Source organism: Leopardus geoffroyi, chromosome B1, assembly GCF_018350155.1.
Source record: "Leopardus geoffroyi isolate Oge1 chromosome B1, O.geoffroyi_Oge1_pat1.0, whole genome shotgun sequence".
NCBI classification, from domain to species: domain Eukaryota; kingdom Metazoa; phylum Chordata; class Mammalia; order Carnivora; family Felidae; genus Leopardus; species Leopardus geoffroyi.
The window spans coordinates 105184435-105306330 of NC_059327.1; the positions used below are offsets into that span (position 1 = coordinate 105184435).

The 121896-nt window shown below is 37.4% G+C and overlaps 1 protein-coding gene, 3 long non-coding RNA genes and 1 other non-coding gene across 6 annotated transcripts; 2 read left to right on the forward strand and 3 right to left on the reverse strand.

Annotated features, from left to right (window-relative positions):
- Positions 1–31905: 31905 nt before the first annotated feature.
- PRSS12 (serine protease 12) lies at positions 31906–109096 on the forward strand. Of its 2 annotated transcripts, XM_045469036.1 has the most exons (14): positions 31908–32139; positions 32247–32796; positions 45017–45155; positions 47384–47562; positions 51998–52148; positions 63488–63666; positions 65398–65539; positions 68752–68948; positions 75898–76039; positions 87976–88181; positions 91426–91504; positions 92218–92340; positions 105330–105610; positions 106912–109096. In XM_045469036.1, the coding sequence occupies exons 2-14, from the start codon at positions 32295–32297 to the stop codon at positions 107217–107219; spliced, it is 2628 nt and encodes an 875-aa protein (XP_045324992.1). In that variant the 5' UTR covers positions 31908–32139; positions 32247–32294; the 3' UTR covers positions 107220–109096. The 2 variants fall into 2 exon arrangements, with proteins under 2 accessions (XP_045325000.1, XP_045324992.1); XM_045469044.1 differs by lacking the exons at positions 45017–45155; positions 47384–47562 and having other exon boundaries at positions 31906–32139.
- LOC123593377 lies at positions 101121–102935 on the reverse strand. Its single transcript, XR_006710293.1, has 2 exons — positions 101485–102935; positions 101121–101248 (listed from the first exon to the last, which is right to left on the reverse strand). It is a non-coding gene; the product is annotated as an uncharacterized LOC123593377 (long non-coding RNA).
- A 115-nt stretch (positions 109097–109211) lies between the features above and the next one.
- Positions 109212–110354, reverse strand: LOC123593360. Its single transcript, XR_006710283.1, has 3 exons — positions 109962–110354; positions 109668–109712; positions 109212–109460 (listed from the first exon to the last, which is right to left on the reverse strand). It is a non-coding gene; the product is annotated as an uncharacterized LOC123593360 (long non-coding RNA).
- Positions 109781–109911, reverse strand: LOC123596633. Its single transcript, XR_006711789.1, has one exon. It is a non-coding gene; the product is annotated as a small nucleolar RNA SNORA24 (small nucleolar RNA).
- Positions 110355–110494: 140 nt separating the features above from the next.
- On the forward strand, positions 110495–116108 carry LOC123593375. Its single transcript, XR_006710292.1, has 2 exons — positions 110495–110752; positions 115857–116108. It is a non-coding gene; the product is annotated as an uncharacterized LOC123593375 (long non-coding RNA).
- Positions 116109–121896: the final 5788 nt, after the last annotated feature.

Sequence of the window (121896 nt, forward strand, 5' to 3'; positions counted from 1 at the left end):
AATGTGGTCCCTTGTGCCACACTAAAACTTGGAAATACTCTCTTACTTAAAGAAGGAAGAAGAGAATGGATGCTGGGGACCAGAATACAGAGTAGGAAGAGGCAAGTAAGTTGCCCTAGGTGCAAAATGTAAAGAGACACTCAGTGTTGTGCAGATGCATGTGTTCCTTAAATTTTGTACCTAGTTCTGGCCATGCTGGGGATAATTAGTAGTCTCTGTCACACCTAGTTAAATTATATAGGAGCATAGGACAACTTAATTTACAGTCCTACCAAGAGTACACACGTTGGGCAGGAAATACTTACCTAAAAGAAAGTAGAATATTACTGGTGAAAGTAGAACAAATATGCAGTAGCTGACCAGAAAAAGATAAATGTTCCTTACAAACATGAAGATGGCTACAATACATTGCAAAATTCTCACAGCTTTTTGTACCCCTATATCCTCATTCTTTTTCATGTAAATTTGCAACTCCCTCCAGTAAGAGGTGGCATCTATTTTAACCTCTCCTTGAATTAAGATTGTATTTATGATGAGTTTTAAACAGAATGCCAGGAAAGTGAGGGTGTGCTAGCCAGTTCTGAGCCTAGGCCTCAAGAGCATTTACACATGTCTGTGCTGGCTGTGGGAATCCTCTCTAGGTGCCATGTAAACAAATGGGCTAGCCTGCTACAAAGTGAACGACCCCATGGACCAGAGGCTAGTTTGCTCATGTGATATGAGAGATATCAGCAAAGCTGTTTGCCCAACAGCTTTCATGAGGGTAGACTCATGAATATGTCCAGCTAAAATCAGTTCAATCTGGCCTGAGCCAAAAGAATGACTCAGCTAGGGGTGTCTGACTGGCTCAGTTGGTAGAGGATGCAAATCTTGATCTTGGGCTTGTGGGTTTGTGTTCCACGTTGGGAGAGGAGAGATTACTTAAAAATAAAATCTTAAAAAAAAAAAAAAAAAGAATGACCTAGCTGATCAATAGATTTGTGTTAAATGGTTGTTTCACCAATAAATTTTGGGGTGATGTATTAGGCAGCAATAGTTAATTAACACAGTTATTCATTGCTATATTACTTATCCTAACAAGAAAGTAGAAGCAACCTAAATAGTGGTAATAAATTGTTTAAATAAATTACCCCACATTTCCTTGCAGGAATATTTTATAACCCTAACACTGAAGCTATTCTCATGAAGTTACCCTGTAATCATGCTGACCATTATCAGGACAAAAAGGGGTAGTTGTTTTCCTTCTCCACTTTTTTCACACAATCTCAGATTCCCTTTTCATGAGCTTTTATGAATTCCCAGGGTAGATTTTGTTCTTCCTGAGCTGGCAGGGTAGCTTTTCCTAATTTATCCTTTTATTGAGATGAAGCCTCAGCTTTGGACAGGAATTGCAGCACCTATCTAAAATTTTGTCTTATGATCCTACTTAAGTGTTAAAACTCAAGCCCCTTCATTACTGAATCCAGCAAAACTTTCAGAACAGCAGTTTCAAAAATTCATGTGTTTATTCCTCTGGTTTGCAATTTCTTCTGTAATTTTTGATCCTTGGAGATTTTTTTTCTTCTGAGCTCATCTGTGTATTAAAAGGGCATTTATTATATTTATCCAGGTTGTCTTAATTTTTGTAATGTGAAGGTTCTGTGGTTATAGTGTGACATGTTAGTGGATATGGAAATTTCGCTCCATAATCTTTACTCATTGACTTAATAGTTCTGTTAAGTACCTGACACATGGTAGTCTCTGCAGTAGGTGGGAGATTAAGTTCTCTCTGCTCTCTGAGAGCTTACAGTATAAATGTCTGGCCTTCCTTTTCTAGCCTGATCTACTAAATATCTCCATACTAAGGGGGTCCTAGACTATTTACTGCTCCAAAAATGCCATGCGTAGGAGATTGTTCTACTTTTCATGCTGAACCCTCTGCCTACGATGTCTTTTTTCTTTTCCAACTCTTGATATCTTACATATCTTTTATTTATGGAGTTTTTTATGTACAATGTACCAGTCACTCAGTAGGGTTCCAGAGATGTAAAGATGAAATAAAACTGCTTTCAATAAATTTACAGCTACTCAAGCCCCGGTAATGCCACATTTCTACCTAACGTTTCTTAATTCCCCAGCCAGGATTCAAACATTTTTTATCTACATTTTTATAGCATGTTTTTTATGTCTTTATTTTGCACTTAACTCATTCTGCACTCCATTGTTACTTCTTTTATGTAGAACAATATTGGAAAAATCTTACTTGCTTTAACAGGTCGTATGAGTCCCCCTATAATAAGATACCCACTGATGGCTGAATGCTTTGTAAATCTCATCTGAGATGGCATCTCCCTGACCTGTGGGTCCCCTGAGATTTACTATCGAGCTTGCCTTGAGGATTCTAAATTGCTGTGCATAAGAAAAGCATGTTAATTAGGATTTAGAAATTGCGTGGGGAACAGGACAAAAGAGTTTGATTTTGGACTGGCCTAGTGGAGATTAGGAAACAAATGTTTAATACAAAAACCAAGTGTGTCTTTTATTGTCCTACCTCCTCCAACCATACTAGATTGAAAGCTCCTTGAAGGTAGGAACCCACTCATATTCATCTTTGTATCTCTTGAGTATCTTGTATTATGTCTTCTCTATATATTTCTTGAACTCAAAAAAGAAGACGAACAAGAGAATCATATCATACAACTAGGGCCAGAATTAGACAAGTTTCAGGGTCTTACCAATAATTGAATCTAACTCCCTCATTTTACACATGAAGAAATGGAGAGCAAAGTGAGTAAATAATATGCACAAAGTCATCAGACTTGGTAATAACAAAAAATAACTTAGAATATTTATCTGATGTCTCTTTTCTTAAAAGTATGTATAGTCTCTTAAAAGAAAATTTGGTGGGATACCTGCTGGCTCAGTAAGTGGAGCATGCAACTCTTGATCTCAGGGTCGTGAGTTCGAGCTCCATGTTGGGCATAGAGGTTACTTAAAAAATTTAAAAATACAGATTTAAAAAAATTTGGTAAAAGCATATAACATAAAATTTACTATCTTAACCATTTTTAAGTGTACGGTTACATAACATTATGTACATTCACATTGTTCTGCACCCTGTCTCTAAAACTCTCTTTATCTTGCAGAACTGAAATTCTATACCCTATTCACCTCTCCCCTTGTAGCCTCTGGCAGTCATCATTTTAGTTCTGTCTCTATGTATTTGACTACTCTGGGTACCTCAGATAAATGGAATCATATAGTATTTGTCTTTTTGTGACTGGCTTATTTCACTTAATATAATGTCCTTAGGATTCATCGATGTTGTAGCGGGATTTCTTTGTTTATTTTGTGTATTCATTCATCCACTGATGGACACTTGGGTTGGTTCCACTTTTTGCCTATTATGAATAATACTTTGACCATGGGTGTACAAATATCTATCTATTCAAGATCTTGCTTTCCATTATTTGGGCATATATAAAGAAGTGGAATTGTTGGATCATATGGTAATTCTATCTTTAATTTTGGGAGAATCCACTATGTTGTTTTCCATAGGAGTTGTACCATTTAACCACCAGCTATGCACATGGGTTCCAGTTTTCCACATACTCATTGGCACGTGTATTTCTTTTTGTTGCTGTTTTTCTAATGGTGACCATCCTAATGGGCATGAGGTAATATCTCATTGTGGTTTTGATTTGCATTTCTTTAATGATTAGTGATGTTGAGTATATTTTCATGTGGTAATTGACCATTTAAATATCTTCTTTGGGAAATGTCTATTCTAGTCCTTTATCCATGTAAAAAAATTTTTTTTTCTGTTGAGTTTTAGGAATTCTCTATGTATTGTGACTATTGATCTTTCACCAGGTAATGTGACTTCCAAATATTTTGGGGGATTGCTTTTTTTACTCTGTTGATAGTATCCTTTGATGCACAAGAGTTTTTGGTTTTGATGAGGTCTAATTTGTCTATTTTTTCTACTGTTGCCTGTGTTTTTGGTGTCATATCCAGGAAATCATTACCAAATCTAATGTCATCAAGCTTTCCCCCTAAATTTTCTTCTAAGAATTTATAGTTTTAGCCCTTATTTTTAGGTCTTTGATACATTTTTAACTAATTTTTGTATACAGTGTTAAGTAAGTAAGGGTCCAATTTCATTCTTTTGCATGTGGATATCCAGTTTTTCCAGTACTACATGTTGAAGAGACTATGCTGCCACCATTGCATGATCTTGGCATACTTGTTGTTGAAAATCATTTGAACATATATATGAGTATATCAGTATTTTCATTCAGTCCCATAGGTCTATATATCTGTCTTTATTCCAGCACCACACTGTTTTGATCACTGTAGCTTTGCAGTAAGTTTTGAAATCAGGAAGTGTGAGTCTTCCAACTTGTTCTTATTTATCAAAATTGTTTTGTTGACTATCTGGGGTCCCTTGAGATTCCATCTGAGTTTTAGGATGGCTTTTTCTATTTCTGCAAAGAATGTCCTTGGGATTTTGATAGAGATCGCATTGAAGCTATAGATCAGTTTGGGTGATATCAACGTCTTAACAATATTAAGTCCTCCAATCCATGAAAATGGGATATCTTTCCATTTCTGTCTTTAATTTCTTTCAGCAGTTTTGTAATTTTCACTATACAAGTCTTTTACCTCCATGGTTAACTTTTAAGTATTTTTTTTTTTTAAGATTTTTTTTTTAATTTTAAGATTTTATTTTTAAATAATCTCTATACCCAATATGGGGCTCAAACTCAGCAACCCCGAGATCAAGAATTGCATGCTCCACCAACTGAGCCAGCCAGGTGCCTCTTAAATATTCCTTTTTATATTATTGTAAATGAAATTGTTTTCTCAATTTCTTTTTCAATTCTTCATTTTTAATAGAAATGCAACTGATTTTTACATGTTGATTTTGTATCCTACCATTTTGTTAAATTTGTTTATTAGTTCTAACAGGTTTTGTGTGGAATCTGTAGGGTTATGTACATATAAGATCATGTCATCTACAAACATAATTTTATTTCTTTACAGTTTGAATGAATTTATTTCTTTTTCTTGCCTAATTGCTCTACCTAGAACTTCCAGTACTATGTTGAATAGAAGTGGTAAAAGTGGGCATCCTTGTTTTATTCCTGCTCTTAGAGGAAAAGCTTTCAGTCTTTTATCACTGAGTATGATAATAACTATGGGTTTTTAATATATGGCTTTTATGCTGATTTAGTCTCCTTCTATTTCTAGTTTGTTGGGTGTTTTTGTCATGAAAGAGTATTGAATTTTGTCAATGCTTTTTCCGCATCAATTGAGATGATCATGTGGTGTTTTTCCTTCATTTTGTTAATGTGGTATATTACATTGATCAATTTCCATGTTGAATCAGCCTTGCATTCTAGGAATAAGTCCCACTTGGTCATGGTGTGTAATCCTTTTCATATGCTGCTGAATTATGTTTGCTTATATTTTGTTGAGGATTTTTGCATCAGTTTTCCTAAGGGATATTGGTACGTAGTTTTTTCTTATAACATCTTTGACTTTAGTATCAGGGCCATTTTGGCCTCATGGAAGGAGTTAGGAAGTATTTCCTCTACTTCAATTGTCTTGAAGTTTGAAAAAGATTGGATGTTATTTCTTCATTAAAAAAATTTTTTTTAAGGTTTTTATTTTATTTTTGAGAGAGAGACAGAGTGCAAGCAGGGGAGGGGCAGAGAGAGAGGGAGACACAGAATCTGAAGCAGGCTCAACGCTCTGAGCTGTCAGCACAGAGCCTGATGTGGGGCTTGAACTCACTGACTGTGCGATCATGACCTCAGCCGAAGTCGGATGCTTAACCGACCGAGCCACCCAGGTGCCCCTCTTCTTTAAATACTTTGTAGAATTCTCCAGTGAAGCCATTAGGTCCAGGGCTTTTCTTTGTCAGGATGTTTTTGATTACTAATTCAATCTCCTTAATTATTGTGGGTCTATTCAAATTTTCTATTTCTTTGTGTTTCAGTCTTTGTAGGTTTTATGTTATGTTGTTTTTTGTGTTTTTTTTTTTTTTGTATAGGTTATCCAATTTGTTGGCATACAATTGTTTATAGTACTCTCAGAATTCTTATTTCTGCAGACTTGGTTGTAATGTTCCCATTTTTATTTCTGATTTTAGTATGTGAGTCTTAATCTTTAACTAGATTGGCAATGAGAAAGAAGAGAGAAGACTCACATTGTCAATTTTGTTCTTTCCAAAGAGCCAACTTTTGGTTTTGCTGATTTTCTCTATTTTTTCCTATTCTCTATTTAATCTTTAGAATTTACTTCTTTCACTGTTTCTTGAGTGGATCAACCTTATCCCGAGTTTAAATCCTTTGCTCTAGCTTTTCCTCTTGGTTAGGATACTCTTTACCCAGTATTTCCTGACTAGCCCTTTCTTGTTTTTAGGTCTTAATTTCTCTGGAAACCTTATTGACCACTCAATCTAAGTAGCCTATCGCTATTCTCTGTTATGCATTCTTTATTCTTCACAGCCCTCTGTGAAATGCACTCTGTGATACTTATTTTTTGTTTGTTTGACTCTCCCCCCAATACACGCATGCTTGCTTACACACACACACACACACACACACATGCATACACACTTATTAGAATACAAGCTCCATAAGAACAAGAACCCTCTTTGCCTTGTCTAACCACTGCCTAGAATAGTCAATAGTCTCTGGCCCAATAATAGATGCTCAATACATATTATTGATTCCTCTAAGATATTGCAAAGTCTAGTCTTTTGAAAAGGAATGATTGACTGAAAAGTTTATCTTGCTCCTGAAAGATTATTGAGAGTTGAGAAATGCATAAAGTAGTTAATTTTAAGATAGCCATTACTAAAGTTATTATATACTTTCTTAATATATTTTGTTTGACTACATAAATAATTATGTTTTTATAAGTGCTATCTTTATAATATAACATATCAGCATCTATTTACTTACTATTACATTTACTTTTGAGCCTAATGGATTTTTGATATATAAATATACACTACTGATACCAGGGAGTCAGTAAGTGGCACTAAAATGAGCATCAAACTGGGAGTCTGGTGTCTTGGTTTCTAGTCCCATCTTCACTACAATGTAATTGTATAGCTTTGCAAAAAATCACTTATTTGCACTTCAGTTTCTTCATTTATAAAATGAGGGGATTAAATTAGATAGGTTAACAAAGTTCCTCTAGCATCAAATCTATAATTTCATAAATTTAGAGCCCAATTTTGCTGGTTTTAGATTTTTTTTTTTTTTTTTTTGAGTAGGCTTTATGCCTGATGGGGAGCCCAACACAGGGTCGAACCCATGACCCTGAGATCAAGACCTGAGCTGAGATTGAGTCAGATGCCCAACTGACTAAGCCATCCAGGCCCCCCTGGTTTGGGATGTTTTTATTCTTTTTAATGTTTATTTATTTTTGAGAGACAGACAGAGTGTGAGTGGGGTAGGGAAAGAGAGAGATGGAGACATAGAATCTAAAGCAGATTCCAGGCTCTGAGCTGTCAGCACAGAGCCTGACGTGGGACCCCGACCTCATGAACTGTGAGATCATGACCTGAGCTGAAGTTGGAAGCTTAACCGACTGAGCCACCCCAGTACCCCAGGATGTTTTTAATTGCTAGATATTCATAATACATTTTTCTATACTTTTTAAAATGACAAACTCTTTAATTCACTTGTAATATTATACCTCCAAATTTGAACATGCAGATTCCTTTACAAGATTTCCACTTTATAATGAAGTTTCCAGAACTCAATCATATGGACTTTTTCCTACCCTAAGCAAGTTGTGTAGTTGACTCTTATTAAATGTTTGCTTAATTTTTAATGCATCACCTTAAGGGAAAGGAAAGATAATATAGCAATGACCAATACTAAAAAAATGAATAGAACTAGATCTAGTAGAGTAAAAGGAAAATATTTTCAAAGGTAAATAATTTGGTAAATTTAAAACTGCTATATTCAATTAGAAGTAAACCAAATGTCTAAATCTGTAAATCAGCCTCATTGTGCTGAATGTTGTCAATAATCCTGCTGCTGCTCATAGTTTGGATGTAATTGGTTACATTCCAAAAGTATATAACACTTTAAATCAAGAGGTCTCACATTAAAATTACAGCTAAAATCATAAATTACATAATAGCTTAAGGAGAAAAGAAAATGCTTTCAGACCCTATGATATTTACAAAATAAATTTTATCTAGATTGGTAATTGCATTTAAACAAAAGACATGGATCCAGATATATAGAGAGAGTAACATCAAAAGGTCAATGTTGATTTCTTCTCATAAACTTTTGGGATCTTGAATGTAAACAACTTTTATTCATTAGAGGAAATAGATCTTAGAAGATAACTTTATTTTCTCAACTTCCTGACCTATCTCTGGACTGTCACACCTCTTTTGAGATATACACGCAATACACACACACACACACACACACACACACACACACACACACAGACAAGTGAACATATTTTAGATATATTTTAAGTAAAAAAATTAGGAAATGTATTAGGAAATTGTTACTGGCCTAACAATACACATTCATGTCTTTAGAGATTCAAAGTGGGAAGACTAGCTGTAAAGACCCAATAGCAGTTCTGCTCATTAAGAAAACCGTGGGTTGTGACTCTCTGAGGTAAAAAGCCTTGATTTATTTCATTTAAGTTGCCATTTAAGGACACTTGTGTGATTGTAAAATGCCTTCTGTGGATGTAATTAATCTATTTGATTTGTTATCATTTCCTTATAAGAATGATATTAACATAAAGGCAATCTCTGAAGAGGTATTAGAGATTTCAGTACTGGCCAATCATTTCACACATTTCAAATTATCTTTTTTCTCTTCTCTGTAGTTAGGTCATTTAATTCATATAGAGTCCCCATTGAAACCCCAGCACATCCTCTACTGTGAGCCGTTTGTGGGAAGACTTGCCCTACACAATCCATTTTGCATGTTATAATGAAAGGGCTGAGCAGAAGGGATTTGTTAGACATAATTTACATCTATTACATAGTCAAACCTTAATTATTTAGTGGCTGATTATCCTGTTTGGGAATTATACAAGCATTTTGTTTCTACTCTGCCTTACTTTTGCTGACTGTTCAGCCATTTCACTAATCATTAGCACATCTGCCAAGAGTGGTTTGGGGATAGTAAAGCAGAGGATCACATTGTCCACCATTTTGATATTTCTTAAAAGATTTAATAAAATCTTAAATGAGTGAGGGGATTCAAGCTTTTGTGTAAATCAGTGGACCTTAATATTATCTATATCGTTATCTGTCTCCCAAGGACAATTAAAAGTTCCCTATGTATGTTTTGAAAACTGTAAGAATAAGAACATGTGTTTTAGTTCATTCGGGCTGCTATAATGAAATACCGTAGACTGAACAGCAGAAATTTATTACTCACAGTTCTGAAAGCTAGAAAGTCCAAGATGAGGGTACAAGGATGAGGGTGACAGCATAGTGTCATCATTTGAAAAAAGTAGTTAACAGAAATACAGTAATGAGGGGCACCTGGGTGGCTCAGTCGGCTAAGTGACCAACTCTTGATTTTGTCTCAGGTCATGATCTCACAGTTCGTGGGTTCTAGCCTGGTGTAGGGCTCTGTGCTAACAATGCAGAACCTGCTTGGGATTCTCTCTCTCTCCCTTGCTCTCTTCTCCTCCCCTGCTTTCTCCCTTTCTCAAAATGAATAAACTTAAAAAAAAAAAAAAGTAATAAACAAAGAAGAGAAGGATAATGATACATAGTTTTTGTAAGGTGGTACTTACGGGCGCCTGGCTGGCTCAGTTGATAGAGCATGCAACTCTAGATCTCAGGCTCATGCATGAGTTTGAGCCCCACATTGGATGTGGAATCTACTTAAAAAACAAACAAATAAAAAAAAAACTGAGTACTTATGTAAATACATATATAATCTTCACAACAATATTGTTATTATACCCAGTTTACATACAAGATACATGAGGGTGATAATAAAATATTTATATTCAAGGTTATAGGAATCAAAATGAAGTATGTGAAAGTCCTATGTAAAAAAAAAAACGCTATACATGTGTATGAATAGGTATGCACATATTTATGTATGTATACATGTAGTCATTCAATTGTTTACTGACTTGATCAACAAACATCTATTAAGTATCTACTAAGTACCATATGCTATGTTTATGCTAAGTATAAAATAAAACAAAAAATAAAACATACATATAAATGTATATAAAAATATTAAGTTTAACAACATTAAATGCACATATTTGTATGTTTATAACCCCAAAGAAAATTTCTCGAAAAGGGTGCTTTATAATAGTAATATAATGTAAGTCACGTATGTAATTTTAAATTTTTTAGTAGCCAGAGTAAAATGATTTTTTAAAGGTGAAATTAATTTTAATTGTATATTTTATTTTATCCAAATATCCAAAATATTATCAAAAACTATCATTCTTGGGGCGCCTGGGTGGCGCAGTCGGTTAAGCGTCCGACTTCAGCCAGGTCACGATCTCGCGGTCCGTGAGTTCGAGCCCCGCGTCGGGCTCTGGGCTGATGGCTCAGAGCCTGGAGCCTGTTTCCGATTCTGTGTCTCCCTCTCTCTCTGCCCCTCCCCCGTTCATGCTCTGTCTCTCTCTGTCCCAAAAATGAATAAACGTTGAAAAAAAAAAAAATTAAAAAAAAAAAAAACTATCATTCTTACATGTAAATGTAAAGCAATTATTAATGATATATTTTATTTCATTTAAGTCTCTATTTCATTAAGTCTCTTTATTTCATTTAAGTCTTCAAAATTCATTGTGTATTTTATACTTAGCACATCTCAGAACAGACTACATCTCAAGTGCACAATAGCCACATGTATAGCTAGTGGCAACTGTGTTGAATATCTCAGGTCTAGAATAATATACATGAAGCTGCTTAGGAGACAAGGGAGGGAGAGTTTTACTTTTACCAAATATTTTTTGTACTTTGGATTTTTTTGTTTTTGTTTTTGTGTTTTTTAAGTTGTTTTTTTTTTTTTTTTTTTTTGAGAGAGCAGGGGAGGGGCAGAGAGAGAGGGGGAGAGAGGATCCCAAGCAGGCTCTGTACTGTCAGCATAGAGCCCAACGTGGGGCTTGAATTCAGGAACCATGAGATCAGTACCTGAGCTGAAACCAAGAGTCAGATGCTTAACCAAATGGGCCACCCAGGTGCCCCTGTTTTGTTTAAAAAAAATTTTTAATGTTTATTTATTTAGTTTTGAGTGAGAGAGAGAGCACGAGCAGGGAGAGGTAAAGAGAGGGGAGGAGAGAATCCCAAGCAGGCTCCCTGCAGGCTTTGTGCTTTTAGCTCAGAGCCAGATGTGAGGCTCGATCCTCACATCTCACGAACTGTGAGATCATGACCTGAGCCGAAACCAAGAGTCAGACCCTTAACCCACTGAGCCACCCAGGTGCCCCCTGTTTTGTTTTTTAAAGAGGGGACATCACTATTGATCCTATAGACTTTATTATTTTTCTTTTTAAAGAGGGAACATCACTATTGATCCTATAGACTTTATTTGTGTTTTGATCTCTCTGTGTTTGCATCCTTTTATGTCAATGGCTCTCAAGTGGGGGTAGTTTTTCCCCACTTGTTTAGTTTTTTTTTTTTTTTTTTTTTTTTTTGGCAGTGTCTGGAGATATTTTGGGTTGAGTGGATAGGAACTATTGGCATTAAGTGAGTAAATGTCAGGGATGCTGCTATGTACCTACAATGTACAAAATGCCAACAAAGCTGAGGTTGAGAAACTATTCTATGTACATATTCCAAAAAATAAGAATTTAAGTGCCTACTAGTTAGTAAGCATTGCCAAGACCATGGCTGCACAAAGAGGGATCACACACACAGCTCTTGCACCACTATGGCTTACAGGTTAGTGAGGGAATGATAGAGAAGCAAATAATTGCAGGACTGTAATAAATTCTAGAATAGAGTACAAACACCGCATTAAGCAAGAACTAAAGTATGTATAAATATATTCATTAACTAGAAAACCACTTGCGTGAGACATTCATTTGAATTGAATAACTGAAACTGAAACATCAGTTATTTCTCACCAAATCCTCTAGGTTGAGAATGCACCACTTTATGTAAAGGCTTTTTAACATTCCTGTGTACCAACATAATGTCAATAAAAGATATCTGAAGGGAGTCCTTAATTTGGTTATAACAACTGTTACTCTATTTCTGTGCTGAGTAATACATCTTGGAACTTTAAATGGACTTAGTGATATATTTTAAAAAGAATGTATAAGTTACAACTAATGTTGCTGTCTGAAAGAGATGGCTATATTTTATAAGCACAACCATCTAAGGATTATCATGTTTTGCATACCTTCTCCCATGAATGTCTCCATTTTTCCATGAGGCTCACAAGTGCAACTATATTTCATCACCAGAGAAACCAGACGAAGCTCAGACTCTGAAATCCATTGGCTTTGTTTAGTTTGTTTTTTTTTTTTTTTAAACTTTAATGCTTTATACTTTGCTTTGGTTAGTTTTTTACTGGTGAGCTCACAAAGTGCTGTACATATCTGTTTTGTTTTGTTTTTTCACATTTTTATTTTTATTTTTTTTTTGAGAGAGAGATAGAGCAAGAGCAGGGGAGGGGCAGAGAAAGAAGGACACACAGTATCCAAAGCAGACCCCAGGCTCTGAGCTGTCAGCACAGAGCTCCACACAAGCCTTGAACTCACGAGCCATGAGATCTTGACCTGAGCCAAAGTCGGCCACTTAACCTACTGAGCCACTCAGCCGCCCCTGAACATATCTGTTCAAAAGAAGAAATCCTGTATCCTTCTTACTGCCTGTAAGCTGCCTGCAAGCTACCCACATATGGGGCAGGGCAACACAGGGCAGCGGTGAAGTGCAAGTGCTTCAGCATCTAATAAGGCCTGGCTTTGTGTCCCAGTTTCACCTCTTAAGGTCTAAGTACATTATTTAATCTCACTAAACCTCAGTATCCTCATACAAAATGTCTGTCTTGAAAGGGTTGCAGAGTTGATTAAATAAGATAATATATATTTATCATTACCAGGAATTAATCAAGTGATCAGGACTTATTATTTAAATAGCACAACACGTAAAGCAGACTTTTAAGATTGTTAGGCAAAATAGTGCTTATTGGGGCACCTGGCTGGTGCAGTCAGTAGAGCATGCGACTCTTGCTTGATCTTGGGGTTGTAAGTTCGAGCCCCACCTTGGGTGTAAAGATTACTTAAAAGTAAAATCTTTAGGGGGTTCCTGGGTGCCTCAGTTGGCTGAGCTTCCCACTCTTGGTTTCAGCTCAGGTCATGATCCCAGGGGTCGTGGGATCCAGCCCTGCATCAGGCTCCATGCTGAGCATGGAGCCTGCTTAAGATTCTCTCTCTCCCTCCCTCCACCCCTCTCCCTGCTTTCCTGTTCTCTCTGTAAAATTAAAAAAAAAAAATTTTTTTTTTAATAAAAAATAAAATAAAATAAATAAAAAAATAGTGCTGTTGGCCAGAATAGTGCTTATATGATTTCTCCACTAAAATTTACTGATTAATGTATTTATAGTCAGTATTTTTCTAAAAAACAAGTGAGTTCTTATCTTTGTATTTGACACCTTAATTAAATGGAGAAATTTGAGTACTGTTTTGGCACTCTGCATTGAATTCGTTCACATGGGTGTTCATTATTCACTTACTACTACCTTTGGCCACTGTGCTATTAAAACACACCTCTTGTCTTTTGATGTTTGCAGTCTATGCCTCTTCCCAGCTAAATTCCCACTGTCTATTTAAAACCAACTGGTTTTTGAAAATTCCCTTGTGCCCTCATTATCACACTAACTAAGCCTCACTAGATAGCAACCTAAATCTCTTTAGTAACAAGCCCATCCTCAATAGCTTGAAGAAATACACTGCTGTCCTACAGAGCTGTTTATAGACAGAGACAAAAGGCTCCTCTTGATTGTAATTTCAGCAGACCAAGTAATTGTAATGTCACTGTGGTAAAAATGCAGCTGCATTTTTCATGCTTTCTAGAAAAGTTGAGATAACATCTCACAATCACACCACACATATTTTATAATTTAAATCTCAAAGTGGTTTTGTCTCAGTCAAAAAAAGCTGAACTTAGAAATTTCATTTTAAGTTTATGTGAAAAGTTATGTTGTAGGAAATAGTTTTATTAATATGTTAATATGTGAAAATATTCATTGCATGCCTAACTAAAAGAGGCAATAGTTTTCTTATTTTAATGTTGTTGATTTTTATACTACGCTGTTTTTATGATAGCAAAAATGATGACCAGATTAAAGAAAGTAAATGGCGAAGAATATAGGCGATTTCATTATTTTTCTTTATTACGATCAATATCAGTAATGTTAATATTAATAGAGTAGAGCATAAATAAAAGGCAAATTATTTCTTTAATAGTCTAATGACCTGAGGCAGATAATTAAGGTTCCAGTCCATCAAGAGGGATGAGGAAAGGTTAGTAGGTTTTTCATAGAGTGGGAGGGCCTGGTTTCTGTTTCTGCCTTTCCCTTAGTTCCATAGAGGAAGATGAGAAACAGATCCAATGCTTCTTTCATCTTTATTCTTCCTGTATTTCTCTTTATTTCATTCCTGAGGGGAAAATTTCAGAGCTGGTGTGTCCAATATACAAGTAACAGATTTCAAAAGAGGGATTTTTATAAATGAAGGGCATTTATGTGAAAGGAGAAAATACAGACGGTGCAGAGGGAGAACAATTTCAGGCTGAGTAATCTGCGTAGAAAAAATATCACTGAAATGGGCGTGGGAAGAGACAACAAAAGCATTCAGGGGGAAAAATGCTGAAGAAATTAGGAGAGAACAATTGGGAGTAAAGATGTTTAGAAATCACCATAAAAATCAAAAGCATTAAGTGGATAACTTTATTTTTTCCCCCAAAGAACATGTTCGAGTCGATTCTTCTTGAAGTTCTGGAAACCTGTGAAAGTTGTTGGCTATATACCCAGAAGAATTTGAGCTACTCAACAAGCTACTCATCAGAAGTAGCTGTCTCAACCTGTTTTTCGCCTTCACCTCTTACCTGGTCTAGAATTTTAACCTCTTTTCTCATTCCTTTGGGTGACATACCAAAGTGGATGGTTATCTTAAAAAGCTACAATTAAGACTGTTGGAAATGGAGAAGAGGCCCTGAGGGTTCTTTTAGTCTAGCACGAAGGAATTTATCAAATTAACCACTTGCAAACACTAAGCGTTTGATATTGTTCATCAAAAAGTGCTTAGGGAATTGCCCGAGAGGAAAGCTTATAGCCTAATGGTTGTACTGAAGCTACCTTCTAAATAGCAGGAAAGCACCAGACCTAAGAAAGCAAGCCTGGGATCCAGAGGGTACCCAAAGTGAAGAATGTGGAAAAGCAAGAAGTATAGAGGTTTGTTTGTTTTTTTCTAATTTACCTATTTTACATACTTGGTTTGATGCCTGTTGATAGCCAAGACTAGAATGGGCCTGGATGGGGTTCCTCACTGTCTTGAGCAGGCTGGTTGAAAAGTTAGAGATTAGGGGAGTCTGGCTGCCTCAGTTGGTAAAGCATGTGACTCTTGATCTCAGGGTTGTGAGTTCAAGCCTCCCGTTGGGTGTAGAGATTACTTAAAAAACAAACAAAGTTAGAGATTAATTATACTGCTCTTGTTCTTCAGAGTCACTTGTCTAGAATAGGCTGGTGGCACTCTTGAGAGTTCTGAGCTACATTGTGGGGCAAAATGCCTTGAAGGATTACATACTTGCTGAATAGTCTCTGAGAACTGATGGGGATCATAACTGATTGGTTCCAACCTAAACCAAGGGGGTCATTTGGGTCAGAGTTGACCAGCAACTAAAACTTGGGGCAGAGTGGTAAGGATTTCTAACAGGTAATCTAGTACTCTTAAAAATGAGAGGGGCGCCTGGGTGGCTCAGTCGGTTGAGCATCTGACTTCAGCTCAGGTCATGATCTTGCTGTCCATGAGTTCAAGCCCCACATCAGGCTCTGTACTGACAGCTTGGAGCCTGTTTCAGATACTCTCTCTCTCTCTCTCTCTCTCTCTACCCCTCCCCCACTCATGCTCTGTCTGTCTCTCTCTCTCTCTCTGTCAAAAATAAACATTAACAAAATTTTTTTTTAAATGATAGCCACTGTTTCAATCAACATTGTGTGCTAGAATCCTCTGGAAGGATATTTATAGGGGGAAAAATGGACTTTGACTAATTGGTAAGACCAAGATAGAAAGAGAAGAGGTAGAAGACAGTTATTGATTCATTCATTCATTTATTCCTTTGAGAAACATTTGTGAAATATCTATGGCCCTTGTACCAAACAACAGAGATTCTGTAAAGAGCAAAAGTGACAAGATCCCTGCCCTAATGGAGCTTACCATCCAGAGTGTGGAGTCAGATATTAAACATAGTAAAAGGCAAACATTATTTCAGATAGTGGTAAGTACTATGAAGAAAATAGAAAAGTCTAAAGGGACAGAGAGTGACTTGGGGGAGGTTTGATGATGGGTGTTTTAGGTAAGGAATGGAGAGACCTATCTGTGGAGGTGATATTTGATTGAGGTCTAAGATATGAAGAGTTGACCCTGTGAAGACCCATGCAAGGGCATTCTTAGAAGAGGGAGCATCAAGGGTAAGAGGCCTGAAATAGCAATGAACTTGATGAATTTGAAGGACAAAATCAACAAAAACAGCAACAGTAAAAACATAGCATAGCCAAAGAAAGTAAACAAAGGACAAAATGTCTAAGACAAAGTCATCATGGTAGGCCACACAGAAACAGTTTCTTTTAATCACAAAGAATTTAAAGGGAAAATTAAAGTAGAGGACAGCTATGGCTCGGGGAAGAATCAGAAAAGGCCAAAGTCCCTTAAACTAGCATTATTCTATGCTGATGTGGAGAAAAGAGGGTAGCTGGGGTATAGAGCCCATGTAACAATGAAAATAAGAGCTAAAACCTGGGTAACACCCAATGTCAGTAAAGTTCGATTTAGAGATTTGTGCCCCAGAAAAAAAAAACAAAACCCTCACTGCTGTTCTTGCCAGTAGGTTAGGAATCCCAGTGATCCACCCCAACTATGATGTTGTACTTGCCACAGTTAGTACTTGAAATCCAGAGGGAAATGGAGATGATGAACCACTGATTTCTTCATTGTGTGTATGTGTGTATATACACACACACACACACACACACACACACACACATGTATACATATACATACATATGTATATATTCATTGTATTCATGTATACAATATTCATTCTGTGTATATACACACACACACACACACATATATATATACACAAACATACACACGCACACTACCTAATATAAAATTCAATGGCCTGTTTTATATTTTTAACAAATTTTTTAAAAATGTAAAATTCTTGTGTGGGAAGCAAAAAAAGTACCAATGCATAATTTAGTCCTTAGAGGACTAAATTCATCAAGTTCATTGCTATTTCAGGCCTCTTACACTTGCTGCTCCCTCTTCTAAGAATGCCCTTGCATGGGTCTTCACAAGGCCAGCTCTTCCTGTCTTAGACTTCAATCAAATATCACCTCCACAGATAGGTCTTTCCATTCCTTACCTAAAACACTCATCATCAAACCTCCCCGCCCCCGCACCAAGTCACTATCTGTCCCTTTAAACTTTTCTTTTTTCTTCATAGAACTTACCACTTACAAATACTTTATTTGTTTTATGTTTCAAAGGCTTTGTAACATTTTAATTTGGTCTAAATTCTTTTGTCCAGGGGTATCTGGGTGGCTCTGTCGGTTAAATGTCAGACCTGATCTGGTCTCAGCTCAGTTCTCAGGTTCGTGAGCTTGAACCCTGTGTCAGGCTCTGCACTGACAGTGTGGTGCCTGCTTGGGATTCTCTCTCTCCCTCTCTCTCTGCCCCTCTCCTGCTCATGCTCTCTCTCAAAATAAATAAATAAGCATTAAAAAATTTTTAATTCCTTTGTCTAGCAATCTAAAAGACAAAGTTCATTTCTTTCCCAAAGAATCTAAGATTTTAGTTAAGTACATAGTATTTACTAAACTTCAGAACTCCAAAAACACACTGGGTGAGGGGTTTTTGTTTTTGTTTTTGTTTTTTGGTTTTGTTTGTTTGTTTTTAACTTAGTGTGTTCTCAAGGGGCTTCAAACGACTTTTCCAGAACTGTTTATGAAAATGTTTCTTAACACGTGATTTGGTAGGGAAAAAACCATGAGACTTCTAATAATATTGAGCAAACATTGAGCTTATACAAAGGGGAAAAAATGGGGGTGCCTGGGTGGCTTAGTTGGTTAAGCATCAGACTTCGTCTCAGGTCATGATCTCACGGTCCTTGGGTTTGAGCCCTGCGTCAGGGAGCTGGAGCTCAGAGCCTGGAGCCTGCTTCAGATTCTGTGTCTCCTTCTCTCTTTGCCTCTCCCCTACTCATGCTCTGTCTCTCTCTCAAAAATAATTAAACATTAAAAAAGAAACCCCAAAATTTACAAAGGTGAAAAAAAGTGGAGCATAAGACATACCATCTGTAGAGTGCCAATGAAATAGTCCACGCAGCACTTTTCATGTCTCTGCACAATATCACTCTGAGGTGATGTTGTTACCACAGTTGTAACTCAGAGAGGAGCTAGCAAAGATCTGAGCTGTCACATGGCTGCATAGAATTGGACATAATGACCATTGGTCATCAATCTATGTGCTGTCCACCAGACAGCATAGTATCCCCTTATTTAGATGGAATGGTGACAATACAAAGAACAATTTTAATTACTAATGTTAGGAAAAAATTAGTAATTCAGCTTATCAATGGTCACATTAATTGTAACACTCCCTTCTTCCATTGATAAAGTTAACTAGTAGAAACTAGGATAGAGATGCTTTTCAAAGAGTGTTTGTGATGAAGGAGGCCCAGGAAGGGGGGGGGGGGTGGAATAAAATAGTTTGCAGCTAACTATACCCTGCAAGGAAGCATTGAAAGCGTTATCCATCCAGGGTTGAGCAAAGGGAGTTTAATTCCTTTGGTGTTAATACCCAGGAATTCATGCAGAAGCCTAGAGTGAGTATCTTAAAATGTTCAGAAACAAGCAATCTTTGTTTTTCCTTTCTTAACAAGAAAGTAAGCACAGATAGATTGGAGCTCTTTCAGGTAACATTTATGTTAATGGATCAATATTTTCCTTTGGCGGAAAATTGTTATGCTTGCTCTTAATGAGCATATCAATGAGTTGAGACCAGAGAACCTAGTGTTTACCCAGCTCCTAAGCAGGCCAAGTTTGTTAGTGAACTTGTGGTTTCATAAACCACATCCAGAACATCTCCTGCCCCTTTCTTAAAAGACAGCCTAGTGACCTAGTGAGTGGCCATATTCAGTTAAAAGTGGTAAAGAAAAGCCAATATTCTTTTCATCTCCCCTCACCAGAACTTGAGATTTCTTATTCTGTACTTGTTTTTCTAATAATAATAATAATAATAATAATAATAATAATAATAGTAAATAATGCCAGTAGCCATCATTTATCCAGAACTTACTATATGCCAGGTACCATGTTGTTATTGTGTTAGTTTATTTAATCATCAAACAATGATCATCTCTGAGATAGGTATTAGAATTATCCTCATTTTATACATGAGTAAACCAAGCTAAAAGTTACAAGTAAGCAACTTGCCTGATGCCACTTGAGTAGTAAGAAGCAGAGTCCGGGTGAACAGCTTAACCCTTAATAACTGCATTGCATAATATGGCATAATAAATGCAGAATTTCTTTGAAAGTGTTTCTGTTAGTGGCCAGCAGTTTTCAAATTAGCCATTTATTATTTTCAATAATAATAATTTATGAACTAAACCCTCCTCAATTTCTCTTTAATTAATACTGTTTGATCCCCCCTGAAACAAACAAACAAACAAACAAACAAACAAACAAAAAAGCCAGGTCCCAAGTAAGTGCTGTACAAAAATTATCCCACTTAATTCTCATAATAATTTTAGGACACTTAGAGAGGTTATGTAACTTGCCCAAATGATCAAATTGATATCAGGCTGCTGAGATGAATTTGAACCCAAGCTATCCTGAGGCCAGAGGCTGCGTTGATAAGTGCCAACTTCTGCCATTAGAACTAGCCATTGGAACTATGTGATAAAAATCATAACCAGGTCAGGTGTTCAGCTCAGTGGCAGGTAGTGGTCCCTCTTTTCAACAGGCCATATACCGTATATATATTCAGCTGGTGCTCAAGTGTGGAAACCTGCCTGATAAACTCAGTCACTAGGCCCGAAGAATTCAAGTCCCTCAGATCTGCTTTTCTGAGTTGTATGGCTGCATAGCTGCAGTCACTAGAGCCTCATTGTCTCTGTCAGCTTTACACAGCTTCGCAGGTTAGTGAGGTCTACCAGGATCTTTGCCTTTGCGAAATGGTGAATTGAATGTATGTACTGAAACTTATAGTTGAAGATAACAATTAGGAGAAGTCACTTAAAAATAAAACTTATTTTCTGTTCTATAATGTAGTGGTTACAGGCCTGCCAAGGCATCTCATGCTAGTCACTTAGTGCCTGTGTAGATTTGGGCAAGGTGATGAAACCCTCTATGCCTCCATTTTCTTTTCTTTTCTTTTTTCAGTAGGATAATAACAGCTATATTACAGAATATGGAAAGCGTTAATATATATAAAATAAATGATTGATAATGTGGTTAGTGCAGGAACTTGAACAGAATGTGTTCAATAAATATCAACCCTTATTATTGCCTAAATTGTCAAGATAGTACTTTGACTCTTACCCTGTTATAAATTTTATGCTGCTGGGGTGCCTGAGTGGCTCAGTTGGTTAAGTGACCGACTTAGGCTCAGACCATGATATCATGGTTCATGGGTTCTAGCCCCGCATCGGGCTCTGTGCTGAATGCTTGCTTGGAGCCTGAAGCCTGCTTCAGATTCTGTGTCTCCTTCTTTCTCTGTCCCTCCCCCGCTTGTGCTTTGTCTCACTCTGTCTCTCGACAGTAAATAAATGTAAAAAATAATTTTTTTTAATTAAAAAAAAATGTTTTACGCTGCTAAAGTAAGCTTTGAAAATGAGCTAGAGTTCAACTAGCTGACAAATCAGAAAAAATAAAGATGTATTTTAAAATCTGATATTTACATATCAGGTTTATTATTTATAACTCTTTCTTATAGTTTGCTCCTGTGTTAGGTTGTCTGAAGTTTGATTTGGCATTTGCAACATTGTTCAGTTTAGAGCACATCATGGTAGATAAGGAGGTAAACAAAAAGAGAAAAGTCATGGCTCCATTACTGGCAAATAAAAAGCAAGCAACCATAAAAATTCTCAACCCCTTTAAAGTTACCTAGGTTTATGAATAATCAAGTGTAGAGAATGAGGGTTTTCCTTTGAGAGGTAGAATGAGAGGTTTTCCATTATTAATGCCATTTCTTTCTTTTTTAAGTATAGCAATGTTGTTAATAACATCTTTTTTCAACTTTATAACTTCCAAAAATCTTGGATTGATTTATTTGTTTTTCCTGAACATAGCATTTGTTCATTTTTGCTGATTTAAACATAATAATTTACTTTTCATTCAAAATTATTTGTAAGACTGTTTACAATCTCGCAGCTTCATGAGCTACAGTGGGCTATAGTGAAGCTGTATAAAGACAGTGAAATCTTGAGGTGCCTGGGTGGCTCAGTTGGTTAGGCATCTGACTTTGGTTCAGGTCATGATCTCATGGCTCATGAGTTCAAGCCCCATGTTGGGCTCTGTGCTGACAGCTTGGAGCCTGGAGCTTGTTTCAGATTCTGTGTCTCCCTCTCTCTGCCTCTCCCTTGCTTGCACTCTGTCTCTCTCCCTCAAGAATAAGTAAATATTAAAAAGAATAATAAAAACAAAAATAAAAATAGTGAAATCTCAGAATTCTCTACATTCATAAAAGAGAAACGCATTGTGATTATATAAGTTCCCTGATGATTTTCCATTTGTATGACTTATTCTCCTCACAAAAAGCACTTTTTAAAAAAGTGTTGAAGTTGCCCCAAATGCATCTCCAGACAATTTTATTTTATTTTTTTAATGGTTATTTATTTGTTTTGAGCGAGAGAAAGAGTGGGGGAGGGGCACAGAGTGGGGAGAGAGAATCCCAAGCAGGCCCTGCACTGCCAGCGCAGAGCCTGATGTGGGACCTTATCTCATAAATGTGAGATGATGACCTGAGCAAAAATGAAGAGTGCAATGCTGAACTGACTGAGCCACCCAGGTGCCCCTCCAGACAATTTTAAATTGTATAGATTATAATCCCTCTAGAATTATTGTTCCATTTCATCTTGTGAGGGAGTTAAAATGTAACAGGAAAATGCATATTTGTAGCAAAATAAAATATTCTAAACAAAGTAAATTTTCTTTGTTTTTATTAACATTTCTCATAAAAATCATCAAATTTGTGGGGGGAAAAAACCACAAAACCCTCTGCATTCCACTGTTTTTCATATATTTAACTCCAACCAGCCATATCACAAAGGTAAGCCATTGACCACTAAGAGAACTAGGTAGGAGCCTGGAGGTAGTCAGTGGACAATATTTATTGAGAAGCTTGTACTAGATAGTGAAGATCCAGAAATGAATAATATCTAATACCTCACTCAAGGTCCTACTTACAACCAACACAAAGTCATCGAACCACTGGAGAAGAATTATCCTTCATTATGAAGCAGTCAATATATCTTTAAGTGATTGATCGGATGTTACTAAATGAGTGTACATTAAAGGTATTTTTTACTCTTTGTGCTCTCTTTCTGAATCTTTATCAAACACCTTTTGAGAATAAAAAGACTATAGAAAACTATAAGGTACAAAATCATAGCTTTCAAAAACTATTACATATTATGATAAAAACTGAAAATCATGGCATTGTTTATCTTAAAACTGATGTTATTGTGCAGGTTTTTTTGTTGGTTTTCAATGTTTAAACATTTTAAACTCTTCACTTCAAAAGGTCTGTTTCTGGAAGGTTTCCTCCTTCTGCTTTAATCATTATATGCCCTGTTGAGCTAGTTATGTTCCAAAGGTTAACATCATTCAAAGTTATTTTTGATTTTTTGAAATAATTTACTTAAAATATTTCTGAAGACAGGCATTCCACAAGACATACGCATTGCATTAACAGCCATTCTATCACAGAACAAAACCTTCCTAGTTAATATTTCTTATTTTAGGATCTTAGATCTTCATAAAGTTGTCTCTGCTTAGACTCAGCTGTGAGCTCCAACATAAGTGATGCTACGTGCCAAGTATTGTTTTGCGTGTTGACTGACGGGCCACATTTCATCTTTCTAATGACCATTTGATAGCAAAGAACATTGAGTCATATGTAGAGCCTTTCTACACTGGGTAGAAGTTTCTAAGCCTTCTAAAAATAAAGACGAGTCTGGAGTAACGTCATATTTTTAATGCCCTGAGTTGGTTTTATTACATAACTTAGCTATAAATACTGCCAATGAGTCTCTGTTTCAAAACTGTATCTATCTTTCAGTACAAAAATGAAGGCATGTGTCCTTCACAATATAACTGTTTTATGAAAGGAGAGAGAAAAAAATTCTTTCTGATTTCAGTTTCAGCTCTACCAGCAAATTTTGTTTCTAGTTGTTACAGCAGCATTATGCATAAATATAGGCCTATTGATGCCTTGAGTTTTTTGTTCAGATGAGGGTGTATAGAAAACAACAGAAATGCGTGTAGCTTAATTTCTTAAAAAAAAAATTTTTTTTTAACATTTATTCATTTTTGAGAGTGAGAGAGACAGAGCATAAGCGGGGGAGGGGCAGAGAAAGAGGGAGACACAGAATCAGAAGCAGGCTCCAGGCTCCAAGCTGTCAGCACAGGGCCTGATGCGGGGCTCGAACTCACAGACTGTGAGATCATGACCTGAGCCGAAATCGGACGCTTAACCAACTGAGCCACCCAGGTACCCCCATGTAGCTTAATTTCTTGAACAAGAAACTTTATTGCATTACAAAAGCTGGGATTTGTTTGTTTTATAGATAGTGAATACAATTTAACTGAAAAGGATTATAGCCTTCTCATCAAATTAAACCATGGCTATTTGTGTTTTGCTTTATGTTTCTTTGTATGTATTCTAATATGGACAGTCTTACAAATGACACAGTTTCAAAAGGCATCTTCCTTATCCAAATTACTGCTCTCCTGGACTTAGTTCAGGGATATCTGAAATCCCATAATTCCTTTGTCCATTCCATGCATTCTTTTGTCCCATTAAAATGTTAATAACTCCAGACTGGTTGACACAGGTAGTCTTATCAGGTAGCTAGTACACTTGGGAGTCTTTTTACTAGGAGGCTGGATACTTGAACTCATTGATAAAATCTTTCATTTTCTTGCAACCAGACGAGGAACGAGAATGAATCTGCTCATAAAGTAGCATGGGAGATGCAATTGTGGGGAAATTCAGACACTTTTGTTTGCAGCTGACCCTGTATTTTATGTAAAACATTTGTTTAATCGACAATGCACTCCCTAAGATATTTAGTACTTGTAAAATACATAGAGCCACCCTACAAATACAGTATCGGTTTAAATTTTCTGTTAGAGCAATTGGCAGAATATAACTATGGTAACCAGCCTTAGAGATGATACCCAATGACCCCACCTCCCAGAATTCACACTCTTGTGTAGTTGCCTCCTGCACTGTACTGGGGTTAGTTTACTACGTGAACGATAGAATATGTGTCATTTCTGAGATTAGATCATAAAAGTCTTTGCAGCCTCTGTCTTGGTCATTTTCTTGCTCTCTTGGGTCACTGGCACTAGGGTAAGCCAGTGCCATGTTGTGAGTGGCCCTATGGAGAAGTTCATATGTAAGGAACTGAGGCCTTCAGCCAACAGTTTCATGAGTGAGCTTGGAAGCCAATCCTCTAGGCTAGTAAGCCTTCAGATGATTATAGTCCCATCCACATCTTGCCTGTAACTTCATGAGAGACCTTGAACCAGAACCAACCTGCTTACCCAATCTCAGATTCCTGATTTTCAGAAACTCTGCGAGATAATAATAAATGCTTATTGTTTTTAAGCTGCTAAGTTATGGGACAAAAAATGTGTTACCTTGCTATAGATACTGAACAATTGCCCATTCATTAGTCACCAGAATCTGTCAGCTGAAATGCCTGTGAAACATCATAGTTTATAGCATGAAATTTCTGCCAAATAACAAAGTATAAACTAAATGTAATAAACATAAATGCTTAGAAAATCCGGGCAGGTCGTGGCCATGACAAACTGAAGACTGTTCCCAAGGCCTAAGGATGGAGACAGCTATAGATATTTGTTGGGAATTGTGGGAATTTAGGTTGCCATGTTGCTAGATCTTTTCATTTTTCAAGGTATAGTATATATAGCTCAGTCTCTTCCCAAGCACCCATTACACTCCAGATAATTCGACCAGGCTAATCACAGTAAGTCTATCTTATCTGCCAGCTCAAGAATGGGCATGTGATCTAGTAATAAAAAGAGTGTGAGGAGAAATCTCTTAGGAAGCTTCTGGGAAAGATTTCTTTGCTTCAAGAAAAGAGGCACAGAAAGAACAAGCCTTTTCTCTCTCTATCTAGTTGTAACATCTTGTTATTTGTTGAGAGTTTAAGATGCAGCCAACACAAAGATGAACAAGCAGAGAGATAAAGAGCCTAGGGCTTCAAGGACACAGTAAGGCACTGAAGCCATCAACCCTGGAGAAATTGGTATTTCCTATTGTAAGATGTCATAAAATCTGTTAAAATGCCTTCTTTTATGGCAGTTGGATTTGAGGTTTCTTTTACTTGAAGTCCAAAGCATTCTAACAGATACACTAGGGAAGCTGGTGATCCATAATTTTATGGATAAACGACTGATTTTTAAACATTTTAACGTTTGTTTATTTATTTATTTATTTATTTATTTATTAAAAAAAAATTTTTTTAACGTTTATTTATTTTTGAGACAGAGAGAGACAGAGCATGAACAGGGGAGGGTCAGAGAGAGGGAGACACAGAATCTGAAACAGGCTCCAGGCTCTGAGCTGTCAGCACAGAGCCGGAAGCGGGGCTCGAACGCACGGACCGCAAGATCATGACCTGAGCCTTAGTCGGCCGCTTAACCGACTGAGCCACCCAGGCGCCCCACGTTTATTTATTTTTGAGACAGAGAGAGACAGAGCTTGAACGGGGGAGGGCCAGAGAGAGAGGGAGACACAGAATCTGAAACAGGCTCCAGGCTCTGAGCTGTCAGCACAGAGCCCGACGCGGGGCTCGAACTCACGGACCGCAAGATCATGACCTGAGCCGCAGTCGGACACTTAACCGACTGAGCCACCCAGGCACCCCAAACAACTGATTTTTAAAATGCATGGAAATTAATTTAAAAATGATTCTGTACCAAATAAAATATATCTGGATGGCACATCCATCTTGCTGGCTGCTGGTTTGTGATCTCTCTTGTAGTCACCATGCTACCATATTATAAAAAAATTTATAAGCTCATTTGCATTTTATCTGAAGGTCTCATTTGTTCAGTGACTGTTTATTGCCTACCATTTTGGCTGCTAGAAGAAAGAGGAGGGTCCTGATAATTGTCTTCACACACTCAAATGTTAGTCATTTGCTCATTGTCCAGCACTTAACAAACTGTTTCTAATTCTCACAACTTTGTTAAATGGAATTGTTCTTTCTATATCACAGAGAAGCAAACTGTATTTAGAAAGGTTAGTAGTGAATGATGGATGACTAGAAGCCAGGATCCCTTTATCCTATCTCCACCCCTACCCACATGCATTGCCTCAGGCAGTTCATTCCCCAGAGGACATTTTTGCATTGAGGACAAACCAGGCAAATGCAGGCTCTTTACAATTAGCTGGGGTTTGACCCCAAACCCCAAAATATTTTCCTAGTAGCTAGGCCAAACAGGTAACCAGTTTCGGTCTCTCCCTTTCAACCTCAACCCTTAATCAAATCTCAACATTATGGTTAAGAATCCAAAGATGAAGTGAGGAAAATCACTAAGCATAAGGAAGGAAAATAGGGCATTGATTATTTATGTGAATACAGACGTATTTACATCTTAAATGATGATAGGACTCTAGTAGTGTATACTAATTACTATTCTTGGATCTGCCCCTTCAGCAAATCTCTACCTTGAAGGTCCTTTAAGAGAAGTGGGGGAGAGTCTTTAGTGCCCCCTGGAGGCCAAGAAACAAAAAACTTAATAGGGACTTGAACCCAGGTCTAATACTAAATCAGTAGGAGAACAAACAGAATCACAGCTAGGTAAAGTAGGTTTCTGGCTCAATAGCAGAGATTTTTCCAACAATTTGGACTTTCTACAGATGGAGTATGCTGGCTCCCAAGTAAGAATTTGCCCCATCAGTAGTTTTCAAGAAATAGCTGGAAGTCCACTCATCAGGAGGTTTTGGGCAAAGATTTCTGCAGTTGACAGAAAATTGGAGCTCTAAGTCTTTTTCAGCACTGGGTTTTGTGATTCCCAGATCACTCACGAGCAGTTCTAGTGTTGCTTTTCTTCCAATCTGTTTATTCCCACTTGCAACTGAGGAATTGAAAATCACTCGTACTTTGGCAAACTCCTCAGGAAAAGTGTTTTAACCCAAAATACTTAGTGTTTCATTGACTTTTGGGGAACAAACTTGTTGAGAGGTAGAGAGACCTCTGAGAGGACAAACTCTCAAGTGAGTGGAGCTTAGAGCAGCCTCGTGATTGTCCCTGATCCAAGAGAGGAATTACTGAGGTATACTAAGAGACATAAGCTTGGTGGGACGGGAACTCTGAACAAATTTTCCTGCTTTGTTCACAGGTTTTCATGGGGTGGCTAAATTTGAGGGGTTAAGAATTCAAAGGCAGTTACTGATAATATACTACCATACTATAGTTGGCATTTATTGAGTACTGTGTTCAACAGTTTATGTGCATTATCTCAATTATTCCACACAGGGATTTATCATGCAAGTACCATTACTGTCCCTTTTGTCAAGCCTTTGGCTTAGGGAAGTAAGGGAACTCATCTAAGATCCTACAGTTAGAGCTAGAGCCAGACTGAGCATCAGTTTGATTCCAAGGCTGAAGGAACTATTTTTTTGAGATATATATGAAATTCATGCTATATATATGTGTGTGTGTGTGTGTGTGTGTGTGTGTGTATATATATATATAGATATATTCCTTATCTACTAGTGTGTATTATTTGAGTAGTCCTGAAAATGAATCCATAGAATTAGTTTCCATATAGGGTTTTTATACCAAGGTTAGATAAATTTTATACCAAGGTTAGATAAATTTTAAAAAATAAATCAGAGGTGCCTGAATGGCTCAGTTGGTTAAGCTTACAACTCTTGATTTCAGTTGAGCTCATGATCTCATGGTTCGTGAGATCAAGCCCCGAGTTGGGCTTTGCACTGATAGCATGAAGGGATTCTTCTCTCTCCCTGCCCCTGCTTCACTCGGGCTCTCTCTCTCTCTCTCTCAAAATAAATAAACATTAAAAAATAAATAAAAATTTTGGGGTGCCTGGCTGGCTCAGTCAGTGGAGCATGTGGCTCTTAATCTTGGGGTTGTGAGTTCAAGCCCCACGCTGGGTGTAGAGATTACTAAACATAAAATATTTTTAAAAGATAAGCCTGATAATGTCTTATAATTTCAAATCTCCCACAGTTCCTACACAGGCTTTCATATTTGATCCCCATGCCCCTTTTATATGAAAGAGCAATGCTCAGTGTTCTTTTAACACATTTCTTGCACTTGGTATTGTACAAGTAAATGCTGATTTTATGCTGTAAGTTCAAAAACTCCTAGCTTTTCCAATACAGGCAGTACCCAAATTGCAAGTGGAACTTTTCCAAAAGTTATTTTGTATACTGGTTTTTGGAAGTCTGTAAAAATAATATGCATAGTGGTTGTATTTCCAAATAGAACAACACAAGAGCTCTTCAACCCATCACATATGTGCAGTAAAATCATCTCCTAAACAACCATAAAACCAAATGTTTACATACATAAAACATAGTTGGCATAGGAAATACAGATATGCAGATATACATGTATCCCACCCCTACCCCCCAAGACTGCCCACCCTTCCTGCTGTGATATGAGCAGGCAGACTCCCCTGTTCACTCTTCTAGGTTTTAGGCCTTGAGGCTGTGGGTAGTGGAGCTCTGGGGATTGAAATCAGTGAGGTGGCAGAACTGACAAGGGGTATTATGGGGACCTCCTGGGGCCTCCTAAGTGTTGTGGTGGGGAATGCCTGCAAGGTGTCAAATACTTGTTTCTGTCAGTTCCTTTTCGTTGCTCCTTTGTTTCTGCTGAAGGGATTGCAAGACAGGAAAAAAAAATATCAGCAGTGGGGTTTTTGTAGTTGTTACCAGATGGAGTTGCCTCCCCCTTTCCTTCGGCTTTGATAGAGGTAATGAGAATCTGAGGAGGGTGCTGTGGCTAGGTAGTGCCTAATCCAGGCAGAAGGAGAGAATTTCTCCTTGCAAACACCCCTCCTCCCCACAAACACACACTGTGCTCTGGTGGAGGTGGGAGAAAGAAATGCATTTCAGGGATTGGATTGGGAATTGGAAATCCTAAACATCTGCATGTTGGTAGCAGCAAAGAGGAATGACAGAAGAGAGAAAAGGAAGATATTAGCAGAAGAGGGAAGTAATATGTAGAGCACAGGTCTGTTTAGGTCATATTTTGCCTGTAAAATAGAGGACAAAGCCCAAATGGAGGCCCCTAAATTCACAGTCCAACTGCCTGAATGCCAGTTTATTGTGTAGGAAAGATATTTTAAAATGTAGATGATTAAATCCAGATGTGGCATTTTCTGTGGGTAAGTCCACTTTGTACATGTCAGCTTTATAATCTGTTAAATGTAAGTAGGCCTTGGGAAATCTCAAGCTCCTCTTAAGTCATACAGGGGGCTGGAGGAGAGGCCAGCCTGCCCAAGCATCTCTCCTCTCTGTAATTGAGTTCCAACAATCTTCCCTTTTACTCTCTTCTCTTTCATTATTTCCCTCTCTTCAAGGTACACAAATGTGTGAGAACTAGGTTTGCCAGTAGACCCCCCACAAAGTGTGAAAACAATTGGTGGAGGAGCCATATAGGTGAGGGAGTGCGGCAGGATCTAAGCAGGCCAGCCAGAATCCCACAATGAGCTTTCCCTGCCCAATCGGGTGGCAGAAGGTGGAGAAACAGGTGGACAACTCCTATTAGAATTGTCCCCTATTATATCAAGAATCTGTGATTGGTGAACCCTAAATAAGTAAATCAAACTCTTCCAGAGAGCTATTTCATCTTTCACTCTCTTTCACAAGTACCATTTTAACTATGCTTTTGGAGTCAGGAAAGTATCAGTAAAAAAGCCCAAAATAATGCATAAAAGCATCTTGGATAACAACATCTTTTTAAAAATTGTTTATTTATTTATTTTGAGAGATAGAGAGCAAGCAGTGGGAGGGGGAGAGAGAGAGAGAGAGGGAGAGGGAGAGGGAGAGTCCCAAGCAGGCTCCATTCTGTCAGCACAGAGCCTGACACAGGGCTCAGTTTCATGAACCATGAGATCATGACCTGAGCAGCAATCAAGAGTCTTAACAGACTGACCTGCCCAGGCGCCCCTGAAAACATTTTGAATAAAGATTTGACAAATACAGTCTGGGATTCCTAAGATTCTTTTTACCCAATTCATTGTGAAATGAAATCAAATATTTTGTTAAATAGTAGTGGAGAAAAAAATCAATAAAATGATTCATGAAAGTTAAAATGGATTATTTGAGCGAAGTTGGGGAATTAAATCAGTTTCTAATTGAAACCTAGGTTTTAACAATAAATGTTTAAGTTATGCTCACATTTTCTTCGAGGTACATTATATTATGGGGCAATATGGTCCTGCAAATGGTTACCAGAAAGTAAAATATTACCATCTCTTTGGCCTTCCTGTTCCTTGTTTAACTTCAGTGGCATGGTCAGGAACAACTGAAAGGAGAAATCCTAAAATATCCAGCTCCAGTAATTAAAAAAAAAAAAAAAAAATTCCAAGCCAACTTCTTTGGGGAGGGGGAGAGGGGCTGTTGAAAGGCTCTACTAAGGTCAGGCCAAGCCAATACTGCAGCTTCAAAATTGCCAGCAGTGGGGCCACTTTGGAGAGGCAAATGTGTAGGCTTAAGTCCCTTGGCCTGTAAAAAGGAGGCAGGTGTTAGAGGGATGGACTTTTGGATAGGATGGAGACCCGGACGGATGAAGTCTTCTCTGGTTAGAAAGGAAATTTGGTATTAAGAGGGCCTCACTGAATCCCAGTAATAACCAAACAACTGGTGTTGTCCAGGGCACCCGGTGGAAAGTGGGAGGCAGGAAGTAGAAAGGCTCAAGCTCCTTTCCCTGGGTCAGTTCAGGAATTTAATTTCAACAAATGTTTATTGGAGTCTAATAAGTGTTGGGCATAGTGTTAAGCACCGGGATATAAGGCTAAATCAAACGTGGTCTTGTCCTTGAGGAGCTCACACTTCAGTAAAATGTCTTCAACATTCCTCGTGCTTTTAACGTTTATACTGGGACTTGTCAGGGGAGAGTTGTAGATAAATCCATCCACACTTCTCTTCTGAAGATTTCAAAACCAGGAAAACTAGACAAGGGCATGGGGGCATGGGGGTGGAGGAGAGACGGCTACAGGGACTGGTGCCAAGCTTGGGAGCCGCCAGACGCGGGGCTCTGGTAGTGTTGCTTGCCGGCCAGGGGCAGCCAAGACCTTCCCCCGCATTGGCACCCTCGGGCTTGGCTCCGGCATAGCGAGGCTGCGGCGGTGCCAGCAGCTGGTCTGGCCCGGACGGCGACAGCCGGGAGCCCGGTAGGGGCCAAGCGGAGAGGTCCGGCTCCGGGGCGAGACTGCGCGTCCCGCGCCCGCAGCCAGGGGGCAGAGTTCCCGGGCTCTAGCCCCCGCTGGCTACCTGGGGCTCAGGCCCCACCACTCCCGGCGGAGTCCGCGCCTTCTCTTTGCGAGTCTTCTGCACTAGCCTGGTCTCAGCGAGCTCAAAATTTCACCGTCCACTGTCGCTTCCGAGGGGCAGGAGCGGAGGCGCGTCGCGGGACCCGTGGCGGGAGGCGAGGTGGGGAGGGAAAGGCGGTCGGCACGCGGGGGGCGGGAGGGGACTCGAGTGGGGGATTCGAGGGACGCTGCAGCCCCGCCTCCGCCCCCTCCTCTCCTCCCCTTCAGAACCGGAGGAGCGGGGGAGCATGGACCAAACCCTGCTGCTCTGGCACCATGACGCTCGCCCGCTTCGTGGTGGCTCTGGTTTTAGGGGCGCTCCCCGAAGTGGTCGGCTTTGATCTAGTCCTCAGGTATCCCCTCCACCACCGTTATCGCCATTCGCTCCCTCCGGGTCCCCCGCACCCTTACTACCTTCCCACCCAGCAGAGGCAACAGAGAACGCCTCCGTCGCCCTCTCTCCCGCGCGTCCCGCGCCCCCCGCCCGCGCTCCATGCCCAGCGCCTGCACGCCCTCCATGCCGGGCGCACGCCCGGGCCGCACCCCGGGGACTGCCCGGCGGGCGAGCCCTGGGTCAACGTGACGGACTTCGGCGCCCCGTGTCTGCTCTGGGCAGAGGTGCCACCCTTCCTCGAACGGTCGCCCCCGGCGAACTGGGCTCAGCTGCGAGGGCAGCGCCACAACTTCTGCCGGAGCCCGGACGGCGCGGGCAGACCCTGGTGCTTCTACGGGAACGCCCACGGCAAGGTGGACTGGGGCTACTGCGACTGCAGACACGGTGAGTGGCCCCGGGGCAGCGGCGGCGGCAGCTCGGGACTGGCGGGGAGCCAGCCTGGCGTGCCGAGGGCTTTAGGTGTTCCTTGAAGAGAGCGAGTGAGAGAGTTCGCGTTTGTATTGCCCGGCGGGATGGCTGGCTGCCGCGGAGGCACCGGCAAAGCGCACTGGGACCGTGACTTTAAATTAGTGAGGCGAGCTTTGTGTGTGAAGGTTGTGAGGGTAGTTTTCGTGAGAGGTGCTGCACTCTGGGTTCCTGGATCCCGTCTCTGGCCACTGTGTGTGTTTGTGTGTGCGTGTTCGTCAGGTGGATGTGTGTTCTCTAGGGTAGTTTGCCGTGAGGGCGTTACCATATTTACACGAAAGAGGCAAAGTAAGGGCGGAGATAAAGTTTCTAATTATTCGTTTTGGAAAGGGAAATATTAAATCTAATATACAACCAATAACTTTCCCCCCACCCCGTAGACTCCGATTTGGAAGTATGTGATACATCTTTTTGCCTTTATTCTCACCACTGGCCTCTGTTTGAAAAAGTATGGCAAAGTCTCCTGGCCAGAATACAACTTGCCAAAGTGATGTTCAGTTCTGGGGCACAATATGGTAAATATGATTAGTGAGAGAAGAGAAAAGAATGAAAAAAGAGATAGGAATAGTAACTATCTTAGGAAAGAAGCAACGTGATATAGTCAAATTAAGTTTTCAAGAATGCCATTTTTTTAGCTCCATATGTTATTTGTGGGCATTTGGGATTAGTTGGTGACATCAAGAGATAAAGTTGGTAAGATGTTTTGGTTTTATGGCATAATGATAACATATTAATAGGTTTAATGTAAGTGAATGATCTGCCTTTGAACAGTGCTTCATTTTGAATTGTTGAGGCTTTGTTTAATATTAGCTCGCCCCCCCCCCCCCTTCATTAATAGCTGGAAAGAAAAACTTCATGTCCTTCAAAGTTTGAATTTCCCTTCAAACATCTTTTTGGCAGCTCTCCATCTCAGCTATGGGGCAGGGATTTCATGAATTAGGATTCTGAAATATGTTGTACTTTGTACCTTTTGGAGGTGATTTGGAGGTTAGCTTTCATAGTGCCATTCTTTTCCTGCAGACATTTTTATTTATCTGAATTGCATTAGCTTTGAGTTAAAGGAAAGTGATAGGAAGGTTAAGATCAATTATCCTTCATCCTAGAGAATGAAGTCATTGCTATACTCGTGTTTCATGGACAGAATGCCAATGTGGCTATAAAAAAAATTGAGGTGATATCAGGCAAAGAGCCCCAGCATTGTCTCATTATTTACTGTAAGATTATTTGTAGTAAAATATCGTGTTTAGCAAACATTGGAAATTTTTTTGCTTTCCTGCTATTGTACTATATTTCATATCTTTAAATGTATATTTAGGAAATATGTATGTATACGTATATACTGAAATCTCTCTCTCTCTCTCTCTTTCTCTCTCTCTCTCTCTACATATATATATATATATATATATATATATATATATATATACACTGAAAGAAAAGTGGAATTTAAAGTGAAAACACTATAAGTGGTAAATTGCTCTCTGACACGTAATTCCTTTAACTTTATATTCCAAATGAGGACAGTGCGTTGTTCTTTGTTTCCCCTCTTGTGTTGAATAGAAATTTAAATCTGACAGCAGCACAGACTCTGCAATGTTTTTATGTTCATAGCTAATTCTCACCAGACAGAATCCCAAACACTGCATAGTTGTATGTGTAGTACTTCCTGGGGCAAAGCAATTGAACACAAGAGAAACAAAAGAAACCACCCAAGATGGGAGATAAATGCCCCATGCAAAAAAGTACAGGAAAACAGTTGGCTGTCTATGTAATAATTAATTACTTTCACAGACCCAGTCTTGATAACTGAAGCTTCCCATCCTGTCCTTTACCCCTTACGTTCTGATTAGGCATGATCCATACCTTCAAAATGACTGGCATTTTCTGAACCTTATGGCTTTCTGGTCTTGGTCCTACATTTCCCTTCAGAGGATGAACAAAGCTGTCATGAAGTAGTGAAAAGAATATGGATTTGTGCTTTAAAAAACACTTGTGTCTGTTTTGGCTCTGGCAGTAGTTGTGTAGTGTTAGGTAAGACTCTTAATTCCCAGAGTTTTGGTTTCCTTATCTGCAGAAAAGCAGTTTTTGAATAGATTAATTCAAAGAACTTTTCCAGTTCTGAGCCTGTACCAAAATGACCTGGCCTGGTAACAGCTAGAATTTATTGAGCATTCACTCCGTGTTGGATGCTGGGCTAAGCATTTTATATATTAGTTTTCTCATTTAATTCTCATAACATTAGAAGGTAGTGTCCATTTTCATGTCACAGCTCATTTTGCTCTGGTTCTTTAATTATATAAACATGTAGAAATATATGTGCTGTCTGATGACCCCATTTTTGTAGCTTAAGGACTAGTCTAAAAGGAAAGAAAAAGTGAATTATTTTTGGTTCAATGCACATGATTTCCTGTATCTTATGATTTTAAGATGTCCAGAGTTTTTTTCTTTTTCTTAAAAAAAAAAAAAAAAAACTAGAACAAAAGGAAAGAAAATTTATAGTAGTGAGATCCCTCCTTTAAAAAATAAACTGGAGGCCAGAGTCACGTATCCAGTTGCATTGAGAGAAATGAGGAAGTTGGTGCCTTCAAGGTAGAAAGTTGGTCTAAGCCTAGTTGAAGGGGCGCTGGGGGGATCGCAGGTGAGCTAGGGCAGGGTGTGGAAATACCAGTGGCTCAAATGTCTGGAGTGAGAAAGATGATGCCTGGGCCCTAATTGTATGAATTAGTAGTAAAGAATCGTTTGGTGAATTGGAATACCCTGAATCAGCCCAGGGAGTTTGTTCTCGTAATGAGTACCTAAGGGACTTGTTAAAATGCAGATACCTAGGCTCTAGCCTTCAGAAACCCCGATTGAGCAATCCTTACATCTGTCTCAGGAATGTGCTTTTTCTACTGAATGGTCAGGTCAAGGTGATTTGGATGCTGAAGACCCTTTGTCACACTTGGGAAAACCAGAGGAGGACATCAGAACCCATCTAAAATGGAGTGGTGGGTGATTATGTAGACTGAGTCCATCATTCTGTGACTTAATTCTGCCGGACATGGGATCAAGCAGAAGCCATGCCTATCTATGGTAATTTTGTGTCATTCTAGGAAATAGCACCACGCTTTTTCATTTGACTAGTGTGGGGGTAATAACAACCTAGTTCACCAGAATATGAGTATTAACTGCATGTGAACTAGGTTGCTTTTATGTTTCTTTTTCAGTTTATTTTATTTATTTATTTAAAAGTTTTAAAAAATGTTTATCTTTGAGAGAGAGGAAGAGATAAAGTGCGAGTGGGGAAGGGGCAGAGAGAGAGGGAGACACAGAATCTGAAGCAAGCTCCAGGCTCTGAGCTGTTCAAACCCATGAACCCCGAGATTATGACCTGAGTGGAAGTCGGACACTTAACCGACTGAGCCACCCAGGCGCCCCTATTTTTATGTTTCAAGAGAAAGAATTAACAGGCAACTGATTCCCCCCAGTACCCTGCAGTAATTTAGAGCTTCCTGACTAGGAAGGCAAAATCACTTTCTAGTCATTGGTTGGCATGGCAGATGGGGAAACTTGATGCTGTGCTAATACTCTCTGTTACAAGCAGCTGAGTGGAACTCACCCATAGGTGACCGATGGCCGTTGGGTAAAACAGGTACTGTATATAATGATAATGCTCTAATAATTGAGATTTCACCAGAAAGAATGATGCGTAGATCTGACTTTTTGTCATGTCATCATGCTAAGCTGTTCATATGCACGTACCCACTCCAGTCTCCTGATTGAAACGGAGGCAGCAGACTTGCGGGACAATTGTTTACAGGCAGTACTCTTTGAAGTCCATCTGGTGTTTGAAATGATTGTTAATTAAAAAGTTGGCTGAAAGCTGTCCCTTGCATTTAAAAAAAAAAATGCTGCATCTTGATTCTATGTAACAGGTTCTGAAAAACATTAGCAATACCAAATTTGATACATTTCCTGGCTGGATTTTAAATTTTGAGCTCAGTCTGTTCTTCAGGATAAGGCAGATATAAAATGCTTTGATTTGGGGCATTATCTGACTATTTATTAGAGTGAAGATTTTTTTTTTTTTAAGAAGAAAATAAGACATCCATTGCTATTGCCTTTTATGAATGATTATCTCGAAGTGTATATACACATGTGGTCACTGTCTTTGTGCATGTGTGTGTGTTAAGGTAATATTTGTAAAAGTGATTTGGTTCAAAATTGTGGAGGCAGACCTAAATATCCAGCAATAAGATACTACACAGAGGTCCCTTCATTTAATAGATACTAGGTAGTTTCTAAAGTGCTAATTGTAAAGATTACATATAAAAACTGGAAAAATGCTGATGATAATGTTAATGGGAAAAGATGGATACCAAATTTATATACATTATGACTATGAAAATAAATATGCCTTTAGAAGAGAAAACAAATTATAATTACAAACTTGGGTATGAATGTGGCTTGGATCAGTAAGGGTGGTTTTGATGGCAAAGAATAGAAAGCCCAATTCAAAATGACTGAAGCAATAAGGAGATTAATTGTTCATATTACAAAAAGTTGGGCTCCAACATGGTACAACTCTGTTTCTGTTGTTCTCTTGCCTCCTCTGTTCTCTAAATGTGGCTTTTATTGTTAGGTTAGTGGTTATTCCAGGCTTCATGTTGAGATAGGATAGCCTGCAGCAGAAAGAGAGGGCCCCTCCTCATGTAGGTCCCATTGAAAGAGCAAGGAAACCTTCCTAGAATTCCCCCACAGACTTCCTCCTGTGTTTCATTGGCTAAGACTGGATCACATGTTCCTCTGGCACTCTCTAGAAGGGGAAATTCAGTTAACACAATTGCATAGTTTAATCAGGATTTACCTCTGAATACCTGGGGACTCTCCTACCAAGACAAAGTGAGATGTTTGTTGAGGAGAACCAATAGGGTCTGCTAAGAAGTATGGTTGGAGTTTGTCCCTCCATTTGGGAACCTTAACACTGTTAAAAAAAAAATAGTAGTAAGTAGGAGTGCCTGGGTGGCTTATTAGGTAAAGCATCTGACTCTTGATTTCTGCTTGGGTTATGATCTCACCGTACATGAGTTCAAGCCCCATATTGGGCTCTGCGCTGACAGTACAGAGCCTGCTTTGGATTCTCTGTCTCCGTTTCTCTTTGCCCCTCCCTCACTTGTGCTTGTGCACTCTCTCTCAAAAATAAACGTTAAAAAAGTAGTAGTAAGTAATTTTAAAAATTGTGCTGTGAAATGTTACATTCATTTTTCAGCTGTATCTAGATGAATCACATTTAGACCCTGATTTGATTGAAAAAGCATATTTTCTTATTTTAAGATGCAGTTTGCAGGTCTAGTAAATTTATGTCTGAAATGAATAATCCCATAATTGTTAAGAATATGGAAGTTAACTCAGTTGCTTGGTAAACACTTCTAATTCTAATTTTTAAGCCTCCCCCATCCCTGAATTAACTTGTAAAGAAAGCTGTTCTCTGAAGTCTCTTCCTTTGGTCTGCATTGTAAACAGGCATTCAGTGCATCTATATTAGCAATTGATTTAGACTGCCTTGTATGTGATTGATGCCCTGTTGTCTAGAAAATCAGGAAATGTTTATTTTTTGCCTCTTATTATCTTACTTTTCTAGAGCCATCCCCCCTAACCCCTCCTCCCTTTTCTTCCTGCAAGTCAGCACAACAATATTAATGAAAAATTTATTATATGCCAAGCACTAAAGTAGTGAGAATCCCCCCCCCCCCGCCCCACTACAAGATACAACCTCAGTACTTTTTATTAGGCTTACCAGAAGGACACAAAGAATGGAAAATGCCAATCCTTCTAACAAGGCAAAAGTAGATTTCATTAAATGTTTTGTGAGTTCACAGTAGTAGCAGCAGTTACAACGATGAATAAGAAATCACCTGTATCCTCTGGTTGAGGACACCTACTCTCTGGTTGAGATGTCAGAAGAATACTAAGCATTTTCTTTTCTTTCTTTTTTTTTTTTACTAAGCATTTTCTTTACCTTTCCTGTGATACCTATTCTGGGAGACAGATAAGAGGATTACTACCAGGAGTAGTTTAATTTCATCACTCAGAACTGAACAATAAAATGCTAATACCCACACCATTGCTTATATATGAATAGTTCAGAGACACACAGTTGGTGTAATTTCCCTCTAGGGTTATCTATATATTGTTAGTATGTCATAATTAAACCATGGATAGAGTCTTCTTTTGCATAATACTGTATAATGTTCTAAATGAAGGAATAATTGAATTTCTAATAATCTCAATGTAAGTGGGTAGAATTGCTTATTGAAAGGATACTCTCATTGTTTTGATACTCTCTCGTTTTGAATTAGACCAGATTTTTTTTTTCTCAGCACTGAAGGTATCTACATGAATAATAAATGAACAACTAATATGAATTATAGATGTGATCTAATGGAGGTAGATATAGTTCAGTTGGATCTCAGTCCAGGGGAATGTTTCATATGTTAAAAGATGGATTTGATTTCATTTTGACATGGCATGATTTGAATAAAATCTATTTCACAATGCTAAAGCCAGTTATGGGTGAATACAATTATAAGCAAAAATAGTATACCTTAGTACTATCAAATAGGGTATAGGATGAAAATAACATCAAAATTAAACTTGCCTCCTGTACTGTACTTGAAAAATGCAACTAACAACCTCCCAATTCAGTTGTTTCTAGGCAATGTGAATTTTTTTGTATATTTTATAATTAAGATAGGAAATGATCATTTAGTGTATTTCCCAAGGGTTGCATTTGGTATAAGACATAGGATTATGTTTAATTCATTTGTGAAATACATGTACTAAACCGTCCAACATGTAATGGGGCTTTTTTCTTCTGAATGGTTCATAAACTGAACTTTCTCTATGACTTCAGCGTTAAGTATACTTTGTGTCAGAGATCTGAGCAATAACTTGATGTCATCAGCATGCATTCCTTCTGATTCCACCAAAACAATAGCAATGACTAAAATGAATTATTTTGTGCTTCTGTGAAGTTCAGTAATAGATGAGAAACGATTTGTATGATAATAGTAATTTTATTTTGTTCATTTTTTGAGTTGTGATTTTAAGAGATGTAAAAATATTTATTATTAATTCTATTCAGAAAACACTACTTCCTTTTTTTTTTTTTTTGCTGTTTTTTCTTTCTCTTCAAACAAGCGAATGCCATTCTCTAAGTACATGTTAGTTAACTAAATAAGCATATCTTGTCATTTGGTTTATTTTGGAATGAGCTGGACTTACAGAACAAAGATCACTGACCCACTTGGTTCCTTTCCTAATATTTCTTTTAGGTGTCCTTGAAGCATGGAGTATGAAAAGGGTGGTTTTGCTAGCTGTCCAAGGAGGGGTAATACCTTAAGGGCTCTATTAGTTTGCTAGAGCTGCTATGATGAGTACCACAACTGAGTGGGTTAAACAATAGAAATGTATTGTTTCACAGTTCTGGAGGCTTAAAGTCTGAGGTCAAGGTATCAGCAGGGCCACCTTTCCTCTGAAGACATCAGGGAAGGATCTTTTCCAGGGCTCTCTTAGCTTCTGAGAGTTCCATGGCTTGTCATACTGTAAACCCCATCTTCAGCTGTTATTCTCTTGCTGTGTGGGTCTCTGTGTCCAAATTCCTCCTTTTTATAAGAACACAGGCATACTAGATTAGAGACCACCCTTATGCCCTCATGTTAACTTCATCATCAACAAAGACCTTATTTACAAATAAGATCACATCTGTAGGTAGTGGAAGTTTTTTGGGGGGAATAGAATTCAACCCATCATAATAGCCTTAAAAAGTAACAAACCAATGAAACGTATGAAGGGAATTTTAATCTAGTCAGCTGTTTTCTGGAAGATTTTCTTGTGTCCATTGAGACTGATAAAATGGTTAAAGAGAATCCTTCTTTAATGTCTTTCCATTTGGGGAATTCTTGTGTTTAAAAAAATTTTTTTTTTAATTTTATTTTAAGTAAACTCTATTCCACAAGTGAGGCTCAAACTCATGACCCTCTGAGATTCAGAGTCTCATGCTGTGCTGACTGAGCCAACCAGGCACCCGAGGAATTCCTGGTTTTTAGCAAATTTTCCCATAAAGCAAATTTGAGCAACATGCATCTTTTATGCTCCCTTTCTTTTACAAAACTAGAGGTATAACTACATAGAAGAAAAATAAGTAAACTGAAATGACAATAGTTTCAACAGTTTTAGCAGGGAATTAAGATAGTGGAATTCTGAGCATTGTTGTACATTGGCACATTTCGCCTTTAAGTGATTGTAATACCAACAGACACTTAACTTTTTTTGAGAAGTGGGCAATCCATTTCATGAACTCCAGGGACACCTCTCCATGGCATGATATCACACACAGCTTTACAGTTCCAGACTTCCTTCTAGTACTGGTTCAGTTTATAATTTCGTAGTGCCTGTTATAGTTGACCTAAAACCTCTGTTAAGACTTCAAAATTTAAATTATTATTAACACATTTTAAAAGTAGGAATATTTAGAATAGAATAGTTTCCACCAAATTGTCACTTGAGGGGCTTTAAGCCTGGGCAGCCCATGTTGTACAGAGACATTAGCTGAGACTGTGAGGAACATGGCAAAGTAGTTGGCTGGAGGAAGGGGAGTGTGAGGGAAGGAGGAGGGATCAATTTTAGGTAATAAAAGAACTTTATTATTAGGACAGCAGTATAAATGAGTTTATCAGGCTTTGACCTTTGTGGAGTGCTTCATTGTTCCATCCTATCTTTTTTTTGTTGTTGAGCTAAGGATATTTCCCTTTCTTCACTTTGTAATTGTTCACCTATAAATTTGTGCAAATGTATAGTCCTGCAAATTTGCACAACCCATGAAGTGGGTCCTCCACTGGAGGGTCAGCCTCAGATGTAGATCCCTGGAAAGTCACTTCTCTCCTGTTGGCAGTGTATAAAACTTCCTCAGGATGTCTTACACTTCTGCCTGGCTAATTTATTCCCATAAAATGTTTGGTAGATTAGTTGCAGTATTTCAAATTAGAATAGAATATTTCAAATAGAATGGTGAAAGCCAACATGACATAATGCATAAAGTGCATTATGCAAAGAACATAAATGCACAGACATGAAAAAGACATAAAATGCAAAAAACAAGGCAGGGTCTTTGCTCAGGTTCAGAGATGGTAGAAATGACAGGAATCTAGGAGATAGTTGGAAACAGAGGAACAGTAGGAAGGATGGGAACTGAGGAAATGGTCCTGTCAGTTGATTTGGTCCAAATCTGTATCATCCATAAATTGAGGGAAATGTGTTACATACATTTTTAAAGATTTTGACCACCTTAACCATTCTAAGAAAATAAATGAAGCAAGAACAGAGTAAAACCAAAACCAAATAAATACTACTTATCTTAAATGTATGTCAATCTTTTATTATTTTGGAGCATGTATTATGCTGATAGTTTTTAAAGTGCCCTTAAATAATTATTTGAAGAATTATGAACTGCATGGAATTATGTACCATTAAGAACTACTCACTCTGATTCCAAAGTAGATAATTTCTCAGAATATTTTAGAAATTGTTATGGCCTTAAGAAAAGGATAAACTACTTTGAGGGCTGGGGGATGGAAGCACTACTGGAAAGGTGTGTGCCTTGCAAATGTTGGTGTTGGGAATGGATTCCGATGGAGAAGTCATTAGCCATTGACATGCAAATTGACTTTCCAGAATTGCAAATATTTGTATTCACTTGTTAAAGAGAAACTGGATGAACACTCCACATTTCTTGCCATGAAGCAGATACAGCTAAATGAATCCAGGCTTTCACAGCATGTTTGGAGAATCTGAGGAATGATGGAGGAACTGATAGTTGACCTGGAAGCTGTTTCCAGCTCTGTCACTGCATTCTAATGATGTGAGAGTGATAATTATACTTTATGCAGAGTTTTCTATGCCTTATCTCCAAATGCCTTAATCTTTAGATGTTATGTATGCATCATTTCTTATTGGTAGCTTTTTGGTGATTTAGGCAGTGTATTACATTTTTTATGATTTTTTTAACACGCACAAGTAGTATTCCAGTTTGTTTTCATTGCTAGAACTTTCTCCCAACCCTTTGACTCGAGTAATCTAGTGGAGGAGGATTAATAGATAATAGATCAATTTAAATAGCATTTCAAATAATGTTCGTTTGAGGTGAGCAAGTGAATTCTTTGAGTTGAAATAAAATACTGGCATTTGCAATATGCATAATATTATGTAGGTCTCTATGGAAGAGATTTTGTGATTAAAAAATCATTAAAGTTCAGTTAAACTCTTCAGACATGTTTCTTTAAAAATGTTGTGCAGTTCACACTCTTCATTGAGCGAAACAGGGCTTCCTCCTGCTTAGTGGACTAAAGAGGTTTGGAATGTGTGAGTGATTAAGATTTATCTGCCATGTGAATGATCCATGCCCATGCTCTCTCCTGAATAATCAGGATTTGGCAGTGTAATGTGTTCCTTCCATTTAATATTGTCTTAATATTGTTTGAATTAAATGGCACTTTGTATTTATTATGAGAAATACAATATGTGTTTCTTAAATAGTTACATTTTTAAATGATGATGACTTGGAAAATAATAGTGGGAGATGCCTGGGCCCCTGCAAATGAAGTGAATGGATAATTTGTGAATATAATATTTTGGAAAAATTATTTTAAAGTCAGACTTTGAAACAACTTTGAAATATGCAAAATATGACAATTTTTTGATAGAACTTAATTTCTTGATTTCTTTATCTGTGAAATGATAAGTGCTTCTATCTCTGCTTAAGTGCCCGACTTGTGGCCTCCCAGTAGCCACTTTGCAAACCAATGGCGATTAGAAGGGAAACCTGAATTCATCTACACTTTTTTTGTTTAAGTTTACTTATTTATTCTGAGGACACGAGACAGTGCAAGCGGGGGAGGGGCAGAGAGGAGAGACAGAGAATTCCAAGCAGGTTCCCACCTGTCAGCCCAGACACCTATGCAGGGCTCGAACTCATGAGACCGAGACCGTGAGATCGTGACCTGAGCTGAAACCAAGAGTCAGATGCTCAACCAACTGAGCCCCTGCAGGCACCCTGATCCATCCTCACTTTTATGGGATGTTATTTTTCCTGGGGTGCTTGCATTTGTTTTTTTTAAACTTTTTCTTAATGTTTATTTGTGAGAGAGAGAGAGAGAAAAAGACAAAGCGCAAGCAGGGGACGGGCAGAGAGAGGAAGACACAGAATCTCAAACAGGCTTCAGGCCCTGAGCTGTCAGCATGGAGTCCCATGCAGGGCTCGAACTCATGAACTGTGAGATCATGACCTGAGCAAAGTTGGTGGCTTAACCAGCTGAGCCACCCTGGTGCCCCATGAGGGTGCTCGCATTTTAATTTTGACTCTTTTCAAGACTGGAAAGAATGACTCAAGTCGTGATCTCTGCAGCAGCTGAGTGAAGATGGTGTGTAAGGGAAGGCAAATTTCCAGGGACACTCATTATACCAAACAATTCTACCTAGTGGCAGTTTTCCCAAGACTGACATTAGGCAATGTTTTTAACACCATCACCTTTTTGAAATTATAGACATAATCTTTAGAATTTTCATGACTACTGCTTGAAGTTAAAAGGGGAAACAGCATTTTGCTCTTTAGTGATGAACAAATCCCATAGAAGGAATATATAACGCAGTCAGTTACAACTAATTTGTAAATAGAGCACTGAATTTTGTTTCTCTGCTTCTTATCTATGACCTCATGTGAAGTGGAAGATGATACACAAATGATAAGCATTTTGTATGGGATATAATCCAATATTTGGGATGTAACATCAGACATTAGTCATACTCTTCCACATTGTCCCCTTTTAAAATGTAATTGGACTTTCTGTTTGCTTAGCTAAAGAAGAAAACAGAAGTAGTATTGACACCATGAAGTTAATTATAAAAAAAAAAAGAACTAAATAAAAAAGAATCTGCTAAACCCTCATTTAAAGAAAGAAGCGCATGCCATTAACATGGACACTGAATTGTTCTGACTGGATCTCTCACCACTTATGTGGGGCAATCATGTTAACTAAGGAATGGTGAAGTAATAATGTTCAAATGCTGATTTGCTATTAAGGGATTTTGGGATTCTTTTCCGCTTCAGGGTCGGTACGACTTCGAGGTGGCAAAAATGAGTTTGAAGGCACAGTGGAAATCTATGCGAATGGAGTTTGGGGCACAGTGTGTAGCAGCCACTGGGATGATTCCGATGCATCAGTCATTTGTCACCAGCTGCAGCAGGGGTGAGTTCGCCCATCCTTGACCCGATCAGGCTGCTAATATTTGCAAATAATGGTGGGCACCCGTCACTGCTGTGGAAAGATGATGTCTTCCTTCCTTCTCATGTCCCTTATTCTCTCTTTTCACAAGAGTTATAAAGAAAGGGCCGCATGTGGAAGGAATGCTAACCAGGAAATATGCAAATGCTAAGTGGTCAAAAGTCAAAAGCATCTTTTGCTCTTTGTCTTTAACACTAATTGTTTAGTCCTAGGAAATAAAGAATTTGATTCTGAGAATTGTAATTTCTCAGTAGCTCATGCAGCCCTAGACTGCTGTCATTTGCATTTAACTGTCTACTTTTAGCCATCCACAGCTTACATCTTTTTGTGCGTGAAGAAGGCGGTGTTTACCTGTGCTTCCATCCCGAAATGGGTAAGGGGTGATGTCCAGGCCTGGGGGTTCTGTGCTGAGGAGGTCCTGCTAGAGAATGGCTGCTTTCATCAGCCCCAGCAGTGCCCTGCAGTGACCGTGGGCTTCTTGGCTGCTCCAAGCGCTCTCTGTGAAACAGTCTGTATGCTCCAACTTCCAACAGCCCTGGCACCTTTATGCCAATTGCCAGGGGATTTCACCAGGAGCAGCAGGCTCCATTTCGGAACACAAGGTTTTGCTTTTGTGGTTGCTCTTATTGTTCTGTTTTTGTGTCTCATTTATTTTTTTTCTAAGTACACATGCCAGATGTTTTTCTTGGCCTTTATCTCTAGAGATCTTTAGAAAGTGTGGAAAATATCTTGTTTTGAATAGACAGGTCCAAAAGACTGAAAGAAAATTTTTCAGTTTACAAATATTTTGGACTAATAATCAGTGAGTGGTAATATCTAATATGATGATAGAAATGAAAAGGTTAATCAACTGCAGTCAGATCAGTAAGAAATTTAATCTGCCCGCCTCCTCCTGTCTTCCCACTAGGAAGCTTTGCAAACAGAACTTCAGGTAAGGGGATCTGATTACTCTGATTACTTATATTATCTCTTAGTTGTCCTTTTATTTGATTATTATTATTAATAATCTCTACACCCAAAATAAGGCTTGAATTCACGACCCTGAGATCAAGAGTTGCATGCTCTTCTAACTGAGCCAGCCAGGTGCCCCTCAGTAGTCCATTTTGTAAAAAAGAATTGTACAATTAGATCAGAGCAGCTCAGAATTATTGCTATTAAGACATGTTCATATTTTTCTTAAATGTTTATTTGAGAGAGATAGAGAGAGAGAGCACAAGTGCCCGTGAGCAGGAGAGGGGCAGACAGAAAGGGAGAGAGAGAATCCCAAGCAGGTTCCATGCTGTCAGCACAGAGTCCAAAGTGGGGGCTTGATCCCACGAACTGTGAGATCATGACCTGTGCTGAAACCAAGAGTCAGTCACTTAACTAACTGAGCCACCCAGGTGCCCTAAGACATATTCATATTTTTGATATATCCTGAATGTTTACTGTTTGGGTTGATGGAAGCTGTTGTATGGAGACAGTTCTAGAGATTACCCTGTTAATCAGATAAGCATTTAATCTTTTTAAAATTTAATATCAATTTGTAAATATTAGAAGTTACTTATAAAAGATGTAGATTAGGTGAGTTAAAGCAGAGCCCATCTGCATGTTATTATTTTATTCATTGGTTTCAAAGTCTTGCTAGCAAATACTATATATAAGGCTTTAAAAATTATGAATGATCACCTCTCTTGATATTATCTTACTTACATGTAGTAATAATAATCATTTTGAAAATGCTGGCCTAAAATATTAGAGTAGGAAAGAATCTTTAAGCATCCAGACCCCTCCTTTTATACATCAGAAAGCAGAGCTTACAGAAACTTGCAGCTTAGAGTAATTTGCAGCTGAGTCCAGACTAGAATCCAAGTCTCACGGAGCCACACGACACACTTCTACAAAATCACCAGGCTTTTCCTTAATATCTGTAGTATTTACCCATTTTCCCCTAAAATTAGCTATAGGTAGTAAAGGCACATGCATACCATTAGTCCTGTAAGATTGATTAAAAAGACTCATAAGTAATCAACCCAAATTTTGATCTCCTGAGTTTTGATTTGCTTGAAACTTATGTAGTTTTTTTTTCTTTGTTTTTCTTTTCCTTCCACATCCATCTTTATTGATTTCTTCGATTTTTAAAAATCTAAATACTTTGACAAAAAAAATTCACCTGTATTTGATAAACCTAACCTCAATCATTGTATTTCCAGAGGAAAAGGAGTAGCAAAACAAACCCCGTTTTCTGGACTGGGCCTTATTCCCATTTATTGGAGCAATGTCCGTTGCCGAGGAGATGAAGAAAATATACTGCTTTGTGAAAAAGACATCTGGCAGGGTGGGGTGTGTCCTCAGAAGATGGCAGCTGCTGTCACATGTAGCTTTTCCCATGGTAAAAAAAAAAAAAGCCTCTTTTTTTTACTTTCATTATGTTTTCAACAAAATTCCAGATGATAAAATTGTCTTCGTTAAACCATTTCCTAAAAGAGTTTAAATACAGACGTAAGCCTGAATCATCATATTTTACAGTCAAATAGTCTTCAGTTAGGAGTGCGTCTAACATTCTGAATTCCATTTGACTTTCAAATGGTATCTCACTTTTAATGTGTTTTCTATTCTCTCTAATTTGTTTACAGAAATATTATATTTGAAACATTTATTTTGCTAATGGAAAGTCATGATAGAATCAAGATGGAAAATCATCTTGAAATCAAATATAGAATACAGAAACTACAACAAAATATTGTCACTATATTTATAGGATAGAATATCATCATGGTACCATTATTCTCCTTTGAGTTGTAGACAGCACATTCCATAATATGGATAACTGCCTTGGATAAAGGCTCCTTCCATGCACCACACCCTCGTCATGAGATGATGAACTGTATGGTTTCAGTACACAAAAATATGCATATATTCATATGAACATAAGTAAAGGACAGACTAGCTGCTTTTCATGACGGCTGATGGGTTTTCTGGGGATCATATTTTAATTTTTTTTAATGTTTATTTTTGAGAGAGATACAGAGTGTGAGCAGGGGAAGGGTAGAGAAAGAGGGAGACAATCTGAAGCAGGCTCCAGGTTCCAAGGTGTCCGCACAGAACCGGATGCGGGGCTTGAACTCACAAACCGTGAGATCATGACCTGAGCCGATGTTGGATGGTTAACCAACTGAGCCACCCACGTGCCCCTGGGGATCGTGTTTTAATGATCTGACAAGCACACAGAAAATCATTTGAAAGAGAATTCAGTGAGGTAGTTGACTGTCACAGCACACTGTCACAGCATCCCTTCTTGCATTCTCCTTGGAGACAGAAGCATGATCAGATATCCCAGGTCCTAAAAAGCTAGCAGCCAGCCCAGGGCATTGGTTTCTGTTGGAGTACAAATATCAGGGGAAGAATGGAAAAATTTCTCACCACAAAAAAAAACCAGAGTCTCAATTTAAAGTAATTCCTATGAATTGGCTGGGAGAACTAGTTGGAAGATAGGGGACAGGCACGTGCTCAGAGAACCACAGTTCTTTTTTGAGTGGGCCAGGTGCGTGTTAAATCTTGGTGTTTTGTAAATTTTTCCTTTTCTTCCTTTGATTCTCCACCTTTGGGTAATGCTGCTTTGGGCAGTGCATGTTTATGCATTTCTGCCTCAAGGATGATGTAAATTGGGCTCAATAATGCACTGCTTTTTGTAGATTATTACTTGTACTTTATGTTCAACCTGATTGGTAAAATGTTTAACATTTTTCAAATAGTGAAGTAAATAATATGTTGAAAACTAATTATTTTTCTTTCAGGATATCTATCTACTTAAGAAAATTCCTTCTTCTCTCTGTCATCTATCCACCTGTTTATACTCAGACTGCAAAGATAAATTTAAGGTCATTTATAAGCATCTATAAAAATGTAGGAGGTTGAGATAAGTTAGCAGTGAGAGTGAAAAAAGATCCAATGGGAATGAGAAAGGCTCAAATCAGCAAACACTGAGTCTACTTCAAGACACAGTGATAGACCATAAATACACTTTTTTTAGTTTGCAAATTACATTTAGTGTTTTGTCACCTAGTCTTTGTTGCTTTTCCAACACTTCCTAAGTAGGAGATTGGGTAGCAGTATTGGGTATAGGAAGTAGTAATCTTAATGAACATGTCTGGGAGTTTTATTTATCCATAAGTTAAACATGAGTCAACTACCTCAGTGAATTCTCTTTCAAATGATTTTCTGTGTGCTTGTCGGGAGGATGTGGGATGTTGATGTCATTTGGTCTTTGAGTTTTTTTAATATTTTCACAATTACTTATACAGCCAGAAAAATGCCCACATGTTTTAAAATAAAACATGAAAACACACAAAATAAGGTAATATGCCATATGGTTCTGGGTTGTAGGTGATTTTAAGTTTCCTCTTAAAAATTTTTGTTTTTCTGTTATCTCCAAGCTTACCACAGTGGCAGGGGGAGGGGAGGCAGGGGAGAATATAATAACTTAAAAAACTTATACATTTTTCCATCATTTTTTCTATGTTTTCCAAGTTTTTTAAAGGAAAAAATAAACACAATATGCAAATTTAAGTTTCTTACCACCAGTCAGCCATCAGTTAATTATAAGAAGCTAGTATACAATATTGAGAACATGTATATTTATTAAAACTATCTTTATCCTTTTACAAATTATAAGTACTAGTTGATTTATACAAATGAGCTATATTCTAAAGATCAGAATGAGTAAATGTAAATATTCACTGGTCTGAATCTGTGCTGCAAAACTCAAGTATGATATTTGAATATAAATATGAATATCCCAATACCGTTTACAGACAGCTGCTTACACTATGGAGGAATTAGAAGACTGTTTCATGTGGATAAATGATTAGCATTTGGCAAAAGCTGCAGTTAAATTTCTGAATAGGGGCCCAGCCTATTCTGAACCTTTTACCATATTACATCCTTTATTCTAGAAAAATTATCCTGGCTTACTATTTCCCAAACACATTCACCTTTGTGCTTCTTTGTGCTTTTGCTCATCCTGTTCATTTTTCCTGAAATGCACTTACCCCATCTCTGACTTTTGAAATCCCATCCATCCACCTTGGCCCTCTTCAGATAACAGCTTCTTCAGAAGAGATTCCCAGACTACCTTGCTTCTGAATCCCTGCAGGTTCCTGATGATCTCTTCTCTGTACTCACTTTGTTCATGTCCTTAGGTAGTGAACTTTGTGAAGGTGGGGTCTGTCTAGTGCTCCTGTGAATGCCCTGCAGCCCTGCAGGTGCCTAATATCTGTTTGTTAAGCAGAACTGAGTGAATGAATATTGCTAATTATTTTTCCATGTTTGGGATATTCTTTCTAGGTCTTTAGCTATCACTTGTCAGCCAGTCAGCCCACAGATATTCATTATGTGCCTTCTGTATGCCGGGAACCTGAGACACCCAGGTGAAAGAGAAAGGCACTATCTCTGTCCTCAGTTCTAGCTGTTAGGAGGCAGACAATTGACATGTAAACCAATAAATCAATGATAATTTTAGATAAAGTAAATACTCAGAAGGCAATATAGTGAAAAGTACCTTAAGGTACTTGATTAGCTAGGGTAGCCAGGGCAGGCCTTCTAAGCAAAGGACAATTCAGAGCTGAAAACTGAGGGACACAGCCAGGGGAGGATCTGTGGGAACATTATTTCAAGCAGAAGAATCAGGAAGTGTACAAACCCTAAGGTGGGAGTCAACTTCGAGTATTTTGAGGATAGAAGGATGAGGGCATCATACATATACCCTGGTGAAGGAGGCCAGGAGTAGAGAGAGATATTCAGGATAATGACAAGGGCTAGATCAGGGCACTGTGGACCATAATAAGGAATTTGCAATGAGAAACCTTTGGTAGTTCTTAAAAAAAGGAATATGAACTGATTCATACCCAAATGAATTCTCAATATTGTTTTTTACAGGTATTGGCCATAATGTTCACTACCTTGCTATAATGAGTTAGGTATTAACTTCAACTTGATTTCTGCAAATATAAAAAAAGGGACCTGGGTGGCTCAGTCAGTTAAGCAACCTGACTCTTGATTTCAGCTCAGGTCATAACCCCAGATCACGGGATCATGGGATTGAGCCCCATGTCGGGCTCTGCACTGAGTGTGGAGCCTGCTTGAGATTCTCTCTCTCCCTCTGCCCCTTATTCTCTCTTTCTAAAATAATAAAAAAAATTACATGTTGGTAATGCTCAAGTCACTGTAAATTAAAAAATCAGTGTCACTACTACAATATCATTAAAATCAAATGTGTTTCCAGTAAACTACAGTTTTGAGTGTGTTTTTTTCTGGTTTCTGAGGTTGTTGGGGGAAAAGTGAGTTTAGACTACTTCCTCTTTTCTTTTAAATATATTTTTTTTAAAGTAATCTCTACACTAAGCGTGGAGCTCAAACTCACAACTCCGAGATCGAGAGTTGCTGGCTCTTCTGACTGAGTCAGCTGGGCACCCCTAGACTACTTCCTCTTAAGAGCTATTTAAATGAACATAATTCAATTTGGAGTACTTTTTTAAATTTTTATATATATATTTTTTCTTAAGTAACTCTACCCCCAATATGGGGCTTGAACTCACAACCCTGAGATCAAGAGTTGCATGCTAGGTGCCCCCAGTTTGGAATATTTTAATTGATGAAGAATAACATAATACATAATACACGTGCATGTGTATGTCCAAATCACTGAAGTGGCTTAATAAGTATGATTTAATTACTGAGAATGGCAAATAAATAGAATATATCTAATCTTATCCGTCAATGTTGATATGTTGGCCTAATTAATTTGTTTCTAATCTCATGCGGAACAGGCCCAGCGTTTCCCGTCATACGCCTCGTGGGTGGGAGCAGCGCCCGGGAAGGCCGAGTGGAGCTCTACCATGCTGGTCAGTGGGGGACTGTCTGTGATGACCAGTGGGACGAAGCAGATGCAGAAGTGATCTGCAGGCAGCTGGGCCTGAGGTTCGTTTTTATTCTTGTTTTTAAATTTTGGAATCTGTTATTTCCATACCCAGAGGCAGGTGCCATGTATTTAAATTGCACATTTCCTCAGAGGAATAGAAAAAGCCACCTGGTGATCTTTGTACTAGGCTGTAGGCTCCCTGAAGAAAATTTATGTGTACTTATAGGTCTCCCTGTCTGTGTCTGAATCCAATTGATTTTATATCCCTAAGAATCTCAGCCTTTTACTACTGTTCATTAGTAGCCTTTACATTGCTCCTAGGTAATAACCAGCATCCTCAGTCACAGCACCTTACCAAAGTCATCTCATGAAACTGGTTGTTAGGCTTTGACTGAAGTTCGGTTCTTCTCCCCAAATATTATCTAAACTTTTGACTTTGCTTTCTTATTTGTTAGGTATGTGCTTAGAACAAAGGATGTTTATTAATGTGCAAGGAAAATAATTCCCACAGAAGGTGTGGAAATGAATGAAGCGTATACAATAAAAACAGCAGTATGAAAATCAACATACCATGTTGCCCAAGTTGTGATTATTCTGCAATAGCATGCTGTAATTTTGGATTTTTAATCTGTTTTTCTTTAGTGATTCTGAACATTGGTTTCACAAGCCTAAAAATTTCAAAATTGATACTTTACTTCAGTTTGTAAATTTCTTCATTTCGCACTTTGTGGGTGGTAGTGATGGGGGAGGCCTCTTGAGATCAAAGCTTCTCTGTTCATGTATCATTTTTTTTTCAATTAAGCATAATCTTTGACAGTGAAGCATGGTTTTTGAAACTTAAACCATTTATACTCATTTGTTTTGCAATTGATCCCCCTCTTTTTCAAAACTCTGTGTTTATACTGAAGCAATTTAAAGGAAAATATTGACATCTTAACATTTTCCCTTCTAGATACTTCAGTATGTATCTCTTAAAAGTAAGACCACTGTGCTACATGGCCAAATCAACATTATCACAACTAATATAATTGGTAATCATTCTTAACATTGCCTAATACCGCACACATTCAGTTTCCCGTGGTTCTCTCACAATGTCCTTGACCAACAGTTTATCTTAAGCAGAATTTAGTCCACGATCATGCAGTGCATCTGGATGTTGTGTACCTGAAGTCTCTTTGAATCTAGAACAGCCTCTTGTTATTCATGACACTGACTTGCGGAAGAGACAGAACCAGTTGTTCTGGGGAATGTCCTACCTTCTGGATTTGTCTCATTTCTTCTTGCTGGTGTCATTTAGTTTACTCCTCTGGCTCTTGTAATTCCTGAAATAGGAGGCTAGATCCAAATGCTTGATTAGATCAAAGCAAGTATTTTGGCCAGGAACCATCAAAAGGGATGTGTTCTCCTCTTGCATCAGAGAACAACCAGGGGTCTTCCCCACTGCTGAGGCTAAGCTTGAGCACGAGCACTGGGTTAAGGTGTCATTGGCCCAGTCCTTCACTGTGAAGATACATAGTCCCCCTGTAACCAATTCTGGGACCTACCCGCTATTTCACTGTTTATGTGTGGGAAGGAAACAGCATGGCAAATCCTGTGTCTCTGGGTCTTATAATGATCAGTTTACTGTTAAGTTTACTGGTGTTAAGTTTACTGGTATGATCCTTTTCTTTGGGCGGGTCAGAAATAGGGCCAACTAGTTCCCTTTGAGAAAACTGCTATTAATCATTAAATTTTGAGACTAGGTTTTAAAAGTGCCCAGGTGTTGTTGGAGTCAACACAGCATAAAATTATCAGCATGTGCCCTGTTCTCAAAACAACCTGGATTTGAGTCCTACTTCTGGAGATGAGAAGAGTTATAGAATATCTCTTGGTCAGATTCCCTCATCTATAACATATCTCCTTACATATTGGGGCTGTTGTCTAACACAGGTACTAGAGCAGTTAGCACACGTAACAAGTATATAATATACATCAGCTATCAAGGTCAGTCAAATTAGGGACCGTTATAGTTGAAAGATATTATCATTATTTTTTAAAATGTTTATTTATTTTTGAGAGAGAGAGACAGAGTACGAGTGGGGCGGGGCAGAGAGAGAGGGAGACCCAGAAGCCAAAGCAGGCTCCTGGCTCTGAGCTGTCAGCACCGAGCCCCGACACAGGGCTCAAACTCACTAACTATGAGATCATGATTGGATGCTCGACTGGACTGAACCACCCAGGTGCCCCTAGTTGAAAGATATTATTAACATTCAAAGTGAACCAAGTATTTGGTGGCAAGATTATCAAACACTATTTTTCTATGCAGAACTTCTATTTAGTTAGCTGTTTTATGAATTAAAATATGAATTTCATATTTTAAAACATTCTAGGGTCTGCATGTGTATATTTACTGGGCTATCGCTTGTGTAATCATTGGTGTACTAATTGATTTTCATGTTAGTTACTAAAAAACTTACATCTTTGCAAAAAATTTTAAGAACGTTAAGGGTATAGTAATAGCATATTTAACATTACCAGTTGCAGTATGGATTACTCTGTATTTAAGCTATAAAGCTTTTTAATTATTAATATATTTCTCTGGGGAAGAGGCAGGTTTTATTGCTTAGAAAAATGCAAAAAAATTTCACAGACACACTGTGAATGTTAATTATATTTACAGTCACAGAAATGACCCTAAAAATTTATGTTGAAATGTACAATTTTCTTGAGAGCCAAAAAGTTTTTTTTTCACTTACATTTTTTCACATTACATTAAACAGGGACCATTTTGACAAACAATAGTCTATTGCATAGAAAGAATGTAGAGATGGAATCACCAGGAAGACTATATTAGCATTGAACGCATGTGAGGGTCATGTGTTTATATCTTTCTTGAGCATTAGCTTATTGCTATATTTTAAAAAAAATGTTGATTTATTTATTTTGAGAGAGAGAGTGCAAGCGAGGGAGGAGCAGAGAAGAGGAAGAAAGAGAATCTGAAGCAGACTCCCTGTTGTCAGTGCAGAGCCCAACGTGGGCCTTGATCCCACAACCTTGAGGTCATGACCTGAACCGAAATCAAGAGTCGGATGTTTAACCCACTGAGCCAGGCGCCCCTTATTGCTTTGTTTTGTATGAGGAGATTCATGTTTAGAAAAGTAAAAGAAAGGAAAAATATGTCCCAATATACAAGGCAGCAAAACTCCTCCACGAGCCTATGCAACAAGCAACAATTCAGCTTGGTAGACATTTGTTTTTATTGTAAGTACTCTGAGGCCCTGAGCTGATATTGTTTGCTGGATTTCTTTCACTTGATTTAATAATTACCTCATAAGCTTGCATTAAAGCAGTATTCTGCAACTGTGCTTCCTTTAGAATCTGTTTTGCTTACTTAATGGCACAGCCCTCTCAGATGAAATAGTTTTTAATGGCACATGGTTGATAACAGCGTAATTGTTGCTTGTCTGGATTTATGATTTTTTCCTAAGCAAATTTCATCTCAGTCTTATTTGTTTGTTGAATTCCCAGAGGGAAACTACATCATGCCTCCCTGGAGTGGTAGTTACAATTTCTTTGCGAGACGCTGTTTTTGTTGACTTTCATCTTTTAATGGTGTCTGTAGAGTTTTTGGAGCTGGCAAGCTTCCTAAATACAAAAGAAATTACTGTACTTTTGATACTTCAATTTGATTAACTCAGAGCTTGGAGAAAGATGAGGAACAGGAAAGGAGGCAGCCAGATGTCAGAAAGTTGACTTGAGAATGCATATGTACACAGTGAAGTTTCAGGTGGAGACATTTTAATCAGAATTCCTTTTGTGCAGTTAAAGTTAAAACATTTCCTGTGTCTTTCAAAACCCTTAAAAGCATATCTTAGAACTATGACATCATATTTTATTGTGTGGATATGCCATAATTTACATAGGAATTTAAAAATTGTGAACACATCTTTCTTAGGGTTTTATTTTTTATTTTTTTTGGCTATGAAATTATCTACAGAACAATTTTATTGAGTGATCAGAATAAAAATCTGGTACAAATTGCTTTTAAAAAAATACTTCTTTCCTTTTTTTTTATTTTACTGTTCATTAATTTTTTCACATTTTATAGATTTTACCATAAAGATAAACTTCGTACAGGGAGTTATTGAGCAGGAGAGAGACCTTGTCTAGCAGAAGAGGAAATTAGTCCCTCTGTGATTACCTGAAGCCCCAAAGTCATACTGTTAAATGAGAACCAGAATCTTGAGACTTATAGTTCCCACTGTAGAATTTTTTTCTTTCATGTTATAGTATTTGCAAAATAGCCAGGTGTTATTAAGAATAAATACCAATATAGACCTGAAAGAAATAGGGAAGTCAAGAGATAAAGGTAAATTGTAGGGAGAAAATGATGATGACACATTTTAGATAGACTACATTTGAGGTGCCATAGATACCTCATTGAGAATGCCCCGAGAGGCTGTAAGATAGCAAAATGTTTCAGAGTTAGCTCTGTTTTAGCCAGACAAGTTTTACTATCCAGTGGTGGTATAACGCTGGGCAAATCATTTAATTTCTGGGCCTCAGTTTCCTCATCTGTATATGGGGATCATAATATGGGGTTGTAGGGAGGATTAAATGAGTTAATACATGTAAAGCTGTTAGACCAGTGCCTGGCATGCAGTAATCGTTCAGTGTACATCAAATATCACTATTGGAAAGGCAGGGGATTTGTTCTCCAGAGAGAAACCTAGGATATTGATCATTAAAGACGAGGTTTTTCACTCATAGGTTATAAGTGTCACACACTGATATTTGAAGTGAAAGGACTAATCTTTCATAACCTAACAAACAATAATCTTGCACAATAGAATTGCCCGACTCTATTTTGCATCTACTCAAAGTAGTAACTAAGCCTGGGGATTGAATTAGTTAGATGGTGCTATTTATTTGGTCTTTTTCTATGAAAACAAACTTCACACAAATACAATCAGATTAGCTAAATAGATTTAAGAATGTTTTGGATAAGGATCAGAGGTAGAATCAATTTAGTGTTTATTGGGCATTGCTGTTATGTAGGTCAAATAGCTTTACAGAAAAAAAAAAAACATTGATTTATTAAATCAATGTATTATATTAGAGCACCCTTATTCCACAAATTTATTCTGTGGTCAGAGGGTAAGAAAGTGGGCCACACTGGAAATTTTACTACAAATGAACTGCTGGGGGTTGGTGTGGGAATAATTTCCATAAGGGAAGGACAAAGAACACAGCTTTATCGAATTCACGTGGCAATTATTTGACTTTAACAGTCCATGAGTTTTATGTTGCTTTTCCCAATATTGCCCAATCTCTGTAAAAGCAGAGTCATCAGCCTCTTTGATGTTCCCTAAAAGCCAGCACAGTCGAGGACACCAGGAAATACTATGGGCTCTGAAGGAATATGTGTATATGTAAAATTATCTTCTTAATTTTAATAAACTCGAAAATGAGCCAGAAAAACCTAGTCTGTGTTGCATTATAGTTTCCTGGTTCACATTTTTGTTGTTGCCATCAGATTTATTCATTTTTTTCTGACTAGTTTACTTCAATTAAACATTTTGTGATCATTAAAATAATATTTATAAATAATGGAAAATATGGAAATATATAAGGAAGATCATAAAACACCCAAGTAGTGTTTTTTTTTTTTTTAACGTTTATTTATTTTGAGACAGAGAGAGACAGAGCATGAACAGGGGAGGGGCATAGAGAGAGGGAGACACAGTATCTGAAACAGGCTCCGGGCTCTGAGCTGTCAGCACAGAGCCCGACGCGGGGCTTGAACTCACGGACTGTGAGATCATGACCTGAGCTGAAGTCGGACACTCAACCGACCGAGCCACCCAGGCGCCCCCCCAAGTAGTGTTTTAAGAGAGCATTTTATCATAGATGACTTTCCCCAGAGTCATGACTAGGGGGTTATTCCTCTGTATCTTGTGTTCTCCCTTAAGGAAGGGACGCAGTTCAGAGGCAATTAATCAGGCCTTTTGTTTTTCCCTAGGACCTCTATCACATGATCTTTAACATATTTGAAACACAATATATTTCAGTTACTCTGCCCAGCCTATCTTGAATCACTCCCAGCTAATCATTAATTTAGGGTTGGTTTTGGAGGGGGGGGGGTAGGGAATAAAAAGACTTTAGTCTGTAACCTTTTAGCCTAAATATTGTACAAAAAATGATACTAATCTTTTAAATCTCTAAAAATATATGTTAGCTAAGAATGCATTCCTGTTGTCTTAATTTGACCATTACCTGACCATTTGACCTGTCATTTGTTCAGTAGCCATGAATATTTCTTCTGTGAATAGCCTGATCTTCTCCCTTCCCCTACTTTATGTTGGTTGTTTTGTCTTTCATTATAATGTAATTATAACATTATTACTAATTTCTAGGAGTTCTTTTCTTTGATTGCTGTTATATATTACAAATATTTCTTCCTGCTTGTTGGTTTGCCTTTTGACTATGATTATGGTGTGTTTTGCTATACAGTATTTAAATTTATGTGTGGTTAAATTACACTTTTTTTTTTTCTGACTTTTGGGTTTCTTATCTTGCTCAGGAAATCCTCTTTGTCCCAAGGTGATGTTATTCTTATACTATGGTCTTTATTTTATTCTAGTGACTTCTTAACCTTCCTTTCTCCTATCTTTCTTTCTTTCTTTCTTTCTTTCTTTCTTTCTTTCTTTCTTTCTCTCTTTCTTTCTTTCTTTCCTTTTAATGTTTCTTTTTTTTTTTTTTTTTGAGAGAGAGAGAGAGAGATTCAGAGAGAGAGAGAGAGAGAGAGAGAATGAGTTGGGGAGGGGCAGAGAGAGAGGGGGACAGAGGATCTGAAGTGGGCTCTGTGCTGACAGCAGAAAGCCCGATATGGGGCTCTAACCCATGAACCATGAGATCATGACCTGAGCCAAATCAGACACTTAAATGACTGAACCACCCAGGTGCCTCCTTCCTTCCTTCCTTCCTTCTTTCCTTCCTTCCTTTTTTTTCTTTCTTTCTTTCTTTCTTTCTTTCTTTCTTTCTTTCTTTCTTTCTTTCAATATTTACCTCTTTAAACCCTCTGAAATTTACGTTTTGCTTCTGAGTTGGGATCAAATTTTATATTCTTCCATATTTTATATTCTTCCATATTCTTTATAGCACCTAATCCTGGCTCAGTGAATTGTACCCATTGAAATTTTCTTCAGTAGATCTTTTTCTTTCCTGGCATTTATCCCAGGGCAATGATCCAAGGAGGCTGTTAATCTGCCTTTCTCCAAAGCTTTCCTATCTGGCTTCCCCATGACCTTCATCAGTCATCCTGTCTCCTCTGCCTGTGTTCTCCAACTTTCAGTGTTCTCTACATCAGCTTTCATATTTGCTTTCATTAATCTCTTTCCTTTAGAGCAAGGGTCAACAAACTTTTCCTGTGAAGGGCCAGATAGTAAGTACTTTAGACTTCGCAACTACTCAACTGTGCCTTTGTAGTACAAAGGCGGCCATAGATAGTAAGTTGGGAATGAGTGTGGCTTTGTTCCAAAAAACCTTATTTCTGGACAGTCCAATTTGAATTTCATATGGCCTCCCCGTGTCAAAAACTATATTCTTGATTTGATTTTACCTCAACCATTTATAAAGTGTAAAAACCACTCTTCACTCCTGGCCATATAAAAACAGGTGGTGTGCTGAATTTACCCCTTGGGTGGGAGTTTGCTGATCTCTGCTCAGGAGCCACAACAAGGGATCAGATTCTTTGCTTTCATCCTGGACTGTCCCTGTTAAAAAAGGTGCCGCAGGTCTCAGGAATGCATCTCTTAGCACCTCCCTTCTTTGAACCAAACTTCGTAAATATATTAACATATTTAAAATAATACATTTCAGGTATTCGGGCTTCCAAATTCTGGACTAACTCACCATCAGTACATGACTTTAGAGTTATTTTCAGTGGGTATTACACTGTTCCCATGTTCAATTCCGTGTGAATGTTATATGAAAATCTTTTCTTTTGGAAGGCGATATCTACTCTACTATGGGCAACTTAAAACATTTTAATTTATTCACAGCCTTAGAGACTACTATTACAAGATCATTTGGGTGTAGAATATATTTTTCTGGGAGCATAAATGCTATCTTTAGAAAAATAATTTTTTTTGGTTACTACAATTGTTTTGGTAAAATGCCTTACGTGCACTAAAAGGCTTGAAATTTTTGGCCTCCGATTATCTGTGTCTCTGCCACAAGAATCCCAAGTTGAGTGATGTAAGTCATAGCTTAATGATCTTTTGGACCATCATCTTATGGTCCTTAAAAAAAAAACAATGTAGACTTGTCCAATATCTTACAGGCTACAGATTACTTCCATAAGTAATTTTTTTTTAAATGATTTCAAAACAAATTAATTAATTAATTAATTAAAACATGTTTGCAACCTTAAAACCAGAAAATGTTAAGATTTTCATTGATTCAACCCTGCCCACCACTTGCCTGACTCTACCTTTGGGGAGCAGGGAGAACAAAAACTATGCTGTTTGTTTAAACCAAATGCCAAATGGTTTTTAGATAAATTGCTTAGCAGTGAAAAATATGCTCTTCATCAACCATGAAGGGGAAGCTTCTTGAAAGTGCCAGATTGGGAAAGGTACCAACATTTATTCAGTTCCTACTTTGCATCAGTTTAATTCTTATAACCCTGCAAGGGAACATTTATCATCCCTATGTTCAAAAGAAGCATTTCAGGCCTGGAAGGTTTTTGTAACTTCTCCAGGGCAGCTTACATTGGTAAAAATAGAGCCCAGATTTGAAAATGAAGGCCTGTCTCCACATCTGCTTTTCTTCTTCAAAGATTCAGCTTGGAAAGAATAAGCTTTTTGACATGGTCAGTAATATATGAACATGTATATGTGTGTCCATATTACACTCTTCTGTGGGCACATAAACATACATTGAAACAACTGTAAACTTCATTAAAAAAAATCCTATTAATTGAGCATTTATTCCTTCTTTCCAGAAGAGTAGAAATGGCTTTTTGTTCTGCCATATGTATCCCCTAGCAAAACAAATTCACTCACCAAGTTGTATCATTTGATAATTTCATTTGTGTTAGGATTATTTTTTTTCCTTTCACATTTGTCTGATTAGCTCTAGATATTAATCTTTAATATTTGTTGGGGCAGTCTTCTTAGAGGCTACTGTATGACAAATATCAGGTAGTGACTCAAGTGTCAGGATTCTAAATTTAAAAATTTTAACTCCACCAAAATATGCTGCATAAGCTACCTATTTTTCCTTTCCTCCAGCTTTCTTCACACCTCTTCCTATAAACATTCCTTTATCTTTCCCCTTGCAGAATCTCTGGATATTAAACAGGAAGTGGGTCAAGTGATAATGGAACAAGTATTTGCTTTAATGGTATTCAAAAAGCTTAACTTTGGGGCGCCTGGGTGGCTCAGTCGGTTAAGCGGCCGACTTCGGCTCAGGTCATGATCTCGCGGTCCGTGAGTTCGAGCCCCGCGTCGGGCTCTGTGCTCACAGCTCAGAGCCTGGAGCCTGTTTCAGATTCTGTGTCTCCCTTTCTCTGACCCTCCCCCGTTCATGCTCTGTCTCTCTGTCTCAAAAATAAATAAACGTTAAAAAAAAAAAATTAAAAAAAATAATAAAAAAAATAAAAAGCTTAACTTTATTAATACCTTTAATAAAGGGTATTAAAGGGTTTAACTTTCAGATGTTTGGGGGTTTTCCTTATTGTTTAATTAATTAATTAAGTAATTTTAAGTTTATTTATTTATTTTGAGAGAGAGAGAGCGAGAGAGAGCATGAGCAGGGCAGGGGGCAGAGAGAGGAAAGAGAGAGAATCCCAAGCAGGCTCTGCACTGTCAGAGTGGAGCCTAGTGCGGGGCTTGATCTCACGAATCATGAGATCATGACCTGAGCAGAAACCAAGAGTTGGACACTTAACCAACTGAGCCACCTAGCCACCCCTCGGGTTTGTTTTAGACATGTTCTCTTAAAAGAAACTTCCATGGTATCTAGATTAGTCAAATAAGCTCTTCTTTAACGATGAAGTTGATTATCTAAAACTTTGCCATTGCTGGGGTATTATACACATTTAGCAAACTTTTTTTTCCCTTCAATATATTTTGGTTTAAATTCTCAAGGTAGTTACAATGCTGTGAGAAAAAGGCAACTAAAATAATGGGGAATAACCACGAATATAAATGCTCTACTCTAAAAATTAAAAGGCTAAAAGGTGTTGAAATTGCAATTTCTGAAGTTATTAATCATTTTGACAGTCAATCATGATCATCTTGAGTGAAATCTGACGTTCTAGAATGTGGTATCACTTTGAATTGTGACAGAAGTAAATTTAGTACAAATAAATTTGAGTGAAGAGATGTTTTATTTAGAAATATGTTTGGTTGTGAGTAACAGAGAACTGAAAATAACAGTGGCTTAAGCAAGATAAGAGTTTATTTCTTTCTCAAGAGAACAGAGGTAGCCAGCTCAAGGCTAGTATGGTGGTTCCACAATCATCAGGGCCCAGGCTCTTTCTTGCTTGTAGTTCTGTCATTCTTAACATAGCACCTCATGGACCAATATAGCTTCTCAAGCTCTAGCCATCACCTCTGCCTTGCAGTCAGCAGAAAGGAGAGAGTGGAACAAAGATACTTCCTGGAAGTGATATAGGACAACACTTCTACTTAAATATCATTGGTCAAAACTTAGTCATCTAAGATGGGTACAGAGTTTGAGTTTGGGATGATTAAAGAGTTCTGGAGATGGGTGGTGGTAATGGTAATAGTTGCACAAGAATGAGAATGTGCTTAGTACACTTAAAAATGGTTAAAGTGGTAAATGTTATGCTCTGTGTATTTTAAAACAAACAGTCATCTGGAAGGAGAAGAGGCTGGGAAATGTGGTCTTTACTCAGGATAGCCATTGCCCTCCTAAAAATCTGTGGTTTCATTTCTAATGAAGAAAAGGAGAGTAAATATTGGGGGATAACTAGCAGTCTAAAACATTTGTGATGGCCGGGACGCCTGGGTGGCTCAGTTGGTTAAGCGTCCAACTTCGGCTCAGGTCAGCCCACGTTGGGCTCTGTGCTGACAGCTCAGAGCCTGAAGCCTGCTTCAGGATTCTGTGTCTCCCTGTCTCTCTGCCCTTCCCCTGCTCATGTTTTGTCTCCCTTTCTCTCTCAAAAATAAACAAACATTAAAAAAAAAAAATTAAAACATTTGTGATGGCCAAAAATATAAAGAGTAACAAATGAACAAGAAAGAAATACAGCTAGTCATATATGAGCTATGGGAGTGAATTGGTAAGGGGAAGTATGGATTAATCATAAATATGCCTTTACTGGGGTAAAAGAAATTATGTCAGACTAACTTTTAATGTCTAATCCAGAATTCTTATGTTTGTTCAGTGGCATTGCCAAAGCATGGAACCAGGCATATTTTGGGGAAGGCTCTGGTCCAATAATGTTGGATGAGGTACGCTGTACTGGGAATGAGCTTTCTATTGAACAATGTCCAAAGAGTTCCTGGGGAGAGCATAACTGTGACCATAAAGAAGATGCTGGAGTGTCCTGTACCCCTCTGACAGGTAAGAATTTCACCCCATTAATCTACCAACTCTTGCCCGCACCACCATCTGGGCTTACCTTTTTTTTCTCTTCAATTTAAGATAATATAAATGAGCATGCAAATAAATCCTACAAATAAAACTAAAAAACAAAAACAAAAACAAAAACCCAAATGAACACAAGCTGTGTATTAAAATGGTATGTTCTTATCCATAAATATTTCTGAATTTGTCACCCTAAAGCTATACAGTCCTAAAAATACAATTTTGTTGCAATATATAATGAAATAATCAAATCCAATAATCAAAATCAGTGTGCAATGATAAATTTCATATACTAGGTATATATTTAGTTCCTTTATCTATTGACCTGCCTAGTCTCAGAATACGTTCCTAACTGGTGAAACCATATTGATGGGATTGTCGGGTAAAGCACACTAGTAAAGGAACCAACTTAACTTGCCGGCGCTCACCTCTCCAACTGTTCCAAATCGCAGCATGCTGGTCAGGATGTGTTATAAGAAGGGCATGTCTGAGTACAAATAAGTGCGTTTGCATATGTACTTACATGTTTTGTGGGAAGAAGGGGGAAAGGGACAGGCGAGAAGTTGGGTCATCACAAATCCATTGTTTCTATGGTAAAAAGAACTTGAAGAAAATAAGTGGGGTTTGTAATCTTTCTTTAAAAAATGAAAATAAAAACTTTGGAGGGCCCGTGAAATGCTGAAGTTATACCTTTTTATTTATATAGTTCTATACATGCTGTTGTTTTTATTAGCAGAATAACATGTTTATATACAATAGAAATATAAAATTTATACCAGATTTTAAGCCAGAGCACATCATCTCTTTGGGTCTCCATTTCCTCCTCTTTCAAATGAGTGTAATTTTGTAGTGTTACTGTGATGGTCAAATGAGGTAAAATGTGTAGCAGTGTTTTGCAGACTGTAAAGTATTACATTAATAAGTGATTGTGTTGCTAAGAGACCATTTACTTTACAGATCCCAGAGATTCATGAAAAGTATCACCTTTACCCAGGATTATTTATATGTTTCATTTGGGGATGTTTGGATTATCTTGCATGGAAATGGCTTTTAAATCTACTTTTGGGGGGATAAATGTATTATATATCTGCTACACAGCTCTTAACAGGGTTTTCTGGGAATTAATTATTCATTGAACTCATAAGCTTCAAATTCAGATCTGTATTATCAATAAAAGAACACAAGTGAGACGTGTACCCCAGTTTTTATAATTTATGAATGCCTAAGGAATAATAAATGCATTGACACAATAGACCCCACTTTAACCAGAATAGCTTTTTCTGTCTTCGTATTTCAGTACTTTTTTCATTTGCAGTTAAAATTTTGAACCATTTCCAAGTTTCGATGTTTTCTTATTTTTTAAGTTTAAATGACTAATTTTCTCATACTTCTGGAGATTGAAGCTATAGGAAATTTCCCAAATATTATTTAATCTGGAGAAATCTAAATAACGAGTTTGGAATTATATCAGAGTATATTTTTCTGATCAGAAATTAGAAGTGCAAATAAGGAGAAAAGAATATTTTGTTAGGACAAATATATGTTATGTCATACTTCAGAAACAGTCCAATGACAGATCACTGAGCAGTCTTGAAATAAGTTAAACAAAAGGCCTAGAGAGAGAGGTGATAATTTTAGTGAAATTAAAATGTTGTTCCTTTTTTGATAAGTGGTTTGCTCAGTCTCTGTGTCTCCTTCTTACCACAGATGGGGTCATCAGACTTGGAGGTGGTAAAGGCAGCCATGAGGGTCGCCTGGAGGTGTATTATAGGGGACGGTGGGGGACTGTCTGCGATGATGGCTGGACTGAGCTGAATACATATGTGGTTTGCCGACAACTGGGATTTAAGTAAGGTCCATTGATATGATGCAGCTCAATGCAAGTTACATTTTTTAAATTCTCATTTTACAATCCTTACTTATAATTTCTATCATACTAACAGTGCATGTTCTCTATCATCTGTCTACCTACCTACCTGCCTATTCACCTATCTATATATGGAGTAATTATAAAAAATAAAAATTAAAAAAAAAATAACATTTTCTGTGATGACAAATAACCATGTCTTGTTTTTTTTTTTTTTTTTAAATTTTTTTTTTTTCAACGTTTATTTATTTTCGGGACAGAGAGAGACAGAGCATGAACGGGGGAGGGGCAGAGAGAGAGGGAAACACAGAATCGGAAACAGGCTCCAGGCTCTGAGCCATCAGCCCAGAGCCGGAGGCGGGGCTCGAACTCACGGACTGCCAGATCGTGACCTGGCTGAAGTCGAACGCTTAACCGACTGCGCCACCCAGGCGCCCCATCCATGTCTTGTTTTTATCTCATTACCTTTCCTGTCATCACCCCTCTTCTTGAGTAATTGATTGGAGCCATCGGTGACTTTTAGGTTTTCTTTGTGTCCATTCAAGTAAGACTGTATGCTTTGAATGCTCGACTTTCTTCTGACGCATCACTGCTATTAGATGTTCTTAGTTCTGACATCATTGTGTCTAAAATTGCAGGCAAGCCCAGTGTCAATCCCTTGCTTAAATGTGATGATAATTATCACTTTTATTTGAGAAAAACAGCCTTCTTGTCATGAGATGACCTTTAGAACTCACCCTTGACCTTACTCTCTTAAAAGCTAGTATCACACTTTGGGCAATATATTTCATGTCACACACATAATGCATTCCAGAGTAAAGATTTCAGTTGGTCTGCAAATGATGCCTTTTAGCTAATATTTGAATGAAGCCTATGAATGCCCATTCTTTCTTGTTTTTCATATTTCTGGGTCATGCTTGAATTAATTCTCAGGCTTGGAAAAATTGGCAAAATTATTTCATGCTTGAGACAGAGCTAATTGCATATACTCATTAAACCTTAAAAATATACTTTCATCCAAGCTAGGTATGATCGTGTTTAAACATATTTTTTAAATTTGTCAAAGTAATGTAAAATATTAGATTTTAGAAAATAAAAATTAAAAACTACCCCTGATTTTTCCATTCTTAAACCATTATTATTATAATTTGTGTGTATAATTTTATAACAACTTTAATATTAAGTACATGCATTTTCTATCCATATTTCTTACCTTTATAGTACTACAGTCATAATTTTTTTTTTTTCAACGTTTATTTATTTTTGGGACAGAGAGAGACAGAGCATGAACGGGGGAGGGGCAGAGAGAGAGGGAGACACAGAATCGGAAACAGGCTCCAGGCTCTGAGCCATCAGCCCAGAGCCCGACGCAGGGCTCGAACTCACGGACCGCGAGGTCGTGACCTGGCTGAAGTCGGACGCTTAACCGACTGCGCCACCCAGGCGCCCCAATTTTTAATGATAACATAATGTCCATTGAATATTTATGGCGTAATTTACTTAATATTTAGGTTAGTTTAATTTTTCCTGTTATAACTAATGATATCATGAAGATATAAATACATATTATTGCCCAATATTTTGAATTTTCATGGACAGTGCAGTTATAATTATTGGGTTGAGGGGTATGATGTACAAACCAAATAAATATTAATGCTTAATTAATAAGAATTATTTAATAAATACTATTTCATCTTTAAGTGAATGTTAGACCTGAGAACTGCATTCTATTTTCACAGATTTAGAAAGATTCATAAATATTATTAGTCACTATCTTCATATTTTTCCTTATTAATAAAAACAACAGAATGAGACTTAGTGTTTCTATTTTATTAATTTTGTTTTACAAATATATTCAATTTTTCTTGTATATACAGAGAATCAGAATTTAATGGTTCAAAAAGTATTCTCACTAATATTTGTTAACAGTTCTATAAGATTGTGTTGGAAGGTAAAATAGGCATGTACCACATGTACTTTTGGTTTACAGGAGAATTTCTAAAGCAGAATACCATTTTGGAATGAGGAATGGGTGAACTCTAAGTTTCTTTGCACAAATAAAATCCCAAAGTAAAATGACGTCTTGTCATCTGTTCTATAGTTGATATGGACAGACAGCAATCAGAATGATGCATTATTTGGATAAATGGTATAAGTTGAAAGTGGTAGCAATATGAGATTTAGGATAATTTTTTTTCTAGCTCAGATTTGATTAGTCAGCAAAATAGGGGAAATCTTAGGATAATTAATTAAAAGCTGCACTGTTTTAATCTATTAAAATGTTCATCTTCTTAGATAAATGTATCAAATATGTGCAAAGGAAAATAATTGGGAAACTTCATGCCAGAAAGATCTCTTTATATTCTTTGTACAGAAATAATGAAAGCATTCAGTGAGGGAAGTGATTGACATAAAATTTTAAGAGTAAGAGTTTAATTACATAGACTCTTAGGCCTGAAAGGCACCTTAAATAGTTTTTAGCTCAGTGATTTCTGGAGATTTGGATTTTACAGAACAAAGAAAGTAAAATTGGTGAAGGATGAATGACTTAGTTACCAATTTTTTTTTTGCAGATTTTACCGAGTTCTATAATGTATATATTTATTATAATTTTTTGTAGTGCATTGTTATAATTAAGGTCAATTGGAACACAAAGATAATTTCTAAAAAATTTAAAAATCAGATTTATGTAACCTTATGAAAAGCTAAGAACATTGCTATTATTCGATTTTTATGGCCGAAATCCAAGCAAGTCTCATGATGGACTGGGTGTAGTGTTTGAGGAATCACTGAACTAATATACACAGTTTTATTTTGGAAGGGATGATACCAAAGAGGTCTAGAGAAGGTGATGAAATCAGGTGGCTCTTCAGAGCTGAGACAAGACAACTGTTCTGGTTTTATGGTTCATGATATTATTTCCATTGTCAGAAATTGGAGTTCTATCTTGTTTTGCATTCTCTCTCATGAGTTAATCATCCATTAGGTGCCTGTTGAATCAATCAGAAATTTTCATGTGATCAAAATGTGTGCTGGAGTGAACACTGCTCTAAGAACTGTGTCCTTAAGATAGGAGAAAGAACAAATATCCTCCAGAGTCGTGATGCTTAATTAGGTTGTTTGTTTTTATGTTTTGTGGTTCCTTGACACAAGAGACAGCAGTTTCATGCACAGTGTTTATTTTATTGCCACAGATATGGCAAACAAGCCTCTGCAAACCACTTTGAAGAAAGCACAGGGCCCATATGGTTGGATGATGTCAGCTGCTCCGGAAAGGAAACAAGTTTCACTCAGTGTTCCCGGAGGCAGTGGGGAAAGCATGACTGCAGCCATCGGGAAGATGTTGGTATCACCTGCTACCCTGGTGGCAATGGACACAGACTATCACTGGGTGAGGATTGGCCACAGCTTTTGAGTATCCATAATTCAATAGCCCATGCACCTCTGTCCACTGGTCCGGCATGTGAAACATTTCTCAGCTTTGGCTTTTTTAAGTCAGTTTTCTAATAATGCTCGAAATCAACTTTTGAGTCTCTCCACCAATGTTATAAAATTTTTGCTCCTAAAGTTACTGTTCTTTACCTAGAAGCTTACATTTCTCACTAAAAATCTTTATAGTCACATGGATCTGAAATATTGAGTGAAGAAGCTATAATGTCTGTTGCCCTATTCATCGGTCCCCTATTCTGATTCTCATTCATCTTGAATTCTAAGGAAAAATTGGGGACAGGATTTTAAAAAATCGGAACAAAACAATAGCTCTCTCTCCTATGATTTATTTCTTCTTTAGGTCCAAGGCCTTGTCAGTCATTGGTCACCAGCCATTCATTGCTGTGTCCTAACCTAGATCTTTCAAATTTCTCAGTGGGTTCCTAAGTGGATTCACTGGAGAAAATAGTCAATCCATCTTTTTAAGGTACCCTGTTACTCTAGAAACCCATCAGTGTCTTATACTGTTCCCCAGTTCCAAATTTCTCTAGACTTCTGATTGGATAAAAGGTAAGTAGCTCATCTAATAGTCTGGAAATATTTATGGATAAAGATCCTTTTGTGAGCAGAGAGCACATACATGTCCTTGACAGGTTTAATTAACATCTGACTATTCTTAACATCTTAACATCTTTTGAGGATGGCAGAATAAATATGAATGGATAAGACACAGGGAGATAGTAAAAAGACTTGTCAAGACACTACCATGGCTCTATTATGTATCCAAACACATATTTTTGGTGAATAGATGTTAAAATAATCCCAAGTGGTCTTTACTTTTCACCTCAGAGTTGAATCAACCCCTTTTGAATCCTTCTGTTTTGAGACTGTGAAGCTTAAATCTTCACATTATAAAATAACATAACTTGTTGAATCTCACAGTATTAACTGTATTGTATATTTAAGTTTGTCAAAGTACATAGTTGATCCCTCCTTGTATTCTAAACTGTGAGAACTCACTGCACTAATCTAGCATTATATCAAGTAGAAATACAATATTTTACTCTACCCCTTACAAGCCATACTTCCAACTTTGTTTTTCATTTGTCCTCTTCTCTTAATCCTTTCTTCTTCTGGGGGATTGTAATCCTCCCAGGATTATGTGATGAAAGATTGTATGTGGTTGGGGAGATAGAACCTATTTGCTAAAGGGGTGCCTGGGTGGCTCAGTCGGTTGAATGTCCAACTTCAGCTCAGGTCATGATATCAGGATTTGTGGGTTCAGGCTTTGTGCTGACAGTGGAAAGCACAGCGGAGCATGCTCTGGATTCTCTGTCTCCCTCTCTCTCTGACCCTCCCCTGCTTGCGTGCTCTCTTACAAAAATAAACATAAGTTTTTTTTAATTAAAAAAAAAACAAAAACGTTTGCTAGAAATGTATACCCTTAGCCCTAGATAGCAGGTATTTCGATCATGGAGTGATGTATTCAGGCACGTTATTCATCAGTATTCCAGGCAATGAACTACTATAAATATTATACAAAATATGATAATCTGAGTTATCTGAAGGACCATGTGGTTAAATACATGCATATGGTTAGGCAACTAATCTCTTCAGTTACCCTGAAAATCTTTAATTCTAGGATTCTAGACATATTTTTTAAAAATTTAAAAAGCTGAGGATGGTAATTATTAATAAAATATGTGATCATTATTGTAAATGTCTTGAGTCCTAATTTCAGTAATACATTTATTAACTATTCATTTGTCTGAAGAGCATTATGTCTGAGCCAAATATACTTTTAGAATAGAATCATATTACCATTTATCCATCCAAAGAGATTATTATTTTCCCACTTATCAAAAAGGACTACATATTTAAAACAGAAACTTAGAGAAGGAAATCATGGAATAGTGATATACAAAGCAGCATTTTTAAAAGCAATTGATATTTTTTTACTCCTTTGACACTGTAATAATGAGCTGTTGGACTATTACTGTTTTCAAGTATTTAAAGGATAACTTGTGTACCTTAACTCTGAATGTGAATGAAAGTGTTCTCAAAATTAATACTTGTTCAGTAGACATGTAGGTGGAATGCTGAAAAGTAATATTCTAATTCAATAAAAGTAATTCTAATAAGAATGTAGTTAATACTTATGGGAATTGGGGGAAATATGCAGAATGGTAAATATATGGATTTCTCATTTTAATATTGCACTGATCATTTTTTTAAGTTTTATTTACTTAAGTAATCCCTACACACAATGTGGGGCTCGAACTCATGATCCCAAAATCAAGAATCTCATACTCTTCTGACTGAGCTAACCAGGTGCCCCAATATTGCACCAATTCTGTATTTAAGAGTATTATATCCTAGAGAGATTTTATCCACAGTGAGCTGGTCTCTTACCTAATTTTACAATATAAAAATTTGACTTTTAACATAAGCTAAATTTTATCGTCTAGTAAAAATATTATTTTCTAAAAATAATGTATTATATCAATGTTACAGGAAAATTAAAACTTTTGGAGGTCCAAGTTTGAAATATATAATTAAATTATATATTAAAGATACTTAGATGCCCAGAGGACTATTTAGTTTTCCCGAGCATTTTATATTTAAGATTTTAGAAATAAAACATGTATATTATTGCTACCATAATGAAAAGAACTTAAACAGTAAGGTGGTGTTGATAGAATGGCTTTTGTCATCCAGTTTGCCCTTCAAGCATTGAAAATCCAACGATTTTGTAAAATGAAGGGCTAAAGTTAGGTTCAGAAATACTGCATGCATTATTTATACAAAGCATGCAACTGAGGCTTTAAAAACACTTTCTCATTTTTATTTTTATGGTATATGAAAAACTGCCCATAAAATGACTAGAATGGAATGTGGAAATCTAATTCCATGTACATATGTTTACTTAATTTTGGACCAAACATCCCAAAATTTAAAAATTAAGAACTTTAAGAAAAGAACTTCACCTTTTTGGATTTTTTTCTTTGAGGATCACTTTTCTACCTTACTCCTTTTAGAAAAAACTCCAAACTTTCAGATGCGTTAATAACAAATGTAATGTTTCAAATATACTGTGTTTTGTGACATGGCTAAAACCCCAACATAAGCCATGCATAGGGTAGGCACTTCATAAACATTTGTTGATTTTGATTTTGCTATCTTGATTCTGCTATGATGCCCGCCCCACGAAGTGAGTATGACAGGTACAGAAACCAAAGTGCCAACAACTCTGGGGATAAAACAAAGAAGGATGGAGAAATAAAAATGGATCAGAAGGATCAAAGTAGGGTATGTTCATCTTGCCAACAGTATTTTCTGTCAGTAAACAAAGGCCAATCTAGCGATGTCATATGTTGTTTTAAAGAGAAATGATATTTTTTCTTTAGCTGCTTACTTTGCCTCTTTAGCTCTAATCAGTTCTGCATGCTTCATGGTATTCCCTAAATCCGTACCAGTAAATCTTAGGGGCCCCGAAGCTGGAGACCCTTTCAGTAACTAGGTGATCTAAAGTGTATTGGTTTGCTTGGGCTGCTGTAACAAAGTACCATGCAGTGGATGGCTTAAACAACAGGTATGTGTTGTCTCACATTTCTGGGGTCCAAAATCCAGGTGTCATCAGGATTGATTGCTTCTCAGGGCTAAGAGGGAAGCTGTGTTCCAGGTTACTCTCCTTGTCTTATAGATGGCCATCTTTTCCCTGTGCCTCCTCACAGTCTTCCCTCTGTGTATCTCACTATTCAAATCTGTCCTTTTTATAAGGACATCAGTCATACTGGATTAGGGCCCACCGTGACGACTTCACAGTTCAACCCATGACAGTATGCAAGGTGCAGTGAGGGGGCTTTCAATTAAATAGCACCATCTTTTTTTTTTTTCTTCAATATATGTAATTTATTGTCAAATTGGTTTCCATACAACACCCAGTACTCATCCCAAAAGGTGCCCTCCTCAATACACATCACCCACCCTCCCCACCCTCCCACCCCCCATCATCCCTCAGTTTGTTCTCAGTTTTTAAGAGTCTCTTATGCTTTGGCTCTCTCCCATTCTAACCTCTTTTTTTTTCTTTTCCTTTCCCTCCCCCATGGGTTTCTGTTAAGTTTCTCAGGATCCACATAAGAGTGAAACCATATGGTATCTGTCTTTCTCTGTATGGCTTATTTCACTTATCATCACACTCTCCAGTTCCATCCACGTTGCTACAAAGGGCCATATTTCATTCTTTCTCATTGCCATGTATTACTCCATTGTGTATATAAACCACAATTTCTTTATCCATTCATCAGTTGATGGACATTTAGGCTCTTTCCATAATTTGGCTATTGTTGAGAGTGCCGCTATAAACATTGGGGTACAAGTGCCCTATACATCAGTACTCCTCTATCCCTTGGGTAAATTCTTAGCAGTGCTATTGCTGGGTCATAGGGTAGGTCTATTTTTAATTTTTTGAGGAACCTCCACACTGTTTTCCAGAGTGGCTGCACCAATTTGCATTCCCACCAACAGTGCAAGAGGCTTCCCATTTCTCCACATCCTCTCCAGCATCTATAGTCTCCTGATTTGTTCATTTTGGCCACTCTGACTGGCGTGAGGTGATATCTGAGTGTGGTTTTGATTTGTATTTCCCTGATGAGGAGCAACGTTGAACATCTTTTCATGTGCCTGTTGGCCATCCGGATGTCTTCTTTAGAGAAGTGTCTATTCATGTTTTCTGCCCATTTCTTCACTGGATTATTTGTTTTTTGGGTGTGGAGTTTGGTGAGCTCTTTATAGATTTTGGATACTAGCCGTTTGTCCGATATGTCATTTGCAAATATCTTTTCCCATTCCGTTGGTTGCCTTTTAGTTTTGTTGGTTGTTTCCTTTGCTGTGCAGAAGCTTTTTATCTTCATAAGGTCCCAGTAGTTCATTTTTGCTTTAATTCCCTTGCCTTTGGGGATGTGTCAAGTAAGAAATTGCTACAGATGAGGTCAGAGAGATCTTTTCCTGCTTTCTCCTCTAGGGTTTTGATGGTTTCCTGTCTCACATTCAGGTTCTTTATCCATTTTGAATTTATTTTTGTGAATGGTGTAAGAAAGTGGTCTAGTTTCAATCTTCTGCATGTTGCTGTCCAGTTCTCCCAGCACCATTTGTTAAAGAGACTGTCTTTTTTCCATTGGATGTTCTTTCCTGCTTTGTCAAAGATGAGTTGGCCATACGTTTGTGGGTCTAGTTCTGGGGCTTCTATTCTATTCCATTGGTCTATGTGTCTGCTTCTGTGCCAATACCATGCTGTCTTGATGATGACAGCTTTGTAGTAGAGGCTAAAGTCTGGGATTGTGATGCCTCCTGCTTTGGTCTTCTTCTTCAAAATTACTTTGGCTATTCGGGGCCTTTTGTGGTTCCATATGAATTTTAGGATTGCTTGTTCTAGTTTCGAGAAGAATGCTGGTGCAATTTTGATTAGGATTGCATTGAATGTGTAGATAGCTTTGGGTAGTATTGACATTTTGACAATATTTATTCTTCCAATCCATGAGCACGGAATGTTTTTCCATTTCTTTATATCTTCTTCAATTTCCTTCATAAACTTTCTATAGTTTTCAGCATACAGATCTTTTACATCTTTGGTTAGATTTATCCCTAGGTATTTTATGCTTCTTGGTAAATAGCACCATCTTTAATGGTGTCAATAGAGATACATGAAATTCTATAAATCATTTACATAACTTAGATAAACCTCAGTTTGCTAGAGATCAGTTTCTCAACTTTAAAAAAAAAGGAGTGACTTCTATTTATTTTAAATTTTTATTATTTTTATTTTCTAGCTTCAGCATTTTTTAAAGTCTTGAGGCATAATGGACATACTATATTAGTGTCAGGCATACAGCATAATGGTTCAGTACTTGTATACATTGTAAAATGATCAACACAAGTCTAATTAACACCCATCACCTTACATTGTTACAAAAAATTATTTTTCTTGTGTTGAGAACTTTTAAGATCTAATCTCAGCAACTTTCAAATATGAAATACAGTATTATTAACTATACTCACCATGCTGTACATAACATTTATATTCAACTTTAGTTATCTTAGTAATTTGTATGATTTAAGCCCTTCTTTTGAAAGCAATAGTAAATGAGAAGCCTGAGATGGAAATTGTCCTTGTTAGCTGCCTTCTTTTTTTTTCTCCCCACGCATTCAAGTTACCCATGCATGCCAAGGGTATATGTTTATGGCTTCTTAAAAATCTCAGCTTTGGAGTATAAATTTTTAGCTGTGTTCAAGGATAAATGACCAGACATGAAACAAAAACAACTCCAAGGAAATATCTTTTACTATTTAGAAGGTAGTGGAAATAATAAGAGACTCTTAATGATAGAAAACTAAGGGTTGCTGGAGGGTAGGTGCGCAGGGGAATGGGCTAAATGGGTGATGGCATTAAGGAGGACACTTGTTGGGATGAGCACTGGGTGTTAATGTGTAAATGATGAATCACTAAATTCTACTCCTTAAACCAATACTACACTATAAATTGAACCTCAATTAAAAAAAAAAGAAGTTAGTGGTAATAAAACCATTCACAAATTACAGTGCTAATTATCCATTCATTCATTTATTCATTCATACAACAAACAGCTGTGGCATGTCCTCTATATGTGAGGCACTGTTCCAAGTGCTTGGGAATTCATAGTTGAGCAAGTGAGTACTCTGACCCAAAGACTTCAAAAGATATTGCAAAAGTGGATATGGTTTTTTATTAACACTTCTCTCTCATTCACTGTTTCGTATTACCCAGCTAATTTCATAGTTAATTTAAAAAAATGATTTGTGTTTTACAAAGTCTTTCATACTTTGACATCAGTTTGCTGTTTTGGCTTTTCTAATACTTTTGAATCATGACTTAGGTTTTCCTATCAGACTGATGGATGGAGAAAATAAGAAAGAAGGACGAGTGGAGGTTTTCATCAATGGCCAGTGGGGAACAATTTGTGATGATGGGTGGACTGATAAGGACGCAACTGTGATTTGTCGCCAGCTTGGCTACAAGTAAGAAAAACCTAATTATTTGGAATGGTTACTTGATGAACATTTCTAACTCTTCAGGTTTGTTCTAATGAGTTATTTCTTACCTAAAATTAATTTCTGTGAATCAATTGAAAATACTGGCAGCATGCTGACTTGATTCAGAATTGTGAAGAGATACTAATTAGAGTCTATTTAAATTTTTCTATTCTCCTATAAGCCATATACACTGTTATATAAGAAATGTAGCTTTTGGAGTGCTTGGCAGGCTCAGTCCATAGAGCATGCAACTCCTGATCTTAAGGTCCTGAGTTCAAGCCTCACGTTGGGCCTAGAACTTAATTGTTTTATTTTTTAGAAATACATATTTTATATTTTATTTTTTATTTTATTTTAGAGAGATGGTGTTTGAGCAGGGGAGAGGGGCAGAGAGGCAGAGGCAGAGAGAGAGAGAGAAAGAGAGAGAAAGAGAGAGAGAGAGAGAAGGAGACTTACGCAGGCTCTACACTCAGTGCCGAGCCTGACATGGGACTCAATCCCATGACCGGGCGATCATGACTTGAGCTGAAATCAAGAGTTGGACACTCAACCAACTGAACCACCCAGGTGCCCTGGGCTTAGAGCTTACTTAAAAAAAAATGTAGCTTTTATATAATAGCAAATAATCTAATATTCGTAATACTGCTTGTGTCAGGCAGAGGTGTTAACCTTTTCTCTATGATTTAGGTTTCAATACTCTAGCCTTTTAAGAGACCCTGGGGTTATGAAATTGTACTTAGTTCTCCTTATTCCCAGTAGTTCCACTCTCTAAAATCACAGTAAAACACTGCATTAGCTAATGCTGAGCCATTGCTTCTAGAGTGAAGGTTGAACAAGGCAGTGCTCTGCCTTCTCATTTTAGTTCTCAATCTTGGAAACAATTAAGAATTTTGTGGTCTGTTAGTACTTTTTTTAAAATTTATTTTGCATTTTTATGCTTTTTTCGTTAATCATTTCACTATTTAAAATGCCCCCTGAGCACAGTGCTATCTAGTGCTACCTAGCATTACTAAGTGGAAGAAGGCTATGATTGTGATGTGCCTTATGGAGAAAATACAGGTGTTGGATAGGTTTCACTGAAGCATGAGTAATAGTGCAATAAACATGGCATTAAATAGACTGGGAAAAGGACACTTGTTTCAGTTTGAGAGCTGAAATAAACAAGCAGATTATCTTCTTCTGACGCCTCAGCTGGGCAATGCACATTTTTTGAGGCTTTGTGCATGTCTGCAAATGACTGAAAGCACCGTGAGTATTGATTTGGCAGCTACAAATATATGTAGCATGTTACAGTATAGAGGATATAAAATTGAAATGAATATTGAAATTGAAATGAATTGATGAACTCATAATAGATTACTAATATTGGTTTGGATTTTTAAAAAATCTTTAATTATACATCTATGCATATCTTAAATATTGATAAATTTAACTGGTTATTCTATGCAGAATACATTTTTCTTTAAAAAAAATTTTTCTTACATTTATTTATTTTGAGAGAGACAGAGATAGTGCAAGTGGGGGAGGGGCAGAGAGAGGGAGACAGCAAATCCCAAGCAGGCTCCACACTGCCAGCTTAGAGCCTGATGAGGGGCTTAAACCCATGAAATTGTGAGATCATGACCTGAGCCGAAACCAAGAGTCAGACGCCCAACCAACTGAGCCACCCAGGCGCCCCAATACATTTTTATGTTTAAAAGTATTTCTAATTTAATAAAAATTCATATGTTTTTTCTAAATTTTTAATTCAAAGTTGTTTTCGGTTACCCAGAAACAACTTCAATTTCCTGCTCAGTTTTGGACCTAGTTGTAATTCCAATTGTCTTATGGTAAATGGGTCCATTATTTGGGATCTAGATTTTCAGTATTAAAATAGGTATATACACAGATTTTCAGCTTTCAAATTATGAAGGATAGAAGTAAGATAGGAAGAGTTTATGTTAGATGCCTCGGTGAACTCTGTCAACGATTTATTTCCTTTGCTAACTACTTTTCTAACACTCCTTCCTTTATTTGAAAAAAAAAATTATTTTTCTTACATTGCATTCACAGTGAATTTATCCAAAATCAGCCATTAAAGTACAGCAAAACCTTGATTTGTGAGCATAATTCGTTTAGGAAACATGCTTATAATCCAAAGCACTTGTATGTCAGAGAGAATTTCCCCATAAGAAATAATGGAAACTCAGATGATTCGTTCCACAACCCAAAAATATTCATATAAAAATGATTACAGTACTGTAATATAATACAAAATAATAAAGAAACTACAAAATATAAAGAAAAATAAACTAACCTACACTTACCTTTGGAAACCTTTGTGGCTGGTGTGAGGGAGAAGAGAGGAGGATTATTGTGTAGGACTACTTTCACTGTCACTAACTGCTACCTATTGGCTCGATGGAATCTTCTTTTTGTGCAACTTTACCAAGTTGGAACCTATCCAATGACCTTGAATGAAGCAAAGCATTCCTAAGCTTACTCTTGTATGGAAAAGTAAAGGACTGTCCATAGGTACTTTGAAGTGACAAAAAATACACTAATCCCCTTATGGGCACCTTCCAATGTTCTAAAAAATCACTGATTTCTGCCAAACACCGCATCCTGAGACCAAGCATGGGAGCATGGGAGATGATCACCCACAATCCTCCAGTGAGAGAGAACCACTGACTCAGTCATGATCATGTGACATTTAGCATCACGTACTACTCGTGTTGCAGGACATCGCTCGTTTCTCAAGTTAAAATTTATTAGAAATGTTGTTCATTTCGTGGAACACTCGCAGAACAAGTTACTTGCAATCCAAGGTTTTACTGTATATTGCTGTTTGAGACTGGTTACTTGGCTAACTTTTATTTTTTATCAGAATAATCCAGGAAACCTAGTGTTATCTTTGGAAATAGGAAGGGAAAGATCAAATTGATCCTTGAATTGTGTGTCTAATCAATGAGAGGAAAAGTTCATAAGCATATCCATCAATACATTTTCACTTTAATTTCTTTCTACATTTTTTATTGCTTTTAACTTACCGGTTAGTCCATTTTACATTTAACTTAAAGTTTATTTGTTTTGAGAGAAAGAGAGAGTCAAAGAGGGTAGAGAAAGAGGGAGAGAGAGAGACTCCAAAGCAGGCTCTGCACTGTCAGTGCAGAGCCCTATGCGGGGCTGGATCTCACAACTGTGAATCATGACCTGAGCCAAAATCAAGAGTTGTACACTTAACTGACTGAGCCACCAGGTGCCCCTATTTTGCATTTAATTTAAATGGTGAATTTCGGTAAGAAATAATATAGGCTAAGTGAACAAAGTTTGTAGCAATTTTCAATAATGTTTCTGTAAGAATTATCAAGAAAAGCATTGAAAGAAGAGCTTACTGTGTAATTGTTTCTTTAGAATAAAGTCTCCTAATAAGTAAATCAGTAATTAAATGTTATAACAAATTAGATAATCATCTTCTAGTGCACAGGGTATAGTTTACCATCAAATAATATTTACATGAGGATCATGTGGCTATTTGATCGATCTAAATACACTTGAATGTTTTTATAATTTTCCACTCAGGGGAAATGGATTTCATGTAAGAACATATATATAATTGTAAACAAGTATGTGACTAGAGAATATTTTTTCCCCTAGGTCTACTTGGAATTGTTAAAAATTCTTTAATAAGGCATGTCTTTGTAGAAATCAATCTAGAAGACTTTTAAGCTGTCAAAAGGCTTGGGTGTTAGAAATAGAAGTTTTTATATTATATATATTATATATATATGTGAGGCTTTGGAAATACTGAGGAAATTATATGTGAGGCTTTGGAAATACTATATTATATGTGAGGCTTTGGAAATACTGAGGAAATACTCCTTGGAAATACTGAGAATCCAAATAGCATTAGACAGTATTTCCACAATGAGAGAAACAAAATGAAGTAACAAAACCAGGAAACATGAATGGTAACTAATGTAGATATACTTAGAGTGAACAGAAAGTAAAAGGCATTATTTAATTATGTATTACATGTTACATAATGTCTGACAAAGTCTAGCATATGAGCATATTATTTCTAGAGGGCTCAGAGAGAATGTGTTGATATCAGTTACACTCGTCAAGATAGACTAAATAGCTATGATGGAAATTCCATTCTATTTGAACTTTGTGTGAATCCATTAGCATATGTTCTCAAAATGACATTGTTCTTGTACTGCATATTTGTTTTAGTACCCCTCAAAAGAATTTGCAAAATTGTGTGTCCCTAGAGAATTAGTAGAGACCTAAAATTAAGTATATCTAGTTTTTACCTTATGATTAAATAGCTGCAAAGGATATAATTTAGTTTCTGGCATATTTGTGTATGATATTTAAAAATAGAACAGTTATATCACTCTTAATTATAATCCAATGGAATATCAGTATAATAGTGACTTGATACTGTCTGTCATCTATTTAAACAATACGTGAGGGGCACCTAGGTGGCTCAGTCGGTTGAGCGTCCGACTTCGGCTCAGGTCATGATCTTGTGGTTTGTGAGTTCGAGCCCTGTGTCGGGCTCTGTGCTGACAGCTCAGAGCCTGGAGCCTGCTTCTGATTCTGTGTCTCCCTCTCTCTGCCCCTGCTGTGCTTGCACTCTGTCTCTCTCTCTCTCAAAAATAAACAAACTTTTAAAAAAATTAAAAAAAAATACATGAACAAGCTCTTCTTTGACCTTGAGAAATTTTACATAGTTCCTTCTCTTGAAATTGTATTTAAAAATTTCCTTCTCCACAGTATCCTAAAGTTGCAATGCTTTAAAAAACACGTGTATATGAGTATATACATATATACATACTTTTGCAAATGTGTGTGTCTGTGTGTATGTGCCTGTGTATATGTACATGGAGAGAGCAAGAGAAAGAGAGAGAAATTAAATCCTTCTAAAAAGTTCCTCTTTAGAGTTTATGATTTCTAGTATACAACCAATTAAAGACAACACAAACAAAAATTTGGTAAGTAAGTATTAAATACAGGAAATAAAAACTGAAGAAAGGTCCCATTTCTAACTTTTATGAGTTGGGTTTATGGTGCTTGGTTAAAGGAGACTTCATTGTTATCATATATTTTGAATTGTTCTTTTGACCACTTCAGAGGCTTTTAAATCTTGGAGTAATGCATTGTGGTAGGATTTGGGATGAGTGAAAAATATGTCTTTTTTTTGTATAGTAGGAGAGGAAAATTTTGAAGAGAAGTTGGTTTTCATTTCAGCCAAACCAGTTTTAGGCGAAAATACACATGTCATTTGAGGATCTAAATACTGATTCCCATAAAGCCGTGCATCCTTAGAAAGTCATCTTCTACTCCCAGGAGCACTTACATCCCAGTTTAAAGACTGTCTAATGTATTGAAATTGTCTGCTGTGAATTACTGCCTGGCTGTAGCCTAGTGGGAAGTCCCTTCCCTTTTTTCTATAGATGACACAGTCCTTAGTTGATAAAAAAAAAAAAAAAAGTCACAGAAAGTTTTTTTAAATTCCAGTACATTGCTGAGAATCTCTTTATTTAATCATGCACTTTTATTAGTTAAAATGTTCCCTAACTTCTATTTCTAATGTATCTAAAATGGTGCATTCTTTTAGTCTGTAAGTTGATAAATTTCTAAGAAATCATCCTTCATTTTATTTAATGGGTCTAATTTTATTTTCTATACGTTTATCTCTACCTATCATCTACTTCTATGGTATTTATGATGATTTTTTGTCTGTTCTTTGTGTACTCTTCTGTTTTTTTATATGCAAGCAACCCAATTTTCTACTTTCATTCTTTCCTTTCTTTAGTGGTGGGACACTCAGCATTCTTATTGTTTTACTGGAAGTTCTGTTTAAATTTTTAGCAAACGTGCTGGCATATTTTCTTACCAATTTCAGAAATTATCTGTAAGTTTCCCTTAGCATGCTATTATTTACTTTCTACCTCCACTCATCCTCACTTCCCAAACTGATGGAAATCACCTGGGATTTTAATTTCAGAATGCTATTAATTTTTTATTTTCTTTGAATGATGTCTTATTTGAATTTCAAAAGGCTTAACATTATACAACCACATTGTCAACAATTATTTCTGTTTTTTAAAAAAAAAGATTAATAAAATAAGCAATATTTGGCGATTCCAACTCAGAAAAAGGAGAGAAAATACAAGTATACAAAAATACAAATATACATTAGAGAAAAGAAAAGGAATACGAGCAGATACACATATCTGGTTAAAAAAATTATAGAATACTGTGAACTACTTTTAGCTAATAAACTTGGAAATCTAGATGAAATGATCAATTATGTAGGAAACCACATTTTCAACAAAAATATAATTATGAAAATTGATAGAAAACCTAAATAGATTAGTGATCACGGAAGCAATGACTCTGATTTTTTTGCTGAGGAGTTTTGACTGATCTTCAATTCAGGTAATTCCCAAGTTATATAAATTGATGCAGAGTGGGAAAAAAGATGGAAATCTTTCCATTCATTTTATGAGACTAATATAAATTTATTTCATGACTAGATAATCCAAGTATACTCACACACACATCAAGAAAACTATATTCCATCTCATTAATCTACATACAAAAATTCAAACAAAATATTAGCAAATTTAATCCAATGGTGTATTTAAACAGATTTGAAGAAATGTGAGTCTATTGCAAGAATATAAAAATGGTTCAAAGTGAGGCATTCAATTAATGTATTTCAGTGTATTATCTATAAATTAAAACAAATATGATCAACTAATAATGGCAAAACTTTATATGTTAAAAATCACCATTTCTTCCTTATGTCTCTTAGGAAGCTTAGGATAAAATAAAACTACCTTACCTTTATATCACATTCATCAAACAGAAACAAAACAAGCATGCCTGCTATTACTTCAATGACTCAGTATTATCTGAAAGTCCCACTATCATTAAGCATTGCGATACCAGTATTGAAAAGGAAGTCAGAATTGTTACATGAATAATGTGATTGTCCAACTAAAAAACCCAAGAGAACCAATGGGAAAGACACTAGAACTAGTGTTATTTTTTAAAAGGCAATAGTTCCTATAAGCTAAGTAGAAAATAAAAAGAAAAAAAAAAGATCATTTAGAGGGTACAAAAACCAAAAACCAAACAAAAAACCCAAAAACAACCCAACTAGGAATAATCACAAGAATTGAAACCTATATGAAAAAAAGTAAATCTTTACAAAGGTAGAAAAGTTAATAAGTGATATACAACAATCCTGAATGGGAAGACAGAATAGAGATTAATCTGTTCATTAAATGCTGCCCTTATAAAAATCTTTTTATTTTCTTGGTGTGGCTGAGGGTAGGGGTGGGGAGAGGAACTTGACTTCAAAAGTCATCTGGAATCAAATCCATGTGGTACTGGCACAGGAATAGGCAAGAAGTCAACGATACTAACTACAGCAGTGATTATCAACCTCGGGTGTACACTAAGATCACATTGAGAGTTAAAAGAATATTACCCATGACCAGCCCCATTCCCATGGATTTTACTTTAATTGATGTCAGGTGGGGTTCAGGTTTTGCTATAATACAAAAGCTTCCAGGGGCGCCTGGGTGGCTCAGTCGGTTCAGCTTCCGACTTCGGCTCAGGTCAAGATCTCACCGTCTGTGAGTTTGAGCCCCGCGTCGGGCTCTGTTCTGACAGCTCAGAGCCTGGAGCCTGTTTCAGATTCTGTGTCTCCCTCTCTCTCTAACCCTCCCCCGCTCATGCTCTGTCTCTCTCTGTCTCAAAAATAAAAAAATAAAACATTAAAAAAAAAATAAAAAAAAAAAAAAGCTTCCAAAGGTAATTTTAATGTGTAGCCAAGATTGGGGATTACTGTATTGTAAAGACCAAAAAATGACTTATGTACATGTAAGCATGATAAATGTTAAATTATAAAGACTTTTAGAGGTGCCTGGGTAGCTTAATCGATTAAGTGGCCGGCTTCAGCTCAGGTCATGATCTCATGGCTCGTGGGTTCGAGCCCAGTGTCAGACTCTGTGCTGACAGCTCAGAGCCTGGAGGCTGCTTCGGATTCTGTGTCTCCCTCTCTCTCTGCCCCTTCCCTACTCACGCTCTGTCTCTTCCTGTCTGTAAAATATATAAAAACATTTAAAAAACATTTTTTAAAAAGCCTTTCAAATCAGTGGGAAAAGTTATTGGGACAATGACCTTAGGGACAAAAATAAAACTATATCCCATACTAACACTAAGCAGAAATAAATTCCAGATAGATCAGAACTATGATGCACAAAATAAAGCAGAAAAACTTTTCTTTGAATAATCACATTTTAATTATACATATTTCAAATGAATAACTTGCTTCCCAAAGACTTGCCCTGTATTCAGCAATATATATCCAGAACCTTAAAAAATGTTTATACCTGTTGAACAAAAATACTACTTCTGGGAAGAAATCTAAGCTGTCCACAAAAACTTCTGTTTAAGAGTGTGTGTGTGTAACAGACTCTTAAATAAGGAGAACAAACAGAGGGTTACTGGAGGGGTTGTGGGAGGGGGGGTGGGCTAAATGGGTAAGGGGCATTAGGGAATCTACTCCTGAAATCATTGTTGCACTACATGCTAACTAATTTGGATGTAAATTTAAAAAAATGAAATTAAAAAAAAAAAAAAAAGAAAGAAAACAAACTGATAGTTACCAGAGGGGAGGTGGGTGAAATAGGTGATGGGGATTAAGGAGTGCACTTGGGATAAGCACCAGGTGATGGAACTGAAATCATGATATTGTAGATGTGAAACTAATATAACACTGTATGTTAACTATACTGGAATTTAAAAATAAAATTACATTTAGAAAAAAAGAAAGTGTGTGTGTGTATATAATTATAAAAAGTCTTGAATTTTAAAAGTAAATGTGCAGCAGTGGGGAAATAAACTCTAATTTTTCTATGTTAAAGTTTGATGTAGAACTCCTTGAATAGGAATCACCTAGAGCTTATGAAAAAATAGATTTCTAAGTCCCACTGGTGATACACTCATTCAGAATCAACCCAAGTGGTCTTTTTAAAATTTTTTTTTTTTCAACGTTTATTTATTTTTGGGACAGAGAGAGACAGAGCATGAACGGGGGAGGGGCAGAGAGGGAGGGAGACCAGAACCGGAAACAGGCTCCAGGCTCTGAGCCATCAGCCCAGAGCCTGACGCGGGGCTCGAACTCACCGACCGAGAGATCGTGACCTGGCTGAAGTCGGACACTTAACCGACTGCGCCACCCAGGCGCCCCCCAAGTGGTCTTTTAAGTACTCTGAAGTTTGAGATCTACTACACTAATGTGTACAATGAATTTTTTTAACCACTAAAAATTATAGTTAGTTTTTTCCCCATAAATATGTACAGGAAGGGAATGTACCCGGATGCTAACAGTGTGTTGTTGGGAATTTTTATATTTTTATTTGTAAATTTGATACAGTGAGCATTTATTACTTCTATAGTTATTAAATAAGTTTTATATTAAAAAAGATTTACTCTAAGAGTACTGTAAGAATCATCTGTTTGGGCATAGGGATCTTTTACAACTTACTACTAGCTGTATCAGTTTTTTTCTTTTTCTTTTCTTTTTTAATTAATTTATTTATTTTGAGAGAGAGCACAAGCAGGGGAGGGGCAGAGAGAGAGGGAGAGAGAGATTATCAAGCAGGCTTTGCACCCCAAGCTGAGCCTGATGTGGGGCTCAGTCTCACAACCATGAGATCATGACCTGAGCCGAAATAAAGAATCAGGTGCTTAACCAACTCAGCCACCCAGGTGCCCTGTGTCAGTTTTGAAGTGAATGTGTTGCCAACCACAAGCATGTGAGGCCAGTTCTCATTGCTGAAGAAGATCTTTCAAATTAATTTCTCAGATGATTTGTATCAATAAACTTTGCTAAGATTCCTGCATAATTATAAGGAAAGTATAATAATTTTACCTTAGTTAAGTAGAATATATTTTGATGTCAGAAATCTGGGCCAAATTGTCATTTTTAATGAGTCAGTTTCTTTTAATTTGACACCTGCCTTTTGCCTGTTTTTCTCTTGGGTTGTTAAGGTTTTAAAGCTTTTTTTAATGAATTTTGAGAATTCTTTTTATTTTGTATGAGAATCGATTCTATTGGACAGATTCACCAACAAATATATTTGTGAATATGTAATACAATATATGCATCAACTTTTTAATTTATCTTTTAACTTTCCTTAGGGTGGTTTTTAGTAAAGTAGCATTCTTAATTTTTATTGAATATATTAGTCCTTTAATTTAAAGTATACCATCTGTGTCTTGTTTAATAGACCTTTCCCTACTTGAAGTTGTAAGGATAATTCAAAATAAAACTTTGCTTTCGTAATTTTGCCATCTATTTATCAGGAATTGAGTTTTGAATGTGGTGTTAGTTTGAAATATTTCACTTTCAGCTTTTATATTTGGATATTTAAAAAGAAGTACTGTGTAATTAAGAACAAACAACAAAAAAGTAACATACCAAAGTAAATGTTCCTTCTATTTGTAATTCCTGGTTTTCTCTTTCTCCCCTAAAAATCAGATGTTTTTACTTTTAAAGTAGTCTTTAAAATGTTTAGTTCCCTGGGTTATTATCTAACCTCATAATTTTCTTAGCAATTTTAACCAATTTTAAAAACACTGTTATGTTCTTTAAGAAAATTTTGAGATGATTTTTTTTCCTGCTTAAATTAGAGTTTAAGGGGCACCTGGGTCACTCAGTGGGTTAAGTGTCCAACTCTTGGTTTCAGCCCAGGTCACATTTTATGCAACATTGAGCCCTGGATCGGGCTCTGTGCTGACAGCGTGGAGCCTGCTTGGGATTCTCTCACTCCCCTCTCTCTTTGCCCCTCCCCTGCCCATGTGCATGTGTTCAATCTCTCTCTCTCAAAGTAAATAAATAAACTTTATTATTTAAAAAAAAAATGACCTCATAGTTGTGAGATTGAGCCCCACTTTGGGCTCCGGGCTGGGTGTTGGAGCCTGCTTAAGATTCTCTCTCCCTCTCCTTTAGCCCCTCCCCCCTCATAAAAAATAAAATAAAGGGGTGCCTGGGTGGCTCAGTTGGTTGAGCGTCTTACTCTTGACTTTTGCTCAGGCCATGATCTTACAGGGTTGTGGGATTGAACCCCAATCATGGGATTGAGCGTGTAGCCTGCTTAAGATTCTCTCTCTCTGCCTGTCTCCCCCATCATGTGCTCTCTCTCTCTGTCTCAAAAAACAGCATGTAGTCTGCTTAAGATTCTCTCTCTCTCTCCTCTCTCTCTCTCTCTCTATCTCTCTCCCCCGTCATGCACGTGCTCTCTCTCTCTCTCAAAACAGAATAAAAATGAAATAAAAAAATGTTAAATAGTTGAAATTAGGGGTGCCTGGGTGGCTCAGTTGGTTAAGCATCTGACTTTGGCTCAGGTCACGATCTCGTGGTTCCTGAGTTCCAGCCCTGTGTGGGGCTCTGTGCTAACAGCTCAGAGCCTCGAGCCTCCTTCAGATTCTGTGTCTCCCTCTCTCTCTACCCCTTGCCTGCTCACACTCTGTCTCTCTCTCTCAAAAATAAAATATTTTTTAAAAATTAAAAAATAATAAAAAATAAAAAATTGAAATTAAAAACAAAAACAAAAACTAGAGTCAAAGACTATCATTAATTTTTGACATGCCATTAAATGTGACTTTCTTAGCAAAACTTAAATTAGAGGCACCCAGGGCAGTAAAGAAACTGTGGGCTAGCAAAACAAAGAAGGTAGAGTTATTACCTCTTTTAAGCTTGTTTTTGATAGTCATGAAATAAAAATTTTTTTTAGCATACATAGATGCTAAGTTTAATATACTAAAATTAATTGAATGAGAGTATATGTTGTGATGTGTTAAAATGTATGAGTGACTGGTTCTCCACATCCTCAAGAACGCTCTGTTTCCAGGGGCCCTGCCAGAGCAAGAACCATGGCTTACTTTGGGGAAGGGAAAGGCCCCATCCATGTGGATAATGTGAAGTGCACAGGAAATGAGCGGTCCCTAGCTGACTGTATCAAACAAGATATTGGAAGACATAACTGCCGCCACAGTGAAGATGCAGGAGTCATTTGTGATTATTTTGGCAAGAAGGCAACAGGTAACAGTAATAAAGGTAAGTCATTTTCCAGGGCCTGTACAAGTCAAAGAGTGTTCTTCACTTGATTAGTATCAGCAGTACTTTGATAACAAAAGTCTCCTTCATAAGACTGTATATAATCCCTGGTTCCTTGTGCTCATATTTAGAGGCAGTGGTTTCCTGACAAACCTGACTGGATGGGGCTTACAGGGAGAGCAGAGCTCAGGGGCAAGAGTGGATTTACAGGATTTGTAATCTCTGGCATCCGGCCCTTTCCACGCTCTCAGCCATTTCTGTACCATTCCTTCTCTGGATGTAATAAAACTGTCAAACTTGTCGGTATCCTTGAAGATTTAGAACTGATAATTACTTCACAAAAACAAGGCCAGAAATGACATTTAAAGATATGGCATAGAAAGGAACTTCTTCCACTCTCACTAGTATTTTAAACAATAGAGATACATTTAACAGTAATTACAAAAAGAATGTTATCTTTTGTAGATTTTATTCTCTGAAATTAAAAAATGTAAGGGAAATGAGAAATAATCTTTCAGTACAACACAGTATAGGTGTTTTATACTTAAATAGAAAGGTCATTGAAAGCTGAGTGTAACTTTTATGAAACAAATACTGCTTTAGAATAAAGAAGTAGCTATTTTGTAGAAAACTGGTTACATTTTATGAATAGAACAATGATCTCTTTATGTGTTTTGAAAGCTCAGAGTTTTGATCATTGGATTTTCTGAAAAGTAGGTGTATCTGTATTTAAACATTCTCTTCCTCTAACATCTTTTAATTGCTAAAGACCATGCAAAAATGAACTGGATGTTGTTAATATGATTCTTCACTGTCTGAGGAGCTTTTGAGTATGAAGAGTACTTACAACCTTTTGTGCTTTGTTTTATACACACACACACACACACACACACACATAATCGGCTTACTAAATCATATATTTAATATTATTAAATAGTATACTTATATACAAGTATTAATTATAACTTATTAAAGTGCCTTCAGTAATTTAAACTATAGTTAAAAATTGAATATAATTAATTCTTTGGATTATGTCAAATTTCTTAAGTGGTAGAAAAACATAAAAATTCAATAATTGTAAAATGTTTTTGCTTTGGATTCTCTCTCTCTGCCTCTCCCGCACACTCTTTCTCTCAAAATAAATAAGTAAACTTAAAAAAAATATTTCCTCTTAGACAAGCTGGATTACATAATTTGGTTTGTTAACCCTGATTTTGTATTGAGGCTCAAGACCTAGTGACTTCTATAAGAGGACTGAAACTCAAGGCATTGGTTATTGGTCATCTGATGGGATCCTTTTATAAATGAATTTCATTTTGCTTAAAAAAATTTTTTTTGTAGCCGTGGATTTTACACCTTATTAGATTTTACACTTTTGCAATCTGGTGCTTTGCCCTGGAATGATGTAAACTTTCAGTTTTGCTTGCTCAGTATTACATCATTCTTTATCTTGGCCTTATATACATTGACCTGACTTGGACCATTATTTGAAACTTATGTTTTTCTAATATCTTATAATTTGCTGTGTCATCTAGAGGATTAGAGGATTCATATCCTAAGAGATGAGAATTAAAGCTTGACAGCATGCCTCTGAGATCACTTGGCAAATTAATGATCTTGGTAAACATTGTTGAACCTTTTTCTCCATGAAGAAATAACTAGTGTTGATCCCCTACTGAGCTCACTTCTACCTGGTTATTATGGGGGAATATTAGCGCAGACTAGATTTTCATGCTCTTGGCACAATTCCCCACCTTCTCTTCTTACACAGATAGAAAAATGTCAATCTATACTTGGTACACATGTACTTAACCAAAGAAACAAAATACTGCTGTAGAGATTCCCCTCCTTCTAAAATTATTTTTAAAATAGCTATACTTTGGGGTGCCTGGGTGGCTCAGTCAGTTGAGCGTCCAACTTTGGTTCAGGTCATGATCTCGCAGTCTGTGAGTTCGAGCCCCACGTTGGGCTCTGTGCTGACAGCTCAGAGCCTGGAGCCTGCTTCAGATTCTGTGTCTCCCTCTCTCTCTGCCCCTTCCCTGCTCATGCTCTGTCTCTCTCTGTCTCAAAAATAAGTAAAAACATTAAAAAAAATTTTTTTTTAATAGCTATACTTTATTTTATTTACTTTCTTTTGTATACCACCTTTTCATATATTTTCGTTCTTAATTCTTTTTTTATGCTCTTGTGAGAGTCTGTTATCTTGGGAAATTTGACTGTATTACCTAAAATACCACTTAGTTTGTTTAGTAAACCCTTTCCATATAATAATATGCTATATGAGTAAAATATAAATGTAAATATAGATCAGAATCCCATTCTAAGTTACATTTTGTATAAGTGGCCTGGAAAGTGTTGTATGTGAAAAGCAAATTACTTAGACCTGTACTACCTTTGCAATTCTCTTGTTTTGTTTAATGTTCCTGCACTCCGAAACAGTCTCTGTAATCAGCAGAGGGAGGGCTGTAGGCACCGGCGGGATGACATGCTGGACAGGGTCACAGTTGAATGTGGGAAACCTCATAAAGTTCCTTGTCTGCTTGTGAATTCTTGTTGCCTTGGCTAAATGAGAAGACTTTTCTTTCTTTCTTTTTTTTTTTTCAATTTTTTAATGTTTGTTTATTTTTGAGAGACAGAGCACAAGCGGGGGAGGGGCAGAGAGACAGGGAAACACAGAATCCAAAGCAACTTGCAGGCTCTGAGATGTCAGCACAGAGCCCAACACAGGGCTCCAACTCATGAACCGTGAGATCATGACCTGAGCCAAAGTTAGTCGCTTAACCAACTGAGCCACCCAGGCACCCCAACTTTAAATTTTTATTATAAGAGAAGGTATCCTATAACTTGAGGAGAAAAGATGTTTTATTTTATTTTATTTAAAAAAAAAATTTTTTTTTCAACATTTATTTATTTTTGGGACAGAGAGAGACAGAGCATGAACGGGGGAGGGGCAGAGAGAGAGGGAGACACAGAATCGGAAACAGGCTCCAGGCTCTGAGCCATCAGCCCAGAGCCCGACGCGGGGCTCGAACTCACGGACCGCGAGATCGTGACCTGGCTGAAGTCGGTCGCTTAACCGACTGCGCCACCCAGGCGCCCCTTCTTTTTTTTTTTTTTTTTTTTTTTTAATTTGAGAAAAGATGTTTTAAAATAGAGAAAGAAACGGCAGGAGACTGTGTCACTTGTGTCTTTGTCCCACTGTCAACAATACAACAGTCTGATGAATAACCTCTGTCTGCTTCAGAATCCCTCTCATCTGTTTGTGGTTTGAGATTACTGCACCGTCGGCAGAAGCGGATCATTGGTGGGAAAAATTCTTTAAGGTAAAAGGTCCTTCAGAGATTTTACATATTACAAAACTATTTATGTACATACAGTGTTACAAATTGGGGGTTTTTCTACTGTGATATGAGGGATTTATTTTACTTACTTAATTTCCTAAATTAAATCCAGATTACATGTTTTTTTTTTCTTTTAATCTACATTTACTTTATATAGACTGTGTTCTTAGATCACTACCTCCTGATTTATACAATAGATACGTTGCTGAAAAGTTATATTGTTGAATCTCACTAAGAGGAGGTCTGAAAAATATGTAACTACAAAATTCATTTAATTTAGAATATATTTGTTTTAGACTTGACTCTTCTAAATGTATTTTTTTTTTTTTTTTATTTGTTGCGTTTACTAATGGAAACCCAGTACTTTGCTTAATGAAATACTTCTTCGGGCTGCTTAGGTGAGGTAGTGAGGAGAGAAAATACACTTCAAGCAATGAAATATAGAGAAGACTGAGTTTTTTCCACGAGTGTCAGAGGTTGGTGGGATGCATACAAATGTCCATAAGCAGATCTTCAGTGTGGTCTGCTCCAGGTTGTAGGGATACCATTTTCAAAGTAGGGAGAGATCTTACCTGCTAGGGTCCCTTTTATGTGGCTTTCCTGCCACCTGCAAGCCTTCCAAGTCATTGTCTTAATGGATGCTTTTCTTTGCTTTTCTCCCTTATACGGACTCAAGTGGCTTACTTTCTTCTTAGGGGTGGTTGGCCTTGGCAAGTGTCCCTCCGGCTTAAGTCATCCCATGGAGATGGCAGGCTCCTTTGTGGGGCCACACTCTTGAGTAGCTGCTGGGTCCTTACAGCAGCACACTGCTTCAAGAGGTACGTGTTCACCTTTCCAAACAAGTCCGTTGGGTTCTTATTTGACAGTGCTTCCAATTCCTTCCTGCTCCATAGCATACTAGAAACTTGGGGTGACAGAGCCAGGCTACCAATCTTCTTTACCTGTGCCCACGGCACTGTGGAAGTGGGGGAGGTAACAGAAGGAGCAAAGAGAGCCCTCTGGAAGCTACTTGCTACGCCAGTGTTAAAGCAAACTCTGTATTTGGGGGAAGAGAAGATGCATTTTGGGAGGGGAGGCAGCTATGTTAGTGCTTCCCTCAAGAACTTATCTGAGGGTGAAATCATATCCCAGTAGACCTAGAGGAGATCTCAGATGACCCAGTAGTGGATACTAAGAGTAGGGAGTGAAGTTTTTATTGTTTTTTGGTCCTTTGGATCTTGGTGTTTTGTGTCTTTTAGATTTCTCTATTTGTACCTTCTAGAAAGTCCAGGTTGCATCCTGATTATTTCCTCATCTCCCAAACATTTTATCACTTCAGTCTGAAGTCTTCCCAGTTGAGAGGGGAGGCCATACAGAGAAAAATGGTGTGCCAGAGTCACACTGCTCATGGTGGCAGTGTCTGCACTAGGACCTGGCTCTCCTTTGTTCTTGTCCTGTGTTCTTTTATGGGCCTGACTAATGGCCATTTCCTCAGCATGAATTTTGGGATTTAAAAATGTGTACCAATCCTTGGCAAAATATTGATAATTAGTGAAGCAAGGTGATTATACAGGAGTTTCACTGTGTTATTCTAATTGTGTATATTTGAAAATGGTCATAATAAAAAGTCTTATATAAAATGTATAACATGTCATTGAAAAATTCTTACAAGCAAGAATTTGTTTTATATTTTTCCATATGTGATACAAGGCTTCACTATGTATGTACAATTTATCCATATAGGTTTTGTTCACTTTAACCACCATGTGAATTTTAACTCCTATTGTAAGGCTAAATCACAATTTATTTAGTCCCCTACTAATGGAAAGTTAGTTGGTTTCAATTCTTTCACTATGAAAAAACAATGCTGTAATAGACATCTATTGTATGTCTCATTGGGTACACATATGTGGGAGCATTTTGCTAGAGTATGGGCACAATTCAGTTTTACTCAGCACTATTAATTTATTTTCTAAAGTAATTGCATCCATTTATATCATGGCAGTAGGTAAGTCCATTTCCTCAAGTCCCCACTTCAACTTGATATTATCTATCAACATTTTTAGTTTTTGTCAATCTTAGACTTTTTGGATTTCTTCTCAGTTCCACTTCCCTGATTAGCGTCTGCCTCTTTCATGAATTTCTTTGTTCATATTCTTTGCTTATCTTTCTATTGGATTGTCTTTTTGTAATTGATTTAAAAAATTTGTTCTGTGTACAGAGTCTTTGTTGTTATGTGTTACAAATACCTTTTCTCAGTCTGGGGTTATGTCCTGTCCACTTGTTTAAAATCGTTTTCTTATGAAGATATTTTAATATCTTCATTTAATATGTTTAATATGTGTCAATTTTTTAAGTTTGATAAAATTTTTTATATTTATTTAAAATATCCTTTCCTAGGGGCACCTGGGTGGCTCAGTCGTTTAACTGTCTGACTTTGGCTGAGGTCATGATCTCACAGTTTGTGAGTTCGAGCCCCCCCGTCAGGCTCTGTGCTGACAGCTCGGAGCTTGGAGCCTGGAGCCTGCTTCAGATTCTGTGTCTCCTTCTCTTTCTGTCCCTCCCCCACTTGTGTTCTGTCTCTATCAAAAAGAAATATTAAAAAAAAATTTAAAATATCCTTTCCTAGCCCCACATGATGAAGATTTTATCTTACTTCTTCACTAAGAAAATGTATAATTTTGTTCATGTTTAGGTTTTTAATCTGTTTACTGTTTATTTTTTGTATACATAGTATGAGAAAGGAGCCTCATTTTATACTTTCATGGATAGTTAGTTTACCAGCACTTTGTATTGAACATTACATTCTTTTTAAAAAAAAATTTAAATATTTTTTTGTATCTAATGATGGAGCTTTATTTTTTCTTTTCTTCTTTTTTTTAAGTTAAATCTTAGTTATGAACATTACATTCTTTACCCAAAGATTTATGTCAATTATCTTGTATGCTCAATTCTCATATATCTTTGTTTCTAGGATCTCTATTCATTTCCTCTTATCTATTTTGGTAAATATTTATGAAGTAATCTTCCATTTGTAAAGTATGCAGAAGACACATATCTATATTTTACATAGCCTTTGTCATTTCTGGGATAATAATTGAGTTTGAGAGTTCACCTATATATCAGTGGGTTTAATACATTCATGTGTTACATCAACGGCACACACAATAAAGATTATATTCATTCATTGACTTAACAAAAATTTAATACTCCCAGGAATATGCTATAGGATATAGTGGAGAGAAGACAGATAAGGATCATTGCTATGATAAGAATTTTCAGTGTAGCTATAGGAACCCAGAAGAGGGAGATATTGATATTGCTGATAAAATAGTATAAAAAAAAAATTCAGGGCACAATTTTTAAAGTGTGGTCTTTCCACCACAATATTAGATACATTTAGCTTGTTAAAAATTCAGATTCCTGGGCCCCTCCTCCAGATCTACTGAATCTTTAGAGCCAAGCCTCAGGAGTTGGCATTTTTATCAAGCATCTCTGATGATCCTTCTCAACACTAAAGGTTAAGACCCACTTGCCTAGTGGATAAAACAGAATATGATCTGGATATGTTTGAAGAATGATGATGAGGAAGACTGTAATAGAGCTCGTAGGATACTTATCCATGTCCTATTCAACATATTAATCACAAAACTAAAAAAGGACACTGATGGTAAATTAATTATATTTTTGGATGCCAGAAGATTGGGAGAGACACATATTGGAAGATAGGATACATGATGGGAAAAGATCTTGATAGTTTGATCCTAACAAGCAGTGCAGAATAAGAAGGAAGTAAAATGCTGACTTTAGTTCCAGGAAATGTGGCTTAAATGTAGCACACGTGAAAATGACCACATGGGTTTTAGAGTCCTGCAGCCTTAATACAAGTCAGTGATGTAATGCAGTTGCTCACAAAGTTTATCAGTTTTGAGCAGCACTGAAAGAATATTGTCAAGGCAAAGCAGTGATGAGCCTAGCTATTCTTACTATGCTCAAGCTATTGTCAGAGACAAAAGCACTGTCACTATCAAACAGAGAGAACTTGGCTCAGTTCTGGGGGCCACATCATGAAAAAATGACATGGTACACCAGGGAAGGCAAACAGACAGGGGAGATTGTGTGGAATCAGATTAGATTTGTTACCTGTTGCTTCAGATACTTCAGATGTTAATGGGAGAAAATATAATTTTCATTTTAACCAAAGAGTTGTTTATTTTTTATTTACTTAATACTAGGACAATTCAAAGATGGAATGGGCTGTATGTGGGAGGAAGACTAAGTTCTGTTATGAAGTGTGTCCAAGCACAAGAGGTTGTATTCATGGATTGATAGAGACTGGAGCTGGGTAACCATCTAATGTTGAGAGAATAGTGGTGAAAGAAGCAGGAGACATATTTGAACGATGGGAGTTATTAGTTAAGATAGTGATCTGGAGTTTTGGTAGTGGACTTACAGTAGAGAAGCAGGAAAGACCCAGGGGTGCCTGGGTGGCTTAGTCAGTTAAATGTCCAACTCTTTATTTTATCTCATGTCACAATCTCATGTTTCATGAGATTGAGCCCCACATTGGGCTCTGCACTGACAGAGAAGAGCCTGCTTGGGATTCTCTTTCTCTCTCTCTCTCTGTCTGACCCTCCCCTCACTCTCACACACTCTCTCTCAAAAATAAATAAGTAAACTTTAAAGAGAGAGAGGGAGAGAAGCAGGAAAGGTCTGAAATGCCGGAATAGTGAATTTTTGTTTCATTCACTAGGTGATGGGAAACCACTAAAGGTTTTGAGCCTTGAAATGTGATCTAAGAGGGGTTTTAAGACGAGTCATTGGGAGATATATAGGATTGATCTGAAGATGTAAAGCAAAATTATTAATCCAGGAGTCTGTGAATGAACTTCCAATTAGATGAAAAATCTTGCACACATGCTACTGGAGGGACTCCAATTGGTCCGTGTTACCAAGTGATTAAGACTCACTATGGTAGGAACTGGAGGGGGACTATTGTAATAGAGATAGAAGATGGAAAAGAAAAGGAGGGAGAGAAGGTAGAGTCATGGTGACAAAAGTCAGTAGAACTTGGTACCGTGTAACAAGAGACTTGGATCTGGCCATTGAGACCAAGGTCACAGTTCTCCAATTTTAACTATTCACTTTTGTGAAAACTATTTTGCCTCTTGGAGCCTCAGTTTTCCCACTCATGAAATGAAGGCAATAATATTCCACAGTGAAGAACAAATGACCCGTTAAATGTCTGAAAGTATTTTATAAAATGTGAAATTCAAAACAAATGTTGGTTGTTATATGTTAGGGTTCCAAAAAGAGAATCAAAGATTATTATTTTCAACAGTAGAAAATTCTGGGTGATTTTATTCCACTAACCACTGGAGAAGAATAAGGTAGGAAACTACAAGGAACCTGGAGAAGCCTGTCTTAGGGTTTAGAGGTTAGGCAAAATAATTCAGTAGGTTCAGTTTAGATTATCCTGTTTTCTAAATGCTTCGTCTTTTAAGTCTCTGCTAAAAGTTATAGACTTCAGGGTTCAAGGCTTAAAGTATTAAGTAGGGAAATTACCCAAAAATTCCACCTGAGTTGAACACTTTGATCTGACTTTTGGAAGGTCTTTTTCGTTTTTTCTTTTTCTTTCTCTCTTCTTCTTCTTTTTTTTGTTTTTTGTTTTTGTTTTTTTGCTACATGTTTGGGTTTGGGTTTGTTTGTGTACATGTCATTATTCCTCCTCTGGCCTCTCCTTCTAGATGATTGCTTAAAGTCAGAAATCATCTCCTTTCTGTTTATAAACCTAGTGTCTAATATATTACTTGGCACATAGGATATACTCCTAAATGGTTGTTGCATGATGAAAGTGAGGGCTTAGTTGCCAGATAGTGGATATATTTAAGAATGTTTGACTCTTTAGAGAATGGTGGTATTTTAAACCTGGATCAACAGATAATTCCTTCCATATGTCATTTCTGAATTTCTTCCCTTTATCTGCACAGAAGATAAAGACAGTTGATTAAAAAGCAGAGGAGCAGATTATGATATGCAGCATTTTGATGTATTTGAGATATAATGCAAGATTCTTTTAATGTGTGTAGGGAGAAAATTATTTTGCAAATGTGTTTTATATCCATCTGCCTTGGTCTGTAACCTTTACCAGATTTCATAGACTTCCTGTTTTGAAGTGCCTAAGGAGCTACAGCTCACATCTTTATTGCAGTAAGCTCATTAAAAGGCATAAGGACAGTTACTAGTGATTAGAATAAGCTCCAAATTTTGTTTCTTTTCTGGGTTCAAGGACTTTGGATTAAAACAACCCTCCTTTAATCATCAGAAACTCTTAAATTTGCAAAAACAGATTTCCTCTGGAATTGCAGAGACTGCAACGTAGAAGCAATATTGTCATGTTCTGAGAGGTTACCTTCCTTTTAGATCTCTTGGGAGTGTAATTTAAGGTCTACTGGTAGGGGAAATTTGTTTTTTTTTTAATGTTTATTTATTTTTGAGAGAGAGCAAGTGAGCGAGCAGGGGGCACAGAGAGAGAGGGAGACACAGAATCCAAAGCAGGCTCCAGGCTCTGAGCTGTCAGCACAGAGCCTGACGCAGGACTTAAACTCAAGAACTGTGAGATCATGAGCTGAGCTGAAGTCAGACGCTTAACCGACTGAACCACCCAGGCACCCTGGGTATATTTTGGAATGAGCTTTCACTCCTGTTTTTTATTTGTATCTCTACTGCTTTAACTAGTGGACTTCTGCATATTCCATAAAATGGGTTCTTGTTCATCAGGCCTTTTTTGGTGCCTAATTCTTGCAGTGATGATATAGGCCGGTGCTCTTGAACACCTATTTCTGAATAAGGCCTAGATTGCTGTTCCCATCTGTGTTATTTTATACTATGGGATGACAGCTCTTTATGTTAATTTGTTTTGCCTTTGTAGTCATTCTTTTATATAATCCTCATATCTGAACAATCTAAGAATGATGGCCCGGGGAGGTTGAGATCACAATGCAGTTACTTCAGATCCACTATGCTGTTACCTTCATTTTATATAGTCTCTTTGCATGATAAGGATACTTTATTGTAAGGACGACAGTTCTAGTAATCAAATTCTAATTCGTTTGTAACTTTCACATGTTGTGATATGTTCTAAACACTTATTTTAATGCCAGCACAAAAACTGAGATAGTTGGTGAATCACCATTTAAAGGTCTTCTATCTCATTCTTCACATTTTTCCCTAGTGTTAATGCAATACAGACGTTGGAATGAATGCAATATCCTGTTGGCATTTTGAAGTGGAAACTTGGGATAAATCAAGTGGTTTTGGAGTTCCTATGATTCTTATATGATATAAATTGCTTGCCTTTGATACTCTAAATTATGAGTATCATGATATGACCCTCTCTCTATGGTGCTGCAGCAATATAAGTGAGAGAAAAATTCCTGAATATTACACTAATTCCTTTTAGTTGTTTGTTCTGGTAACAGACATCATATTGGAGGGAAGAATGTACCCAAATCAGGGACTCTCTTATTTCTGTGATTCTACTGCAAATTTGATTTGATCAAAAATATAGCTTTACCTGATTTTATCTTTCATTTTTTTCCTAGAAACACCATAGCAGCTGGAAATTGTTAAAGATTGTTGCTCTGAAAATGAGAAATGTCTAGGTCTTTGTAATTACAAAGATGAGGCACAGAGATAATGGAGTCACGTTTTTTTTTAAATTTTTTTTTTTTTTTCAATGTTTACACGTTTTAAAGACACAGAGTATCAGATGCTTAGCATATGCTTCATCATGACCTAGTATCTAGTAGAGTTCATTAAGAACATGCTCTTTGGTGGTATACCTAACACTGTCAATCATGCTAAAACCATTTCCTGAATACACACACACACACACACACACACACACACACACACACACATATATGACAGTGCAAGTTTCTACGGAGGCTTCTAAGCAACTGTAATCATTTATACAAGTAACTTTAGTCAATCACTTTTTTTATGTTTATTTGAGAGAGCGAGAGAACACGTGTGCACATGTATGTGTGTGCATGCATGCACACACACGCAGGGAAGGGGCAGAGAGAGGGAAAGAGAATCCCAAGCAAGCTCTATGCTGCCAGCACAGAGCTCGACCTGGGGCTTGATCTTATGAACCGTGAGATCACGAACTGAGCCAAAATCAAGAGTCAGATGCTTAACCGACAGCCACCGAGGTGCCCCAACTCTTCTATTTTTAATTCCAGTAATTTTTTGTTCTTTATTGTTCAGAATCTCAGAAAAATGAGGACATTGGATCTTACTAAGCCGCTGTGTTTCAGATCCTTTCTTGCTGAAGCCTGTCTGGTAATTTCATCCACTATTTATTTGAGGGGTAGTTGAAGGCATTTCAGCAAAGCAAACAACTGAATGGTGTGTCAGCCAAAACCTGAAATGTTTGGTTTAGAAGCATTTTTGAATACAATAAAGTTTGTCTAAGTAACAAAAGCTGGACTAGTTTTTATGTTAAAAAAAAAAAGTTTCCTTGATATGTTTTCTTGAGAAGCCTAGAACTACAGTAAATGTTTTCAAAATCTGCAGTCATATTGGGAACCTCAGCCAAAGTATTATCCCTGAAGTATAAGAGAGGTGACAGTAGAAGACAAATATTTGGTTAGCAAACTAATCCAGTCTTCTGTTGGATGCTCTTCAAATTCCAAGCATGTGATTATGTCTAAAAATAATTGGAGTGAAAGGAGCGTGGGAATCACTGCTTAGGTTTACTGGTCCATTTCCTTAAATCAGGACAAGTTTAAAAGTGTAGGTACCAATAAAGAGATTCATTTGACAAGAATAGTGTTTTTTTTTTTTCCCCCTTCTAGTCAGGTATATATATTATTTTTATTTTCAGTTTAATATCAACTCCTGATTGGTGAGCATACTAATTTTGGAGTAGATTTAAATCTACTGGCTGAAATCTGCTTGATTGGAGAACACAGAATATGTATGTAACGTGTATGAGTTTTGGGTTTTGATACCTTTATGTAATCTCTTACGATGCTCACTTCACTTGGAGAGATTCTAGACATGCAGGGGCAGGAGTTATCACTATGCCTTTAAGTCTTGGTTGTAGTGGTTCTCAAGCCTGACTGTGAATTGGAATCACCTATCGTTCTACATCAGCCCTATTAATTTAATATTTTCAGAGATTTGTGACCTAGACATTTATATATTAAAAAAAAATTCTTTTTTATGTTTATTTTTGAGAGAGAGAGAGAGAGAGTAGGTGAGGGGTAGAGAGAGAGGGAGACACAGAATCCTAAGCAGGCTCCAGCCTCTGAGCTGTCAGTACAGAGTCTGACACAGGCTCGAATCCACAAACTGAGATCATGACCTGAGCTGAAGTTGGACGCTTAACCGACTGAGCCACCCAGGACACCCTAGGCATTTATATTTTTAAAAGTGGTACAGGTGCTTCTAGTAAACAGCCAGCATTTAACAAGAACATTAGATATTTGGAGGATTTCAACAAGTGTAACAGAAACTTTAGTGATGGTGTTGTCATGAGAACTGGTGAGAAGCTGACTGATTTCAGTAAGTTAGGGATGACAGTATTATATATGTGCACGTGGATGCCTTTGAAAAGAAGTTATTTAACATACACTAAGACTTTTTTGTCTGTGCCAAGCACTTTGCTTAGTGCTGAAGATACGAAAGTGAGTATAGCATGGTCCTTACACTTAAGGAGCCTTTACCTGGGGAGACCTGACATCTTTTTTTTTTTTTTTTTTTTTTAACGTTTATTTATTTTTGAGACAGAGAGAGACAGAGCATGAATGGGGGAGGGTCAGAGAGAGGGAGACACAGAATCTGAAACAGGCTCCAGGCTCCGAGCTGTCAGCACAGAGCCCGACGCGGGGCTCGAACTCACGGACCGCGAGATCATGACCTGAGCCGAAGTCGGCCGCCCAACCAACTGAGCCACCCAGGCGCCCCGAGACCTGACATCTTAATTTGTCTTAGAAATTGTTATAAATGCTCTGACAGTGCTAGTGAGAGTGTCAGAGGCAGGATTGGTCAGTTTTCCGGCAGGGCAGCAAGAGCTTCCTAGGAGGTTCTGGACTTGAGACTTGAGTGATAAAATCAGTTGTCATGTTAAGATGGGAGTTGAGGGAATGATACTGCAAATAGTTCGAATAAAGGCAGGTGTGTGGGATACCTCTTCAAGCAGCTAAAATGACAAGGGCATGGAGACCAGGCTGAGGTCAGGTAGGCAAGAGCCATTCTTCAATGAATTTGTGTATCATTTAAAGAATTTGAACTTTATTGTGTAGATAGTGGAGAACTCTTGAAGGGTATATAGAAGAGTAGTTATATTGTCAGATAGAAACCTCACTCTGGCTGCAGTGTGAAGGAGGGACTGAAAAAGTTAAAACCTGAAGCACCAAGGCCATTGGACCAGACTATTGCAGTAGTCCAGGAATGAAGGGGCACATTAAGGCAAGACTGCACAAGACTTTAACACTTGGGTATTTTAAAACGAAATTTCCTTGTTGTAGAAATGTTGTTTCTTTGTTTACTCGCTGAAGACCCAATTTTCAGATAATGTAGAATACATTTATACAGTTAGTTTAGATACAAGGATCATTTTAGTGAAATGACACAGCTCTTTCAAAGAGTGGGAAATATTGTTGTAGTGACTTTTTTTTTTTCAGGTTGAACAGCACTGTAATTATGTGAAAGGATATAAAAAGTTCACGTATGAAGGGAATGTCTCATAATCCAAGCTTAAAATTTATAAACAATGTAATAAACAACGTAAGAGACTGTATTAAAGAGATATAATAAAATAGGATGCCTAGTTTATGCCAAACTATTTCTCTAGACCAGTACTGTCTAGCAGAAATACAATGTGAGCAACAAATGTGACTTTTTCTAGTAGCCACATTAAAAGATAAAAAAATCCAAACAGGTGGAATTAATTTTAATATTTTATTTAACTTGGTATATCAAAATAGCACTGCAAAATGTAATATAAAATCGGGATATTTAATGCTTATTATCTATAGAGACAGTATATTTAGTATTCTTTTTCATACCAAGTATTCAAAATCCAGTGCATATTTTATACTTTTAGCACATTTTACTTCAGACCAACCACATTTCAAGTACTCCAGTAGCCACATTGGGCTACTGGCTACTGCACTGGACAATGAAGCTCAAGAGAATTTCTTCAATTCCATTCTAAAGATAATATGGAAACATTTCAGTACCTCTTTCAAGGATGCATTCACAATTATTCTTTTTAGAAAGGCGTTAAATCACTTGAGGTTTTACCTTAAAACCTGAATACATTAATTAGTCATAGTGAATTTTAAAAAAAGTTTATTTTTGAGAGAGAGCAAGTGCGTGAGTGGGGGAGGGATGGAAAGAGGGGGGACAGAGGATCTGAAGCAGCCTCTGCACTGATAGCAGCAAGCCCGATGTAGGGCTTGAACTCACAAACCATGAGATCATGACCTGAGCTGAAGTTGGGTGCTTAACCAACTGAGCCACCCAGGGGCCCCTAGACAAACTGAATTTTTATAATATAGTATCAGTACCCAGAAAGTGGGAGTGAGAAGCAAATCTGATCTTTCTCCATGGCTATTACTTTTTACTGTTTTAAGATGTGAAATAATCCCAAACTTTACTTAAATTTTGAAGTGGAACCCACAAGAGGATCTTCTCTGGGAACAATATATAAGAAGCTTTCTGAATTTAAAAGGTCTGTGATGACTTATGGTTGGAAAAGGGGAATCAAGGAAGCACAGGAAATTATTAGTATTATAGATCAAGAATAGGTGGATGTATAAGCTAAATCATCTTTGTAGCACTGTTCAGTTTTTTGAGCTGACATAGTTAAGAAACTTACTCTATATATTGCAAGCCCCACTTAGGGGTGTTAGAGTGTTTGAACAACTTAGAACTTCCAGTAATTTTACAGGAGGAAATGGAAGGCTGTATTTAAATAGGCAGTCATTAGAAAACTCAAGTTTTCAATACAGACTTCTGTAAATTCACATTCAAGTACAGGTCTCATATCTAGTGTAAGACTTTCAAGTTTTCATAAAAAGAAAATTAAGGTGAGAGCTGTAAAATGTACGTATTTCTATCTCAACAGTCGGACGCTAGCACAAATCAGGTGCTAAGTTGATGAAACCATAGCTAGAGTTTGGCAGATAAAAGGAATGAGGGACTGAGTTTTTGCAAAGGAGTGATTGTGGAATCCAAGCCTGGTAAGAAGGGAAGTCATAGGCAAAGTGAGATTGAAATGAAAAAACTAGTGGGGTCAAAGGATTGAAGCGTAATGGGGTTGAAGAATGGTAGAGCTATAAAACTGTAAGGATAGGAGGTAGAAAGTAGGAGATGCTTTAAATCAAGACTTCAGAAATGTGTAGTATTTGGTGAATACAAGGTCTAAGTCTCATGACGGGAGCAGGTGGCTGAGATGGAGAATAGGCTCAATGCAAGTGAGGAAGTTAAGGAAGTAAATGGACATGGTATTGAAAGTTAAGCCTTGGTATTGAAAGTTAAGATGTTTTAAGTACTGGTAGGGGGTAAGTGAGCAAGGTGCTATATAATCTTAAGTGAGAAAGAGTTAGTAACCTGCAAGTGGGTTGGATCATATTGTGTCTGTAGTTCTCAACTGTGGCTAATTTGCACCATAGGGGACATATGGAGATGTCTGGAGACATTTTTGGTTGTCACAACTGGGGTGTGTGTTTATGTGTCTGGATGTGTGTATACCTTCACTACCTTGTGAAGAGAGGCCAGGGATGCTTCTAAACATCCTACAATGCGCATAACAGCCTCTCACAACAAAGATTTCTCTGGTTCCAAATGTGAAAACAGTGCTAAGGTTGAGAAACTCTGCTTTAGGGGGATGCACCAGAATCAAGGTATGTTGGTTGAAAAAACAGGCTGAGAACTATCAATCTAGTAAATATTTCTACTTTAACTGAATACTTTAAGGAAAAAAGACATACACATTAAAAATATCCATCCATTCATTCACTAAAAGACATATGCTGCATTCTCACCTAATGGGCATCACTATTATAGGTGTTTTAGAGTCATCAGTGAACATAAAGATCCCTGTGTCCTTAGTTACTTCTTGTTTAAGCAGGGGAGACAGGGGGCAAGAGACGTAATAAATTAATATGTTAGAAAGTGGTGTTAAAAAAGTGATTAAGGATATTGGGAGTGCTGGGGTATAGGAGGGCAAAAGGTGGGCTGCAGTCATCTCACTGAGGTGACATCTGGAGAAGGATTTAAGAGATGTGAGAATATAATAAATGTATGTTGCCCTGAAAATACAGTTTTGGTTTGCATTCAGTTTACAGGAAAGGGGAGTAAAGTAGGTATGTGTTAAGTGCTTTGACGGATACAAAGTTAGACCAGCCATGGTTTCTGCCCTCAGAGAGCTTTGTGATGAGCTACTATCATGGAAATGATAGAAAAATGAAGACAGCAAATAACAAGACAGTAATTTTGCCCTATTCTATCTGTTCCTGTTTTGATCCTTTTTCATGGTAGGGAGATAACAGGTTAATGTTTAGCTGTTATTTTCCACTCATGCTGCACATTTGCTCCTTCTCAGAAAACCAGGCCAGGAACCTGGATTAAACAGTGATATGAATGAAGTGGGTTTGGAGTACAGGACTGAGAGCACTGGGATCAGAGAAATGCAAAAAGTAAACTTACAGAAAGGGATAAGGAATAGGAGGAAAGGCCTACAGTAAGTTAACCTTCCTTGCTGACAGTTTAACAATCTCTAGCCTCTTACTAGCTCTCTGCCTCCCAGGTACGGTAACAGTACAAGGAGCTATGCTGTTCGGGTTGGGGATTATCATACTCTGGTGCCAGAAGAGTTTGAAGAAGAAATTGGAGTTCAGCAGATTGTGATTCATCGGGAATATCGACCTGACAGCAGTGACTACGACATTGCCCTGGTTAGATTAGAAGGACCAGAAGAGCAGTGTGTCAGATTTAGCAGCCATGTTTTGCCGGCCTGTTTGCCACTCCGGAGAGAGAGGCCACAGAAAACCGCCTCCAATTGTTACATAACAGGATGGGGAGACACGGGTAATGTAGATAATACAAATGACATCTGGGCACCTTTCTTGTGTCTGGGATTATCAGTACTTTGGGTGTACAATGGGTAGTAAAATCTTAAATGGGTTCAGGCTTAGTAGTTTGGAAATTCTGCCAAGCCTGTGATGCATGCATGCAATTTGGATTTGTATCCCAAGGGTACTATTGGTTATCATTCAGTTTAGTACAAATTGACAGAACTCAATCACCTTAGGGCTGGTAGAGAAACCTTCCTTACTTTCAGTTGCCCAGACTAGTAAGGAGACAGAAGAAATGATTTTAAGATCCTACTTCAACACTTGGGACTGGCCGGCTGAATGACAACTTCCCGTATTATTTTGCTATAGAATTTTATCAGTGTGTATCAGCTAGTGCTTGTTCAGAATGGTCCTTGAAACAACAGATGTGGGGCTCACCTGGATTGGGTACTTGATTCCCAAATGGCTACTGAGTAAGGAGAAAGGACAGGTTGACCCCTCTCCACTAAATATGATCAATACTGCTAATTATACTCTTGAAAAGAGCATCAAGTAAGTATATCTACAGGTGATAATTTCAGTGTTTTATTTACGGAGTATTTGTGTTCATCACACACTGCATTAAATCTGGGCTTTATGTTTGTATTATTTCACAGCTGAAAAAAGGTAGAATAGCTGTTGCAGATATAGAATACTGAAGAAAGCCCATACTGACCACTCCTTAGATAAACCACAAAGAAAACATTTGCTGAATGAAACAATAAAATCAGATCAGAGTAAATGCCTTTTCCGTACACTATGTGGAACCATGAGGCAAATCAAGTGTCTGAGAATACTTAAGTGTAGCCATTCTCAATTACTGCAGGAGGGAAGGTTCATTCACCTTCCTTTAGATACAAGTTAACAGAAATAATAATGTCAGTTTTACAGAATGTTCTATTATGAATTATTTCAATTGAGTACATAGGATGCAAGAAAAAAAGGTGGAATTTAGACCCAAGAAAGGACTATTGTAGAGGACATCATCAATTATACATATTAGCCACTTAACAGTTAATGTCTTGCCAGTGAGTACACCAACATCAAATGGTTAGTATACAGGAATGTTTTGCTTCTCAATTTTTTATCAGATGCCATATTTGGAGTTCTTGCCACTCAGGTCCTTCTATAGCATTTATAGTTACCACTCACTTAAACTACACTATGCCACAATAGGGTTTTATTTTCAATTAAATGTTCATTGGACTGTTAAGTGTAGTGCTTTTGTGTAAGATCTTTGGCTGGCATCTAACTCAGATTATTTGGTCTGACTAGGACGAGCCTATTCAAGAACTCTACAACAAGCAGCCATCCCCTTACTTCCCAAGAGGTTTTGTGAAGAACGTTACAAGGGTCGGTTTACAGGAAGGATGCTTTGCGCTGGAAATCTACATGAACACAAACGTGTTGACAGCTGCCAGGGAGACAGCGGAGGACCACTCATGTGTGTTCGGTCAGGAGAGAGTTGGGTTGTGTATGGGGTGACCTCCTGGGGGTATGGCTGTGGAGTCAAGGATTCACCTGGTGTCTATACCAAAGTCTCAGCCTTTGTACCTTGGATAAAAAGTGTCACCAAATTGTAAATCTTCACATGGAAGCTTCAAGAGAAAATACTGGAAAATGTTCAACATCTACATTAGCACTCAGCCAGAGATGCCAGCCAACGGAGATGAGAGCCATGTTCCTTCTTTTGTGTTGTGATTAAATCATGTGCACCGTTGCTGCTTGAGAATTTGTGATGTGAATATTCTGTTAGATACCTCAGTGTAGTACTAATTACCCTTAACTAGCATTGTGGCCCACCCAAAAACTACTCTGGAGTCTTTATTAGCATTCTCCAGAGATTACTGTGTATCAATAGTGCAGTAAGGCTGTTTTTACATTCATTTGGATTTAGAGCTTATAACTCAATACTGTTTATACTAGAGTCAAGGAGTGGCATTGTTTAATTAAGCTCAGATTTTCTTCAAAAGGCTAAGACATCTTCACACATTGAGTCTCTGTAGCCTTTAACAACTGAGGAAATCAATGGCCAAAAAAATGAAGGAATTCCATTATAAACCTGGACTAGGATCAGTGATCATACATTCCTGAATGAAGCCTTTGTACTATGCATTATGGCAACACATTCTGCTACCCAGAAAAATTTGGAAGAATTCCTGATGAATGCCTTCAAGTTGTTGGATGTACAACCTAATTTATCCACCTTATTTGTTAACATCCTCTAGCAATTACTTTCAGCTACTTCAAATTTACAACTTGATAAAATTTTTCCTTGGCATTATGTGGTTTGCTGGACCATGATTTAAGAGTGCCATCTATTGCAACTTTCTTGTAATGACTAAAATCTGTAGACTTCCACTATCCTGATAGTCCCAGCTAATAAAAATACTGTTAAAAATGCTTTCTCTGCTTAGTGAGAAAAAGCTCTAAAATAATTTAACTGTTTCAACCGCTTTAATTAACGCACCAGCTATAGGCTAGGCACTGCTTTAAGTGGCTATGGCCTTCAATGACCGTTTTAAAAAGGCTGGTAATGTTTTATAGTATCCCTAGCTTTCAAACAGGCCCAGAGGCCAAGGTGAGACCGTAGGATCCAAACTTCTGGAGCCCCAGTGCTGATCAGGTCATTTTCAGCCTCCACTGCTGAGTAAAGGCAAGTTTTCCCTCTGGCTATTCTCAACACAATTAAGGGACAATTAAGGGTGCTTTACTATGCACCCTTTCAGGACATTCTTGATTAGCAATGCAAAATCTTAGGCCAAACAAAAAAGGCTTGCCTCTCAAGCTACTTAATTAATCACAATGATTGCTAATATCAAGGGCCCTTCAGTGTTTTAAAGTTTTTGTAGATCCATCCAAGAAATAGATGCATAAAAACAGGTGAAAAAAATTAGTGTGAACTTTAGGATTAGATCATGTTAAGTAATCTTTTTCAATGGCTGTATTAATATGGAGGGGACTTCACCCCTTTCCCTACTGCATCTACTTGTACCCTTTTTGTAAATCCTCAGCTTTGTAAAAAACTGGTGCTAACGTAAAGGTGCTTTATAGTTTACGATTTTGCAGAACTGCAATGCTATGTCAGGCAGAATAACGTTAAACCTTTTGTAAAAGCTCAAGGTTTTGATAAAGGCAGAACTTTTCAAGCATTTACAACTAGTGATGATAGTGGTACAGACAGTGCACACTTGCACAAGGGCTGAGAAAACGTGCAATACAGGAGAGAAAATTTATCTTTACGTAAACTTCGCACAGGCCACCTTTATAACTAAAGTATAGTGCTGATGCAAGCAACATTTATACTGAAATTTTAATAGACTGGATCGGGAAACTACTTGGCTCATAAAATATGCCTTGATAATAGCTAACTTTTTTTTCTTGTTAAATGTTAAGTGTGACCTTTAAAAGACACAAGTGTTCAGTGCACATCTGTGTGAATAAAGTGCTTAGCTGCTCACCTTGTGTAGTAGCCTTAATCTTTTGTACGGTATAAAAATGACTGTTGTCCCTTAGGGGTAAGGTGGCTTCACGTGTAGTTCCCACCCAAATACTGTAGTGACTTAGAACACGACTTTTTCCAGATGAAATCAAGCATTTTATTTAATTTTAGCAAGCAAGCACTCACTTATTCTCTACTAAATGTCATACTTACGCCGAAGTAATATTCTGGCCTATACGGAGACCACCAACTTGATAGCTTACAGATTATTCACCACTCAATATGCAACATGTTGCGATTAAAAAAAAATCACGTTTGGCAGTGCACCACAAGATTCTAAATAAACAGGACTTCACCCATACATTTTGAATTTCTTGATTATCTGCAAGAGAAGAAAACCAGTTTTGTAAACTCTGTGTCCTAAATCACAGTGCTGAAATCTTAGCAACTTCAGTTACTTTATTTAGTTGGCTATTTATTACTCTTTCAAATTACAAAGTAGCAGCATATCGGGCCAATTCTGGCCTTCCCATTACTTAGCACTAAGGATTCTGGATTAACGACGAAATATGAATAAAAAGGAACATACCTTGTCATGTTTCCTGTCATCCATTGGAACGATTAGTTCAGCTTCCTAAAAACATTTAAGCAATAGTTAGATATGTGCCCAATAACCCGGCACCCTTCAGGTTTTCAAGTGATTAATGTTACTTGTGCAAGTCAGAATCTGATACCAATTAAATGGTGACAGCTTTGCCAATAAACAAGAATATGCTCTTCCATGGCTAGGAAGGGAGACTGCCACAGCTGACAGGTCCCAAAGATACATGGAGATTCACAATCCCAGAACTCCCAAGCAAGCACAACTACAGAGATTACTCACTTTCTGGTTCTAAATGTGGCGGGTATCAGGATTCGGTGTCACTATTCATTTAACAGTGGCGGAGTAGCTTCAAGATGGCCACTTGACACCGACAGCGGAATTCGCGACCTTTGCCGGTCATCAGGTGCACCGATCCTTTGTCGGAGGGCCCGTGACCCGTGCGCGCTCGACTTCTGACTCAGCGCCAGGGTTGCACGTGGCCGCCGCGTGACCAAAAGAATACCTCAGGTTTTCGAACCTAGAGGTTTCCAAAGCTGTCGTAGACCGATCACTACAAGATCCCTGAACCTCCTGCATCTTAACTAGGCCAAAAACTTCTGCCTCAATTATCACCATAGTGCGCAAAATACAACGTACCTCAACCTCGTAACCTAACCCCGGCGCTTCCCGGATGTAAAAGGCCGAGCACTTCAGCGCACGCTTTCTTATAGAGCGGCTGACGCTATTCCGGGGAAGTGCCGCGAGGGGCGGGGCCCACACGGGTTTTCCCTCCGCTCTGCCCTTTCCAGCCCCTCCTCCGTTCCACCCCTTCCTGATGGCCCCTCCCTCCTTACACGGTTTGTTCCACCCTCTGGGCTGGGCGGCTCCCCGGGCCCTCGATTCTGACGCACGCGCCTACAGGGAGAGTCAGAAAGTTGTCGCGAGATGAGGAAATCCTGACGCTGGCTTTGTCTTCCTGACCCGGGAGGTGAAAAGTTTTTGTTTCCCGTTTCCATAAAGGATAGTTACTTAGAAGTTGCCATTGTTACCGAAACGCCAGGTTATATAGTCCTCTGCTTTTAAACCTTTAGGTAAATATACATGGAACTAACTGATTTTTTTGGTCCATTAACGATCTGGGACTTAACGTTTTCCGCTGGAGTTGCTGTTCCTCAAGCGTAGTTGTCAGTGATTTGCGGTTTTTAAATTTTGTTTTGTTTTGGCTTTTTTTTGGCGGGGTCGGGGCCGGGGGAGGGGGTGGTTTAATCTCTTAAGAGTATTTACACTCATTACTGAAAACCTAGCCAAAAGACTAAACACAAGACTAAAAAAAAGTAAAGGACGTTAGCCGGAAGAGTATGGGAGACCCACTTAACGAGTATGTCTGAACATTTCCCGTGTTGCAGACTCACCCACGGTTTGCTGTACGTGTTTGGCCGCAGCTGGATTTCGTTGACTCTTAAAAGCAGATATCTGCCTCTTACCTCCCTGCTGTACCTTTTGTTGAGGGTGCAATTATAGAAATAATAGAACTAACCCTTGTAAAGTGGAATTAAAAATATTTAGGAATACATTTAGTTCTAGTCAAGTGCTTATTAAATGCCATTAAATTTATTTTCTGTTTCCCCTCTGATATGAAACAAAAGGGAGGTTTTACTTAGTAGTGGACCATTGGGAAGGTATGTTGTGGCAATTGCTGCCAGGAAAAACGGTATCAAAATATATTCCCCAGACTAAGTTGGGGAATAAAGTGCCACAGTAGGGATCTACAGAAGCTTCATGAAATCCTTACATATTATTCTGGGAGAAATAGTTTAATAGTAAGAGCAAACATTGCTATTATGATTAGGGTTGGAGTGACCAATTTATAGGAAATGAATTTTAATTAGAACCAAAGTTTCTGAGGCTCACCTTTCACCCTACATTTTTCTCACTTCATTTTACTTTACTCCATCTCACTAATGAACGAAAAGTACTATTCTGTAACAAGGCTTAAATACCAAATCACAGTGGAGAGTTTTGCTAAATTAGATTTCATTTAGAACCTGTAGCCATCTGTGTTACTTTGCAAATGCTGTCCTAAGAAAATGCCACCGATTGGGTGGTTTAAGCAACAGAAATTTATTTTCTCACAATTCTGGAGACAAACTCTGAGAGCAGGGCACTCACCGGTTTGGTTTTAGACCTTCTGTGGCCTGTAGATGGCCATCCTTTCCCAGTAACTTCACATCCTTTAACCTCTGTACCAGTCTGTATCCCAATCGGTTTGAAAAGGACACCAGTCATACTGGATTAGGGCCTGTGCTAATGACCGAATTTAACCTTACTTGCCACTTTAAAGATCCTATCTCCAAATACTGTAATATTCTGAGATATTGGCTGTTAGGATTTCAACATATGAATTTTGGGTGACACAATCCAGCCCATATGACCATCCATTTATGGTAAGCTATAAAGACACACTGAAGATTTTTAAATATATATTTCCATTGGGCTAAGGTGTAAAAACACCTGAGACAGAGTGAAGAGTCTCTGCTCCCATATTTTAGGTTCTTTTCTCCATCTTAAATTTTTTCCCATCTATTTCCCATCTTTTTCTTCCTTTCTTTAAAATTGGGGTATAATTAACATTAGCTTCAGGTATACAACATAATGATTTGATATTTGTGTATGTTGCTAAATGATCACCACATTAAGTCTAATTAACCCCTATCCCCCATACATAGTGAATTAAGTTTTTTCTTGTGCTGAAGATTTTTAAGATTTACTGTCTTAGGGGAGCCTGGCTGGCTCATTTGGTGAAATATGGGACTCTTGATCTGAGGGTTTTAAGTTCAAGCCCCATGTTGGTATAGAGATTACTTCAAAATATTAACAGAAAAAAATATGTAGCAACTTTAAAATATATAAAAGTATTATTGACTGTACTCACCATGCTGTACATTACATTCTCTTGACTTACTTATTTTATAACTAGTATTTTGTGTCTTTTGCCCCATTTTAGCTACCCCTTCAACCCACTGCCTCTGGCAAGCACCAATCTGTTTTCTGTATCAATTAACTTGGTGTTTTTTGTTTTTGTTTTTATATTCCATAAATAAGTGAGATCATATAGTATTTGTCTTTTTCTGACTCATTTCACTTAACGTAGTGTCTTCAGGGTCCATCCATTATGTCGCAAATGGCAAGATGTCATTTGTTTTCATGGATGAGTAGTATTCCATTGTGTATGTACATCGACATCTTTATCCATTCATCCATTGATGAATACTTAAGTTATTTCCATATCTTGGCTGAAAATAATGCTGTAATGAACATGGGGTACTTACATCTTTTTGAATTAGTGTTTTTGTTTTCTTCAGATAAATACCCAGAAGTAGAACTGCCAGATCATATGGTAATTCAATTTTTAGTTTTTTGACCAACCTCCATACTGTTTTCTACAGCGGATAGACCAATTTACATTCTCATTAACAGTGCACAAGGGTTTTCTCTCATTAACAGTGCAAAAGGGTTTTCTTTTCTCCACATCCTTGCCAACACTTGTTATTTCTTATTTATTTGATACTAGACATTCTGACTGGCATGAGATGATATCTCATTGTGATTTTGATTAGCATTTCTCTGATGATTAGTGATGTTGAGGATCTTTTCATGTGTCTGTTGGCCATCCGTATGTCTTCATTGGAAAAATGTCTATTCACATACTCTGCCCATTTTTTAAATTGGGTTGTTTAGTGTTTTGCTGTTGAGTTGTATGAGTTCTTTATGTATTTTGGATATTGACCCATTATTAGAACATGATTTACAAATATTTTTCTCCTGTTCAGTAGTTTGACTTTCATTTTGTTGAAAATTTCCTTTGCTGTGAAGAAGCTTTTTAGTTTGATGTAGTTTGAGTTCATTTTTTGTGTATGGTGTAAGATAGTAGTCCAGTGTCATTCTTTTGCATGTGGCTGTCCAGTTTTCCCAGCACCATTTCTTTGTTTTTAAAATTTTTTTTTTTCAACGTTTATTTATTTTTGGGACAGAGAGAGACAGAGCATGAACGGGGGAGGGGCAGAGAGAGAGGGAGACACAGAATCAGAAACAGGCTCCAGGCTCTGAGCCATCAGCCCAGAGCCCGATGTGGGGCTCGAACTCACGGACCGCGAGATCGTGACCTGGCTGAAGTCGGACGCTTAACCGACTGCGCCACCCAGGCGCCCCTTCCCAGCACCATTTCTTGAAGAGTCTGTCCTCTCCCCATTGTATATTCTTGGCTCCTTTGTTGTAAATTAATTGACCATATATGCATGGGTTTATTTCTGGGCTCACTATTCTGTACCACTGATCAATGTGTCTGTTTTTATGCCAGTATCAAACTGTTTTAAGTATCATACAATATCATAACTTTGTGGGGCACCTGGGTGGCTCAGTCGGTTAGGCATCCAATTTTTGATTTCAGCTCAAGTCATGATCTCAAGTTCATGAGATTGAGCCCCACGTTGGGGCTTGGGATTCTCTTTCTCTCTCTCTCTGCCCTTCCCCTGCTTGCTATCTCTCTTTCTCTCTCTCTCAAATAAACTCTAAAAACATAATTACTATCGCTTCATAATATAGTTATCAACCAGGAAGCACGATAGCTCCAGGTTTGTTTTTCTTTCGTTTTTTTTTAAAGTTTATTTATTTATTTTGAGAGTGAGTATGGGAGGGGTAGGGGGAGAGGGAGAGAGAGAGAGAGAGAGAGAGAGAGAGAGAGAGAGAGAGAGAATCCTAAGCAGGCTCCTCACTGTCAGCCCAGAGCCTGATCCACAAACTGAGATAATGACCTGAGTTGGACACGTAAGTGACTGAGCCACCTTGGTGCCCCTACGTTCTTGTGTCTCAGGATTGCTTTGGCTGTTTGGGGTCTTTTGTCGTTTCGTACAAATTTTAGTATTGTTTGCTTTATTTCTGTGAAAAATGCCATTGGAATTTGACAGGGGTTGTTTTGAATCTGTAGATTGCTTTGCATAGTATGGACATTTAAACAATATTCTTCCAGGTGATGAGCACAGAATATTTGTCCACTGTTTATATAATGAAAAAATATTAATCTTCAATTTCTTTCATCATTGTTTTATACTTTTCAGTATACAAGTTTTTCACCTTCCTCATTAAAATTTGTTTCTAAGTATTTTTTTTATTCCAATTGTAAATGGAATTGTTTTCTTAATTTCTCTTTCTGATAGTTCATTATTAATGAATAGAAGTGCATTAGAGTTCATATAGTGGTTTTGTATCCTGCTACTTTACTGAAATTCATTCATTCTAACAGTTTTTGGTGGAGTCACTTGGTTTTCTATATGTAATATCGTGTCATATGCAAATAGTGACAGTTTTACTTTTTCCTTTCCAGTTTGGATGCCTTTTATTTCTTTTTCTTACCTAATTGCTTTGGCTAACACTTCCAATACTGTGTTGAATAAACGTGGTAAGAGCATCCTTTCTTGTTCCTGATCTTAGAGGAAGAGCTTTTACCTTTTTACCATTGAATATGATATTAGCTGTGGGTCTGTCATGTATGACCTTTACTATGTTGAAGTATGTTCCTTCTATACCTACTTCCCATTTTGTTCAGTTTGTAATCATAATGTTGAATTTGCATAAATCTTCACGTATCAGAATACTACTCAGCTTTGAATGCTTTGCTTGAACGTCACTTGTTATGTGAAATTTTTCATTACTCTAACTGAATTTGATTTCCCTTTTCGACATACTATAGTACTTGGATTTTTCATGTGGTATCTGTATTATATTATAAACTTCTTGTGAAGGGACTGCGTCACCTCTCATTTGAAGTGCCTATCAGAGTGACTCATATTAAACACTCAGTTGGATTATTGAATGCTTTGAGGCAGTTAATATATATTTTATAGGAATTGAGAAAGTTTTGTATTTATCTTAAAAAGTGATTTTTCTCCAGGAGGTAGAGTTTGATCCCCCCACTCTCCCCCAACACCAAGATGAGTATTGGCTGTACTTAGTGACTTGCTTTCAAAGGGTGGGTAAGGAAAGAAGGGGAAAGTATAACTGTACAGTGGAGAAATATAGCAAACACTGCCTGGACGAAGTGATCAATAGTAACGTGAGCAAGAAGTCATATTGATAATGTGTACCTTGATAAGATGTAATGAAAACATTTCACCTCCTTTGTGTTATTCTTATCCAAAGCCCTAACCCTAGTCAAACCATGAGAAGAAATATCAGACAAAATCAAGTTGATGGACAATCTACAAATTATATATCAGTATTTAATATTGTCATGATCTTGAAAAACAAGAAAAGTCTGAGAAACTGTCACACCAGAGGAGATGATACATGATGACTAAATGTGATACCCTGTCTGGGAACCTCAAGCAGAAAAAGGACATTAATGTCAAACTAGTGAAATCTGAATAAAGTGTGAAATTTAGTTAATAGTAATGTGCCAATGTTGGTTTCTTAGTTGTGACAGATGTGTATGGTATTGTAAGATGTTAACAATCGGAGAAATTGGATGGGGGATATGTGGGAACTCCCTGTACTATTTTTTCAACTTTTCTGTAAACCTAAAACTATTTTAAAATAAAGCTTAATAAAAAAAGCAGTCATAAGTTTATAGTCTATTATTTTTGTTTTAAGACAAGTTGTGCTTTAGTGATGGTTTCTGTATATTCTTAGTGTGAAATTTGTGGCTGAGATGGCGATATTTCTAAATTTGTGGGAATTCGAGATCAAACCTAATGAATTTAGCGGCTGTTCAAGCCAAATCTTTGAGACTTAGAATACTAGGTAGAGATTATGTGGTAATAGAATTAAAATTTTATTGTAAACAAAGGTTGGTTTAAGGATTTTAAAGGTAGAATGCAAAGTGAAGTTGTTAGGACTGATAAAATGATGACTGGACAATACTTAATTCTGCATTTGATATACTAACTGGAACAGTTCATTATAGAATATTCATTCTTCAACTATGCTACTTCTCCCTACTCTATTTCCTTTTTCCTTTTGTGGTTTTAATGTAGAAACTACAGTGATCATCAGAGAAGCAAAATTAACACAACAGCACAGCTCTCATGAATGTTGAAATAAGTGGGAGAAAATATCAGGAAATGGCCTGTGGGCTTATTTACATTTTAAGATACTTAGGGTACCTAAACTTGTAGTTGGTATGTACTAGCAGCGTGACAGTGCTGGTAAGAAAATTATAATACAACTATAATGTCTATAAGAGAGCAGATGAGAGTTCTCCCTTATCTCTGCTGGAATATTCTTTTTGGTTCTGAACACTTTGCTCAGTTGTTAAACATTTACAAGACTCTGTCCAATGTTTATTGAGTATATATGACCCTTGCCTCAAAACTCCAATGGAATTGAATAACTTACAATCAATGATGTCACACTTTTTCCAGACTATTCAAAGCTCAAAGCCTAGGAGTCAGCTTTGATTTCTCCCTATCCTCCATTTTCAATTTTTAGTGTATTTCTGTATTAGTCAGTGTACTTTTTATCTATTGTTATGTTTCAAATTAGCCTAAGCATAGTGGATTAAAACAATAAGCATTTATTATCTCACATAATTTCTGTGAATCAGGAGTCCAAGTACAGCCTAACTGTCTCAGTGTATCTCACTCATGAGGTTGTAATCAGGATATAGACTGAGACTGCAGGATCCTCTTCCAAGGTTGCTCAGTTATAAGCTTAGCAAGTTAAGGCTAATTGTTGGTAGGAGGCCTCAATTCCCCAGCATGTGGATCTCCACTGGGCTGCTGGAGTGTCCTCATGAGATGGCAGCTGACTTCTCCCAAAGTAAGTGATCAGGAGAGGAAGTACCAATGATGTTATGACCTAGTCTGAGAAGTTACTCGCTATCACTTGTTAGAAGCAAGTTATTAAAAGGGAGAGAAATTAAACTCTATCTCTTGAGGGAATATAAAAATTTGTTAGAAGCAAGTTATTAAAAGGGAGAGAAATTAAACTCTATCTCTTGAGGGAATATAAAAATTTGTTGACTCAAGTTCAAGCTGCCGCAGTAAGAATGGGTGAGGTTGTGTTGGTGTTACAAACAGTCCAAAATCTTTGTTGCTTAAAACAAGTATTTGTTTCTTGTCATATTCTTTTCCATTTTAGTGACTTAGACTAATGAGGCCTTAACCATTTGTGATGTTTCTAGGCAACAGGAAGGGAGATGAGAAGGTAGAGAATCACATACTTGTTTTTAAAGGCTTCCATTCTGAAGTGACAGTCCTCGCATTGCTTCATATCCCATGGACAAAAGCAAGTTGCATGGCTATACCAAACTTCAAAAGGGTGGGGATATGGAACCCTACTATGTGCTTCTAAGGATAAGAATCAGAAATATCAGTAAACAGCATTAGTGATTTCTGCAGTTGCCGTGTTATAACCTTTTTGACAATTATTTTTAGATCAACTTTTCCTTTCCTTTTCTCTATTGTCATACTACTAATCTAGGACAACATGTCTGAATTGGCTCCCTACTTTTCTAATTTCCCATTTCCACTCAACAGAATATTTTTGAAATATTAAATTTCCTGAAATACTATTTTCTCCTTGTTTGTCACTTGCTACAGAAACTGTAATGGCTTCTCCACTGATTATCATCAGGTCAAGTTTCTAATCTCTGGACATGTTACAATGTATGGTACTATTACCATGCTCATTCCTAGTTTCATTCATTCTATTTCATAGCATAGACTATATTTCCCATTTTTTCTACCCATTCATTAAGACACATCTCAGTTCTTAATTATTTTTTACATGAATCTTTATCCAAAATATTAGTGAATATTGGTCTCTTCCCTTTCTTGCCTTTGTTTTTAAAAGTTGTTCATCAATAAATATTTAATGTGCCTACTATATGGTTTTCTACTATACACTGGGCCCTGTTCTTAGTGCTGGGGCAAGAGCAGTAAACAAAGCAGACAAAATTTCTTATGCATGGAGTTTATATTTTTGTGGTACAAGACATGTAAATAAGAGTATTAGAGTTATATCAGAGGAGCAGAACTACTAGGATATAGATATAGATATATCTAGTGTAAGGTAAATCACAGCTGTCAAGTGGAGGAAGCAAGGTAAACTGGCAACTGCAAGAATGAACTGAAATCCATGAGAATGGAGTGGAATCTGCATTGATTTCTCCCTGGTTCCAAGGGTTCAACTTTGATGATGGAGTTGATCTGCAGGAGGAGTTGGTCTTTTGTTACAGACCCGAGTTGCTGACATTGAAATAGAGGATCCTGCAAGGGTTAAAGAAGATACAGACCTGGCTTCTGCCCCAACCTACAAAATGAGCTAGCAGATAAGTGACAACTTACATAATTAGCAATATTGCCTTATGCCCTATACTGACCTTCCAAGTGTGAAATTATATGATGGCTGTTTCACCTCCATCTACTATGAAAAATGTCTCTGTGGCCCATGCTAACCTGGAACTTTTCAGGCAAAGAAATGGAAATGTAGTACTGGCTTAGCTAAGTTGACAAAATAGAACCACAATAAGTAACTTATATGAAAATTTAAAGTCAATGAGTGCTATGGAGAAAAATGAAGGGGATGAGAAATGTTTGCGGTGAGGATAGAAATAATTAAAAAAAAAAAGTGTTCAGGGTAGATCTCCTTGAGAAGGTGACACTAGGTCAAAGACTTGAAGGTGAGGGAATGAAACATGCTAATATCTGGAAGAAGAATATTCTAAGTATCAGATGCTCCCTAAGTGGCACCATACCTGGTGTGGTAGACAGCCTTTTATAAGATTCCCAATGATCCCCACCTCATGTTACTCCCTGCTTTATGTAATTTCCTTCCTTTGCATGGCAAAGTGATATGTCACTTCTGAGATTAGGTTATAAAAGACTGACTTGTTTCTTGCTCCCATTCCTTCTCTTGTCTTTTTGGATTGCTTGCTCTGATGAAGTGAGCTGGTATATTGGAGAAGCCTATGTGGCAAGGAACAGAGAGTGGTCTCTGGCCAACATCCAGTAAGGAACTGAGGCTAGAAGACCAATAGCCCCTGAGGAACTGAATCCTGTCAACAACCACATAAGTGAGATTGGAAGTGGATCTTTAACCAGTTGAGCCTTAAGATGACCACAGTCCTAGATGCTGATTGTAGTCTGTGAGACACTGAAATAGAGAATCCAGCTAAACCAGACAATATTGTTTTAAATCAGTACATTTAGGAATAGTTTGTTATTTAGCAACTGATAACTCATATACATGGCATGTTCAAGGAACAAAATGAGACCAGTTTGGGGTGGGATAAGCAAGTAGCAAGTAAAGTTAAAGAGACAATAGGATTTCTAGATCTTTATGAGTCATTAAATGATTTTTAGTTTTTGTCTTTTTGTTTGTTTTGAGTGAACTTGGTAGCTGTTGGAGAGTACTGAGTAGAGGAGTGACATTATCTGACAGGATTTATACGTTTTTTTTTTTCTCAAAGCTCTATTGAGAAGACATACAGGGGATAGGGTTTGAGCAGGGAAACCAGTTAGGCTAGTGTAATAATGCAGATGAGAGAATGGTGATGAGAGAGAGGGATCCCAGTAGAGGAAATAAATGATTAAATTCTGGATATATTTTTATGATAGAGCTGACAGAATCTGATAATTGAATATAGGTTGTAAGAGAAATGGATACAGAATATGAAAAAAAATAGCTCAAAGGGTTTTTGATTATTTGTTGTGATGGGGATGACTGCAGGAGTAGGTTTTGGGGAAGGAGTACTTAGGAGCACAGTTTTGTACATGTAAAGTTTGAGATATGTTTTAGACATCTAAGTAGAATTTTTGAGTAGAGAGTTAAATATATGAGTATGGAGTTCTGGGGAGAGATCTGGTCTGGGAGCTCTCAAAGTGTAGAAGCCACTTAAAGCCACGAGATTGAATGCTAATAACAAAGAACAAAGGATAGATAGAAAAAGGGATCAAAGACTGAGCTCTTGTGCATTCTCAACATCTATCTACCAGGAAACGTAGCAGGAACCAGTAAAGGAGACTGAGAAGTGAGGAACAGAGGAAAGCCATTGGAGAGTGGTATCCTGAATGTGAAGAAGAAAGTTTTTCAAATAAAAGGTTGTTCATGGTACAAATAAAATGGAAGTTGAGAAATGACAGTTGGATATAGCAATATGGAGGTCATTTGAGACCTTGTTGAGGACAGCTTCACAGAGAATGGGAGAATTGAAGACCATAAATTTGTGGAGTTATGCTAGAAAGGAGAAGAAAAATGGGGCAGTATCTGGAGAGGAATGTGGGACAAAGAGAGGATTATTTTTCTTCAGGAGATATCACAATCCCAGATTTCAAGGTGTCCTACAAAGCTATAGTAATCAAAATAGTATGGTACTGGCATTAAAATAGACACATAGATCAATAGAAAAACAGTCCAGAAATAATCCCACACTTATATGGTCAATTAATCTTAGACAAAGGAAGCAAGATATACAATGGGAGAAAGACACTCTCTTCAACAGACAGTGCTGGGAATACTGGGCCACTTTCTTACACTATACACAAAAATAAATTCAAAATGGATTAAAGACCTAAATGTGAGACCTGAAGCCATAAAACTCTTAGAAGAAAACACGGACAGTAATTTCTTTGATATTGGCCATAGAAACATTTTTCTAAATATGTCTCCTCAGGCAAGATAAAAGCATAATTAAACTGTTGGGACTACAACAAAATAAAAACCTTCTACACAGTGAAGGAAACTATCAACAAAACAAAAAGACAACATACTGAACAGGAAAGGATCTTTGAAAATGATATAACTGATAAGAGGTTAATATCCAAAATATGTCAGGAACTTATACAACTCAACACCAAAAAATAATCTCATTAAAAATGGGCAGAGGACATGAATAGACATTTGTCCAAAGAAGACATACAGATGGCCAACAGACACATGAAAAGATGCTAAACATCACTCATCATCAGAGAAATGCAAATTAAAACCACAATGGTATATCACCACACACCTGTCAGAATGGCCAAAATAAAAATGCAAGAAATAACAAGTGTTGGCAAGGATGTGGAGAAAAAGGAACACTCATGCACTGTTGGTGGGAAGGCTAATCGGTGCAGCCACTGCAGAAAACAGTATGGAAGTTCCTTAAAAAATTGAACATAGAATTACCAGATGATCCTGTAATTCTAATACTGGGCATTAACCCAAAGAAAATAAAAACACTAATTCAAAGAGATAATAT

Excerpts from the sequence above, each read along its gene's own strand:
- PRSS12 (XM_045469036.1), top strand. The coding sequence starts at position 32,295 with ATGACGCTCGCCCGCTTCGTGGTGGCTCTGGTTTTAGGGGCGCTCCCC. Across the intron at positions 88,182-91,425 it reads AACAGGTAACAGTAATAAAG|AATCCCTCTCATCTGTTTGT; the intron begins GTAAGTCATTTT and ends TGTCTGCTTCAG. Across the intron at positions 91,505-92,217 it reads GGTGGGAAAAATTCTTTAAG|GGGTGGTTGGCCTTGGCAAG; the intron begins GTAAAAGGTCCT and ends CTTTCTTCTTAG.